The sequence below is a fragment of the Pelecanus crispus genome, chromosome 1, assembly GCF_030463565.1.
Source record: "Pelecanus crispus isolate bPelCri1 chromosome 1, bPelCri1.pri, whole genome shotgun sequence".
Lineage (NCBI taxonomy): Eukaryota > Metazoa > Chordata > Aves > Pelecaniformes > Pelecanidae > Pelecanus > Pelecanus crispus.
In genome coordinates this window covers 91,076,680-91,220,858 of record NC_134643.1, presented here as the reverse complement: position 1 = coordinate 91,220,858, position 144,179 = coordinate 91,076,680, and the positions used below count along the sequence as shown (strand labels likewise).

The 144,179-nt window shown below is 41.9% G+C and overlaps 1 protein-coding gene and 1 pseudogene across 1 annotated transcript; one reads left to right on the top strand and one right to left on the bottom strand.

The window, feature by feature from the left end:
- The first annotated feature begins 12,218 nt into the window (after positions 1 to 12,218).
- LOC142593447 (transient receptor potential cation channel subfamily V member 6-like) lies at positions 12,219 to 29,999 on the top strand (annotated as a pseudogene).
- Positions 30,000 to 34,575: 4,576 nt separating this feature from the next.
- Positions 34,576 to 92,195, bottom strand: LOC104026457 (ephrin type-B receptor 5). Its single transcript, XM_075721366.1, has 16 exons — positions 92,102 to 92,195; positions 81,370 to 81,434; positions 76,159 to 76,855; positions 61,269 to 61,424; positions 58,747 to 59,085; positions 45,846 to 45,970; positions 44,552 to 44,714; positions 43,573 to 43,687; positions 40,760 to 40,815; positions 40,530 to 40,649; positions 39,878 to 40,125; positions 38,733 to 38,948; positions 37,519 to 37,668; positions 37,176 to 37,369; positions 35,763 to 35,918; positions 34,576 to 34,684 (listed from the first exon to the last, which is right to left on the bottom strand). The coding sequence occupies exons 1-16, from the start codon at positions 92,193 to 92,195 to the stop codon at positions 34,576 to 34,578; spliced, it is 3,003 nt and encodes a 1,000-aa protein (XP_075577481.1).
- Positions 92,196 to 144,179: the final 51,984 nt, after the last annotated feature.

The following is a 144,179-nucleotide window of genomic DNA, read 5'->3' as shown; positions in this document are numbered from 1 at the left end:
GGAAGCAGCACTGTTAATATTTAGAAATGGTGAAGTTCTAATACATGCAATGGATATGTCTATAGCTTTAGGTAAATCGTATCCCTCTGTATGTATGAGTTTCCCCATCTGAAGATATTATGATGGTGCACAGAAGGGATATATATTCTACTTTGTCAGAATTATTTAATGAACATACCACCAAAGCAGTATCTGTTCCAATGATCACATTTCAAAGCTTGTTTCCTTCTTGTCTTCCTCCCTGTCTTCCATCCTTCTTTCTTCCTTTCTTTTTCTTAAGTTTTGCCACAGGCCCATGGAAATATTTTTCTATTGGCTAAACAAAAGGGCATCAACAAACAGAATTTCAGACACATCAATTCCATTGGTTGCCCTGTTTGCCTTGGGTATAATTAAATAACTGAAATTATTCAAGGTCAAGAAATGCCACTGGTTTTGTGTGTGTTTACATCTTTCCAGACTCTGTTGCAAAAACTCCATAATAAACAAAATAAAGATTAAAACAGAGCAGTTTTACAAGACACTGGGGTTTTTTGGCTACTTGGATCCATACATAGAGATATCAGTCTTAGGTGGGGTTTTTTTGTTTTTAATGATACAGCCAAAGAAGAAAGTTTTATAGCTGTTAAGGAGGAAAGCTAGCTATAGCAACAGACTGGGTGTGGGAGGAAGCATTGCCACTGAAAACCATTTTGGGTTAGTAGAGAACAAAGAAATCAACATGACCGTCAATGTGAAACTGTAAAAAACACTACTGCAATCTCTTGGCATGAAAAAATGCATTGAAAGCATTATGCAGGAGAAAGAATGTAAATTGTTAATTAATATATAAGTTGTTAAAGCATCTGAAAAGTTTAAAAACTTGTTGAAGGGAACACTAAAAACGAATCAATGATTGGAGAAACCTGCCTGACACTGAGAAGCTTAAAACATACAGTCTGTACAAGTATAAAAAAATAAAAATGAGAAGTGCCACCTTATAAGTGTGAGTACCTTCATAAGGAGAAAATGCCAGGTTTACAACAGCTCTGTAAAGTAGTTGAGAATGACATAACAAGAAGCAGTAGCTTTTAGCTTAAGCCAATGTTAATTTTAAACACAAAAAGTGATATTTTCTGTAACAGTAACATTGACTAACTGGGGAACAAATTTCCTCAAGAAATGGTAAATTTTTCATCTCCAATACTTTCTGGAAGACAAGATCTATCTAGACGTATTTACCCAAATCCCTGATATGTAGAGAATTATAAGCATCTAAGATATATGGAAGGTCAGACTAGATGATTTTAGGGTTGCTTCTGGCCTTAAATTCTAATAATGCCCTTTATTTCAAGCAAGTAGTGAACACAAAGTCAGTATAGGTGAGAACAGGGGTGGAGGAGAAGGGTAGGGAGAAAAAAGGAAGGCAGGAACAGCTGCACTTAACCAAGATCACAACTTATGTAAGAGCATCACCTTGTGCCAAAATGGTAATAAAGACATAAAGCCCATTTTATCCTTGTCCTTCTACCCTGGCTAAAGCCAGAGGTGGAGAACACCCTGTATTCTGAGTAGGCTGTCAATGCTATGCTAGTCAGCTGGAGATCTATTAAGTCATTAGAAAAAATATCTGTGTCTCATTAAACTGTTCTTTGTATGTTGTTGTTGTTGTAGTTTCTTATCTCATCTGTTAACCCTGGTATGACCATATGAGGTCATATGAGGTGTTTTGCTTACACTTTGATTCTTTGAATTACTTACGTGCACCTTGCTGGCTTGATAATCACATATGCAGTTACTTCCCATAAGATGGCACCAAATAGTGATAACCTACATATTAAAAAGAGAATAAATCAAGTGAGGAATTTCTTGTCTCTGTTCAGATAGCATATGGTGCAAGAACCAGTTGCATAGTACACAACTGGTTGAAATACACATCATCACAGGCCTCTGTCCTGAGACTATTTCTGGATATTGGCTAGTGGATTATAATACCATCTTGGGTTTTAGTGGCTGGGGCTAAGACAGTTAGTGTCTGCTGTCCCATAACTCTTACATGCTCCTTTACCTCACATGTTAAAGGTATTTTCCTTGCAAGTTACAGAATTTAGGATTCTAGGCACAACGCTGTGTATGACCAGGAGAGAATGTCCTATGTTTTATCAGAGAGTGGATTCACTACTGCAGGACCCACCCATTGAAATAACTCTTATTCAGGATAAAGTGGAAGCTAATTTTAGATAAGATTTGTAATTTCTGATCCATAATACTTGATGACTTTCCCTTTTCTAGTAGAGTTATTTTGATGCGATCTGCTGCTGTGACTGGGGATGGGGTTCCATACCTGCAGAGCACAAACCAAAAGAAGGTTGCTGCAGTGCCAGGGCCCTGTGCCCTCTTTTGTGCAGGAGCCCACAGAACCATGTATTGAGCTAGTCACTAGTCACTCATCCCTGAGATCAGTTCTCTGTGCAAATATATGAATACCAGCACTGGTATAAGGGAGAAAGGTAGACTCAAGACAGCTCAAATTTTGATTGCATTGTGTTGCTGTAGAATTTCTCAATTAGCTTATTTTTCTCAGTATTTCAAAATCCTTCAGAATGTCTTCTCATCTGTAAAGGTAAAATCCCATCTTTTCCTTCCTGTATTTCAAGATGTTGGTTAAGTCAAATTACGCTGGCTTTTCGAGTAGTTAACTGTTTCATTTTTTTTGTAAACAAAGGACTAAATGCTGCATCAGCCTTGATGTATAGTAGATCAAAATTAAGGAAGACAATAGAACAAGAAAGAGTGAAGAAAATCCCTGTGGGAAACATTTTCTGTAGGAATGTTTGTGGTAGGTTCGTTGCATAGGATTTACTCAGCTTTTTGAGCAGGTTTTCACACCTGTAGCAATGTCTGTACTGCCTTGGTTGCATTTAAAGCTAGCTCAGGTAAATAAGCTGTAAAACACAGCAAGGATATCAGTTTAAAATGCTCTAGTAGGATAACATTTTCAGTTTACTCAGAGATAAAAATAGCTGTATTTGCTGTCACCCTAACAGTTCAGCTGTTTGGAAGTGCAGTACACCAGAGATGTGGAATTCTTAGGACTATGCAGCCTGTATTCAGAGCCATGATGCATTTTGAAGATTGTTTGGTTTGTAACCCTACCGAAAGGCAGAATGCAGTGGATTTCAAGTTCCTGGCATTGATTTGAATACTTCTGTGATGTGTTAGAAAGAGGGCTCATGAATCAGTTCCCTTCAGGAAATGGCTAAACAAATCAATTCCTTGCTTTTGGCACCTTGGACGGGTCTGCACTCTTTCACTAAGGGAATACAAGAGCCCAAGCATCTCACCTGGATCACAGCTGATTGCAAACTAATATATATTTGGCATGGATAATCAGGGAAGTAGGATTCTGATACAAATTAGTGTAACTGCACTGCAGAATCTCTGAGGGATTAGCCTAGATATGTTTTCTTTTGGATAGAATCAAACTTCTTAACTCTGTGCCAGAAACATGACTCTGATGCAGCAAATGTAAACTCTCTCATGGGGATCTCAGACCTCTGATTTGAGCACAGGCGTTCTAATTTCAGAACTGCTGGAATTTTTCTAATGGTTGTAAATGTATTCAGAATAAATTGTCACACAATTGTTAAAGTGTCTAATAAATCAGCAAAGCTTTATATTCACTAACATGTAACCATCTCAGGTTGAGAAAATAAAAACCAGTTCATGTTGTTACTGCTTCTGAAGCAGAACTCTGTTTCAAGGGATGGCATCAGTCCAGCAAGTATGTAGGACATGGACACCAGAACTTTCCTATGTTTCAAATACAGATTAAATAATTTTCTGTTTTGACTGAGCATTTTCAACAATGATTATCTTCATATCTAGCTGATCTGATTTTCAGAAAAGCTAAACTCCAATGAATTCTCATGGAGAGCTTAGGCATGGATCAATAGATATCACCCACACAGAAAACTTTTTGCTATCTACAAGGAGGACATGTCTGCTAACCATAACTCACCATATTGTGAGTCAGTGGAGAGAAGTTAGGCAGCAGCTGATTCAGATCGTGATTAGTTTGAATCACCTGCCCCATTCCCTTCTGCTGCTGCCTGGGAAGTTCTATTGTGGCTTCAGAATCTTGAGAACAAGCCCAAATCATCTGCTCACTTATGTATGTGAATTTTTTAGTTATGGAAGAATGTAACGTGTTTTATCCAAAGGTGGCAAGATTTTTGAAGTGAGAGAGGAACTTCATTAAAAACTCTTCTCAAAGGGTCCTTGAATGCAAGGACCTTGCCTCAGAATGCAAGTCATTATGTAGAGCAACACATTCTTTTCTTCTAAGGTGAATCATTAGGTTCCAGATCTTCTTTGGCAAAACTTGCTTTTTAGCTACTAGTTTTCTTTTCATACAAATGTCTTAACTCTGAGCAGCATGCACTTCCTTCACCCAAGCTGTGCAAATAAAAACAGGGAAGACTTGAATTTGTCTTAACAAAACACATGAACAACACCCTATGGACACCTGCATAGTCTTTGTAATAGTTCTTGCAAGCCAGGCTGTCATATTTCTGTCAGAGAATATAACATCTCAGCAACTGCCTCTTGTTGAAAAGTTAGTTATGAACACAAAATAAGACTGAAAATGAACACCTGAATGGACTGCAAGAAGTAACACATTGACCTGGCTGTTGTTTGACTAAACATTGGTTCTGGAGGGCTCAATACATAACTACCTGGATATGATGTTTGTAATACTCAGGGAAGGAGTTTGTACTGTGGGGTTCAGGAGCTGAAGGTATGGCACAGTTAAGGAAAATAGAAATGTTTTTCTATTACAAGAGCTCTGTTAGCTGATTAACTAGCATTTTCAAATGAAATAAGAGAGACTCATTGTCTGAGCCAGGGTGGAGTCAAGCCTGGGAATGAGAACAACGTATGTAGTTCTATGGTCAAACTCCCTGACATTTAGAGGTAAGCAGCTGCATTCCAATATTGTAAAACTAGCCACATAAAGCCTGTGCGCATTTTATGTTTAGGGTCTGATTTACACCCAGATGTCAATGGCTCGGCTAAAGTTGAGGCTTTATATGGGGTTGTTTATGTTTGTAGCAGTTTGAACTAAAACCTAGTTCAAATGGTCTGTATTTAATTGAGGTTGCCACATATATGTCTTCTCTAAACGTAAATATGCATTTTTACACTTTTCAGTGTGACTATGTGCTAGTTTTATTAAGCCAGTGCAAACATGTGTGGATAATACAATGTTATCTCTCCTAAAGGCAAGCTAAATTTCTAGAAACAGCATTAAACCAAAAAAGAGTGTTTGCACAAATGTTTCAGGGTATCCAAGAGGCCGTTAGCCTAAGTACCTAAATGTCACTGTAAAAATCAGTGTTGTTCTCAATGAGTCAACATCACAACAGGTCAATTTACAAATAAAACCCAGACTATCCTAAGTGCCACCCTGATAATGCTTGGCCTGTATTCTGAGTGTATCTGAGATCTCTCCTGCTTTTCTGTCATTAAAAATTAGCTTTTAGATCCATTTTCCAGGTCAACTGTATGGAAATTAGCAGTTCTTAACAACCTTATTTATAGTCATATACTGAGTAAGTCTTCGTATCTCGAGTTCAGGCAGATAAGAATTTCCTCAAGCCCTTCCTATTTTCCACTCAGATCTCTGCTGCTACCTTGTGATCATTTCGTGTCACTGTAGTAGAATGGCTATCATATCCTCACCACAAAACGGTCCTAGGATCTTAGAGTAAAAATCAAGATTGAGAGTTTCAAGTTTTGAAGCATTTGAGAGGTAGTCATCTGAGGTAGGCCTTTTTGTGCTGAGTCATGCTAGACATTTCTCAGCTCAGCAAATTCTTTGCTGATTTTAGTGTTAAAACATAAAATAGACTATTGTTCCTGTCCCAGACCAAATTAATTACATTTACTTCCAAAAATAATCACCCCAAAACCTAAATCTTGAGCCTTTGCATGCAGGATTCCTTTCTGGATGGTTAGCAAATGTAGGTAGATTTATTAGTATTAAGATAATTCTCAATCATCTTATTTTTTGCATCTGTGTTTGCATTTGTATAAATTTGTGTAAACAGGTTTCACATTCAGGCCAACAAGCCATTGAATCCGCCCACATATGTTGCCCTGGATGTTTTTTCTGCCTCTCTAGCATGGAGGTAACCTCACTCATACAGTCTTCCCAGCCCAGTGGGAAGAAAGAAATACAAGTTCTGTGCAAAGTAAATGTACTTCTGTGAAACTGTCAAGTTAAGATTTTGCAGTTTTGAGAAGTTCATATCCATCTAACTATATCTGGTATTTTTTCCATGTTGAATCAGATTTGCTGCCACTTCAATATTGGGCTTGTTTTCTCAGGACAGTATCACTGGGGTTTTTTTGGGGGAAAAAAAAAGGAACAAACAGAAAACCCCAAACAAATTAAAGCACTGCAATAATAAGCTGATCAATAGATGTATCCTGCTACACTTCTCCCAGCAAAAGTTATCCTGCTCAGCTCCATGTCCTGGACAAAACTGCATGTTTATCTTTTGCAGGCCACTAACACACCTGTCAGAACTGTTCTTACCTAAACTATCAGCTAAGCCAATCCCAGCTGGATATCATAAGGCAGCTGTTTGGGTAAGAGATGGGTGAATGAAGTGGCACCACTTCTGAGACCACCACTGAAGTGCTGTGTAGAAAGATGCAACTTTTCTACCAAAAGGAGCAGATCCTCTGTTTGTTCAAATAAAAACAAGGCTGTGCTGTGCAACTTTGGGGGCCTGAAGTTCTGGCATTGTTTAAATACTGTGACATTGTTACATTGTTACAAAAAAACATACATGGAATGATAGCCTTAAAATCTGGAAAGGCTATCTGACAGTCAGCCTGAAATCATAATTAGTGACCAACCTTCAGGCTGCAGTTACCACTGTCTGTATAACTCTACCTTTGTTTTAATATTGTTTGTACGTGTGCCTAATGTGCTCTCCTACTTTATTCTCAGCAGGTTGTTCATGATGCTAAAATGCCTAAAATGAATTTTTAAAGTCTACCATTAAAAATGTGTGAAGATGAAGTAAATGTAATATCCCTTAATTAAAACATTAATGAAACTTCTGTAAAATATATCAGCTGATTGAATATGAACACATAAGGCTGGATAGTTACACAAATCTGATGAACTTGTCTAACAGGATTCTGGAAGAGTGTGTGTGTTGACACACTACCTGTAAAGTGTCCAGGAATTAAGAAATTGCTTTCTTTTATTACAGAAACTTATTTTTAGCATGCTAAAATTTGCTCCAAAGGGATTCATCTATCCACAGGAAAATAGAAGCCCATGACTGGAAAAGGTAAAACCACATAGTTTATGAGCTAGGGTTCTTCAGGGTTTCCATTCCCACAGAAGCAGCAGAAAGGCTGGTGAGAATTTTCACCCTTTAGTGATCAAGGAAAATGACTTGATCGATCTTTAGACACGCAACTGTTCAGAAAAGTTGTTCAGCTGATGGCAGGATTTCTTGCTGCTTCCTCCTATGAGAAATATATATGTTATGAAAGCAAGTGGCCTGTTTATTACTTACATGCTAAATACTCCATTTTCTCAGTTTTCCTTCCCTTTGACATGGTGGTCTAACTTTTCCAGTTAGGCCAACTAGCCTAACAGCCCTAAATATGACTGTACTTGTTGAGGTAATTTTCAAATACAAAGAAAAACCCAAGCTTGAATCAAAGATTATCTTTTCTTATCTAGATAACTGGGTAGAAGCAATCCACTTGTTCAATGAAATGAACAATTTTGAAGCATTTTAAGTGAGAACTCTTTCTTCCTACTTATTCCTCTTCTTCCTCCTTATTGTTATACAACTGAATAATGGTTTGGGAAAAAAAACCAGAAGGGAAACTAAAAATGTGCCATTCAGGAATTCAAGGCAAAGTCCCACATCTGGAATGGAACTAACCTATGACTCACTTCAGGCCAGGGACTGACTGACTAGGGGACAGCTCTGCTACAAGAGTTCCGAATGTGCATCAGCAGTGTAGTGTGCCTTTGTGACAATGCCATTTAACTACTTACAGTGATGTATTAGGAAAAGCATAGCCATCAGGGCAAGAGAATTGATTATTTGCCTCAGCACATATGAGGTTGCATCTAGAAAAAATTCTTAGGTTGAGGTCTGCAGTATAAGAGAGACGAGAAGGAAGTGGAGTGAGTACAGTTAACAATCTCTATTATACTTAGGGTGCTGGAGCATATGATATATGAGGAGAGGCTGAGGATGGCTTGTTTGTTCAGCTTGGAGAAGCCTGAGGTAGATATAATTACTATCTTCCAGTACCCCTGGGGGGGAGGAGAAAAAGGAGGAGTCAAACTCTTCTCAGAACAACACAGTGAAAGAGAGGGGCAACAGGAACAGGTTGCATTAAGCAGAATTCTGATAGGACATAAGGAAAAATTTCTCCTCCTGAGGGTGGTTCAGCCTCAGTGCTAGAAAGGGTACCCAGAGAGCCTGGGGAATCTAGATTCTTTGAGATGTTCAGAATTCACCTGAACAGCCTGATGTGGCTTTGGAGTTAATCCTGCTGTGAGCAAGGGTTTGGAGTAGAAAATTAAAGGCTTCTTACTGTTTCATTATTAATCCTTTTTCATGTTTGAATCTCTGGGAACAATGTCTCCTTAGTCATTTTCACTGCATGCCTTGGAGTCTGTCCGTAGAATAAGATAGTTTCTAAAACTGTTTACACAAACAAAGACCATTTGAATAATGCAAGGGCTAGTCCAAATACGCTTTGGGAAGAAGAGAAAAACATTCACTAGAAAAAATTATAGGAGGTGAGTCTGTATTTGGCTTTTCAAAGCATGATGGATTCTTCTTTAGATTGTGTTTCATGCATCATATCATTCAGTGATCATTTTCTCTTTTCTGACAGAAACAGCTTTCCTCTAAGGTGTTAAGAAATTGATTAGAGTTATACAGAAAGTAACATTTTGGAAAGTGCTCACAGTTTAATTGATTTCTCATTATTTTCTCCCATCTAAAGACACTGTGCAAGAGAAAGGGGCTAAACTCCAAAGAGATTTCCCCAGGCTTCTAGATTATCCTTTCAATCCCCTTTCATGCCTGCCCACTTGCAGGAGACACTGCCAGTTAGGAGCATGATTTCTGGTTATCTTAGAACCTTGTAACCCACAACCCAGCTGGGGCCATAGAGAGAGCAAGGACAGAAAGAAAAACTCCCAACTGAACCACCTCATCAGGATCCATGCTGGGACATGTCTCAGCTGCAGAGTATTTCCTTTTCAACTCGGTTGTGTTTTGCTGGAATATGCCTTCTTTGGCTGAGCTAACTCAGTAGCAGAAACTATGAGTATAGACATGAGCTTTGCATTTCTAACAATGTGGTCAGATTTGCCATTTTACTACTTCTTCACCAACCAAGGCCTCTTGATATCCCAAATAAATTCTCTCTGAGAATTAACAGACATGTTTTGCCCCCTATTTGTTACTATGCCTAGAGCTCTTTGGGTTCTATTTGTGCTGTAAGCTGAACAACAATGTTTTTATGCACTGTAACCAGTACCTGTATCTGTTTGCTTCTATTTCCTCTCCCCACGTTACTTTTCATAGCATGAACATATACAGCCACTTACTTCTTACAAGTATTTATGTCACTGAAGCTTGGGCGAGGAAATGCAATGTATATATGTCAGAAAGTAGTAAAGTAAGTGCGCAATGCCCTAGCGTTTTTCAAGCTTGGCTTTTGACCATTTTTTTATTTCCTGCAACTCCATGTTAAAATATTTCATTATTCCATAATCAGCCTCCAGTTTCTTTCCTTATCTTATATATAGTTCAGACTTAATTGTTCATAAAGGCATGAAATCCACTTCAACCTCAAAGATTTATGAGTTTCATTTCTAAAACTCCCACGTGATTGGTCTGTAATGAGATTCAGTCCTCCCACCTTATTCTTTGGATTTTGGGGGACAGAAGAACCTCACCAACCCCCTTTGGAGGTAGCAACTTTTTGCTTAAGTATGGCAAAGCAGATGATCTGCTGAGTGGGTCTAGAGAATATTAATTAGAGAGGAAAGCCTTTTCTTCTCGTCATCTTTGTGTCTTCACAGAAAATTGTAGATTAAATGATCTGTTGTGAAGATTGGGAATTCATTTTCAGGAGCTGAATTAGTTTTGGACTGTATTAGTTTTGCAGAGATTTTACAATGTTCTCAGAGACTTCTAAGAGTCAATTCTGGAGAGAGCGTAAAACCAACGTGAACAGCAAAGCCAGCTGGCTCTTGTCAGCTCTCTTAATTTCTCACTCTCATCTTTTAGATGTATAGTAACCTACAGTGTACGTTGGGCCATCTCCTTCCCTTGGATTTCAGCCAGCAGCCTCAAGGTGTTTCATGTGCTCAAGTCTTGTTCTGCCCAGTGCATCTGCTGTATATGTACACCTGGGACAGAAGACAACTTTGGACATTTCCCTGACCAGAAACTGTCCAGAGCAGATTCTATATGGTGAACAGCTATTATATGGTGACTCATTCTTAGGACTTCCATTCTCCTTTTGTAGACTGACTATACTCCTTTTAGATATATTTTCATTTGAACAGCTGAACTCCAATTCAGAACCCGGGAGACTGGAATCGCTCCCCTAAATAAACATTGTACAGAGAGACACAATGCAGATTTCCAGCATACCACCTCTTTTGCAAACATTCAAGTTCAATGCCTTTAGTTCATTCTTGACTTTCTCTAGGAGTAACAACTAACAGGAAGGGATGGTGATGGTGAAGGCTTCATCAGTGTTCCTGAGGAACCTGCTAAACTCAGGAACAATAAAAGATTTTGTAATGAGAAATGTCACCTGCCACCTGCCTTGTGTAAACAAGCTGTTCCTTTTACAGTTAGCTCAGGCAACTAACCACTAGTTGAAGGGGAATCCTGAAATTGTGTTTTGTGGGAGAATTGTTTCTTTTTCAGTCTCTGGATATCTTGCATGCTTTCCAAAGCCGCAATCTCAGCCCAGAATTTTCATCTTGACTCACTGAAGAAGGAAAGCTATTTGTTTGTTGAACTATTCATGCTGCTCCTGAAGGAGAGCTAGTTTCTGCTGTCTACGTTGCTGCTTGCTCCTAATCACTGAAGACATCATAGTCTGCATGGATAGAGAGAAGCTGTAAAGACTTCAGAGCAGTCTCCTTTTCTATGAAGTACATGGAAACCAAGAAGAAACATATGAAGGGAACATGCAAGACTTGGTAGCAGGCTTTCTCCCATCTTTTTGTGGGATACTTACGGAGGATCAGGGCTCACTTTCCACAATTGATTTAGCATAAATGATGAGCCCTATGTCTTCTTTTAATGTTTCATTGAGACTAGCATTTGTATACGCAAACCTTTTTCCTTGTGCATTGAGAGGCAGAGAAACAGAGGTCCTGGATTGTAACTGCAGATGGTTATATTACCCACCAAACCATTAAGGAACTGTTATAACCATTTTATCTTGTCTATCTTTTTAATAAATCAGGTATTGCATTGCTGGTAAAGATGAGTAGCTGACAGCACTACCTAGTGTTACACAGTGACAGTGAATGCTGAGCAAGTGTTGACCATATATTCAAGCATACTCCATTCCTCTTCTGCATCCTTTCTGCTCTTTCTTCTTTAGTTTCTGCATGCCATTTTGCAGACGCAGGTCAGCAGAGAGACATGGCCCTTTTCCTAATTTAGTTCTCCAACCTTGTATAGCTGTGGTGTAATACCTATTGGCAAGATTCTCTCTTACCCCAGTCTTGCCCTTTCAGCAGGTTTGTCAGTACCTTCAGGCTTGACTTCTCATTTTCTTAAGCACAGCCCGCTCCATTAAAAGCAGGCGGAGTGGTTTTCATTCTCTCCTTATGAAAAACATGATGCTGCATGTTGTTAGTACATTTCCTTAGGGTATCACCTTATTTTACTTTAAGTTAACAAGCTAATGAAAAAGAAGCTTCTTCCTTTTTTTTTTTTTTTTCATTTTGGCAGATTAAGCTGGCTAGGTACATACAGACAGAACCCCTGTGGCCCTCAGCATCAGAGATAATTACAATGGGCATGCAGCCAACCTTTATTTTTCTTAAAAAATATTTATTTCTGTTAACAATGACATCTTTATTTTCAAACTTTCCAGAGGAGTCATTATGTATTGTATTCAGCTGAAGCTCCCATGCTGGGATGGAGCAAGATGAAAGGTTTGAATATTTAATTAGGATTCTTTTTCTACCCGAGTTTCCTGGTTAGAGCAGGGGGCTGTGAGTCAAAGAGACAGTTTTGTGTTCTGCTAGTGTATTTCCATCTGTCAGAAAGAAATTATTCAGTTACTGAATTTTGTATTATGACAAGAATCAATGATCCAGCCTACTTGAGACTGGCTGATGAACTTGAAATGGGAACAGAAATCCAGAAATAATGCAGGAAATATGTGCAATTTCTGCATGGATCTGAGATGTCACCTGCTAGAAAATGCTGAGGCCTGGCAGTGTAAGATTGGAAGGTAATTTGACACCTTGTACAAAGTCTAGTCAAGTACAGACAATGTGCAATTACCCTGGAATGCTAAATTACCACCTGAGTCAGAATTATATTTCCTTTGTGACATTTTCATCAGCTCTCTAGTCATTTAAAAGCTGAATTATAGATCTTCTGGTTATGCAAAATGTCTGTACTTTAAAAGGTGGTTCATTCATGTATGTGTCTTGACAGTTCTCAGAACTTATCTTGAGAACAAAAACTTCAACACTGTTCTGCTGCTGCAGCAAAACTTATTTCCTATAGCCACTTTATTTATTTTAGGACTATGAATGGACAATTTTTATTGTTCCAGGATCTGGGAATCTCCCTTGCTCCAGGCCTTGAAGGCTAATGATGTGCAAGCCATTCAGAAACTTCTTGCTTGTAAAGCCTGTGGTACCCATCAGAGAGGTAGTGCCCCTTCTTGTACTAGCTTTGGCTGAAATACTTTTGAGAACAAAACATCTGGGGTCTGCACATTTGGATAACGGGCACAGGGCTGTAGCTGTAGCAGAGAATAAACTTGCCGGGGGGAGTGGAAACAGCTGAATGGTAGGGATTCAGCACTGAGACGGTTAATTTATTATTGTCTCTCTAGGTGCAGTGGGAGAGACAGCCCTTCATGTGGCTGCATTGTATGGCAATGTGGATGCTGCTCAGGCTCTGATCGAGGCAGCCTCGGAGCTTGTTAATGAAGTAATGACATCTGAGCTGTAAGCAGGTAAAAATGTTGAGCTGAAAGGACAGTGTCAGCACATCCAAATGGTCCAAAATGGTCCAGTAATGGTCCAGATCCATGTTAGGGATTCATTCAGGATCCAAAACAGCCAGTGAAAATGACCTACGCAAGGATGTTCTATTTTATTGTCCCCTGACTCAGTTGCTTAACACCTCTGGATACTCTGTTTTCAGTCCAAGAAGTAAACTGTGTACCTATGCTGATTTAAAAAACCTATGTACCTAAACTGTATATATATGCTGACCTAAAAAACCAAAAGCTTTTTCCTTGGAATATATCCCATTCTCAACCTTTTTTCCCCATTTCTCATTCCCATTTGATTGGTCTGGATTGATAATTGAGCAAGATCACTTTGTGATAGCCTCTGCAGAAATGTTTCAGTGCTGCAAGAAGCAGTATGGATTCAGAAGATTATGCTTTTCCTATCTGAAGCTCATTCTCACAGATTTTGCTAAACAGAGACATGCCAGAGGAAGCAATGTAAGCTCCTCCTCAGGAGCTTCCTCCCTGATCAAACACCCTCAAGGAGAGGAGAATGCATCTGAGGCTCTAGTACATTCATGTAGCCCTCAGGAGCAGCAGCATTGTTTCTGTTGTTTTGCCTAAATTTCAGGGTGAACATTACCTTTAACTCTGTGAATTTTTGGGGAGGGATGTCACTTTTTTAGAATGATTTCATAGCAATTCTGTGCATTGTGTGAGAATTGCATCCTTCTATTCCAGAAAAAGACTGAAAAAAAGTAGCATCTATAGTGATTTATGTGGGAAATATAACTATGGTCATTCGCCCGTGTCTGAACAAGGTTTTTCATTTCTCTGTGCCTCAGTTTCTCCATCTGCAAAATATCATGAACTATTTCAGAGCCATAAACAAAGACTGATGTAAAATTTGGTGAAGTAACACTTCCAAGTGCTTGAGATACTCACATAGAAGCTATTACAGAGGTGTGAAAATATGAGTAGGAGCATAAGCGGAATAAACAAGGCCCTAAAACACTTTAATGAGAAATGCTGACAGTGAATAGTTTTATTATTAGTTTTTATTTTATTATTTTTATTTTATTATTAGTTTTTCATTAGTTTTGTTTAACTTCCATGTTATTTCCTGCATTTCTTTTAACTGCTCTTCAGGGGACCATATTTTATCTTTTGCTGCCTGTGCTGGGAGTGAGGAAATTGTATGTTTACTCATTGAAAATGGAGCTGATATCAGAGCACAAGGCTCCTTGGGTAAGAACTGTTCAATAACCTCTTTCAGTTTTGCTTAAATAATGTGCTATCAAACAGTGTATTCCATTTTCCCAAACTGTTTCTCACTGTTCTTGCCTCACTTTAAGAGTGCTGAAGTTCAGTCAAGTGAAAAGCAGTGAAGAGGGATGGTCATGAATCCATACATAGTATATGGCCCTTCCATAAGAATAAGATCCATGTCAATGTTTCTGAAGACAATCTGTAAGTCAACAATAGACAGCTGATCTCTCCAATTTACAGAAGTCTTAAGTTCTGTTGATGTTCTTTGTGAAAGAAACACTTTAATATTAGTTTCAGCTCAGCAAAGTCTGTGCTTTGCAAGGCAAAACACTGTAGGTATGTGCATACGAAAAGTTATGCCCAAGACTGAAATTTCAAAGATATAAACAATACCAACTGAAACCCAGGGGGAGAAAACAATCTACTCTGGAGACATTGTAGTCCTAGAGCTACCTAGACAGAGAAATGCTCAGTTCCAAACTGACTATTCCTAAATCAGAAAGGAAAGAGGATCTTGTACTGATAACCTATCATATGCACTTCAGGTCAGAAGCAAAATATCTTTTTGATGATTTTTTTATATATTGAAGGCCTCTACTTGGCAGCTGCTATCCTTAGGTTTTGAAGTGGATGTGTCTGTAGCACACTGAGGGGGTGCAGTGTGCTAACAAATTGCTTTCTCTTACTGAAACTGAGTAGGGACTACCTAAGAGTCTGTCATAGCTAGGAGATGAGGGGTTTTTAATCTTATTGTTTCACAGAAGATCTCATTTTCTGTGTGACCTCAACACTGTTCTTCATATCCTGGTTCTTCAACCCAACAAGAGCTTCACCTGACAGATGTACAATCTTGTCCTCTCTTATGAAAGGAATAACATGGGACAGGAAGCCCAGATTCCTAACAAGAAGAGACTCACTCTATTCAAGCTAGCATGGACAAAAGGAAACACAATAGTGAGTATGTTAATAGCATTCACATTACCTAGAACTGTTGTCACCGTATCACCTCCTGAACTGAAGGAGTTGATGGATTATCTGTGTATGGGACCATTTAGAAGCAGAAATGCAGCTGCCCAAGGTAAAATGTGATAAAACTAGACCTGTGCTGATTCGGAGAGAACTTCTCAACTCCTGCATCATCATCAACAAGTTATCATACAGTGTATCAGAGCCCCACTCTGCTCAGTAGTGACTGAAGAGATGAAACATCTATTACTAATCATCTAACATTTCAGCAAGGACTTGGGTCAGTCCTGGCTGGGGGAAAAGAGGACCTCTGTTAAACTGGTAATGCTTGTAATACGTGGGGATTTTTGGAAGGCTTTCCACCCTATTAGTGACCACGATCAGCTTACTTAGCTTGAGAACCTGGTAACACCAGACACTGACAAGTCCATTCTCCCTTTGCAGGAGAGCAAGGCAGTTGGGAAATCTGGGGAGACTATAAAGGAGATTGTTCTGAGTAAATGTTTTTATTATTTCAGCTGTTCCCATCTCGCTAATTAGATGTCACCACCTCATGCAGAAAACAAAACATGTCCAGTGAAATTTTGGCCCTTTGACCTCCACCTTGTATGACCTCACTGAGATTGACTCATGGGATCTCTTGGAACTTATCATCTCCTCAAGCAAAACAGAAGTATATTATGTGATCTCTAACTCCTTCTTTCAGTGATAAAGTTTTGCACACTTCCTAAATATCCCAAAGTATTAGAATTGTCCATATGTTGAAAGCCAGGAGTGCAGCTGTTACAGTGGAAGATCATGACTGGCATAACCTCAGAGGAATTTGGTCTGAATGTCCAAGAATGTAAATATAAATTTAGTCTCGTTTCTTTTCTGAGGCCTGGATGATCCTTGATCTTACTCCTGTTACTGAGCTGGTGAGTTTCAGAGAATCATAGAATGCTTTGGGTTGGAAGGGACCTTTAGAGATCACCTAGCCCAACCCCCCTCCAGTGAGCAGGGACAGCTCTGACTACATCAGGTTGCTCAGAGCCCCATCCAACCTGACCTTGAATGTTTCCAGGGATGGGGCCTCCACTACCTCTCTGGGCAACCTGTTCCAGTGCTTCACCACCCTCATTGTAAAAAACTTCTTCCTTATAGCCAGTCTAAATCTATTCTTCTTTAGTTTAAATCCATTATTATTTGTCCTGTCACAACAGGCCTTGCTAAAAAGATTGTCCTCATCCTTCCTATAGGCCCCCTTTAAGTACTGGAAGGCCACAATAAGGTCTCCCTGGCAGCCTTCTCTTCTCCAGGCTGAACAACCCCAACTCTCTCAGCCTGTCCTCGTAGGAGAGGTGCTCCAGCCCTCGGATCATTTTTGTGGCCCTCTTCGGGACCTGTTCCAACAGGTCCATGTCCTTCTTGTGCTGAGGGCTCCAGAGCTGGACGCAGTACTCCAGGTGAGGTCTCACCAGAGCAGAGTAGAGGGGCAGAAATCACCTCCCTCGACCTGCTCGCCACGCTTCTTTTGGTGCAGCCCAGGATTCAGTTGGCTTTCTGGGCTGCAAAGCGCACATTGTTGGTTCATGTCCAGCTTTTCATCCACCAGCACCCCAAAGTCCTTCTCCACAGGGCTGCTCTTAATCCCTTCATCCCCCAGCCTGTATTGGTACCGGGGGTTGCCCTGTCCAAGGTGCAGGAGCTTGCACTTGGCCTTGTTGAACCTCATGAGGTTCACACAGGCCCACCTCTCCAGCTTGTCCAGGTCCCTTTGGATGACATCTCGTCCTTCTGGTGTGTCAAACGCACCACTCAGCTTGGTGTCGCCTGCAAACTTGCTGAGGGTGCACTCAGTCCCACTGTCTAGGTCATTGATGAAGACACTAAACAGCACCGGTCCCAGTACAGACCCTGGAAGGACACCACTTGTCAACGGTCTGCATTTGGACATCAAGCCATTGACCACTACCCTCTGGATGCAACCATCCAGCCAATTCCTTATCCACCGAACAGTCCACCCATCAAATCCATATCTCCGCAATTTAGCCTTCCTTATGTTGTGGGGGACTGTGTCGAACGCTTTACAGAAGTCCAAATAGGTGACACCTGTTGCTATTCCTTTGTCCACTGATGCAGTCACTGCTTCATAGAAAGCCACTAGGTTGGTCAGGCAGGACTTGCCCTTGGGTGAATCTGTGCTGGCTGTCTTGAATCATCTCCCTGTCCTCCATGTGCTTTAGCATAGCTTCTAGGAGGATCTGTTCCATGATCTTCCCAGGCACAGAGGTGAGGCTGACAGGTCGGTAGTTCCCAGGGTCCTCCTTTCTTCCCTTTTTAAAAAAGGGCACAACGTTTCCCTTCTTCCAGTCACGAGGGACTTCACCTGACTGCCATGACTTTTCAAATATCATGGAGAGTGGCTTGGCAACCACATCAGCCAATTCCCTCAGGACTCTGGGATGCATCTCATCAGGTCCCATAGACTTGTGTACATTCAGGTTTGTCAGGTGGTCTCAAACCTGATCTTCCCTTACAGTGGGAGGGGCTTTACCCCCCTGGTCCCCATCTTGTCCATCGACTTGGGAGGGATGAGGAGAGAGGTTGCCAGTGAAGACTGAGGCAAAGAAGCTGTTGAGTACCTCAGCCTTCTCCTCGTCTGTTGATACTAGGTTGCCATTCTTGGTCATCGGGGGGGGCGGGGGGGGGTACGCTTTCTTTAGCGTATGTCTTTAGTATGTCAACCTTTTCTGGTTGACATACCTGTAGAAGCCCTTCTTGTTATTCTTTACATCCCTTGCCAAATTCAGATCCAGCTGCACCTTGGCCTTCCTGACCCCCTCCCTACACAACCGGGCAGTGTCGCTGTACTCTTCCCAGGACACCTGTCCCTGCTTCCACTGCCTGTGCAGTTCCCTCTTACTCTTTAGTTTGGCCAGCAGGTCTCGACTCAGCCATGCTGGTCTCTTCCCTTCCTTGCCTGATTTCTTGCACCTGAGGACTGAGAGCTCTTGCGCTCTATGGAAGGTGTCCTTAAAGATCTGCCAGCTCTGTTCTGTTCCCCTGTCCCTGAGGACCATTTCCCAGGGTGTCCTTCTGACTAACTCCTTGAAGAGCTGGAAGTTTGCTTTTCTAAAATTTAGGGTCCTGACTATACTTCTTGCTTTTCCCATGTCCCTCACCAGTGTGTGCTCCACCAATGCATGATCACTGCAGCCCAGGCCGCCTCCAGTCTCGACATCACCAATAAGCTCACGTGCATTGGTGACCATCAGGTCCAGTATTGCATCCCCTCAGGTAGGGGTGTCTATTACCTGGTTTAGGAAGTTATCCTCAATGCATTCTAGGAATCTCCTGGATTGCCTACAGCTTGCCGTGTTGCTTTTCCAGCAAATGTCGGGATGGTTGAAGTCCCTCAGTAGGATGAGGGTCTGCAAGCGCGAAGCCTCCTGGAGCTGGAGGAAGAAGGCTTTGTCAGTAGGCTCCCCTTGGTCAGGGGGCCTGTAGTAGACACCAGCCACACGGTTCCCTTTGTTGCCTCTGTCTCTGATTCTTACCCATAAGCTTTCCACCTGCTTGTGGTTATTCTTCAGGGACAGCTCTTCACACTGTATCGATTTCTTTATGTAGAGGGCAACGCCTCCACCCCTCCTTCCTTGCCTGTCTCTTCTGAACAGCCTGTAGCCATCAATAGCCACATTCCAGTCATGGGATTCGTCCCACCAAGTTTCAGTTATGGCAATCAGGTCATAGCTTTCTAGTAGCATAGTAGCTTCCAACTCCTCCTGTTTGTTCCCCATGCTGTGTGCATTTGTGTAGAGGCATTTCATCTGGGCTGTTGGCCATGTCACCTTCTTAGTGGAACATCCCTTGTTTCCCTTGAGGTGTTTCATGGAGGTTTCCTTGTTAGCTCCTACTACCTCAGGAGCCCCCAGCTCATCTCCGCAAGACTTCGACTGTGCTGCAGCGTCCCCAGCACCCAGCACTTCTCTTGGCAACAGGTTGAGGGCTCGTAGTAGCACCTCGTCCCTCTAACCATTGTGTACCATCCCACAGGTTGTCACAGGCAAGCCTGGTATGTTCCCCCTCCCCCTTCACATCTAGTTTAAAGCCCCGTCAATGAGCCCCGCAAGCTCCTGAGCAAAGACCCTCTTTCCCCTTTTGGAAAGGTGGCTCCCGTTTGACGCCGGCAAGCCTGGTGCCATGTAGACCATCCCATTGTCAAAAAACACAAAGTTGCGACAGTGGCACCAGCCACGGAGCCATGTATTAATAAATTGGGTCTGCCTGTTCCTTCCAATGTCACTTCCCGCAACTGCAAGGAGGAAAGAAAAAACAACCTGTGCCCCAGATTCCCTCACTAACCGTCCCAAGGCCCTGAAGTCTCTTTTAATCACCCCTGGGCTATGCACTGCAACTTTGTCACCACCCACGTGGAAGAACAGTAATGGGCAGTAGTCCGGGGGCCGTACCAGGCTGGGAATTCTCCTAGTGATATCTCTGACCCGGGCTCCTGGGAGGCAGCAGACTTCCCTATGAGGAGGGTCCACCCAGCATATTGGACCCTCTGTTCCCCTCAGAAGGAAATATCCTACAACTGTGACCTGTCTGAAGTGGAATAAATATGGATGTAGGTATTTCTGTATCCTAGCTGTGTTCTACATGCTCTACATGACCTTCTTCACCATGTGCTGCATTTACTGACCTCTGAAACTTCAAGACAACACCAAAACAGATCAAAGAGACAATACATGCAGAAACTGCTGCACGTATCTGATTCCTCATGTCCCCTTCATATCCCGTAAGCCTACATAGGGAGTCCTTAGTGTCAGCCACCAGGGTTGGGAATGACTGCAAAAGACTGCTGCCCTGCAGACATAATGGAGTGACTCAACAGCTTCACTCTAGCTTTCCTGGGTCACAATCACAAGGCAGCATAGGCTTCAATACATCCTAGAAGCATATTAGGAATTCCTGAATAAGCTCTTATGGCATGCACTGAAAGTCAGCATGACACTGCAATAGACTGCCCACTATTCAGGAGCCACAGTTATGGGCATTGCGTGTTCCTGTCTAAGCAATATTTCTCATAGTCATAGTGTGTTACTACAAAGGAAGAAGTAGCACTTCCTCCTGAGAAGCACACTTTAAATCATCCAACACTGTCCAAAACTTTAAGGCGTTCTAAAGCTGGCTAATTCCAGTTCTGGGACATTTAAGCTGCATGATGTAGTCAAGGGACAGGTCCCCACTATGTGGACTAGCTAAACAAGTGGCTATTATGTGATTCCGTATTAGCCTGCCTTTTTTATTCAAAAGCTCTTCCCTCATTCTCTTCTTGCTCTTTTGTGTGAAAGGTATGTAAAGATGTCAATGGAGAGCTCTGCCTATCAATACCTTTCAGAAACCAATGATTTATTTCCATTTTACGGATGAGGAGACAGAGTCATGCAAGAGAAGAAGCTAGCGCTTTGAAAACTGCTTGTGATTTTTAGTGCCCCAGTTCAATGGACAATATGTAGTATCCATGGCCATATTGGGTGGAATAAGCATCCACAATTCCAGGTGAAGTCTTTGGCACTTCAAATGCCCAGAACCGCTGAAAACCACCCTCAACTAGGTTGTCTACAGCTGTGAACCTGACTCTGAGATGATCAGGTAGCCATCTTTTGTTAGCAGCTGAGACCTAAATCAGTTTTCTTTACACTAAGTCATATTCAGTTCTTGCGGCTGCAGAGATTCATAACACTGAGAATTATGACAGAAGCTATACCATGAGGAGGATTCGTTTGTGTTGGTCACCACTGTGCCTGCTTAAATGGAGCCTTACAGTCATATCTTGGTCAGTTTCTAACGTAGTGAGATCTCTTTCAGGAAACTGACTCCTGAGGATAACCTCTGGTTGGTGGAGGAACTGGTCACAGTAACAGAGGTTATAATAATATTGATCTTGGAGGTAAGTGAGAAGAGTTTACGTTTATAATATTTCCTGAGTTTGCAATTTGACTGAATACAAATCTAAACAGTGTATACTTCTTATATTAGAAATATCTTCAGAGTTGGAGCAACCAAATACTTCGGACAAACCATCTTGGGAGGGCCTTTCCACATCATCATGTAAGGTCCCACTCGTCCAGATTCCAGAAAGATTTTGTTTCCTGGATGTATGTAACAACATCTCCATTTTATAGACGGAGGAGGGATGCTGTCAAGGAACATTAACAAATGGAAGGTACCTGATGGAGCAAGGATGTAGGAGAAGGTGTGATTCTAACTCTGTATTTTTGCCTCTTCTTCCTTTGCAACGTCACATATGATTGCATGATTCTGGTAACCATGGTGATGCATCTCACCAGCTGAGGTGGTGCCCAATGTCCTTTGTCCTGATGCTAGGATGGTGCAATGTCATGTACTTCGCACATGGCTTCCAGATGTTTGGACCCTTTACCATCATGATCTAGGAAGGTAAGTTAAAGTCTTTTGACTGTGAGAGAAAAACTAATACATGTGTCAAGGAGATCTACACAGTCTAGCAGTTTTGGAATTATTCCATACATAAGCATAGGCTAGGACTGTAGCTCAAGCCTTTTGGCAGAGTGGCCACAGATTCCAAGATTGCTACCTGAAAACCTGAAAATATTTAAGGAATATTTTTCCTTTAATTAGGAAGTCATTCTAAGGGAAAAACTGGATAATAAGATGGCAAGAATGGATAAATGTGTTCAGTCCACAGGATGTCACATAAACAATGCATAGGAGACTAGCAGGATGCATTCCTGTTGGAATTCACAGTCTTGAGAGATATAGGCCAAGTAAAGACTAGAGTCAGGACGCTGAACTTTAGGAGAGCAAACCTTCAGTTGTTTAAGGAATTAATGGATGGAACCCCCTGGGAAACTGCCCTCAGGGTTAAAGGAGCTGAACAGAGCTGGCAGCTCTTTAAGGGCGTTTTTCTTAGAATGCAAGAGCTCTGGATTCCCATGTGTAAGAAATCAGGCAAGAAGGTCAGGAGATCAGCATAGCTCATTAAGGACCTCCTAGTCAAACTATAGTGTAAGAAGGAAATGCACAGGCAGTGGAACCAGGAACATGTATCCTGGGAAGAATATAAGGATGCTACCTGAATGTGTAGGGATGGGACCAGGAAAACTAAGGCACAGCTGGAGCTGAATCTGGCAACAGATGGAAAGAATAATAATAAGGGCTTCTACAGGTACATTGGCCCAGAAAAGGAACATCAAAGAAAATATACACCTCCCACCACCCAATAAATAAGACAGGAGAACTGGTGAAAAACAACATGGAGAAGGCTGAGGTATTAAACAATTTTTTTGCCTCAGTTTTCAATGGCAATCTCCCCACATCTCCCAAGCCCCTGAACCTCAACGCAGGCACTATGGGAATGAAGTCCCACCCACTGTAAATGAAAATCAGGGTAAAGACCACCTAAGGAACCTGAACATACATAAATCCATGGGACCCAACGAGATGCGTCCCAGAGTCCTGAGAGAATTGGCTGATGTAGTTGCCAAGCCACTTTCCATCATATTTTAAAAGTCATGGCAGTCAGGTGAAGTCCCCAGTGACTGGAAAAAGGGAAACGTCACCCCCATTTTTAAAAACAGTAAAAAGGAGGACCCTGGGAACTACAAAGTAGTCAGACCTACCTCTTTGCCTGATAACATCATGGAACAGATCCTCCTGGAAGATATGTTGAAACATATGGAAGACAGGGAGGTGATTAGATACAGCCAACATGGCTTCACCAAGTGTAAGTTTTGCCTGACTAATCTAGTGGCCTTCTACAATGGACTGACTGCATCAGTGGGCAAAGGAAGAGCTATGATATCATCTACCTGGACTTCTGTAAGGCCTTTGATATGGTCACCCACAACAGTCTTGCTGCTAAATTGGAGAGATACGGGTTTGATGGATGGACTGTTAGATGGATAAGGAATTGGCTGGATGACTGTGCCTAAAGAGTTACAGTCAATGGTGCAATGTCCAAATGGAAACTAGTAATGAGTGGTGTCCCTTAGGGGTCTATATTGTGACCAATGCTATTTAATACCTTCATCACTGTGTCATTGATAGTGGGATTGAATGCATCCACCTCAAGTTTGTGGATGACACCAAGCTGAGAGGTGCAGTTGATATGCTTGAGGGGAGGGATGCCATCCAGAGGGGCCTGGACAGATTTGAGGAGTGGGCCCATGTGAACACCATAAAGTTCAACAAGGCCAAGTGCAAGGTCCTGCACCTGGGTTGGGGCAATCACCAGGATCAGTACAGACTGGTGGATGAGTGGCTTGGAGCAGCTCTGTGGAGAAGGACTTGGGGATACTGGTGGAGGAAAAATTTCTCGGCTGGCCATGTGCACTTGCAGCCCAGACAGCCAACGGTGTCCCAGGCTGCATAAAAAGAAGCATGGCAAGCAGATTGAGGGAGGTGATTCTGCCCTTCTACTCCGCTCTGGTGAGACCCCACCTGGAGTACTGCATCCAGCTCTGGAGTTCCCAGTACAAGAGAGACATAGACCTGTTAGAGTGGGTCCAGAGGAGTGCCACAAAAATGATCAGAGGGCTGGAACACTTCTCCTATGAAGAAAGGCTGAGAGAGTGGTGGTTGTTCAGCCTGGAGAAGAGAAGCCTCTGGGGAGACTTTCTTGCGGCCTTTCAATGTACAAGGGGGCTTATAAGAAAGATAGAGAGATACTTTTTTCCAAGGCCTGTAGTGACAGGACTAGGGGCAATGGTTTTAAACTGAGACAGGGTAGCTTTAGAATAGATATAAAGAAAATTTTTTTTATGATGAGGGTGGTGAGACACTGGAACAGGTTGCCCAGAGAAGTTGTGGATGTCCCACCCCTGGAAGCGTTCAAAGTCAGGTTGGACAGGGCTTTGAGCAACCTGATCTAGTGAAAGATGTCCCCGCTCATGTCAGGGGGGCTGGATTAGATGATCTTTAAAGGTCCCTTCCAACCCACACCATTCTATGATTCTATGAGTCTATGATTCTATGATTCTATGACTCTATGATTCTATGATCTGGTGCTTCAAATTGAGGCAACAGAGCTAGTTCTTGAATTGGGAACAATAGTGGTAGAATTAGAGAGGGAACATTATCAGTAAGGGAGAAGTAAGTTTCTTCAAATGGCACAAGCTAAAGGCAATCACTTTCAATTGTCAGCATGGCAGAGATAGCCACTAAGTTGGAATAGAGTATCAGTCTACTGGCATGTCTGGGTATTGGTGGAATGGTTTATCTTCTTGCCCATAGGTAACACTAAAAGGTGACACTTTTGGAAAAGCATGCCTTTTCCCCTTTACTGGGGAAAACACTCTAAAAATAGTATTTTAAAAGTTCTGCATTTGCATAAATAAAAATGCTGACTGTGATACTGCTATAATATGGCTATTGATGTTTATGATTTAGGGCATAAATAGAACAACAATTTGATGGAGCAGGAAACAGTCTTATTTTATAGCCACCTCTCTTACAGACACTTCAACATGTTGATTTAGAGCATCAAGCCAGTCTCCTGTCAGCATATTAGAGTCCTCCCACTGGATTATTTGGATGGTACATTTCATCCTCAGAGCAAAATATATTCAGTATGGTATTCACTGGTACACTACAAACCTGAAGAAAATTAAGTCAGTTCTCCAGTTCACATTCATGGGGTTAGGGATAAATCTATACTTTGTTTTGCCTATGCTGCTATCTAACCAGATGATCAAACAAGACAGAGGACCAGATGATCAAACAAGGAAGAGGAGATCCAAGCATGGACCTTTGATTCGACTTGGTATGCCAAAAAGTGAAAAAGCAGGGTAGACTGATAACTAGGACATTAAGGATACCTTTACTTAAGAACTTAAGAGTAGTTCACTGTTGTGGGATCTTGACTATGATGGATCAATTTGAAAAGAGGACTGGAAGGGGTGCAGATTGTTTTTTATTTATATCATCAGATTAAAAGACTAGGTAATTCACATGGTAAGTTCCCATGTGAATGGGATCACAGACCCCAAGCGATGTGTGGACAAAACATTGAGTTGCTATGATAGAACACATACACTGCAGTCCTGTGGAACCCCAACAGCACAGTATCGTTAGAATTATATAATGAATTACAGGATAATTTTACAGCATGAGCATCTAGATCCACTAAAATATTTTAACACCTAAATGTCCAAGCCTGTGATCCGTACTTCCCCCACCTGATCCATTTAGGTAAGAGGATGTATTTGTTTAAGATCTTGTTGACTGAGTTATTTTAGATCCTAGGAAACTGCTGCTACGCTTACCCATCAGATCACACATATGTGACTTAGAGTTTATCTCAAGTCTAACTTTGCTCTGACTACATCTTGTAAGGGACCTGATCTGATATGTACTCTCTAAATACACCTAACAAACCAGAGCAAGCATGGAAAAAAATGATAGAATACAAAACAGTAGTCATGAACAAATATTTGACAGGTGGTAAGGCCTACTTGTGATAAGGCCAGTTATATATTTTTAGGTGATGGAGACAAAAATTCTGGATCACTTTCCTTGTTTAGACATTTTATCTTTGTAAATCCTTAATTGTAATAGAAAAAAAAAAAGCATTAGCAGTATGGCCCAGGATTTGGGATTCTTCTGCTCTTGGAGTGTCAGAAAACTGAAGCCACAGGTTCAGTCCTTGCTGTGCTTAAGAAGGCTTACGACTCAGGACTAGCTAGATGCCTGATTCTTCTGACACAGAGGTCCTGAACAAGCAAAGGAAAACTGTATCTAGGGAAGAAGTGGCAGACACTGATATATTTTCCTTAATTCAGGTGGTTCTTGTGACTGTTTGGTTTGAGACTTGGTTAGCAAAGCTCTGATAAAATGGACCTTATGTGGTCCAAATTTGACCTATGGACCATTTCATGGTCTATTATTTTGCAGAATAAATTGATAATACTGATGAAAGACTGCTTAGCATTGTAAAATACTGATATACAGATCCATTTTTTGAAAACTCTCATCTAAGGCTAGTCCTTGACGGCTGGGAAGAAAAGAGTGCATGTTCTTTCTACATAGAATGAATTTCCTAAAAACATTTATGTCAGAAGGATCTGGGTGTTCTAGCAGACAAAGAACTCAATTGTGAAAGGCTTACTGTGGTCTGTGCATGAATAAACAGCGAATAGAGTCAGTGTGAGAGGCTGATCTTCTGTCCATGTATGGTATTAGTGAGACTGATTTTGTCTGTTCCTGATATTCTCCTCTTAAAAAGGATGCTCAAAAATGTGATGAAAACAAGAACCATAACAATGATGTGAGGGCCAAATGAGACGTGTGACAGTGACACATTTAAGTATTTCAATTTTTTAGAGTATAGAGGTGAATATGTGATATGATGATGGTCAAAAATGCAGAAATACCAGATTGCAAATAGCTCTTTATCCTAATTGGGTAGTGCACAAAAAGTGCCAGGCAAACTGCAATTAAAACTTACCATAACAGTAAGACTGAGTAGCCATGGGGAAAACCAGTCCAAGGTATCTGGTAGATTCATTATTCCTGAATAATCAATATTAGATACCTTTCTGCAAGTGTAAGTTAAACTCAACAGTGAGTAAAGAGGTGAAATGTAATATCCTGGAGGGTAAAGGAGATCAGACCAGATGATCGGTGTTCCCTCTTCTGCCTTAATTTCCATGGCAATATGCTCATGGTTCGTTGTGAGAAGCCTTGGTCTTACTGCTAGTACTTTTTCTAATCTGCAGATGATATTTGGAGATATGTGCAGACTTGGGTCCGTAAAGGGAGGGCTTATTTAGAGAACCTAAATTAAGGATAAGAATTCAGAGGAAGAGAATAAGACTGCTGGTATTTGATCCAGATTCTGAAAAATTTCAATACCGTAGTAAGAAAGAATCTACGTTATTCTCGCTCTTCTTCAGAAACAATATGGATTTACTGTTGTTATTGATGTGTTCCCTAGAACTTCCCAAAGCCTATGATTGAATATAGCATAGCCAAGCATTGTATTTGTCTTGCGATACAATGGCTGCATAATGTAGCCATTATATTTCTTTCATTTTCCAGGTGAGGACAGAATATTGGCCCATCTTATAAAACAGGACGCTGAAGTCAGGAGCCTTGAAGACCATAAGAAGACCTAACTGAAGTAGCTGTAAGTAAATAAACTTAGACATAGACATACACAGGAGATGTGTCTGTCTTGTCCTATTGTTTGGGCTAAAATTTGATGCTTTAGTTTACAGAGATAATCAGATTATTCTGGCCAAGTCCGTAAGAGTCTTGGTTTTTTTCCCTTTTCTTCTTCTTTTTCCTCCTCTCTTTCTCTGTTAGCTTTTTACATCATCTTCCAGACCCAAGATCCCGATGAGTTGGGCCACTTCCACAGCTATCCCATGGCACTTTTAGCACCTTTGAGCTCTTCCTCAGCATCATTGATGGACTTGCCAACTATGAAGTGGACCTACCCTTCATGTATGGCATCACTTATTGAGCCTTTGCTGTTACTGCTCCTTATGCTCAACTTGTTCATTGCCATGATGGGTGGCACCCACTGAGAAGTGGCTCATGAGCAGGATGAGCTTTGGAGAGCACAGGTGACAAAACTGTTCAGTTATGTCCCTGTTGTGAATTTTGAAGACTGTGTTGGAAAGGACAGTTGCCAGTCTTGGAAGGTGCACAGTTGGGGCATTGAGAAGTGAGGCATGTACAGTTGAGAAGAGCTGTGGGTTTTCTTATGGAGGGAAGAACTGAATTCTTATGAGCAAAGGTAGGGCTACATGAGAAGTACATGTAAGTGTTTCATGAATTCAAAGGTGATTAGAAGTGTGGATTTTATCTTTGCTACATTGGTCTCATGGCAACTATGGAAATACTCTGTTTCCTCTCTTTCCATGTCCCTCAATGCCTGCACAAATTTACTTATTTATATATTTATTTACTGCAGATTGTTGCTACTACTGTCACGCTGGAGAGGAAGCTTCCATGATGTCTCTGTCCTTGCTCTGGAATCTGTATCCAGAAATATGGTCTAGGGCACAGATGGAATCTCATGTAAGTTCTATTAGAGTAGATAACAAAACACAGTAAATTCACATGTATAAACCCATCAGGAAGGACTACCCTGTTCTAAGAAGTCAGACCCAGTGAAACAAATCACATAATGGAGGATGGGATTGTTGGGATCTAATGCAGAATTCTGAAATCTGAAGCTGGACAAGAACCAGGAAAAAGATAGAATCTGAGTTTTAAGAACCTTTTTAGATTATACTAGGTCCCACTCCCATACCTCAGGTAGAGAATTTTTATCTACAGTTCATCACAAAGTGAGGAACATACATCATGAAGTGAGGAACGCATCTTATAGGGGTCCTAAGTAAATGTCTCAGCATAGTCACAGGCCCATAAACCATCACTGTTAGAAAATGCCTCTTCATGCTTTATCTTGAGTATCATCCAATTCCTTTCCATTCACTCCCACTCCTGAATTGCACTCCTTTAAACAATTCCTATGTCCTACCTAAGTGTCTTAGGATGACACCAAAGTGGCATGGAAATTACCCCACATTGCTTGACCTTGTCAAACAAAGATTAAGGGTAGATATTATTGCTCTCACACAAAAAGCATAGCAAATTCCTTTCTGAAGGGAAGGCATCATCTCACAGCCATACAAAATGGACTACACCTAGGTCTGTGGTACTGAAAGCTGAACTTACCAGCTTGCCAATTGTGCTGTATTCTGACTATGGCTGGATAAAAGAAGTCTCAAGAATGGGTCATTGATTTTATGATATGTATTTGTGTGAAGCTACTCAACCTAAGATCCTCGGTGTTAGCTTAATAACTTAGCACTATTTCCTAGAGAGGTCTAAAAAGCATCCTAAATTTGAATAAAAACAGTCTAGCAGTCCTAACAATAAACATTAGATCCTCACTAAGTTCTTTGTGCATGCAGTTAACCATCCTAAGTATGTCCCTAAGCTGACATTTAGTTTCCTAATTGGTAGGTTTGACAGACTGATCTTTCAGTTTGCAATAATATTTCACCTGTCAAAAAACCACATTGCTTCTCAGTACAAATCACAGGCAACCCAGCTGTTGGACTACTGCTATTTTTACGGTAGTTCTCTTCATTGGGGAAAACCACATTTGTTTATCATGATCATTGTTATTATTGTTGTTGCTAGTTTGTTCTTGTTATAAGTCTGCAGAGATGGCAGGTTAAAATAGCAACAGTTTTGCAACTTAACTTATAGTAGAGACATTAGGGTACATTATAATTACTGTCCTTTTTAACAGAGCAGCACTAATAAATCTACTTTTAAATAGCTTATTATAGATAGTGCCTTCTCATTCATATCTGTCAAACTAGCTGACTCCTCTGAATGAACCTGATTTTCTTATTTTTAATCTCCTGTTCACTTGTAGAGTCAAGATGGTTCAACGAGGACTAGGGTCTGTTCTCAGCAACAGAACTGTTTATAAATGATAAATCTGTTACAGCTGTCCAAATGCATGAACAGTAGTAGGTTTGTATAGTTTGTAGAGCTACCAAAATGCATGACAGAGTTTCATAGATATAACTAAAATTCTAGTTTTAGCCAGCAGCATGTATAATTTCTAGTGCCACTGTAAACTAGAAAAAAGTCCAACTTTACTTAGCATGGCCTGAATTTAAGGGATTAGTTTTCAGAAGCAAACAGCATTATTGCTTGTATAAATAACTGACCAAAGTCTATAAACTAGTTGAGGCATAGATGCCAAGATGCCAACCCAGTGTACTCATACTTGTGACCTGCTCTTACAGCATTAAGACCACATTACTCTGTTCAAGGAACAAAGGTCATGGCAGAAACTAGAAAAAAATCTTGGTATGTCTTCATGAATCTGCATGTTTCAACTGAGACTATTTCAGGAAGAGAGTTTTCTCATCACCCAGAAAAGGGAGATAAGACATACAAGCTGCAAGCTTCTTGAGGCCAGTTAAGCCTTCTCTTCTGTGTTTCAGGTAGCAGAACACCAGGGGGAGTAATTCCTCTTTGAACAGGTCCGAGTTACAAAACCGGCAAGCTCCAGAAGACACAGTGATTCCTCATTTGCTCAGTGCAGCCCCTTCACTAACACATAAGTGGAACAGCTTCATACAAAGAGCATGATTATCTTGACTGCCACAACAAAATGTTAATTCTGAGGGAGGTGCCATTTTTTCTATATAGATTTGAAAAGCGATGGATTAGACTAGCTTTTTAGTAGGACATGAGGTTTGCTCTTCTATGCTGTCTTTTAGTGATATCCAGAGATATCATTAATCACTGTGTAAGTCATACTGTCATTGAGCCTCAACATCCTTTCAGGCACGGGTGCAAAAATCTTAGCTTATGTGCTTGTCTTTGAATACTCTGGGTGAGCAGGGCCTGCTTTTGACATAAACATGCCATAGCTTAGTAAGGCAGGGGGTGCACAGACATGTAGCTCCTGGCTGAGAACTCCACTTGGCTGCTGAAGCAGCATACATGTGAACTTGCTTGCCTGACATGCTCTTTGGCACCACGATACATTAACTGACATACTGGTGCAGACCCAATTGTCTGTCTCGGAGACTGTCCAGCAACAGACACCAAAAAGGCAGGTGCAAAGAACCTCATCAAGAATAATTACAAAACGTCTTGCCTTAAGGTGAAGTTTCTTCCTGTTTCCAGATAGTGAAAAGTTGGTGCTCAAGCAGATGAGCTATTAGTCTTTGCAGCATACTCTTTCCGACTGTAGGTATAACTCTTCTGAGTTTTCATACAAATGCGTAATGCCCTCATGAAGGTCTATGCATTGATACCTGTGCATTTAATTTACTCAGTCTTCTTATGCACTCCATATTATAGATATCATATGGACTAAATGTGGGCAGTAACTTGTTAATCTCCCATTGCTTCTCTGGCAAAGAGTATGGCTCTGTAAGACTTTTTTGCATCGTTTCTCACTCTTCTGGTGAAGGACAGGTATCAGGTACCTAGGTGAGCTCCATTCCTTTCCCTCCTGATTCTCATCTCTACCTGTTGAGGGTGCTCATAACTGCAGGACGTCCCAGGTGATGTCTGTGGAAACAGAATGTAGGATTTCTGCTTTCACATAAGATCGAGAAAGGTGAGATCAGGATATTTCTAATACTTTTGCCATGACTGTCTTTCCTCCATGCTTGCAGAGCTGAGGACCGACATGATGACAAGTAACACAAGATGCATTGTGACACAAGAGCCTTTGCATCCCAAATTATGGAAGAAGTTAAGTACTCTGAAAATAGGGAGCAACCTGAGAATAAAGAGAATGGGGAGACTTCTTATAGTAAAGTTACCCTCCTGCACTCTATCTGTGACCCCAAGCCTGTCCCTGTGCAGTTCTAGCCACAGCCAGGTCATCTTGACACTTGACCCCTTGGTAATATGATAGGGAGTTTTCAACCTCGCCTTAGAACAGGAGGAAGATGAGATCTATGATGTCCAATCACTACTTGCCTGCCTTGGTATAGCGAATAAATCCCTTTTCTCTGAATGTGAAGATGACTTTGCCATAGACTTCATATGCAAAAGTAAATGTCCTACTGCCGGCTGAACTACCACCAGGCAGTTCATTTCACTGCAGCTCCCCATAAAGGGCTATTAAACCTCATTGTCATTGGTATGAGATTCAGACAAGGCTCCCATTTTGTCTCCCACTGCATGAAGAGAGAGAAAATGTATTTTCTGCATCAAAATTTCCACTAGGGTGAAAAGAGGCCATAGGATTTGAACTAGATCACTAATTTCTCCACTAATCTTGACCACCCAAGGCATGGAAAATATAGCTTGCCATGTTTCCTCAAGTGGCCCGCAGAACTTCTAGAATACACTCATATATGAATATGCATACCATGCAGTTGTCCTCTGGTGAATTCATATGAAAGGTGCTAGAGACCACTGACTCCCCTCAACACCTTGTGCTCAATACGCTTTCTGAAGAGCGCACCACTTGTTCAGTCTCAGATGCTGCAGGTGGAACTGACAGTCAGTCAGCATACATGTAACTGGATTTATGAGTATTACAAGTTTGTAGAAACCCCTTAAAAAGCAACAGACTCAAATTTTCTAGGGTAGGACTCAGTCTAGTCTGATGTGGTTTATTTTTTTTTAATCTTCACGCTCTCTTTGTACTGCTGTCAATGTTTTATTGTTTCCTTGTATTGTTTTTGTATTGACTTTTTATATCTTGAAAGAACTGGCACTGCTATTCTCCCTCTTCAACTAAAAAAAATTAATGTTGCTGTAATGGTGTAATGAAGAGTTTGAACTGTGTTGGCTATTCTAGTGCAACTGTTCTGGAGCACCTCCTATCATATTATGGGACTCTTCAATAACTATTAAACGTGGCTTCTCAGTCTTCAACTGCTGGGTTGACTGGGGGAATCCTTAAATCCATACAGGAGTAGTATCTGCAGTTGTGCCATTCTAACCTTGAGAGCTGGAGAAATACAGTAAGTTCATGACTAGTTCACAGTGAGACAACAGATGGGCACAGATCAGAACAGCTAGGGTTATTTTCTCTCTCGACTCAAAGAAGGTATCTTTTTATGTAATGTCTTCATTGGGGTCTTGCTTAACAAGGCCATTTCCATTTCCCTTCCTATGTGTTGGTGAGGTGGACAAGTGCATAGTTTATGAGTTTTCCTCTCAAGCTCAGCTTCATGTTTTCATACTCCTGCATAGGGATAGATACAGACACAGTCCTGAAGCTCTGCTCTTCCTCAAAGTAGATCTTTCCTTAAGCAGGTACTAGCCTCTCCGAAGGGAGACATAAGCTCTGACATTCTGGTCACCCTCATGCACTTCTACCAGACTACATAGTTGATCCCAAGGACATTGTTACTCCTTTTTTAAGAACCGAGGTGACTTGTGGGACTGGTACCCTTCCCTGATCACTCTTGACAAGAACTTGTGAAAGAGTTTCACCTCCCTTGTTCCAGTTGTCTATTTGGAGTTGACTACTGCAGGTCTGCATTTTCTTCAGAAACAATATTCAACCAGCTGAGCCCATTGATGTAGCCGGTTAGGGTGAGAAAAAGAGCAAGTATTTTTCAACAGCAAATGGCTTCAGATTGTTTTTGTCACGCTCTTCAATGTCTGTAAGGGGGTCAGAAGAGAACAAAACCCAAATTCTGGGTGGTCAGGATTTCAGAATATCAGAATATTATGCCTTTCATCTCAAGAACAGGCTTGTGAGGATCAGAACCTATTTGTTTCCCCCTCCACTTGCACATCCAGCAGGATGGATTCTAAGGATCCTTATTGTTCCATTCTGTTGCAGTCCCATAAATAGAGTTGCATGGCACCAAGGACTTGCTGTTCCTTGTGTCAACACAAAGGATTAGTAAGTTTCCCTCCTGGATCATGGAGCAGACCTAAGAACTGCACATGAAATAGCACAGAATTTTGAGCCCTTTACTCTCAACCTCTTTACCAGGTGACATGTCTTATTGCTTACCACATATTGTGCACTAACTGGAACTTGTGTTCTGGACCAAGCTGGCATACCAAGTGATAGCCTGATGCTCATCTCGATCTGAATAATAATCTCTCGCACCATGATGGCATTCTTTTGGAAAAAATGGTAATTTTTTTGTTACCTTTATTTTGTCTTTGTAGCTTTGCTGGGCTCCCAGCCACAGGTAAAGCCTGCTGATGGCTTTGTAAAGTTGTCTGATACCTTTTGTTGGCAGAGAAGAGGTAACAGGTGCTTGTGATCTGTCCAAGCTATTATTCCATCTCCTCCCCATGTTATTGTAACTTTCCCTCCCCCAACCCATTCCCAGTGTATGATGTCAGCCACATTTAAATGCCACAAGTTACTTAGTTCTGCTTTCAAATCATGGCAAGGCTTTGTTTTTGCTCATGGAACAGGACACGTAGTGTGCACTCTCTGGGTCCATTAAGTCTTCAAGTAGCATACTGACATGTCTTTTTCTTACAGTGAAAATCCCTCTGAATTCCCCCAGAACCTTTCCAGAGTTTGAGACTAGTGGAATAAGGATGGTGTAAACATCACACTTCAACTGGTTCAAGCTGATTCAAATAGACTCGCATGAGCTGGATGCTGTTTAGAATCTTTTTCTGGTGACCAACGAGGGTGATGCCAATACGCTGGATATCTCTGCAAGAGAATAGAGGATGTGGAAGGTGTTAAAATGGGCTTCTTGTTCTGATCAGTCCCAGTTCATTTCCCTGTAGATCCAAATCAATGTGTATGGATATATGTGTATGCGTATCTTTGTCTGAGAAACAGTTGACAAGGCTTCTGCTTTTGCGTGGCAAATGTGTGTGGGGGGAGAGGGTATTGGCAGAACTTGGTAGGTTATGATACAAAAAGAAGCAGTGGAAGTAGGCTATGAAAATCATCAGAAGGCTGGAACACCTCTCCTATGAAGGAAGGCTGAGAGAGTGGGGGTTGTTCAGCCTGGAAAAGAGAAGGCTTCGGGGAGATCTTATTGTGGCCTTTCAATATATTAAAGGGGCTTACAAGAAAGATAGAGACTTTTTACCAGGGCCTGTAGTGACAGGACAAGGGACAACGGTTTTAAACTGAAAGAGAATAGGTTTAGATTGGATACAAGGAAGGCCGGTGAGACACTGGAACAGGTTGCCCAGAGAAGTTATGGATGCCCCACCCCTGGAAGCTTTCAAAGTCAGGTTGGACAGGGCTTTGAGCAACCTGATCTAGTGAAAGATGTCCCTGCTCATGGCAGGGGGGTTGGACTAGATGATCTTTAAAGGTCCCTTCCAACCCAAACCATTCTATGATTCTAAGAATGTTCCTTTTTCTGGCTCCTGTGTTCTACACAACACTTCAACCCAGTATATGGTTCTACACATCTCCCTAAAAGTGGTTATTACCTGTGGCAGCTGTCATGCACATTTTGATGTAACAGTCTCTCTGCAACACTCACAATATGTTTTGTAGTGTACACGGGATCAATATTAGTGCTTACAGAAACAGATTACAAATGTGCAGTGATATTCTTATGTGTATATGTATTCATATGTATTCATTCAGTGTCCAGAGGCCCTAATAAGATGTAAGAAACAGTAGCTACTTTGCTCTGGCTTCCCTCTCCTTTTTCATGTGTATGTATTCTCCATGTAGCCCTTACTATATATTTCTTAGACTGCTTTCACTTTCTCCATGGAAAAATCAGTGTCTGGTATCTTCTGCTCTCTGCCCCTCTACTTACTCCAGAGTCATGCGTGATATGACATCAAATGTAATCAGACCAGCCTGGTCAAAATTCTCCTTGTAACGGCCCATCTTGATAGCATCCAACCACTCATGGGCATTGCTGAGTGAAGGAAAATCTGGAGGACAGTTGCTCAGGAGAGGCTGAGATGGTCTGCAAAAGAGGCAGGTTCAAAAAACCCAAGTCATCAACATCAGCTGACCCCACTATAAGGTCAGAGTTATGAGAGGGAGAGAATGCAACCTCTGAAGAGCACAGAATGGAGCAGAACAATGATATATGTTCTTCATGCCCTGACTCTTAAAGTCCCACCTTGATGCCCTGTTTCTAGACTACCTGTGTTCCCTTTTCTACCTGAAAGCAATCAACCCAACCCAAGAAATTGGTCCTTTCTTCCCATTTTATACTCTCTCAGGTACATTCTCTTCTTGTTGCCCCAAATCTTTCCAGGCTTTCTGGATCTAGACCTATTAGCTGGGCAAACAGTTGCAGTGAGGAGGTTTCTGAGGCACAGAGATGAGACCTTATAACTTTTTACCTTTGTGACTAACTCTTCCTCTCCTAGATGCACTCCTTGGATCAGAAAGTAACTTATGAGACAATGAGTGGGTTGTTTCAGCTCCAACACCCATTAGATAAAAGCATAGCAGTAAAAAGCCAAAGAAATGACTGTTTATACATGGCATTTGCCCTTTTGCCTGTCATCTGAATCTGTCCCAACTCTCTTTATGTGCTGTTTTGTAGTAAACTGGGCATGACTAGGCACTTTTCCCCTCCCCGAGCTGCGGAGTACATTGCAGTGAGAGAAGGTTTATAACCATGGGGGAAAACCCTCCAGGCCAGCAGGATGTAATTCCGTCATCAGCCCAACAGCCATCTAATCTTGGCACCATTTACCCACCTCAGAGACTTCTCCTTTGTTGACCTTTGCTGGTGTCTGGTTCCAGCAGGATGCAAAATGCAGTTGGGAAAATACGGGATGCAAGCTGTAGTTCTCATTAGTTTTAGCTACAGATTTCCTTCCCTCCATAAGCTAAGGTGTTCTCTTCCTTCATCACCTCTTCTGTGACAATACTGAGTAATCACAGAATTATCTTGTGTAGCTGCACCCACATGTGTGTCTCAGTTCATTCCCTAAGATATCTCACTCATGTTCATCCTCAGTGCACCTCATCAAGAGATGCCCTCACATTCAGCACTCACAACTGCTCATCAACGATTAAGTAAATCAGGATATACAGTTCTTCTAACCCTTTCCCCCCCCTTTTTCTTTTTCCCCTTCCTATTTGGTCCCAGTCTTAGATGAGAGGGTTGGAAAAAATACTATATAGCCTGATTTACTGCTTTCTTTTCCTCATGATGCCTACCTAGAGACAAGCCCTATTATTTTGCACTAAATCGCCATCTCACCTGCTGCTCCCAGTGCCAGTGGCTTTGAGGGCAGATGGCTTGCGGATCATTTTATCTAGGGCACTGACTATTTGCTCAAATTTGGGTCTCTGGACCCGCTCCTTCTGCCAGCAGTCAAGCATCAGCAGGTGCAAAACAGTTGGGCAGTCCGGGGGTGGTGGCAGGCGATAGTCCTGGTCAATGGCATTAATTACCTGCAGGAAAAGAAGAACAAAGCTTTATCACGACTGGGAAAATAAAAGACAAACAAGCTTCAACCACTTGGTGGTGTATGACTTTCTTCTACTTGAACTGATACAGGACAGAGAGGCAGATATACATTCTCGCCACTTCTAAAACTTACATCTTGATTGGACATGTCCCAGTAAGGCCTCTCACCATAGGACATCACCTCCCACATGACTATGCCATAGCTCCAGACATCACTGGAGGAGGTGAACTTGCGATATTGGACAGCTTCAGGGGCAGTCCATCGGATGGGGATTTTGCAGCCCTAGAAAGCAGACAGAGAGCAACCAGAATGTTAGTGAGATAAGGACTATTTGTGAAAATGACATCACTGAACTGATCAGATGCCGATAGCATGACACAACTCTGAGCATGGAGTGCCAGTCCAGTTGATGCTGTCTTGTAGACACTGTTGGTTTAAATTCAAACTATGTTGAAGGTTTCCACCTTTTCTATTGACAAATACAGATGGAAAAACAGAATCATGCCCCCTTGCTGCTACAAACCATCTTAAAGGTCTTTTCCAACTTAAACAATTCTATGATTCTATGATTTTAACTTTTATAGCTCTTTGCAGCATTTGAGAGGTGGCAGATAGCCAAATCCTCCTGAAAGTCACAACTATTTGGAAATCTAAAGCCATTTAAACAACCCCAGCCTGCAACACCAAGGACAGATACACTAAGTGGCTAGCATTAACTCTTTCCTCTTTCCATCTTGACCTCTCCGACTGCAGGTATGACCTGCCAGATGAAATACCATTCAGGTGCTGGTTCTTCAAAACACATACATCTAAAATTTGTTTCACTTTTCAGTGACTGAATTCTTCTTCATCCCCTGCATACTAAATGGAAGTTTCAAACCGCCTATTGTGCTATGTATAATAGGTGTCAAAGCTTCATAGGCAGTAAGTTCATTTGATGGTTGTAAGCCCATATACTTATGCCAGTTATCTTTTCTGCAGGAAAAAAACAACTCTTTCTTCAAAGAGTGGTAGTACAGGACTTCAATCTCTCCTTCAGTCCTTTATACTTCCTGTAAGAAGCTGAAAAAGGGAAAAATAACACCTACATCAGGTTATGAGGTTTGCCCTATTCACCATCATTCCACAAAGAACAGCACTGAGACTCCATTTCACTTGGCAGAGTGGATCAGATATTCAGTTATTTTTGGTTTTTTGCTGGCTTGAAACAGATAGCCCACAAGATAGAAGGCTCTACCTCTCTGGTCTCAAGATGGACTAAAAAGGGTAGACCAAATCAAGGAGGAACACAGGAAAAAAATATAGATGGCAGCACTACAGTAACTCACTCCATAGTGGTAACTCACCAGAGCTCCAGTATAGGTGGGATTTGAAGCATCATCCTCCAGAAAACGGGACAAACCGAAGTCTGACACCTTGCACACAAGGTTACTGTTCACTAAGATGTTACGTGCTGCTAGGTCACGATGCACATAGTTCATGTCTGAAAGGTAGCGCATGCCAGCTGCAATCCCCCGTAGCATTCCCACTAGCTGTAACACACTGAACTGTCCCTCCTTCTGCTGCAAGTGAGGAGGCAAACATAGGCTTTTATGACCACAGAACATGAAGCCAACATGGAAGACTAACATAGAGCAAGGTAACAAGGTTGATTCATGAAGTCAGAGAACATACATCTTCAGCCAAAATCTGAAGGTTCAGGGACAGCAAATAAGAAAGAAGGGTGGGGCAATGAATCTCAAATGAAATCAGACACTGGCGATCTTTTCCTGAAGACAAATCTCATCTTGTGGCCATATCGTCCTTTAGCATCTTATGCTTAGTCTCATTAACTACTAAGATGGCTAAATAAATGGGAGCAGACAAATCTGCTCTTACTGTTTTAAGATCTTTACAATGGGTTCTACGCAATTCTATACAATGGGTTCATGTGCTCTTCAAAATGTACCTGCCAAAGCATTTGTGCTTCAATTAGCATCTGAATCAGTAAAACAAGAAGTGAAGCATCTATCGTACAAAAACGTCTGTATTTATGTTTCATTACTAGAAAAAACACTGGAAACCCTGAGTCCAAAAATAGCTACAAGTTTCATTATTCCATTACAATGCTGAAACTTGAAAACATTCAGTGGAATAAAGTCTGAGAAACATTATTAGAAAGGCAAATTTTGGAGCATGCACATAAGGAACTAGGAGGCTGCGTACAAAGATAAATAATTTAGTTCTGTTTACCATTAATTATTTGAGCTAGAGAGGTCTAAAATAATGAAGAAATTTTATATGATGGGTGAGCTTTTGGAATATTTTCACCATGTTGGGACAAAAACACTTACTGTGGTAATTTGCTATTATTTCTACTGCACCTGAAGAGGGCAGCTGAGGACTTATAGAGACAGGGGTGAAGAGGAAGGACAGGCAAAATTATCAGATCTGAGACTGGCACACAGCAAGATGAAGAGGTAACGGTTGTGGGAGACTCTGGTTGTGGTACCCTAAGGAAGGAATCCAGTGATCCATTCTCCATGAACTCTGTGACAATCATGACTGGTCGGCTCTTGGTGACCACACCCTCCAGATGGATGACATTGGGATGCTCAAATTGCCCCATGATGCTGGCCTCGCTCAGGAACTCCCGCCGCTGTTCATCTGTGTAACCTGACTTCAGGGTCTTAATAGCTACTGTGTATTCACGCTTCCCTGGGTGTTTTAGGCGCCCAAAGCACACCTCTCCAAACTCTCCTGTCAGGGAGGGAAGAAACACACCTCAAGTAAGGAAACACAGCAAAGAACTTTAGTCAGGTGCACTAAAACATTCTACTACGGAAGACTCCAGGTGCTGCTTGGAAATAGGGTTAGTAGGGCTGTTTGGATTAAAGTTCTTGATGAAGGCTCTGAATTCGGTCAGGTTGGAGACTACATCTTTGGGGTTCAAATGAGGAGCTCTGAGTGTTTAAAGGGTGTTTTAAACTTGGTTTGGAGCCAGCATCTAAAGATAAGTAGGTTAAGATGAATTTTGGTAAAAATGAAGGTTAGCTATCCTGAGACACTTGATGTACGATGATTGGGTCCATTTCAGGCCAGTAGTGTGTCAGGTTTCAAGGTGAACAAAAAGGCACTTCAAAAACTGCAGATTCTCACACTACCTGATCCAATGACCTCCTCAATCTTGATGAAGGACACATCAATCTCCTTGGCAAATTCTCGAATAGCTTCATTGGGATCTTCATAGGTTGAAGGATCAATGTAATACTTCACTCCAAGTCCTGCAGTGGAGACAGCCCAAAACATCACCAGAATCAAATCCTGAGACATGGGTGTTAATGAGTCCTGCAAAGAGACAGGCTCTTCCCATCTGTTGCTCAAGAACACTTACCTCGTGCACTGATATACTGCTGCAGGCGGTCTGTGTATGGAGTCTCTCGCCTTTTACTGCAGAACATAAAGGAAAGTCAAGTCAAAACACACACAAGTCTCTCATAGGATATTGGGGTAGGTCGATGTAAGACTCAGAGAACCCTCGAATTTAGAGATAGAAGATGGGTGTTAAGATCCTGACCATCTCTTGGTAATCAGTGCATGCTTGTTTTCTATGTGGTAGTTTTTACACCACTGTTAGCATCCCCATTTTAGATATCACAAAAGATAGGGCCTCCAGCACTACCCTGAAAAAAAAATATTACAGTTTAACATTACTGTCTTGGAAGTTTTCTGGCTATTCAGGCTAAATTTTCATTTTAATTTCATTTAATTACTACAAATTATTCTTTTCAATACTAATCTAAGCCATCTCCTGTGATACCTTTTAAGTTCCTCAAAAACATTCTAAGAGCCATTTACTCTAATGCCTAATTTGTATAAAATTCCCCCAAAGATTAGTTCTTCTTTATTTTTCCTCCTGGTCTCTTAAAAGCATTTACTTTGACTATTCTTTTCATAAGTATGGTACCCAAAACAAACCACAGATATCTGTTCCATGATGTGATTTTTGCATGTGCAGATCAAAACAGGTATTGACTTTATTATCATAATACTTATTGCATATATGCATCTAGTTTAGAGTAAGCATAGGTCCTTGTCAGCATAGGCATTTCTCAGATTTCATTCTCCCCTTAAATGTGTGTGATTTAAGCAATTTTTTCCCACATGATCTAGTTGTTATTCTTGGTTTGTTCTAAATATATTTTCCATTTTCAAGTCACTTCCTTTGTTCCAAATAATGCTCACATTTTTTTTCCAAAAATGTACAATTCATGCTAGTTTACAATCTTTTCTAAATCATATTAATTAGACCAGATTGTAAATCAAACCCTATGGTATCCTGTAGTAACCCTGCTGTATGCATGGATTTGTGTCAACTCATATGCTTTGCTGTTTCAGCACAAGACCTTCTAGCTGCTGATTCAATTAGCATCTGAAGAGAGTATCATGGAACATTATGTTACTTTACTAACAGAACTAATTCTGTCATTCTAGCAGGAAACTTTGTGTATAAATCTTACTTGTCAGGCTTATCTCTAAATTCTGCTAAGATTGCAAGAACACAAATATTTCTACCCTCAAAATCTGTTTTTTCTGTTGTGGAAAGAAATTGGTTTTACTGGGGTCCTAAGAGCTCTAACTGTGCTACTGCATCTGAAAGTCACATCTACGTTCATGTTTTTATAGGTTATCTGACATATTAATGGTTTTCCATCATTAAAAAAACCCAAACTAGCTAAAACAGGTAATTGTTTCACATTGTATATTGCCTAGACAATGTGTACCAAGAATTTACAAAACCAAGTTAGAACTATAGCATTTGACTCTACATATATTCAGCCTTTTAAAGAACTCCTCATTTCATGCGGTGTTCTCCTTTCCTACAGCTTCAAACTTACTTCTCTTACCAAGGACAAATTTGAAATAGAAATTTGGTATCTCCACTTTTTCTGAACCACTGTCTACTAATTGAACATGATCCTTCAAGTACAAATTAATCTATTTTTTATGATATTTCCTTTTATGTAGACACATTTACAGAAACTCATTAATGTCTTTCCCCAACACAGTTTTGGTAATATTAATTTATTCTGGGTTTGTTGTTTTTTTTTTTTTTTAGAAAAATAGATGCTTTATTGAGTTGTGCACATAATATCACATTTCCAGCTGTAACAAGAAATTATATTTTCAACAGTTCAAAGCTACAAAAAGAGGCAACAATGCAAATATAACAATATTTGATAATTATTTTCTTTCCAGGAAGAAAAATATTAAAAGACAATATACACAGAAGGAGAAAACAAATGTAGAAAAGGGAAGAAAACAAAAAAAGAAATAACTAAAACTAGATGTCACTTTCTAAAGTTGAGTAGTTTATACATTTTTTTTTAGATCAGCAGAAAAAGCTAAAAAGTGCCTCTTGTGCAGAGGCAGAGTAGAGCAAAGATACAGAAATACATTACGGACAATCTAGTTCAAACCTCAGTAAACTCAAGGAGCAGGTAATGACTTTATTTTCTCCAAATAACAAAACATCCATTGTTTACTTTTGTACCTCTACACGGCTCTGCTAGCCACCCTTACTTTTCTCTATTTTTAAAATTTATGTCCTTTTTTTTTTTTCCCATAACAGATAATCTCTACATTGACTTGTCTGCCCTTTTTTCTTCCCAAAATGGGAAGCAATATTTGCTTTCTTTAACCTATATTTTCTAAGTCAGTGTTTCATGGAACTATTGGGGTTGTACAGCTTTTATTCTCCAGCAAATGAGCTATTGTCTCTTGGTTCTTGTTTAAAGGGTATTTAGCACATTCTAAATCAGTGGATCTGAATACTTATTTCACCAGTACTTCTTCACTACATTGTTTAATTCTCCACTTGCTTGCCTAAAATGCAGTTTACAGTCCCTTCTTTACAGGGATGCATTTAAAAACCTTTTGAGCACCAGTTTTAAAATGCTTCCCTTGTGTCCTTATTCCTAACTAGCCAAATATCAGCTAAGTATTTGGGCGGTTTACCAAAGGAGAGGCTCCTCAGATAGGAGCAGTGGGGCAAGATCTTTCCTCAATTAGAAAATGGCATCTCAAGGACATCTGGATAAATGTAGATCAGGCTGTTTCCCTTGGGACGGGGTTATGTAGCAGGGGTAAGAAAGTTCCACTGTCTGCAGTGCAGGCACTGGCACACGAGCAGGTCAAGGAATTCACCTCTTGAAGATGATGGCAAGGATGGCAATGGCAGCAATTACCAAGAAGGCTAGACCACCGAGTGCTGAGCCCACGATAAGCGGCAGTCGGTCCTGCACCATCTCCGAGCGCTCCCCTAGCAAGGAAGACACATGCATATACACACACAAATGCAGAGGACAGGAACCGTTAGAGTTTACCTTCTACTCGACTAGGTCTCACCCATAATTCCATCCCTACTAGCCCTTTGCTTCCCAAGCTAGTCCTGACAGTTCAACAAATACTTGACTTGGTTATCCCTTTACCCCTTCAGTCACTGTGCTTCTCCAGTGCCTTCCTTCCTACTTCTGAAAAGCCAGTGCTCCCTCTGAATCCACTTTTCCTTCCCCTAGTCCGCTGACACCTAACTAGCCACTTAAGTATAGGCTAGCTCTACACCTGGGCTTTTATCCCATTGTCCCCTATCAATTTAGCTTGTAGATGACATAACATGAATACCTTTGATAAAGACCAAAGAGTATCACAAGGTAATATATTACTCTCTGCATGAATGGATGGATGGTGATACTGCTGGAAGGCAAGCTTCTCTGTGTATGTCCTGTGTCCCGTCTGTCTTTAAGACTTTCACAGGGCATGATTCAGCTGTAAGATGTCCTGTGACACCTGGAGACCAAACTACAACAGTGTATAGTGCTACATACTGTAATACCCTCCTAAAGAGAGTACTACTGACACACTCTGCTCCTGCTGGTCAGAGGCAACAAGGAACAGGACTGGGGAATATGGCACTAGCAAAGGCTAAGGGAGTGTAAACAATATGCTCTGACAGCACGAAGCATCTTTGAGTGAACCAATCTGCATATGCAAATTATGATATACAGAAATACAAGTTGAGTAGGAGTGTCTGATAGTCCTCCAGAGGATAAGGTAATACACTCAGGGACACACACAAGTGAAAGATGGTCATGTGCAGATCTGAGTACAAAATGGTAGCACTTACCTCCCATTAAAGTCTGGAAATACATCTTTCCACTGTATGGGCCATAACCCACTGCTGTTCGAGCTCGTACTTGGAAGGCATAGATCTTGCCTGGGCTCAGATTTGATATGGTGGCCATGTTGGTTTCGCTAGTCAAGGTGAATGAATTATCCTCATCTTCTGCCTGTGAATGTCAGTGACCAAAAAGGAATGTGAGACTTCTGCCCACACCGCTGGCTCTCCTCACCAAGGAATGTTAGTTCTATGTCAGCCCAATATTCTTTGAATCTGTCACAGAGCCTCCCAACCACAACTGCTATTCCAGATCTGACTTCCCTCACACACTACTTGTTGCTCCTCACTGCTGCTTTTCATTCCCTTAGGCTGGGCTTCCCACAAAGCTCTGCCAAAGACCCTCAGTCCTGACCTAAACAAAAGTGAGAGACAAAACTACCTTGTCCTGTGATTTGTTGCTAGCATGTCCATGAAAAAAGCCCTCATCTGTCCTGAAATTTTGATTTCTACAAGCTCCAAACTCATGTATTCTCCTAGGAGAATCCAGAGCAAGAACACCTGTAATGCTGCATCCAGGAAGCTGCTAAACATGTTACTACAAATAGCAGGCCCCTTTACCACTAGAAAAACAGTAGCCCTGCACAATCCTGTAAAACTGTTTACGTGAAAGATCAAGAATATGGAATGGGACCTTGTCTGAACAGCCCTACATACCTCTTCCCCTCAAATCAGCTGGATTAGGAGTCATTAAAGATGTGAATGGAGAACAACTTTATATTTGCCACCTTGCAATTCCAGCACATAAACAGGTAACCGATATCTGCCACTTAATGAATGAGACAGTGCATTCCTCCTCCCAAAATTTCTGAGATGTCTGTCCAGGCATAAATAGGGACACAGGACTTCCCTCCACAAACACATGACAGAATGTTGCAATGAGTCCAATTCCCATGTACACGTTTGAAAACCAGCTCCTTCCACTGTTACCTGTGTCAGCTGGTGCTAAACTTATTAGGTTGTTAGCCACAGCTTTTTAGCTTAGCTACAAGTGTCTTCTCTTTTTTTATCTGCATCGTCCCTAGATGGTTCCAAGTTGGGAAATGCAGATGGACTCACGTTAGATGAAGTACATATTATGAATTTCTGGGTTTGCTACAGCTTGTTCTTCCCTCATAATTGAAGCATTTTTCTCCACCTTATCCATCCTGATCCAGGGGTGCATCTCTGAGACAGAAGATTTCCCTGTTCTCTTTTGCATAACAGCTATACAACAATCAGCACTGCATCACTTTCTGCTCACCTTGTCAAAGTAGCGTAGCTGGTAATCCAGGATGATCCCATTGGGCTGGTCTGGCTGAGGCCATGACAGTGTGATGCTACTGGTAGTACGGCTCACCTGATGCATCATAGGGACAGCAGAGGGGACTGGAATAAAAGAGAGGAAGGAGAGATTGCAAAGGGATAAGCCTAACAATTCACTATAATTGAATATTCATTATGATGAGTTAATAAGTTAGGTCAGCTCTTCCTTTAATGTCCCTTAATTTGCATTATGAAGTACTCTATAAAATAACCAGAAGAAATCCAGGCACAATGCTACTCTACTGGGAGATACAGTCACTGACAACTTGGACAGAAAGAAAATGAAGAAAACCACATCCAACTGATCAGGCACATAAATTATGAAATTATCTATATTGTAGCTGGAACATTATTCTGATCTTCAAACTTGCAATTCTTACATGCAAGACGACAAGGTGTTCAGTGCCAGTGCCTTGTTCTAGGATCACACTTGGACAAACAATGTGATAGTGGTTGGAGCAAAAGCAGAGCAACAACACCTCTCTTCTGCTTCTCCCCCAGATTATAATTCTTTGCCTGGGGAAAAAAAATCAAGTATGGGCTATGAGAGTAATGGAGGCCTTTCACTACCAGATCACTGTTGCAAAACAGAAGACGGAAGCAGATGAGAACACTGACATGTTAAGGAACAGACTTTAAAGCATTGCTCAGTTCAGTGGTCTCAGTTCAGTTCCAGATCATAGAGAATGAAAGCATCTCATTTTCATAGCCTGATACAGAATGATAGAATCACAGAATCATTTAGGTTAGAAAAGACCTTTAAGATCATTAAGTCTAGTTAAAGATGTCCCTGCTCACTGCAGGGGGGTTCGGCTAGATGACCTCTAAAGGTCCCTTCCAACCCAAACCATTCTATGATTCTATGATAAGTCCATTAACCTAGCACTACCAAGTCCACCACTAAACGATGTCCCTAAGCACCACATCTACATGCCTTTTAAATACCTCCAGGGATGGTGACTCAACCACTTCCCTGGGCAGCCTGTTCCAATGCTTGACAACCCCTTCCATGAAGAAATTTTTCCTAATATCCAATATAAAACTTCTCTGGTGCAACTTGAGGCCATTTCCTCTTGTCTTATTGCTTGTTACTTGGGAAAAGAGACTGACAACCACCTCACTACAACCTCCTTTCGGGTAGTTGTAGAGCAATAAGGTCTCCCCTCAGTCTCCTTTCCTCCAGACTAAACAACCCCAGTTCCCTCAGCCACTCCTCATAAAACTTTGTGCTCTAGACCCTTCACCAGCTTCGTTGCCCTTCTTCGGACACACTCCAGCACCTCAATGTCTTTCTTGTATTGAGGGGCCCAAAACTGGACACAGTGTTCCAGGTGCGGCCTCACCAGCGCCGAGTACAGGGGAACAATCACCTCCCTGCTCCTGCTGGCCGCACTATTTCTGATACAAGCCAGGATGCCGTTGGCTGCCTTGGCCACCTGGGCACACTGCTAACTCATATTCAGCCAGCTGGCAACCAACCCCCCGGTCCTTTTCTGCCAGGCAGCTTTCCAGCCACTCTTCCCCAAGCCTGTAGTGTTGCATGGCGTTGTTGTGACCCAAGTGCAGGACCCAGCGCTTAGCCTTGTTGAACCTCATACAACTGGCCTTGGCCCATCGATCCAGCCTGTCCAGATCCCTCTGTAGAGTAGCCTTGTGTTCAGACTAGCTCCTGGATCTCAGACCAATCCCTTTCAGGACTGTTGCCCATATGTCAAAGCTACCACTGTATTTGAGACTCCAGTCCCTCTGCAGGCCATTGAACCACAGAAGTGCAGTCTGAATGGGCTTTTAACCAGCACTAGTGCTTGGAACCACCACCTCAAGGTCACTGCACATATAGTTTTTCTGCCTGTTCTTACATAGCTTGCTAAGTGTCTGTCTTTTGGTGAACAGGCCACCCTGGCATACTACCCAGATGGAGCTGTTAGCTTTCTTGATTCCATTATGGTATTAAGTGCTTATAGTCTGTGTTAGATATTAAGTTTGTAGGCAAATGTCAACTTCCCTTTATATACAAAGCAAGGATCTGGACATCAAACATAAAAAAAGGCTTTGGATGCATGAATCTAAACCAGAAAGCAAGCAAGAACTCGTGTCTACCAATTTTAGAAATCTTTTGATTGTCTATTCTAAAAGTCTGAAGTTCATTTCAAGACTTTGAAACTTGTGTAATTGCCATTACTTCTCACTAACCTGGAACTCATTAAATCAGTAGGAAGGAAACACAATATTATCTTGAAGATAAGATGATTAATGATTTCAAACAGTGTTCACTGAACTAAAATCAGATTACAATGAGAAACAATCCAAGCTACTATTTGGGGTAGTTTTGCTTTTCATTTTTTTGTCCTCCTAGAGGAACCATTCACATGTTCTGAAGACAACAGCAGTACAGAACATCTTTAATAGCAGGTCCTTTCCTGAAGTAGTTAGCTCTTCTAAAAAATGTCCTCAGAGCAGGGAGATGAATAGTTGTTCAAGCCACTTGCATGTGAAGCTTCCTGGAGAATGAAAATCCACTTCTACAAAAAACATCCATAAATTTATACAGACAACACACCCACACGTGCACACAAACACCCACACACACTCCAAGTTAATGCAAAAGCTAAAAGAATATGAGTTTCTTCTTAGGAAGAGATTTCCAAGCAAAAATTTCACGGTAATTGGAAGAGGATTTCTCAGCCTGCCAGCTGTCTGCCCACAAAGTTCTTCTTAAGTTTTGCTTTCTCTCTGCAAGCAAAATGTCATGTTGCCAAGAAACCTGCAGGTAGGCAGCTAGGGAACCCTCATTTTCCTAATGGAAGTAACATTTTCAGCAACATTTAAATTTTCCAGAAAAAGCATGCCAATGAAAAGTTGCCACCTGGTTGCCACTGGTTTTACACAATAGACATAAGCTTCTGAAGTGAGGAATGAAGCAGAGACATTTGGGAAATGATCAAAAACTGCAGAATAGCATTTTCTTCCCTCATAATTGTGAAAAAGATAAAAGGATTGTTTTTAATAACAAGATACAATTATTCTGAAAGACACAATTCAAATGGGCTCCAAACAGCTCAGGCAAGTGGGAACCAGTTAAAAATGTAAATGAAACAAAAATGTAATGCTTTCTCTCATCCTTACTCTTTTTATTTCTTACAATTGCTTCTCTTTCAAACAAGATTGCACAACTACTTCACCTGCTAATGACAATGTTGCAACAAGGATGGAAGACAGCAGCAATGAACCAAGATCATATTTAGCATTTAAGACACAAATGAAGAACACTGTACTCAAATGATAATGTGAGGAGAACGGGATAACTGGTCAGATAATATTTGATCAAGACAGATTCCTCTACATTTTAATGTTGTGAAAAGGTTAACTTCCTTCTGATGGGACACAAAGCACACACAGTGAGGGGTGCAAACTTAAATACACAGCTACACTGCCAGGGAAAAGCCCACTTCCTTCTAGTTTTGCATGAATATTTTGCAGAATGATCAGATTTAAATGTCCCCTCCATTCCTGCCCTCCCACCTCTTTTCACTCCTCTGCTTCCCACCCCCAACAGTTATTCTTCCCACCCTTCTCATTTCTTCCCAATCCACAATTTTCCCCTAGCTGGAAGGAACACTCAAAGTCAACTAGCAACATTTGACCTGTCTTTTAATTAAAACTTATCCATTCTGATGTTAATAGGTACTGTCAATCTTCAGTTACCCATCAACAGGTTATCTTTTGCCAATGGTACAAGAACCTGAGCTGGCACTGTACATAGTACATTTAGGCACAGCAAAATCTGCACCAGAACAATGGTGATAAATGGTACTCTACTCAGATGGGCAGTATCCAGAAGCAGGTTACAACTAGTGCAATTAGAAATATTGGGAAACGTAAGAAAAAAAATCACTGGATTGGCTTTACCCAGAGTTACACTGTGTGTATCTCTTGACCATGTGCCGCAGCATTCTAGAATGTTCATATTATCTAAGTATGTCCATCACTCAGGGTAATCGGGTGGTGATGATGGGGATGCCCAGGATAATGTCATCTGCCATATTAAAAATAGTCATTTCAGTGATACATACCTAATAAGCAGATGCTACTTAAGGCAAAAGCCTAAACCAGTAAAAATCCTCAGTAATAAAAATAGCTATGAATCAATGCAAGACAGGTTGTCTTGTCACCTCTCTGAGACAGAGTTCAGATTTCGATACATGTGTTTGCCTCTCTTTTAAGGACAAAACTTATGAAATACTGGCCAGGGAGCTCTCCCACCACTTCCAAGTAAAAGAGATATCTAGATTTCTCCTTTGAAAAATTTCATCCTAAGGTGATGTGAATACTAATACTAAGGTAATGTGAAATGTGAATGTATTTGTGGGTGGAGTAAGTACATATTTCCTCTCAGAAGTGTATGATAAAGTTACTCTCCCAGTCGTAATAGATTAGGAAATATAAAGTTCAAGGTTTTATGTCTTTAAGACAACACCCAAAATACCCTACCTCTGCTGCCACAGAAGTGTTAGGTGAGTATTTTCCTTTGTATGCATGCTGACTGTTAAAAATGTTTATAACAGAACATTGCTTTCAAAGCTTGTTTCATGTATACAAGTGTCCAGTTCTATGTTGATTTGTCACTTTTATTCATTTTGCTCTTTTCAAAAGGGGTTTATAAATGGAGACATGCTAGGTCTGTGTCTAATGATGGCTGAAATCACAGGTCCTGATTCAATTCAATCTGGGCAGTTGGACTACATGATCATCATAGGTCCCTTCCAACTGAACTATTCCATTCCATTCCGTTCCATTCTGTTCCATTCTGTTCCATTCCATTCCAATTATTCACTGAGTGCAAACAACATGTTGTGAGATCAGACCTCTAAGGAAGACTGAAAAAGGGCTGCTTTTTGTATACTATGTATAAAATAGCAAATGTATGGAAAATGCTTGCGCATATGAAACCTAATTAAAGCTGTAAACCAGTCCAAAGACAGTTAAATAAAGCTTGCAGATACTAATTTTTGTGGGCTGTCAGTTGCAACTCTTCTACATGGCGGGACAAATTTTTTCCTGGTAGCCCACAGGGGTGGATTTAAGATATTTTGAGTACCTTGAAAATGCTACATTCACTGAGTTACTAACGTTTGACAAGTTTATGCTGTTTTCTAATAAAGCTGATGTCCTTGCCTGTAGGATCTGCTCAGACCAGCAACACATGCCTGCAAGCCTAAAAATCTACATAAATCAACAGAGTAGACAAGGAAGGTATGTGAAGGAAGTGGAGACTGGTATAAAAGTACATGATGATGCCCACTTATGCAGAGCACAGCCAAGTGCCGTTCTCAGTAGACCATGAACACGTCTGGCATGTGACATTCAGTCTATATCCCGTGCAGATACCCAATGATATGCAGCTGAATCCCATCCCCAGTCAATACAATCAATGGAACCTAATGAGCAATTCGGCTCACTCTAAACGCCAAGGAGCAATTCAGTTGCCCATACATTTGACAGGCCCCTGGTATCCATTCTCTCTGTCATCCAGGCAGCATTCCAGTAGGTGCTGGGTCTTCTATTGTTCCTATGTCATATCTGCTAGCCCTGAGTAGATGTCTTGGCTACAGCAGGGTGTCTCAGATTGCCTTAGATGATTACATGTGAAAAACTGAATGGAGCTGAGAGCTGACAGCTCTATGTAGCCTAATGTTTGGAGGCACTGAACCTCAAGGGGGACTTCAACCACCCTGCTATCTGCTGGAGGAGCAGCACAGCAGGGCATAAGCAATCCAGGAAGCTCCTGGAAAGCATCAGTGACTACTTCCTGAGCCAAGCAATAGAGGAGGCAATGAAGGGAGGTGCCCTGCTGGACCTCACGCTCACAAACAAGGGTGGGTTCACTGGTGATGTGAAGGCTGAAGGCAGCCACCATGAGGTGGTGGAGTTTAAGATCCTGAGAGGAGTGAGCAGAGCAAAAAGCAAGCTCACAACACTGGACTTTAGGAGAGCAGATGTGACCCCTTTGGGGATCTGCTTGGATGAGTCCCATGGGATAAGGCCCCGGAGGGAAGAGTGGCCCCCAAAAAGCTAGTTAATGTGCAAGGATTACCTCCTCCAGGTGCAAAAGCGGTCCATACCAACGAGCAGGAATTCAGGCAAAAAATGCCAAGAGGCCTGCAATTTTCAACAAGGGGCTCCTAGCTAACCCCAAACATAAAAGGGAAGTATACAGAAGGTGGAAGCAGGGACAAGCAACCTGGGAGGAACATAGAGGCACTGTCCGAGCATGCAGAGACATGGTTAGAAAAGCCAAAGCCTACCTGGAATCACATCTGGCAAGGGATGTCAAAAGCAAGAAGGGCTTCTCTAAGTACGTAAGTGGCTAAAGGAAGACTAGAGAAAATGTGGGCCCACTGCTGGGTGGCACAGGGGACCTGGTGACACAGGACATGGAAAAGGCTGAGGTACTGAGTATCTTCTTCACATCAGTCTTTACTAGCAACATTGGCCTTCAGGAACACCAGGTCCCAGAGACCAGGGGAAAGTCTGGAGCAAAGAAGATCTTCCTGGTAGAAGATCTGGGGAGAGAATATTTAGGCAAACTGAACATACGTAATTCCTTGGGCCCTGACAGGATGCACCCATGAGGGAGCTGGCTGATGTTATTTGAGGCCCCTCTTGATAATCTTTGAATTATCGTGGTGCCTGAGAGAGGTGCCTGAGGCACTGGAAAGCATCCAGTGCCTCTCTCATTATATTTCACATGTTTTGATCAAGCTCAGCTATGCCTCTAATGTTCTATAATATGCCTCTATATTCTCTAATACTAGCCCCACATCTACCACTATCATATTATTCTTTCTCCTTTGTTACCTCTTCAGGTATCCTACTATCCTCATATTCTAAGCAAATGTCACAAAGACCCTAGTTTTGTTCCACATATCTTATCACATATCATCTTCAAGGAAGATCAGTCTGAATACAGCATGGAAATTCCCTTTTTTATGTGTTTAATATCTTATATTTATTTTGAAAATGTCCTATGTCTTTTCCACAGACTTCAATTTAGTTCTGACCCTTTCTCTGAATATCTGAAAATTCTTTAAAAGTATCTTGGGTTTTCTTCTGTCATAACCTTGTATTTTATTTCCTGTGGATGAAGAGTGCTTTAGAAAGGCAAATTAGTTAGTTATTTTCACTTCCCTTACCTCTCTTATTCCTACTTTTTGTGTATCAACTCTACTCATGCCTAATAAACAGGAAAAACTCCTTAATGCCACAAGGTGCCATGTTTTACTATGCACCTCCTGTTTCTCCTTGCTCAAAAAGCTTCTGTCTTCATTTAAACAGTTGCTGAAACCTGAAATGTGAAAACAAGCACATTCATTTTCTCCTCATGCTGCAGAGATAGGGCATAGTAAAGAGAGAAATTGGAATAGTTTCTTTTTGTGGAACGACCATAGAAATTTTTATTAAGTCCCAGTCATTACTGGGCAAATCCACTGAAGATGGCAAAGTTGACAAATGTCACTACAGGCAAAATTAAACCTTAAGAGTATTTTTGTTGTTCCTATGTAAGAAGAAAACAATACAGTTCTATTCTTAGGGACCTTTGGCAAGTGCTCAGGGTTAGCAATTAGATCATAAATAAATGAAAAGCTTGTTACTTTGAAAATTAATGTAGTTCATTCAGAGGACAATCAACACAGAGCTCACACTCCACTTGCTTTACCTGCTGGTTTTAGCTTTGCAAAACACAATAGTATGTAGCTTTTGACAGCTCTCTTTTTCTTCATTTCCTGTTTTGATCAAGAAAATGCATTGCCTCTGTCCCTGCTCTTGCCAACTAAGTCTACCGGACTCTTTTGTGTCTCTTTGGAAAAGCAAACGTCCTCAAGCAACTCATACATTTCCCTTCATAATCTCATAATCATACTTGGCATTTAATTCTTTTCCTCATCTCACACCATTTCACCTGAAAATCTTCTGTCAGGTCCTCTTACAATTTCCTGGCACTACCCTAACTGTCCTTGTCCCCATTCAGCCTCTTACACAAGCCTTCAGACTATCTAGCTTTCGTTTCTGCAATTCTACAGATTTTTGGTATTGCCAGGTCCCACTGCTCTGAATCCAACTGATGTAAAAGGCTGCTACATATCTTTTCACAGGTACAAGTCAGTCTGGTCACATAACCTTTACCCTCACATATCTTCATTAGATCTCATAATGTCTACCTTTAGTTAAAAGAAATCCACTTGCTTTGAAAAGTTTGCATAGATTTGCTCCAACATTTGAGTCTCTGCTGTCTTTATATCTTTCTCTTCTTTCTAGGAATGTAACAACTGCCTGAATTAATAAGTTGAGTAGCGTGTCTCTGGCAACAGACATTACTACATGCTTCAGTGGCAGGTGCAGGAAAAAAAAATGGACAGGTAGTTACAGCTGTGCACAGAGAAAGTTTTTTCACAATCCTTTAAATGAAAACCTGACTTCTGTCCTGAGACATGAGAAGAGATATTTGTTTACCCTGGTAAGTACACTTGAAGATGTTAAAATAATCATTAAAATTCTAGTCAGATTTTTTTTTTTAATAATATGGTTGAATTTTAAGTTATTTGCTTTCTTTGTGTCAAGTTCCCCTCTGTGAAGAAGCATAACTCCTCTACAATTACATAATAGCCTTTCCTCATGCAGTTCATGCTATCTGGAACAGCCTCCCAACATCTTTCTCTATATCCTGACACTTCTTTAGGTGTTCACCCACAGCACTGCAAACCTGAGCTGAGAGCAATTCCCTTCTCTCGTCTCATCTCTGGACAGTTTTTCCTTCTGGTAATTTGCATATCATATTTGCATACCATTACTATTACTATCCAAACAGGTTTCAGATGCTTTTTGCTAGAGAAGTCTTACTATATTAAAGGAAGTTTTTCAGTGCCAGCCCTTCCTATCCTGTCCTCAAACACGTAGTCACTGAAGAGTAGGAACATCATAATCAGGCTACCACAGAAAAATGTGATCATGTAACCAAAGGATCGTATCATACTTTGAAGCAGGGCTGTTAAGGGTAAGCAAACTCTTAGATGAATAGCGTTTTGGAGACAAAGATGAAGAGCGAACAGGTAGTGGGGGAAAAAGAAAAAGAAAAGTAGAACTGTTCCAGCACAGAATATTGCCTAAGATACCTCTAACAAAGGGACAGAGAGTGGGGAGGAGGATTTTTTAGATCAGCAACTGGAAGAAGCAAGAGAACTCTGACTAATATATGAGTAAGCAGAATATTCAGAAACTGCCAGGACTGGAGGGTCTTTCTTTGGTCACCTTTAATTCAATGGAGAGAAAATTTTTGCTAAGGCCATTTATTCTGAAAGCTTAGCTTTCTTCATGTTGCTTTTTTTATATCCTTCATGCCTTCCTGTCCCTTCCTTGTCTCTTTCAGAACGTAAGATCCTGAAATGTCCATCTCTGCTTGTATAATAATTGTTACAACAACACAACAACAACAACAAGCCATGCTAAAGTGAAAAGCTGCTGAGTGGATTGAAGGAAGGGGGTATGGATGATAGTCATGTGATGGAGGAAGCAAGGCCTTGTTAGTATGAGCTGTCACTATGAATTGAGGGCAGCTCATCTCAAGCTCACCCCTAACGATCTTGAGGAAGAGCAAGGAAAAAAAAACCAAACACAAAAAGAAGCCATTCAGTACACATTGCTGTTTAAGAAAGTTGGCCTCCCCTGAAACGGCTTCAGTGCGCAAGAGAGGCAACTTAGAGAGAGACACCCAACACACACAGAGACACCAAAAGACACCTGGAGAAATAGGAGTGGTCAGAAAAGTCAAACAGAAGCAAAAGAAGAGGCTAGATTTGGTGATTCCAGGCAGGAGAAGGAAGCAGCTACTCAATTAAATTACCTCAGATATAGATGAAGAAGGCTAGGATGAGAATTGCAAAGAAAGAGAATTTTTTAGGATGTTAATAGAACACCCACCTGTCTCCAGAAGAAGCCAAAGGAGCTGCCTGGAATTATCATACAAATTACCCAGCCATATCTTTTACTGTAAACAAAAACTGATCACTGACTTGCAGCCAGCCTCTTAGGGGGACCGGCTATCCTAAACATGGTCTGCTACTCAATGCCTGTCAGGTAACATTTCAAAGGGAAAAAACAGACATTGTCAAACTCCTGGCATCTGCTAACAGTAGGAAATTACTTGGGGTGCATATATATTCCCTTCCTTTCCATTGCATAGAAGCAGAAATGAAAAGATGTGATTTAACCAAGACCATGATGCCACATCTGGTTTTGAAGCATTTCTCTTGAGCTTTACTGAAGCCTGGTTTTGCAGGGGTTTCCGCAACTACGCTGTGGAATCTCATTAGGGATTTATTTGAGTCTAACATTTACACATCTCTAAATGTTTACAGACATTTTCCGTCACTTGGTTCAAATTGTTCCCCCTTTCTCCTCATCACATTACTCCTCATTATATCCTCTTAAACAAGCTGTGTACAATTCCTCTCCATACCAGCTTATACATGCTTGTAAAGAACAACATACACCCAGTCTCTCATTGTTGACATTTAGCAGAACTGTATGCCTGTATGCATGTGGTTCTCTCCAGCTCCAGTCCTTGTGTATGACATTTACAGAAAATCAGAATTTGCTTGATGCTGTTCTCCATTTTCCTCCATATATAAGCCTTCTCTATGCTATCCATCAGTTTGACCTACTCTTCAACTCTTTAATCTCTCCCCTTCCTTTGACTGCCCACACAAGCCACTAGTATTTTAGTTTAGTCATCTATGCGGTTTAGTTCCTAGTTACAAGGATCACAACACCTTTGATACAACTGTACAACACATTTTAATATTCCTACCATGTGAAAGGCGAAAAAAAAATCTTTGTTTCCTATTGATAGCAGAATAGTATTCCAAGATCACTTACCAGAACAGCAAGGTTGAAAAGCCAAGAACAAGGTAGAAAAAAAAACATTGCATGTGGAAGAACCCAGAGCAATTTCAGTAAAATAGGAATGGTGATTCTGCTTCTGGATCCTTTGTCAAAATTCTATTTAACACCTCTCCAGGAATTGTAAAAACAGTAGTTTTCCTATCCTTTTATGACCCACAGGACTGCACGGTATTAACAGACGCCACCCCAGGGTCATATATATTCAGGGGATGAGTAAATATCATTGTATACATTCTTTCTTGTTATACAGTGCCTACCTGTATCTTTAACGGTATCTTCATCTTTAGACTGTGCCTATCTGTCTCTCTATTTTCCAATTCCTTACTTCGAAATGCAGCAAAGCAAAGGCGGACAGATTTGATGAGACACTCAATACCACTTCTAGTGTTCTATACTCTAGTGCACTAGAGTATGAACTGAAATGAGGAGAATAGGTGGTGGTGTATAGAATCATAGAATCATAGAATGCTTTGGGTTGGAAGGGACCTTTAGAGATCACCTAGCCCAAACCCCCTGCAGTGAGCAGGGACAGCTCTAACTACATCAGGTTGCTCAGAGCCCCATCCAACCTGACCTTGAATGTTTCCAGGGATGGGGCCTCCACTACCTCTCCGGGCAACCCATTCCATGTTTCACCACCCTCACTGTAAAAAATGTCTTCCTTATAGCCATTCTAAATCTACCCTCCTTTAGTTTAAATCAATCATTCCTTGTCCTGTCACAACAGGCCTTGCTAAAAAGATTCTCCCCATCTTTCCTACAGGCCCCCTTTAAATACTGAAAGGCCACAATAAGGTCTCCCTGCAGCCTTCTCTTCTCCAGGCTGAACAACCCCAACTCTCTCAGCCTGTCCTCGTAGGAGAGGTGCTCCAGCCCTCGGATCATTTTTGTGGCACTCTTTGGGACCTGCTCCAACAGGTCCATGTCCTTCTTGTGCTGAGGGCTCCAGAGCTGGACGCAGTACTCCAGGTGAGGTCTCACCAGAGCAGAGTAGAGGGGCAGAAATCACCTCCCTTGACCTGCTGGCCACACTTCTTTTGATGCAGCCCAGGATTCAGTTGGCTTTCTGGGCTGCAAAGCGCACATTGTTGGCTCATGTCCAGCTTTTCATCCACCAGTACCCCAAAGTTCTTCTCTACAGGGCTGCTCTCAATCCCTTCATCCCCCAGCCTGTATTGGTACCACGGGTTGCCCCGTCCCAGGTGCAGGAGCTTGCACTTGGCCTTGTTGAACCTCATGAGGTTCACACAGGCCCACCGCTCCAGCTTGTCCAGGTCCCTTTGGATGATCATCCCGAGGATGATCTCGTCCTTCTGGCGTGTCAGAAACAAAGAACAAGAAAGGATGGAAAAACAGAGTATCTCAAAACATAGAAAGACGAAAAGTGAACAGGTGAAAAATGCTAGAAAAACAGATTGAAGTATAAGAAGATGAAGTGGAGAAGAGTAGGAGATAGAGAAGGTGAAGAGGAAATGAAGAAATGCTCTCTAAGAGCTGCTGTGGCAAGCTGATGCTCACAAAATCCCTGTCAAACCCTGATTGTGTCTCCTGTCTTACACAATGAAACAACACGCTTTGTCTGACTCACAGAACTATATCTATTGCCATCTTCTCCAGGGCAGCTTCTGCCACGACAACTCTTCTCCATAACCACATCAGCTGCTAAACTCATTTTTTTCTGCTAAGAAGGAAGAAAAAGAAAGCCCATGCAGAGAAAGCAGGAATGAGAAGGGCAGAAGTGAAACCATAGAACTAGCACGGCAAGATAAAAAAAGGCACAACACACAAGTAAGATAAAGCTCCAGGATTCAAAAGACAAAAGCAAATCAAATGAGAGACAGATTGGAAATTTTGGGACTCAGATGCAGGGGTTTCCTCACCTGACTGGCTGGTGCTAACATTGATGGTGGCGTAGTGGGGTGCTTCGGAACTCAGTTCAGTCACCAAGTTGACAGCCTGGATCTCAAAGGTGTACTGCACACGGGCCAAGAGGTTGGAGACTTGCACGCGACTTTCTGTCAGGCCCACTTGGCGTGGTTCAAATTGTACACTGTCCCCACAGCGCACACATGGCCCTGAGGACCCTACTGGGCATACTTTGCAGATGACATTGAAGAAAACATCCTTGCGGCCACCCAGGTCCTTGGGGAGACGCCAGGTCAGGAGCACGTTGGAGCCAACAATTTCATAGCTAAGGTCACGGGGAGCAGAGGGGATGCCTAGAAGACAGAATGAAAGATCAAAATGTCATGAAAGAGTGGGAGAGAGTTGGGGGAGGGGAGAAGACAAAGCAGGGGGAAAAGAACAGAACAAGAATTTGCTTTTTCTTCTCATTCTTACTCTTCTCTAGTTGTTTCTCTGAACAGGGCTGAGAAAAACTTATTCTTTGCTACATCAAACATACACTTACATACACAAAGGAGCAACTGTACTATCACATTTTAGAGAAACAAAATTAAGAAGAAGGGTCTTTGTTTCAAAGGTGTGAATTTTACTTTTCCCTAAAAGAACAGTCAGTGTTTAGGGAAATTCCAAGCCTTTGAAATTTTAAATTTTGCACAAGCTTAGTAAAGATTTTCTCTACTGAGACCTCTAATTATCTCCTTTGGCACCTAATATCTCTGAACTCTCTCAGACTTAGTTAGCCTGTTCTACCTATTGCAGGAACTGAACACCACTTTCCCTATGATTATTCCTGCTGCCAGCCAGATTCCTGAATGGCATCAGGAGTAAACTCTGACAGCTAAAAACTGCCCATTCTGTGCATCCAACACTTCCCCTGCTGGCACAGAGACAGTGAAGATAAGGAGGAAAATGCAGACGGTGAGAAGATGGCATGGCGATGAGAATGTGAGAAGACACTGGAGCTAAAAAGTGAAAAGCTCAGACAAGTAAAAATAAGCAGCGGTGTTGCACTGCTAAACCTGGGCATAGACACAAAGCAAGACTGGAATGGCAGGGACAGAGAGGCTGAGCTCAGTAACAGGGAGGGGCAAGGGAAACATGATTTACAGAACATTTCTCTCCGAAGGCTGTAATGAAATCCAAGACTCCTCATTCTCACCATTACTCTATACTGAACAAATATTGATGAAAACTATGGGCAAAGCCTTTTCTCTGTCTAACACTGATCAATATAAAGGATGATACCCTCTATTAGTACAGGTGGATGAGGTCTTTGCGGGGGATCTCTCCGGCTGCAATCTAGTTCATTGCCGGAGCATTTGAGTATTTCCAGTAGCTATATTTCCCTGGGGCCTCACATTTCCAGTGTTGTTAAAAAAATAAATTATGCTGGAAAATTGCACACAGAAGACTGTTTAAAAAATGTATTACTAACAAGATGAAGCATTTGTACATCAGGAAATGTCAGAATTAAATTTTCTTTTGTGATCTTAATTGGGCTGCTCAGCATTTGCATTGTGGTATAGTATTTAATTGCATGATCACATACTAGTTTTCCCTGAGGATTCTTATCACAGACAATGCAGAGGACATACAATCACTCAGGAAAAATAATCCCTGTGAAGTAGAGATTGCTTGATGCTGCTGAAGATGAATTCTGTGCAGTATAGGAAGCAAGCGATTACAGAAAAAACCCACAATCACAGTTCCTAATTTCTGAGTGTTTAACTTCAGAGCCATAAAGTGTTTGCAGGATGCTTTAGGAAGTTTGGTTTTTTCTCCGTCACTTCCACAAAGTTCAAGGGTGATGTTTGATATATTATTTAAACTACATTTTTGAGTACTAATCACTAACCCTATTTCATTTTCTGCATCTAATTATTCTTTCTTGACCTATTAACATTCATAATAAATGCCTGTGAAAAGTCATAACTGATGAGAACCACAGATAAGCCAATGAAAAAATTAATCATTTTCCCATCAATAAAATTTGCAGAATTTGAATTCTGTGCAGTAAATATGGTCTCCACACTTTCAATCATAAAGAGAAGAAAATATTTGTTAACTCCTTCAATGAACAATGTTTACCCCGTGTATGAAATGAGTTTAGCATTTCATGAGAAATTAGTATATTATTCTCTCATCAAAAGTTGCACCTTATGCATACTTGCAATGGGCTTATTTAAGGCTGCATGAATCATCTGAAATTTGACATTTTTGCATTTCTGAGCATTTAGTATTGCAATACCCCTGTATTCTCAAAACACAGTTTCACCAATGTATCAACACTGTAAAAAGCACGTGGGAAGACTTCTGCCTTCTCATTTACATTTAGTGAGTGACTATACCCTGTAGCCAGCTAGAAGAGCAAAGGGAAGTTTTGGATTATTTCAGAGCTCATGAGAAGAGGTGAACTGCAACTCCTCTGAATCATTCAGGCACATGCTCTCTCATTAATTGCCCTTCTTGCTTTCAAACACTCCATCCAAATACTTACCAGTGCAGGGAGCATCAGAATTGTCCGAAGCAGATCGATAGTAGCGGTTCTGACACACACATTCACTGGAACCTGGCAGTGGAGCGTGGCTGTGGGCAGGGCATAGATGACAAGGGTCATCTCCCACAGATACTTTAAAGAAACCAAGGGGACAGGCTAAGAGGAGGAAAACGAGAGAGGCAAAAGCAGGAAACTCATTAATTCAGATTCCAGAAACAATGCAATCTTATTTACATTTAACTTGAGCTGCTGCTGTAGGGAGAAGTTACCACACAGAGTAGCTGCTACTGGTTCTGTTGCTTTATGGAGCACGTATTGTTAAATTTGCAATTTCAAAACAGTTTATACAATAGGTGCTTAAATTAATTCACTGGCAGATGAAAGAAAACCAGTCCAGAGACAGCTTTGGCCATCTGAAATAATTGTCTTCTCATTACTCAAAGAGCTTTAGCATTGGAGAAACCAAAGAGCATAGTCATGTGATCTGTCTGGAAATAGCCATAACAGTTACAGGTATTATCCACACCTCCTTCTCCCCACCCCACACAGCCACAAAAATGGATTTTTTATGCTGCCTTCAACAGTTTCATTGCTTAAAGTAATATAAGCTACCCTGGCTGATTTTGTATCAAAATTAGGAGGAGGCACTCAGATTGGCAGTCGTAGTGTTTTCCTGTAGGTCTGGAAACTTCCCCATAATGGATAAAAGCCTCTTAATTTAGTCAAATTTGATCTGCAAATGCATAGGAACATGCCTATGCAAAAAGCTGAAACAAGGACGGAAATCCATCCTACAGGGAAAGAAAATGAAAAATATAATAACTGATTAACAATATGGGAGTGTGGCACATTCTAGGTTTGGCAAAGATGCTATGCTGAATTATGTAACAGAAGGTGCTTGGATCTTACACTGAAGTTCTAGGATAAAGCTTTTACAACTTTTATATAAGTTTTCTGTAAGTTTTCTAAAGCTGATTTTCTGTATAAATAGATACAGCCCTTTTAGATTTTATGGACTAACAAGCTTAAGTGAAAGTTCATTTGTGAACTGACATTTGGTTAGTTAACTTCACAATAAAGAGCATTTACAGGGAATGGGAAACTTTCAGATAGACCCCAGATGAGCTTTTGATGTCAAAAGACACAAGGGACACACTCAAGAGAAGAACTGTCCTAGTAGTTACCATAAGCAGAACAATCCAAAGGATTGTGGATAGCAAAAAGTTATGTAAAAAAAGAAAAATGTGTAAAAGAATAATATTATTTTCAGGTGTTAATATGAAATTAGGGCATCTAATGAATGTTCCAGAAGCTGCAGAATTAGCCCATCTGGTTATTACTTACTATACTTACAGGTTTTCACCTCCAATAACAATTATTTGGAAATGTTTCTAACCCACATAGGTGCTGAGTGGCTATTGGTGCATCTTTCTTAACAAATGAACAACTTCATAAAAACAGAGTAGCTTGCTTATCTAACCTTCTTCTCATATGTGTTGAATTCCCTTTGCTTTGGGTTCTCAAAGCCCATTGTAGAATTTTCGATTCTGTGGGACTGCAGGTATGCAAACCTTAACAAAGCTGAAAAGGTTACAGCTGCAGTCCAGACATAACGGCCAATAACATCTGTGAAGTCCCATCAGCTTTACACCTGTTATATTACTTCATCTTCTCTGTCAGAAGTCTTCTTGGCTGCAGAGTAACCTCCACATGTACTGTGATAAGGAACAGGTCAGACCATAAAAGGGACTTCAATAACTCTGAATGATAGCTATTAGATAGGAGAACGCAGATTCTTCCCAGCACTCAGAAAATGACAACGTTCAGTGTGTGATATATTGCCATATGGAAAGGAAGGGAGAAGAAGAGATTGTAATTTTGCGTCTGATGGATGATGGTAAGAAAAGAGCAACTGCCTTTGCCTTCAGGCCTTAATCCAGCAGGAATTCAATTCTTCTCATATGGAAATCTGCCCCTATGTTCCCCTGGACAAAAAAGTAAGATTTTGTCCACTTTATGAATTATATCCCTTTCATTCAGTTTAAAGCTTTGCTAACAGCCACAGATGTAGAATACAATTTTCACACTTCTTGGCAAATGCACATGTACTGAAACTATGAGTGTTATGAATGGGAAGTTCTCATCCAACTCACTGCATAGTTATTCAACCAAAATTTACCACTTTCAGGGATCTTCCTTTATTTATTTCAAATCCGAGAATGCGGAACTGAATGTGAACGTCTTTGTTTTCTTCTAAGTCATTTCATCTCACCTGTTTTTTCTTGCATCAAACCCCTTCTCAAGCTTTTGTCAAGGCTTAGAACTAATGGCACATTCATTCCACTTGTCAAGGTAGACCCTGGAGAATGGTTCTTTTTCTTCATTCAGTACTAGAGCCTGACGTCAAGTGAGATAATGACCTTCCTGCTAGTCACAATAGTGAAAATGAACAGATAATGATAATACCTGCAGCCTATGTGATGCTAAAAGGAAATCTGTAGAGGATACAGATTTTGCCTCTGCAGTGCAAAAACATAGTCACCTTACAAGGGTAGTGCTAAGAGAATTCAGGTAGATTAATCTCTAGCCCAATTGCAAATCATATGAAAAACTAGACAAAGCTGTGAATGAAGAAGAATTTGTCTGGTATTTAGTAAATAAAATTTATTTTAAAATAAGCATGCTTGTGTTAAAAATAAACAAACATTTATTTTTACATGGTGCTTTGAAGTCTACTGGCAACTTGCTGTTGAGCCTGGGGATGCAGGGATGAAGTCTGCAGGGATGGCACACTGTTGATGAGTTAGACAAAGGTATTAAGCAGAAGTGCAATATTGTAGGTCTTTCATAATGGAACGAACATGCCAGTAGCACTACCACCTCAGTAAAGGAAGCCCGTTTATATAAGGCAGAGCACATCTATTGCTTAAAAGGCCATGCAAGATTTCATTAATGCTGTGGACAGTCACTCCAAGCGACCAGAAGCATTCAACAGCTGCTTGCAAAAACCAACCAACCAACCAACCAACGCAGCAAGAATACAAATCTTTGTATAGGGACATGGTATCTGCTAATGGATAACAATGTTACCTACTCATGGCACAAATATAGCACAGTACTACAAAGACAACACTTTGGAAAAGGTACTCATAACAAATACTAGAGATCAAATACTTATATTTGCCTCACAAAATCTAATTTCTTCATCCATGCACTGTGCCTGCCATTATACGCCTGCGCCATATGCAAAGGCAGGTTACTGCCATCTCCCCTAGCACTGCCCAGTGTGCTATGGTTTTTGTGCTTTCACACTTAGGTGGTTTCTTGTTATCTCTTCCCTCTCTTACTCATTGAGGCAGCATCTATTCTTGTAAAACTCAGTGAATGAAGAATTGTTTATTTATGCTGAAGAGCAATGTCAGCATGAAAACAGGTGACTTTACAGCAAATCACAGATTTAAATAAGAAGAATGCTTCCACCAACTAAAGCAGAAGGCTTCTGAGAAGAACTTCCAATACAAGCAGCAGACAAAATTAAAAAAAAAAAAAAAAAAGCCTAGCCACATTTAAGAAGGAACCTGAACTGTTTCTGAAGTGATTTTGTGGTACAGTTGCCACTGAGAGCTAACTAGCAGACTTAATGTAAACCGATCTCCCTCTCCCAACCTCTCCAGGTCCAATACACCCTTGTCCTGTATTTAGCATAAGCAGAGTGTGAAGAAGCCACATAAGCTCATTTATAAGCACTCCAGTACAGCTGAGTAAACTGGACAACTAAAATTCCACTGCAGATGATTCACCAACAAAACAAATTTTAGTAATATTTCTCTGTCCTCACATGCTCCCCCCCTTCTGAGAGAAGAGGTGGAATTGCTGCCATTTTGGCTATCATGTTCCTCCTCAGTGGCCCAAAGAAACAGATGAAAGAGGGGTACAAACAGGGAGTTACAGACTCCATTAAGATGTATCACTTTTACAAGATGACTCAAGTACAAAAAAACCACAGACTGTCACACTTAATGCGTTTTCTATGCAAAAAAACCAACCTAAAATGTTAAGTTACCACATCACAGAGAGAGGGGAGCTAAGAAGGCTCCCTGTAAGAAAAAAAACAAGAGAGCAGATTAGTATAAAAGTACATGATGATGCCCACTTATGCAGAGCACAGCCAAGTGCCGTTCTCAGTAGACCATGAACACATCTGGCATGTGACATTCAGTCTATATCCCGTGCAGATACCCAATGATATGCAGCTGAATCCCATCCCCAGTCAATACAATCAATGGAACCTAATGAGCAATTCGGCTCACTCTAAACGCCAAGGAGCAATTCAGTTGCCCATACATTTGACAGGCCCCTGGTATCCATTCTCTCTGTCATCCAGGCAGCATTCCAGTAGGTGCTGGGTCTTCTATTGTTCCTATGTCGTATCTGCTAGCCCTGAGTAGATGTCTTGGCTACAGCAGGGTGTCTCAGATTGCCTTAGATGATTACATGTGAAAAACTGAATGGAGCTGAGAGCTGACAGCTCTATGTAGCCTAATGTTTGGAGGCACTGAACCTCAAGGGGGACTTCAACCACCCTGCTATCTGCTGGAGGAGCAGCACAGCAGGGCATAAGCAATCCAGGAAGCTCCTGGAAAGCATCAGTGACTACTTCCTGAGCCAAGCAATAGAGGAGGCAATGAAGGGAGGTGCCCTGCTGGACCTCACGCTCACAAACAAGGGTGGGTTCACTGGTGATGTGAAGGCTGAAGGCAGCCACCATGAGGTGGTGGAGTTTAAGATCCTGAGAGGAGTGAGCAGAGCAAAAAGCAAGCTCACAACACTGGACTTTAGGAGAGCAGATGTGACCCCTTTGGGGATCTGCTTGGATGAGTCCCATGGGATAAGGCCCCGGAGGGAAGAGTGGCCCCCAAAAAGCTAGTTAATGTGCAAGGATTACCTCCTCCAGGTGCAAAAGCGGTCCATACCAACGAGCAGGAATTCAGGCAAAAAATGCCAAGAGGCCTGCAATTTTCAACAAGGGGCTCCTAGCTAACCCCAAACATAAAAGGGAAGTATACAGAAGGTGGAAGCAGGGACAAGCAACCTGGGAGGAACATAGAGGCACTGTCCGAGCATGCAGAGACATGGTTAGAAAAGCCAAAGCCTACCTGGAATCACATCTGGCAAGGGATGTCAAAAGCAAGAAGGGCTTCTCTAAGTACGTAAGTGGCTAAAGGAAGACTAGAGAAAATGTGGGCCCACTGCTGGGTGGCACAGGGGACCTGGTGACACAGGACATGGAAAAGGCTGAGGTACTGAGTATCTTCTTCACATCAGTCTTTACTAGCAACATTGGCCTTCAGGAACACCAGGTCCCAGAGACCAGGGGAAAGTCTGGAGCAAAGAAGATCTTCCTGGTAGAAGATCTGGGGAGAGAATATTTAGGCAAACTGAACATACGTAATTCCTTGGGCCCTGACAGGATGCACCCATGAGGGAGCTGGCTGATGTTATTTGAGGCCCCTCTTGATAATCTTTGAATTATCGTGGTGCCTGAGAGAGGTGCCTGAGGCACTGGAAAGCATCCAGTGCCTCTCTCATTATATTTCACATGTTTTGATCAAGCTCAGCTATGCCTCTAATGTTCTATAATATGCCTCTATATTCTCTAATACTAGCCCCACATCTACCACTATCATATTATTCTTTCTCCTTTGTTACCTCTTCAGGTATCCTACTATCCTCATATTCTAAGCAAATGTCACAAAGACCCTAGTTTTGTTCCACATATCTTATCACATATCATCTTCAAGGAAGATCAGTCTGAATACAGCATGGAAATTCCCTTTTTTATGTGTTTAATATCTTATATTTATTTTGAAAATGTCCTATGTCTTTTCCACAGACTTCAATTTAGTTCTGACCCTTTCTCTGAATATCTGAAAATTCTTTAAAAGTATCTTGGGTTTTCTTCTGTCATAACCTTGTATTTTATTTCCTGTGGATGAAGAGTGCTTTAGAAAGGCAAATTAGTTAGTTATTTTCACTTCCCTTACCTCTCTTATTCCTACTTTTTGTGTATCAACTCTACTCATGCCTAATAAACAGGAAAAATTCCTTAATGCCACAAGGTGCCATGTTTTACTATGCACCTCCTGTTTCTCCTTGCTCAAAAAGCTTCTGTCTTCATTTAAACAGTTGCTGAAACCTGAAATATGAAAACAAGCACATTCATTCTCTGAAACACAGGAGGTTCCCTATGAATACACTTTTTACGATGAAGGTGACCAAGCACTGGAGCAGGTTACCCAGAGGGGTTGTGCAGTCTCCCTCCTTGGAGATATTCAAAAGTGTTCCGGACATGGTCATGGGCAACCCGCTGGAGGTGACCCTGCTTGAGCAGGGGAGGTTTGAGAAGATGTCCTCCAGGGATCTTTTCCAAGTTCACCATTCTGTGATTTCCCTTAAACTTATGCAATTTAAAATGTCTGGATAGATCCCTGTGGTCTCGCTGCCCCACTGCCAGGTCTTTCACCACATACACGATTGTAGGTCTACAGGGAATAATGAATGGAAAGTTCTTAACACTAGGCTACATCTCCATTTCAGATGTTCAGAAGTGAAATGAGAATAGGATTGGCAGGTTCCCTCTGAGGGAGGAAACAGTTTAAAGAAAACAGAGAAAAGTGTAAAGAAAAGCAGTAAGGGACTCACCTGCCAAGTTCAACTCACATGACAGAAAAGGCAGCTGAACAACTATGGAGTGGAACCCATAGTAACTTAGAAGGAAAGCTCTCTCTGCAATGATTATTTTTGTATTGTTTAGTGAAAATAATTAATGACTACATAAATGTATAATCTCACGCTTGTATCTCCAGCAGATACAGAGAAAGGCTCATGCTTTGAAACTCTCATTCTGCCCCTGGGTATTTCTACTTCCAGAAGAAAAACAGCAAAATGCAATCATACAGCATACAGCAAGCAAAGCTGATTTGCAGCAATTAAACATGATTCACATCTCCCCCACCTTCCTAATGAAAAGATAGTTGAAAAAAAAAAAAAAAAAAAAGAGTAAGAAAAAGACTATGACCTAAAATTTTGGCCAATAAGGCTGGACTGACTATGGTAGACACTGACTGGCCTCCATGTAGCTAAAGAATGGCCTCTACAGGCAGCGACTGCAGCTATCACAGACCTTATGCTTCCACCTAAACCCTGATCCCTGCCTCTGCATCCAGTCAGGGAGCTACTTAAATTCACAATCACCTTTATCCCTTTCCAAAATTCCCTAAGATATGCTAGCTTGCTGCACTCAGGACTTTAGCCCACAGATGGCAACAATAATTGTTCCCATGACATGGAGCTTTTCCTGGCATTGCTTCAGTCCAGTCACGCTACAAATAGTATATCAAAGGTCAAGTCAGGAGGAAAGAGAAGAAAAATCCCCTGGCAATCTAAATAGGCAGAAGCCACTTCCTTTTATTCCAGCAGTTACAGTGAGCCTAGCTAGGGCTATCTTTCCACACACAGACAGGATCCAACTCTCATTTGTTTCTGAAGGATCCCTTTTTTCACACCATGAGATTTTTCTGTTTTCATGTACCTTACATTCCTTCTTAATGCACATCATGGCATCATGTCCACTTCTGTGGTCCTACAATCTCTGCAGATGACTACTGTGCTCACTGGAGGCAGTCATAACAAATACCCAAGCTGAAGCAAACTGACCATCACTAGGACTAGCATGTTTTGCTTCAGTGAACATTATCATTTCAGGACCATACCAGTGAAAGCCTAAACAAGAGCGGCTTCTCCTGAAACACCTCCACTGTGTGCCTGCACAACAACTTCACACAAAACTCCAACATCAGTTAAGCCACAGGCCTTGTCACTTGGGATAGTACAACTTGATCATCCCCAGGCACTAGTGCTTTCCAAGAAAACACAGATTCGTCTCTCATTGATTCACAATATCCAATACAAGGACAGAGGTTGCAGAGCTAGCACCTCAGGGTGCAGAGCAAGCTGCCACTTCCCATCAAGTCAAGATTACTATGAAAGGAGAAGGCAGAGTTCAGAATGTGCAAGCGCTTTACTCTCAGCTTGTCTCAGGCATTTTTCATATCTTGGTACAGTGTCAGAATGCCACAACAGTTCAGCTGGGCACAGCTGATCTCGGAGACACTGATGTAATTTTCCTCAGCTCCACCCTACAACACTTGCCCCTGTGTGGCCTGTATTTGCCCGACTGCTCACTGGAGACAAGTTCCACCCTGGAGGTCAGAGGAGCAGTTTCTGACAGACTTCTAACAATAACAAATATGGGGGGAGGGGAGTGAAGAAAATGAAAATGGTGAGGGGACAGACCAAGAACAAAAGAAGTTAAGAGAGAGAAAGAGGCTTTGAAGAGCTCACTTAGACAGTAAGGGCAGAGAGGAAATATTCCAAGAGTAAAACAAAATATAGCACGGGGAGAAGGACCAAGAAGGGCAGTCAGAAACTTCAACAGAGTTTTATGTACTGCCAGGAGTTTTTTTAGGAAATGTGATACAGGTGACACTGACTTTTTGTACCCAGATATGATTTGGAACTGAGCTGGGACATAGGAAGACATTTAGAAGAGCATAAAATCGCTCTCTTCTTGACTGAGACAAGTGATCTGTTTCTTGTATGGGTGTTCTGCTCCCAGGTGTACTGTAGGGCAGCAAGAATGAATACTAGATGTGAGAGTATTGAAAATGAACAGTGTCAAAGCTGGCATTGGAGACAAACTGGGAAGGATGGGGAGGGAATGGACATAGCTCAATTTGAGGCCTAGGGAAAACTGGATGTGCAGAGCTACAGAGGGCCTCAAGTGAGAATGACTCTAGGCAACGCAGAATCAGCATGGAGTTTAAAAGAGAAGACAACTGGTATGGGCCATGACCCTTGCTTTAACTAGATAATGGGAGGCACTGCTAGAAGAAGCCCTGAACTGAATCAACTGGAAAGAGGGATGGAGTTTGGCAGTTACAGAGGGCAGGATGATGAAAAGGATTTAATAATTGATAATATTGTAGAAATACAATTTAGACATTACACTCTTATAATGCAAGAAAGATGGCATAATTAGCATGCAGAAGACACACTAGAAAAGAAAAATCTAAGTAACTTTTATCTAAAACACTCCTTTTTTCCCCCCCCAGAAACAAGCCTATGACTAGCTTATGGTGGGAAGAAGTAATTTCCCACTGGGACAGGCTATTCCACAGTGACTGTAACTATGTACCTTACATCTTGTTCTGAATAAGGTGGGATCAGCCAGAGTTAGAAGCAAGGCATGGTGAAATGATAGGGCCCTAGGTTGATCTAGAGTTTCATAGTTTCTATGACTGTTTAGGTGGGGAAGAGATAGTGGAAAATGAAAGAAACATAAGGGGAGAACAGTGTGGCTTTTGGGTTTTTTAAATGGAAAAGGAGAGCATCAAATCAAGTGAGATAAAATAAATGAAGTGGCTAAGAACTGTTTCCTGCTGAACTGTTGATAGGAGATCAGTTGAGTAAGGGATTTTTAGGTAAAAGAGGTGGAGCTGAAGCAATTATTAGATAGTTATATATTGGGAAGGCTGCCAGGGAATGGGCTTTGTGAAGAAAAAAAGGCAAAACAAGAGAGGAAAGATTTGGGCAGAGGAAGGATGGAATATGAGCAGAGAGCAACTACTGGATATAGGAAAGGCAGCAAACTACTTGAAAAGCACCAAAATGTATGTGCATGTAGCAGAATACGGCTGGAGAAGTCAATAAAAGGAGCAATATATAAGAAAAGAAAATATAAATAGGTAATCTAGCACAAGGCACCAAGCATTATTATCAACTATGAGTTTACCTCTAAGTTAAAGCTCTTATTTGGGAGAGGCTAAGACACTAGGTTTTTTCATTTTAAAGAAGAGAAGGCTGGGGGGAGGGGAAACTTACGGCTGGCATCAGCCACTTAACAGGAGGATATAAAGAAGGTGTAGGCACAAGGTGGTAGAACATGAGATGAGACACAAGTTGTAATAATCTCTTATTACATCTTATTACAATCTCCTTCTATATAGGAAAAAGAAATTTCACCATGGGTGTCATCAAACATTGGAACAGTTGCCCAGGGACATTGTGGAATCCTCATCTTTAGGAATAATGAAAACTAGACTAGAATAGGCCTTGGGTGACCTAACCCAATTTGGTCCTGCTTTGAGCGTGGGGTTGGAGCAGATGACTTCCATATGTCCCTGCAATGTAAATTATTCTATGGTTTTAAAAGAAGCATCTTTTAAGGGATTAAAATTTGAGAAGAGCTTATTGTGTATTTTTTTTGCTAATAGTATATGCATAATTTTAGCAGACTACTGAAGCTTATGCTTTAACATAAATCTAATTTTAGCAGACTACTGAAGCTTATGCTTTAACATAAATCTTAACATTTCCTTAGCCTCACACACTGAAAAAAGTTTATCCAGGCTGGTAAGGAAGGGCATCTTTTAATAACACCAAATAACCATGCAATATTCTTCCCAAATGAGCCCTCAAACAGCTGTGTGCACAGTTACTAGCTCCTGCAGTTATCAGTAATACAGATGTGATTCCTTCTGCAATCAGAAGGGACTACATACGGCCACAGAACATGGGCAATTTTATGGAATCCTCCTCTCCATCTGACTTCTTTGTACACCCTTGTGTCCTACAGAAGAAGCCAGTTACAGATACTACAGAAGACAGGAAGACCGTTTGCTTTCTCAATACTCTCAGAAACATCCAGGGAAAGAAGAGAGGAGAATCAGCCGTGTGGTGCGTTAACCTTAGCAAACAGCCCAATACCCACCCAGCTACTCTCTCACTCCCCTGCCTCAGCAAGACATAGGGAGAATAGGATGAGAAAGCTTGTGGGTAGAGATACAGACAGGGAGATTGTTTACCAATTACTATCACAGGCAAAACAGACTTGGCGTGGGGAAAATTAGTTTAATTTATTGCTGCTTAAAATAGATTTAGGAAATGAGAAAACACAAACAAACATTAAAACACCACCTTTCCTCCTCCCTCTCCCAAGCTCACATTAACTCTTTTTCACCCCGAACTCTTCTACTCCACCCAAGCATCACAGGGTAGTTAGTATATGGGGTGTGCAGTTTCTCTGTCACTCCTTCCCTTTCACTTTTTCCCTGCCCTGGTGTGGGCTCTCCACAAGCCACAGCTCCTTCAGGAAACATCCTTCTGCTCTGGCGTGGGATCCTTCACAGGCTGCAGAGAATATCTGCTCCAGCGCCTGGAGTTACCTCCCCTCCTACTTCTCTCACCTTGGTGTTCCCTCTAGTGTTTCTCACTTTTTGTTCGCTCCTCTCTCTGGCTGGTGTTTTCTGCCCCTTCTTAAATGTTTCTACAGAGGTGCCACATGCGTGGCTAATGGGCTGTCCTGTGGTGGGTCGATTGTGGAGCTGTCTGGAAAAAGCTATGTCTGGCATGGGACAGCCCCTGCCCACTTGCCACAGAGGCCACCCTGTCAGCCCCCACCACTACCAGAACCTTGCCACGTAAACCCAATACACTATGATATCCAAAAAGGGGATGAGCAGTCCAAGTCCAATGAGGGGGGGGACTTCAACAAGGATGCAAAGACCTGCCCCTAGTCTCATGACTGAAATAGCTCCCTGCACTCTATCCCTTTCTAAATACGGTTCCATCTATGTTTTTCTCCCGATAGTCCTGTGATCTTTTCTCCCTCAGACATCAAAGCTGGATAAAGGGAGAAAAGTCAGTCTCCTGAGCTACAGAAACAGCAAGTGGGTAGGTGGAGGGTAATTGCAGATGTAGGGGTATACTTATACCGTAATGGCACATTTTCAGTGATGCGGGACAAACATCATATTGGATACTGCTATGGGACTGAGTAGAAAAACAGACATGGAGCTTGATTGGCAGAACTGACTTGGAATTAATTTGTATTTGGACTTGAAAGGAAAAAAAATATAAACTCTGTATTATTAAATTAATACTTCTACTTCAGTGATTTCTCAAGCTAAGAGCTCACCTTACTTCTTCATCTGGAAGTCAGCTTAGCACTTTATCAAGTAGTCATTTCTCCTCTCTTTTTTCTCAACATTATCATTTTTGAAATATTTTAAAAAATGTCTCAGTCATGAATTCTGAGTATTATTTTCAAAAGCATCTGGTAACTTAAATCCATGTGACTTTTAGCTAAAAGGCGATGATAGGCAGTGGGCAGTGACTCCCAAGAAACACATGATATTGTAAAATGGTTTGTGGGGATGGAATCCGGGAACAACTGTCTTCTGTAACAAATCTGTCAATCTGAGAGAAGATGTGGGACCACAAACAATCAGTCCAGAATTTTGGGAACCAGTAGCCTAGGATGGCCTAATCACCCAGAACTTTCAATTTCTGGCCTTCTATGTGGAAAAACACTTAAGAGTTACAGGAAACTTTGCAAGACAACACACCCTGTGTGTATACATCTACAGGAAGAAAAGGAGCTAAGGTCCCAGCCTTTTTTTCCTCTGTAAACTGTCATTCTCCTTTCTGATTGTTCAGCATGAGAAAAAGTCTACTTGGATAAAGTCAAGAGTGAATTCCACATACACCACATCCCACATCACCTACAGGGCTTACTAAAGGATGTTGTTTCACTCTTCTATTTAGCTGGAGAAATTGGCCATATAATAAGAAGCAGCAGGCAATCTTATGAAACTAATGAAAGAAAGGATCTTAACTCATGGTAGGAGGCAGGAAAAAAAGGGCTTTCTATCTATCTGCTCAGAATGGTTCTTGTCAGATTCTTTGTTCTAAATAAAGAGGTAACAGCTAGTCCACAGGCTTCCATATGGTGAGGGGGAAGACAATGCCCACACACTCTTATACTAAAGTATAAGAAGGAAACTTGCTTCTCCTTCCTATCCTTGGTTCATTCTTCAGTCATATTAAGAAGAGCTCTCTGTAGGATCATCAGTAGAAGCCTGCCATTGGGCTACTGCTTTTGTTCTGTATTTCATATAGAACACTGTAGCAAATCTGTATCACAGTGTACTTCTGTTTGTAGGAAGAAGGGAGAACATATAGCGGAGAAGTCCTGGAAAGGACTCCATGCAAAGAAACACCAAGCAAGGGGACAAGTTATGCTAGCTGAACATGGCTCCATTCAGACAGGACAGCAACATATTGTTAGCAGGAGAAGAGATCAGGAATGGTGATCAAGCCAGAGGAGTTTACGAGAAACAAGAGGAGAAAAAAATACCTTCTAACATTAAGGTTCATTATTTGGTTGTCTTTGGCTGTTCTAAGCTGCTCATGGAATCTCAGGAAGTAAATGATGGGAGCAGTGTTTTGTAGTTCGATAGACTGTCATTATTTCAGTTATTCCTTAAAATATTTACCATTTTCATCTATCTCCAGCTTCTGTGATAATGGGGCTGCAAGGGAGTATCAGCTTTCATTGAACACTACAAAAAAGGGAAGATAGATTTTTAAAAAATCCCTATTTTTATTTGCTAAGTCTAATTTCCATATTTTTTGAGTGCTTAAGACTATTAGCTGATACTAAATTATTGACTGGCAGTTTACCTGGATTGTGAACTAGTCATGCTACTGATGCAGACAATTTGTTGTTAGTGCCATATAGAGCTGCTCTATGTCTGTCTGAGCTTTCTATCTCACAAGCAGCACTATATGAATATAGTTACATTTCTTTCAGGACGAGCAGGATAAAAACGCGCATACATTTTAATCATTCTCAAAGCTTAAACAAATAAAAAGCACTTACCAATATTAATTGCTTTATAAGTCTCCAGCACAATTAACTCTTAACTAAGTTATTCTGTATGACCCCAATCACTTCATGAAACAGGAATTTAAGGTAACATATTGACAACCATTCACTATCCATTGCATTTGCACTTGGCATTAACCAGAATATTTGTACTCTCAATGCCCCAGTCAAACTTCTATTTGAATAAATTACAATCCAACTTTAAAATTGTGTCTGCAGCCAAAACTGGGTTCCACATTACATTTAATTTTTTAGAGTACTAAGTGTTGTGCAGCAACATTTTACATCACCAGGAGATCTTAAGTAGATGCATATTAAAACCAAAGAAGCACAAGAAAAACATTATACACAGAATTATATAACCAACATAAGCAGTTTGGTCTAATGGACTATCTTAAACTTGAGATAGGAAGACAGTCATGACATTAGACTGGGTGTTCAGGCTTGGCCAGATTTTGGGCCAATACCATTACTGGGTGATACATAATTTATTCCACTTCCTCCTACAAGCATTTCATAGAAAATACCATGGATCCCAGGGCAGACAGCACATTAGAGGTAATGATAATACCATTATGACTTTTTTCTTATGGACCAGGCTCAAAGATCCTTGCTGCAAGTTCCCTGTCCCATGACCAGGCTGCTTCCATTTCCCCTTTGTTTTTTTTTATCACTAGTTCCAACAGCATTAGCAAAAGGGCCCAAACTAGTTAGGATGGTAGAGTGTATTAGCTCTGGGCTCAGCTTTGCTCCATGTGGCATCTCTCCTCTAATGTTGTTGCCTCTTGGTAAAGAAGCAGAATTATGTTAGAGCTGGCTAGTTACAACTCCTGCTAATTCTGCCTAACAGGCTGTCTCTGGTGGCAGCTTGAACTAAGGCCTGAGTGGAGTTTGTAACCATGTTCTTAGAGCCAAGAAGTGGTCGCTCCACCTCCAATCTGACGTGCTAAAAGTGTCAGATGAGACTGCTAGTAAGCATTCTCTGTGAGAAATGATTTAATCTCCCAGCTCTGCGAACTTTTGGCAAATGCCAAATACTACTAAAACAGAGAACGAACGAAGAAGTGGCTGCCTAAGGGGTGGGGAAAAAGGGTCTCTCACCTTGGCAGGCTCGTTCATCATCTACAGGCTGGTAGCCAGCCTTGCAGGTGCATCGTCCAATGGCCACCATCCACTCCCCTTCTCCATTGCAGTGCAACCGAACACCTGAAGACCCAGTCATGCTTGTCTCTTCAGCATTTGGTACACACGTCCCTGGTGACTCCACCAGTGAGGTCCTCTCACCTCCAGCAAAAGTTTCAGGGAAGGAGGCAAATCCTTTCACCACAGCTGGGCACTTGTAGAAAAAGACTTGGACTGCCACCAGGGACATGCATGCTCCTGAGTCCTGGAAGGCCAGGTAGAAGCCATGCTTGGTGAGTGGCCCAAAGCTACGTACTTTAACATTCATCTTTACCACCTTCCCAGTGCTGTCCACCTGGGAAAAGCTTTCATCAGCTGCAATAGTATCCACTTTGGTCCAGGGGCCCTCACGCCACTCTGGCAGTTCCTGAGAGGCTATGTCACCCTCCGACTGGTGGTAGTAGAGTGTGAAAGTCTCCTTGCAAGACGAGGCCACAGTGCGCATGCTGGCACAGTCTCTCACTGAGAAACGGAGGCGGACATGGACTCGGTGGGCTCCACGTCGCTCTATGAAGTGAGTACGCAACCAGTTATTCTGACCTGGTTCAGCCACGTTACAGACTTCAAAGGTTCGGATCAGGCGCTTCTTGTCATCCAGGACACTTACCTCATCCCACTAGAATGGATATATGGGAGAGAAAAGGAAGAAGAAATAGTAAAAGAAATATGGATTCAGTGTTCAACTGCACCAAAACCACAGGACAGGCCTTCTTCTTCCCTCCCTTCTCCTTGCTGTGCCTATGACAAGACTTGAACCTGCTGATACCATGCGCAGCACAGCACTCTAGACAGGACAAAGTATGACCCTGTAAAGAAGAGCTGTTAAAGCCTGCAAGAACTGCTGTGACAGAAAACATAATTCATGCAAATTTGTCACATGGCATTGAGAATCTTAAAATCAGAGAGTCACACTCTCTTCCCTCCTATTTCCCCATCTCTCATCTCCAGAGACAAGACTCACAACACACAAATGTGACAGAGAAACAAGACACTGTTCTTTGGAGAAAACATTAAAGCAGAAGTCCCTTTATCACAGCAGGAGCTGTGCTCTGCCATCTCTGATGCACACAAGCAAACTCAGCACGGCCACTATGGGGGCAGGTCCAAGATCTGTTTTGTGCCAGGAGGAAGGCACAAGGGAGGGATAGGGATGGGTGGAAGCAGGTTACTGCATGGAGCTCCTTACCCTCTCAACTAGCTTTATAGAATAGGTACGAGGCCCTGGGTATGATACACAAAGCACATAATAAAAGAAGGAACCTGTATAAGCACTCTTGCCAAGGTCTGATTGACCAACTCCTTGCAACAAGACCTGCATTAAGACCAGTGCTGAGAAGAAACAGCAGCTAGTCATGCTCATTGGTGACTGCCTCCTGTGTGAAATGGAAGCACCCATTTGCAGACTGGACCCTCTTTTCAGGGAAGCTTGCTGCCTCCCTGGGGCCCAGATTAGGGATGTCACTAGACAACGGAAGAACTTAGTACAGCCTTCACACTGTTATCCAATCCTGCTCTTTCACGTGGGTACTAATGATGTTGCAACAAAAAGTCTAAGGTCGATCAAAAGAGTATTCAGGATGCTGGAAAGAATGCTAAAAAATTCAGGAGCACAGGTAGTGTTTTCCTCAATCCTCCCACTAATGGGGAGAGACTTTTCCCAAGATATCAATACCTGGCTTCAGGACTGGTGCCTCCACCAAAACTTTTGGTTTTATAACTATGGAAGAGTCTTCAAAGCACAAGGTATGCTGGGGCCTGACGGGATCCACCTGTTCTGATGGGGGAAACACATCTTTGCTCATAAGCTGGTGGGACTGATTGAGAGGGCTTTAATCTAGAATCAGTGGGGGAAGGGGATACCAACAGGAGAGCTGAAGGTAAGCCAAGGGCTGGCATGGCAGCACGTGAGGGTGGCAATGCTAGTGGGAACATTTATGATGCTCCTGGGAGCATGGAGGGCTCAGGAGCACATCTGAAATGCTTGTACACCAATGCACGCAGTATGAGAAACAAACAGGATGAACTGTTGGTCAGTTCCCAGAGCTATGATATCATTGGTATTAGTGAGACTTGATGGAATGAGTCCCACAATTGGAGTGCTGGGATGGAGGGCTACAGGCTGTTCAGGAGGGACAGGCAGGGCAGGGGAGGCAGAGGAAACTGTACATAAGGGAGAGGTTTGATTGTACAGCCCTTACAGTTAGTGGTGATGTGGTTGAGAGCCTCTGGGTGAGGATTAGGGGGATGGAAAACAAAGATGTTGTAGTGGGTGTCTACTACCAATCGCCCAGTTAGGATGTTAGCACTGATGAGTTATTTTATAGGCAATTAGGAGAAATCTCTGGATTGGTAGCCCTTGTCCTTATGGGAGATTTCAACTTCCCAGACATCAACTGGGAATACCATATTGCTGTGACAAGCAAGTCTGGGAAATTCCTGAAGTTTGGGGAAGAAAACTTCTTGTCACAAGTAATCAGTGAGCCAACTAAGAAAGATGCCCTCCTAGACTTGCTATTTGTGAATAGAGAAGGACTGTGATGGTAGGTGGCTGTCTTGGCCACAGTGATCATGAAATGGTTGAGTTTAAAGTTTCTGGTGTAATGAGAAAACAGGACAGCAGAGTTTCTACCCTGGATTTCAAGAATGCAAACATTAAGCTATTCAGGGAGCTACTTAGCAGTGTCCCCTGGGAATCTGCTTTTTGAGGGCTTAGGAGTCCATGAGTGCTGGTCAGTTTTTCAGAACCACCTTTTAGAAGCACAGGAGCGGGCAATTCCAGCATGTTGGAAGGCAACCAAGTGGGGCAGAAGACCATCTTGGCTGAACAGGGAACTCCTCGTGGAGCTCAAGAGGAAAAAAAAAGTGTATGATCTCTGGAAGCATGGTCAGGCTTTGCAAGAAGATTACAGAGCTTTGGTTCGTATATATAGGGAAAAGACATGGGAGGCCAAAGTTCAATTAGGTTGAAACTGGCCAGTGTTGTGTCAGACAAGAAAGGCTTTTTTAAGTATGTTAATAGCAAGAGGAGGTCTGAAGAAAACATTGGACAGATACTTGTTCAAGATGGTCACCTGACTAATAGGGATGAAGAAAAAGTGGAGGTATTCAATGCTTTTTTTGCCTCAGTCTTTAATAATACTGATAGACATTAGGCTGCCCAGTCCCCCGAGTCGAAGGATCACGAATGCAGGAACAGCAACTTTCCATTTGTGGACACTGAAATTGTAAAGGACCAGTTGTATCAGCTGAATGTTCGTAAGTCCATGGGGTCTGATGGGATTTGTCCCAGAGTATTGAAGGAGCTAACGGGTGTTAGAAGCAGGACCCCTCTTGATCATCTACCAAAGGTCTTGGGAGTCTGGGGAGGTCATCACTGACTGGAAGCTATCCGGTGTTATCCCAATTTACAAGAAGGGCATGAGGGAAGATGCAGGAAACTACAGACCTGTTAGTCTAGCCTTCAGTTCCTTGAAAAAATATGGAGAACATCATACTGGATATGATTGAAAGGCATTTAAAGAACAATGCACTCATCAGGCACAGTCAACATGGTTTCACAAAGGGAAAGTCCTGTCTAGCTATCCTAGCTATATCCTTGATATCCTTCTATGATAAGGTCACACACCTAGTGGATGCAGGGAAGATTTTAGCAAGGCTATTGATACTGTTCCTCACAGTATCTTTCCGGACAAGTTGTCCAACTGTGGGATGAGCAGGTACACGGTGTACTGGGTGAAGAGCTGGCTGAATGGCAGGGCTCAAAAGTGTTGTAGTGAATGGGGCTACATCTGGCTGGCAACCGGTCACCAGCGGTGTTCCTCAGGGCTCAATTCCCGGGCCAGCTCTGTTCAATAATTTTATCAATAATCTGGATGCAGGAGCTGAATGTACCACCAGCAAGTTTGCTGATGATACCAAACTGGGAGGTGCTGTTGACTCTCTTGAGGGACAAGAGGCCTTGCAGAGGGATCTAGATAGACTGGAGCATTGGGCTATGATTAATGGGATGAAATTTAACAAGTCCGAATGCCGGATTCTGCACCTGGGACACACTAATGCCAGGCACAAGCATAAATTGGGAGAGGAGAGGCTGGAGAGCAGCCCTGCAGAAAGAGATCTGAGAGAGCTGGTTGACAGCAGGCTCAATATGAGTCAGCAGTGTGCCCTGGCAGCCAAGAGGGCAAACCACAGTCTGGGGTGCATCAAACACAGCATAACCAGCTGGTCAAAAGAGATGATTATCCTACTGTATTCAGTGTTGGTGCGGCCTCGCCTTGAGTACTGTCTGCTGTTCTGGGCCCCACAATTTAAAAAGGATGTTAAGGTACTGGAATGCATCCAGAGGAGGGCAACAAAGCTGGTGAAAAGGCTGAAAGGCATGTCCTATGAGGAGTGGCCAAAGACACTGGGTTTGTCTAGTTTGGAGAAAAGGAGGCTGAGGGGAGATCTCGTTGCTCTCTATGGCTTCCTGAGGAGGAAAAGGGGAGAGGGAGGTGCTGATCTCTTCTCCCTTGTATCTAGTGATAGGACACATGCGAATGGTTCAAAGCTGCCTCAGGGGAGGCTCAGACCTGACGTTAGAAAACATTTCTTTACCAAGAGGGTCGTCAAACACTTGAACAGGCTTCCTAGAGAGCTGGTCGATACCCCATGCCTGTCAGTGTTTAAGAGGCATTTGGACAATGCCCTTAATAACATGCTTTAACTTTTGATCAGCCCTGAAGTGATCAGGCATTTGGGCTACATGACCATTGTATGTCCCTTCTGAAATGAACTGTTCTGTTCTGTTCTGTTCTATTCTATTCTATTCTATCCTATCCTATCCTATCCTATCCTATCCTATCCTATCCTATCCTATCCTATCCTATCTGTGTGGAGGGATGGCTGGAGACCTCTTGAGTATTTCTGAAGGAGGGTGGAAGGAAGACGGTGAAGAGTTGGCAACAGTATCCCACCTAGTATCCTCCTCTCTTAACAATCTGGCTTTGCACAACGTACCATGTTCAAATTGTTCATATGTACAAAATCCATAAAGAAGTCTCATTGGTTCCAGTTTTTCTTTCTTCACCAGCTGCATGCACGCCTTCCCAGCAGAGGTGTGGTCAAGAAGAGGACAATGGAAATGCTTACCCCATCAGAAGGGTGGGTGGTCCAGCCAATCTCTGAGGTCTCTCCAGTTGTATCCAGAAGTATTTCTGTTTATATTTCAAAAAATTAAATAAAAAAAAGTACTTTGTGTTTTTCCAAGTCAGGCTAAAATCTTATCTGTCCCTCACAAGATTGTCTCTGAAAAAAACCCCCTGCAAACATGTTTTGTAGAGGGCTTCCACACACCCAGAATATACATTCATGTTTTGAGATTAAATATGACAGGCTATGTCCATACTAGTAAATTAAGCAGGGCCAAGACAGGAGCAGAGGCACTGGGCACATAATCATGATAACTCATGGTTAGCAAGTTGCTTGGCAATATTCTGGCCAGACGAAATTTTCCCAGGCAAAGTGTAGACACACTGACAGCATGGAGCAGAGTTATCACAATGAGCAGTACAGGTTAGGCCACCCTCTTTTTGGAAAGGAAAAGGTGGGATGGAGAGGTATGTTATATGAATGCATGCCAGTCTCCTCAGGACCATGGTGCCCATTTTATTTGCAGGTGTAAATGTGGACACAAGGCCAAGACATTTTTGTTTCCAGCTCTGGAACCAAATGTCTCTGGGAGTTTAGGATGACAACCCACTTGATCCTGCAATGGATTCACTTTGTTCTGGAGCTGGGCATTAGGCTGCAAGCCTGTGTACGAGTCCCAGTTTTATCAGAAAATCAGTATTAAATAGTCTATTGCATTATAGTGCTCAGGAGTAGGGTACATGCAGAACTTCACAGGCATAGCTTATTCCCACAACTAGTCTGCATTTCCATTGTTATTGAATCTACCACTGGAGATAGGTACTGCTCTTGGAGATGTTATTCTCTGTTCAGGTACAAAGAAATACAGAAGAGATAGTGACAGTGCAAGCTATACACATAGTATTCTCCAGAAGTGAATGTCAAGGTCTGACACCACCCTGGAAGTTACAAGCATGTGTGCTTTTCTGTGTACATTTATAGTGAGGACATAGGGGAAGAAAAAGACTCCATCAAATAGGTATTTACATGTGTTGATACATACTGTATAAATTGACTGCTTTTTCTTAAATTCTGGAAAGTCAATCTCTTCTGTTTGCTTATTTTAATTTTCATTTTTCTATCTTGTTGCTTTGTTTAAAAAAAAAACCAAAACAAACAGAAAAAAATCCAAAACCCAACAGCAAAAACCAGTTTATTTACAAACAGAATTCATTATTCCCCTTGCAAAGGTTTAATGGTATGATTGTCCCATGTTTTACGCAGGAGAGATCCTCAATAGTTTCTGTTTTCAAATTATGGATTGCTGACTTCACTATCCCTATCAGTGCTCCTGGGGATTCACTCCACATTAATCAGCAGAAATGAAAGACTAGACTCATCCTAAAGCAGACATGATCAAGTGACCAAGTTTATCCAGACCTCAGGCTTCATCGATGTCCCCAAACTGATGTTCTCTGTATTCCTAGGAGATCATATATTTCTTAGACCTTTCTGAGGAGCCAATGCAGTTCCTTGCTTCAAAAGCAGTGCTAAAATATCTAGGCTGGCTTGCCAGAACTGGAAAGAGCTACTCATTACAGCTAAAGCACAATCCCACTAAAATTACCTAACAGACCTCAGGAAATGCTGAGCAGCTCAGTACTCAAGGATAGCTCAGCTCAGATGGCTCCTCTGAGCCGCAAAACATCTGTGAAAGTCCTATGGTTCCCTGAGGCATAGTCTTCCCCTAGGCTGTCCTGGCAGCAGCAGGACTTGGCATTCCCCCATGAATTGCACAGTCTGACACAGGGGTTGCACTCTGTCATGTCAGTACTTTGTCACTGGGTTCCCAAATGTGGCTTTGATATGCTGGAATAATATACAAGGTCATTTTTCAACAAAGAACGAACTTTTTTTCTTATCAGGTCCGAGTCTCCCATTTACCAAAGTATAATGCAACTACCCCATGGAAAGTCTAGGAGAAAACAAAATAGAGAGAAGTTAATCAGGGCATAGAAAGCCAGATAAAAAGTGAGAAAGGAAAGGAGAAGAGAGAAAATAGAGAAGACTTGCTCAGCAGCCTGGGCTCTGCCATGACTAGCAGGAAGCATATTCCCCAGATGGCTTCTCACCAGTGAGCAAGGTAATCTTTATCAAGCACATGAATATTTCACAGGCAAACAGATAGAGGCAGCCTGAAGCAGACAGAACTGTCCCTCTCACAGTGTATATTTTAAGTCAGGAAGCATTAGAAAAATAAGAAAAGTACACAAGAATGTTGTGTGTATAAATCTCATTTGGTGACCTACGGTCAAAAGTCCCTCACTATTTCTTCTCTTTTTCTCCCTCTCCTACTGGCTGTATGCCTTGAATCGGATCCCCAGTCACACTAGCTGCATGTACACTTATAAATCTAACAAGCTGTTAGACTGCTCTCTAATTCTGAGGACAACAGGCAATGGTTCTGGTTCACGTGGCTAAAAACTCCAACTCCACAGAAGTGCATGGTTGCATCCAAACCATCTCTCAGGAATGGTCCTTGGTCCATCCTAACCTCTGATCTACACCTAGGCACTGTTTTGGAGAGGGTTAGTTGGCATGGGCCAAAACCATCACTGTGATAATAATTTTACAGTATGAATGACTACATACCAGTGTACAGGTATAAGCCCTCACTCTGCCACTTTATTAGTACTGATGTAGCATTCCACATCCTCAGTGTGCTGGGCCAGAACAGTGTTCTGCCACTCTTCAGTGCAGACAGCAATAATCTGTTCAGCTGAATTTACCAACCTGGAAGAAGAATGCCTTACACCCTTTCTATCTTGCTCAAAATCAAGGGTCTTGCGAGATCAGATCAGACCCAGGCCCAGGACAATCCATGATGCTGCTAGAGACAACACTTACTGAGGTGACCTCAGAGTATCAACAGAACAATATTCCACTGTGGATTAAAAACGAGGAATAATCAAGGTATCTGAGCAATCTGGAGGCTTTTAAACACATGAAATGATGACAATTCTTCTTTGACTCCTGCTTTAATCTTACATTTTTCAAGAATGAGATTCCAATTTCTTATTAAGACTATTTTAGTTCAAAGAAGAGAAAAATAACTGATGAGACATTCTTCTGTATTTCTCTTCCCTAAACTAAAAGAAACCACCATCTTTTATAGCAGAGTCAAATGGATTCATTACTCTCTTCATAGAACAAAATTTGGAATTAACTACACGCTCATTTCAGTGTCCTCTGTTCTTGCAGGCCAGAAAGGATGATGCTTATGCTAGTACCAATCTATACTCACGCCATAAACCAATTTCTTGGGCTGCACTATACAATAATGTCAACATCAAGATCAACTGGGCAGAGGTTGGAAGTTGCTATTATAGATCAGGCTGTTCAGAAAAGGCATGTTAATGATTTTCAGATTTTGGTTAGCCTATACTTTCAAGCAAGACACTTTAGTGCTTGTGTTATAGGCAAAATGTTCCCCTGATGTAAGAAGATGACAATTCACCCAGGGATGATTGACCCTTGGACAACCTTCATGAAGGCCTAACAGCTTTCTGGATTGCAGGGATGGCTTAACAGCTCTCTGGATTAAAGAACACTCATCCTTAGTGTCTTAACAGTGGAGTGGTGCAAGAGGGAATTACACAACCCAAGTCTAGGCAAACTATAGCCACTGAGAAGAAAGTCAATCCTAAGAAGAGAGCAAAAGAATCCCCTTTTACCTGTGGGATTAGAAGTGGGTGCTAAGAATGACCAGACCATAGAATCACAGAATGAAACATGCTGGAAAGGAGCTATAGAGGTCATCTTGATCAACACCCCTCTCCAGGCCAGGCTAAATTACAGCAGTTTGCTCAAGGCCTTGTCCAGTTCAATACTGAATATATCCAAATATACACATACATTGGTAGATAAGGCAAAGGGCACTAGGATAAAAGGTAACATTCAGAGAGTTTGTTTTGCTGTGCAGCTGAATGCCCCAAGCAGCAAAGCTGTCTGGCTTAACAGACTTCTTGAAAAGAAATGAAATATTACTGGTCTTATTCTGCCTCGTATAATCATGCCTTGAACAGGAACAAGTAGGAAGACTGTGAATGCTCTCTAAGAGGGCTGGAAAGAGAAAGCATTCTCTGGACTTGTGCAAAAATATTGTTGGGGGTTGACAAATCCAGTAACCTCACATAAGCAAGGCTGCTGCAGCTCCATGTCCTCAGGTCCAACCAATAGCAAGGTTGAGTGGGTATTCCCAACAGACACACACAAACACATGTAGGCACTGCACATATACACATGGCCAGCCACAAAGATCAATACAGACAGAAACACTCACCAGTCATGCAAACAGAAACAGTACCACCAACGGCCTCATCCTGCTCCCCTTTCTGGCTGGTCAGGATGAAGGTCTGTTAGTGGGAAATATATATGCATTTATATACGATATGGGTCCCTGCAATAACTGTCATTAAACATTTAGTCTCCAGTAGCTGACCTCTGGATCTGTGGTCTCCCGATTTGCTGGCACTTGCACATATAGGCAGCCAAAGCTTGCAGCCCCACTCCTGTTCCTAGTATTCAGACACCCCACTTAGTGATACATCCCTTCACACACACAGAGGCACACTATGGATCCTCTACTAAATGGCCTTAGGCATGCAGTCTACCCAGTAGCAGACCCTGGATTCTTGTTCTCCTAGGTTGCTGGCACTTGGACATGTGAGCCCCCGAGGCCTGCAGCCAGTTGTGCTGCCCCACTCCACAGAACTCCACTTACATACACAAACACATGCACAGGCACACACACTACGGATCCCTCCAGTAACTGGCCTTAGACACTCAGCCTACCCAGGAGCTGGCCCTTGGATCATCTTGTCTCCAGTTGCAGACATATACACAATATACACACAGGACTCTCAAAGAACCCCCAGAACTTATGGTCTCCCCAGTAGCTGGCCTGGACCCCCTGATCACTTCAGCAGATAGCTCCTCTAGATGTCTCACTCATAGAGACACACACATACAAAAAGGTGTCTCATTCATCCCTCAGACTCTGGTCTCTCCTTGGCTTCCCAACCCACTTACTCTACTAACCAGATAGTCTGGCGTGGTATTTGCTAGAGATCACAAACTCACTCATACAAGCTCACTCACTCCAGTTGCTGGCATCACAGATGCACAGATCCTATGACCTATGGTCCAATGAGTTCCTGGCGGTTGATTTTCATCCGTTCCAGGCTCTCCAGTTGCTGGCAGCACTGACAGATGGGCCCCTATGACCTGTGTTTCAACTCCAGTTGCTGGCATTTAAATGTCCATATACACACATACACACAAAATAAAGCTCCCTCACCCAGGTAACTAGCGAAAATTTGAATTTACCAAGAAGACAGGATAGCCTGTGGTGATCAGGTGCAGATCAAGGCCTGACAGGCGTACTGACCAGCAGCCTGTTTACACATGGCTGGCCCCTTATCTCTCTATTTTCTCGCACTTGTTCTTCCCCCAAACCACCTTGATCCCTCCCTTTCCCCACCTATAGTTCCTCCCCTAAACAACGCACAGTAAGTTTTGCAGAAGCCCCAAATGATCCTCCCTACATCCCAGAAGTCCCATGCCCCTGTTGGCAGTAACCTCCCTCAATCTGCAAGGTGTTCCAGAGAGCACTTCCATTGACTTATCTTAATGGGCTCCATTCCTACTCAATGGGCTGATCACACTCCTGTGATAGCCCTGGGAGAAGCTGGGTTAGGGTGCTTATTTGTCTATTAGGTTATTCAGGTTTCCCTACCTTTCACTGTTCCTCTGTGCTCCTTTGATTGTGGGGAGATGAGCGTTTTATCACACAACTGAACAAATGTATTTATATATGTGGGCTATCACTTGGAGACAGAATACAGTGAATCCTTTGGGAAGCCTTAAATACACTAGAACTTCTTCCAAAACTAAACGGCTATTGTGGTGAAGTAAATAAAATAGCAATGGCTAGTGACATATGCAACTGTAACAAGTATTTTCTTTTTCACGAATGAGTTGATGAAACAAGTAAAAAACCAAGCAAAACCAGCCAAAAAATCCCACTTGTTCGTAACAACTCAATGCAAAGATTGCTGATATTTTTGAACAAAAAAAACCTTTCTTACAGTTTAGGTATGACTTCACATGAAAAATCAAACTAGAGAGTTATAAAATATGCCTCCAAATATAAGAGAATATATACAAAACCAACCTATATGAGACAAATGAGTTTGAATTTTTTCTTGGATAAATCTGTATTGGGAAGTCATTCCTGCAATTAATGTTCCTGTATTACTTCTGTACTTATGCGCAATCAATAGAAAAAGCTATGTGGAGCCAATGGGATATGTATTTAGTGAGTTCCATGAAGTGTAATACTTTTTAACTACTTGCTATGTCAGAGCAAAATGCTAACACTATCAGAACATCGAAGTTGTCATCCACATGGAGGAATTCTCACACCCCAATAAGGAGTTACGTACCGTGTGTGAAAGAGAGAAATGACAGCCAAATAGTCTAGGATATGGAAACACACAGCTATTTGCAAGGTAGCACAGCTTTTAAGCTTTATGAATGACTGTGTATTTTTCTCTTTACATCTCCTATTCTTTTGTTAAAGCTCTAGGGAAACTGCCAGGATTAGCATGCTCCACTAATTCCTCTGCTCATGTCAGGAAATGCAGATATCAGGAAATTAATAAAAAAAATTACATTAAATGCTTAGTTTCAACATTGCATAAGCAATCAAATTAAATGATTATGTACAACTTTCCTAGTAATACAATGTAATATGTATTTTCCACAGCTTAAGAGATTCATTCTGCAAACACCCACAATTGAGTCTAGAACTTTTCCAACTGCTACTGCCATCAAACTGGCTACTTCTGATGACAGTACAGTGTGATTTTTAAAGTTTATCTATATTTTCCTGCTTATTTGTTGTTTCATAAACATTAAAAAGTGAGCTTGGGTCTTCTAAGTTTTCACTGAAGCATATACTGAAAATCCCAGATACTGTATATTACAAGAATGCTGTTCCTTTCTTTGAAGCTTTAATTAGCTTTTAATATAAACAGTGTTAGTTGCAACATGAATAGCCTCTACTGTCCTACTGGCCTCCAAGCAGCAAGAGCTAGCCTGAGTTTCAACATAGGTCTAGGGTACGTACCTGGGAATGGGGATGTCCTAGCAGGACTACAGAGTAATCTATTATGGGAGAAAACAAATCAAGTGGAGCTGCTAAGACTGACCAATGGGATAACCCAGACACTCCTCCCCTTACAAACAAGCTGCACGTACAGCCCAGTCCCATTCACCTTCTGAATGTCTAAAACTGGAGATTCCTCGCCCTGGGCTTTCCAAGCATGTGGCAAAGATTTTGGCATGCAGGGAAGTGTCAGAAAAGAACTGGGAAGAACATAATAGAAAATCTTTGCTAGGATTTTAATAACTCATGTGAATCACAAGCAACTGAAGTAAAAAGTTAATTTCACTTTTTTTTTTCCCCCTGAAGTAAAATAACATCCATTTAAACCTTTCTTTGTATGTAATAAAACAAAAGGCAATGGTATTTTTCACTCTGAAGATTACCTTTGAGGAAAGTACAGTTTTCCTCCCCTTCAAAGTCAAGCCAGTTCGAGCAATCAATACATTATTTTCAATAACCCAAGATGACAATTAATTAATAGAAAAGTTAGGGGAAAAATGAAATAAGAATACCTGACCTCACAACCTTTTTCTTGCATATCCCCTTTTGCCAAGGAGACACTTTTAATGCAAAAAGGTTCTACAAAAGCAGAATTATTATCCTCTCTATATCTTGAACTTCCGGAAGATATTTAGAAAGGCTGTCCAGCCATTCTGCAGGGTGGAGAGTTTGCTGTAAAATAAATGCGGTCATTCACATGCAGAACACATCATTCCCTTGGAACGTATTTAATGAGTTCTGCAAAATGAACTCCGCTTGTGTTTACAGCTGTAAACATTTATAACTCTGTCAAACCAAAACCAATATTCCACAGAAAATTCAACTCTGTGCCCTAGTAAGAGCTATTTCATTAGCAAGTTATCACTCGCTCTCAGCTATTTTGACTGTAGCCCATCAGGCATTCTTAAATTCTATGCTTCACTAACTTTTACAATCAGAAAGGTTAACCTACAAAAATGTTAAATGATAAACTGTAGATAGTAATTACATACATATATAGATACTCACAGAAATAAATTTTCTATGTATTTCTTTATGTATTTTTGAGAAAAAGCAAAAAATCTATTTTTTCACCCATCATGTAGCTCAAAAATAATACTCCCCAAACTAAAACCTCAAAAACTCCTGCAGAGGCATAAACATTGGGAAACGCAATCTTATTGAAAACTTTTGTGCAATCTTGTTTCCTTTTATAAAGCTGAAATAGTAAGTTTACAAATGTTTTCTGTTTCCAAAACAGTCTTCCCTCATGCTTCCCATGCAGGTTTTTTCTAGTCTAAAAATCATGTCTGGAAAATTTTGGACAGACATGCTCATTCCTACTGAAATGAGTGTGTCCAAATACTAGACCTGTATCAAGTAAGTTCAGCTTAATGATTCCTTTTTATGCATTAAAAACAACAATAACAACAAAAACATTTTCAATTGCTTACAAGAGCTTCTTTACTTCTGAGTCATGAAGGGGTTTAAAGTCCCCTTATGTCCTGTAAAAGGGTACTGCCTTCCTTATATCTGAAAAGCATTCTGCATAAAAAGTATTTGCTCTCTTCATAATGCATAGAAAGATGGGTTTGAATACTTTGGCTACTTTTCTTCCCCCCTCTACAGCTTCTCCTTCTTTTCTTAACCATTTACACTAAGGTTTTGTCAATATTGGTTTTTCTCTGTTAGAAAATTTCTAACAAAGCCTAGTTTGTGATTTACATTCAGACTGTTTAAATCTAACTCAAATGCCCGAGAAACACTCAGAAGAAAAATTACCTTGATTGTTTTTCCCACTCAGTCAATCCTCTTCAGTTAGAGGCAAGACATATTTTAGACACCATCTAAAACTTCTAAGAAACCTTACAAAAACTGAAGACCAAACTGGATATTCCCTATATTTTTCAACTTGAATCTGAAAACTGAAGTTCAAGTTTCTACTATATATACTAATGAGTCAACAAAATGGCCATGGGCCTTATTTCTTCTTTATGGATAATACTGTAGTAAAGCAAAGCTTTCTACATAGTTATCATCAGACTTTCCTTCCCCTAATGCATAATTATTCTTTGCCTTTTGCCCACAACAAAAATACTTACCTCTGAGATGCAAATTAGCTTTGGAGTGCAATCCCAGGACCATGTAGTACAGTCACAATGCAAGGTGCTGACTCCCCTGACTCTGGATTGAGAGTTGAAATTCAGCTCATGGGCACCTTTACTACTTCATCTCTATAGGCAGAATTTTACTGTCCTATTTTAATCCAGGCAATTCAACCATATGATCTGTGAATCTGTACCACACAGTGTTTTCTAAATTCTTTTGTCTCTACAAACTTACAGGAGTGATCACTGAATTCCAAAAATGTCAGTTCCTACAGGCATCACTGAGTTACTTCATATTTGCAGAGAATGAATGCTTTCTCTCACTTTTTTATCTCAGTTCCTCTACCAGTAACACTAAGGAATAACATAGTACTTTGTAAAATCATTTTTAAATCAGCAATTAACATAGTCGCAGAGATTTAAGAATTCGTATTATAATCTTACATCAATTATTTCCTCTCTGAACTCCCTCCCACTGCATTCCCCTCTATTAAGAGAGGGGATGCTTTAACAAGATTTCCTCTTCATTATGAATAAGAAAAAAAAAATATTTTTTTCTTCTCAATCTGCACCCTCTTTTTCTTAAATCTCATACTATTCTCCTTTCCCTCCCTCTAGGTCTTTCCTTCCTTGTCTCCCTTTGATTCCCCCCTCTCCCTCCTCTGCTTTTTCAGAGGCTTTCACATATGCAAGAGATGAACGTTCATCACAAAGCAGTGCAGTTCACTGAGCAAATGTAGCTGCAAGGGTATTTCTTGGAACAAACAAGAGGATTGTTTACAATACCTCTGCCCTTCTCTAACTCTCCCATAGCTCTCATCTTATCTCCTGCTCTCATCACCCTCCCTCCTATCATCTGTTCTTTCTTCTCCTGTTTTCTTGGCCTCTCTTTTCCCCTGCCCACCTTTTCCCTATCCTGTCTTCACTGCTCTTTCCCTCCTCTCCTCTGCTGGCTCAACACAAACTGCCTCTTCTTGTTAATGCAAAGAATTGTCTCCATGTCTGTTACAAGAGGCAAGTTGTTCAGATGGCAGAGACAAAAATTCCTGATTTCAGCCCACCGGATGCTGCCTTGTAGAACAGCATAAACATGGAGAGATTGTTTCACAAAACAAACATGGTGCAAGAACAGGAACACAAGAATCAAATACACACAAAGCATAAACAAGGAGCTTATTCCTGGGGCAAAAAATTTATTCTTTGAGACTGTCACTTCTGAGATAGCTAGTAGAAATGATCCTTCATAAGAGTGTTTGCCTGTCCCACTAGAAACAATACAAATATCTTTTTACATCTCATGAGACAGTGATCAACCGTCAAACAGAAAGGCATGTGCTCAATGCTCATCTGGACTAGGATAAGCATACTGGAGAGCACTCTAGTTTTCTCTCTTTCTAGTATTTAAGTTGTTGCACTACATAACATTTGTTCTTACCTTCTAGTGCGGTGACTAGATGAAAGAAGCAGACCATCCAGAGCCAACCCATTCCTGCCACTCTTCTTGCACTGATGACAGCATTAGAATCCATGAAGATTCTCTGTAGATACCACCATCTCCAAAAAACACACACCACTCCCTTGAAATGGTCAGAGATTTCTTGGAGTGTTTTAGTATCTTCCTGAATCAAAGCACAGAGACCTTCACACAGAAATACTGGTTAAGAAAAAACAGAAGGTGGAAACAGAAATCAGGTCACAATAATACAGAACTGGCAGTTTTTATACACCCACTCCATCATTTACTACTTCCAAGATAGAGGTGAAAAAGAGTAGCACAGACCCAGCATTTACCATATACCCACACCTCCCATGCCTCAAGACTTCAGTGGCAGTTGTTCTGTACACTGACAGTACACACAGATTTTGAGACATTCACGGAATCGGTGACAGTGGGGTTCCCAGATCCGTGTTAATCTGTCCCACAATATAGGCTGTATTCTTACTTAAGTCCTGACCCTTTGCATCTTTGGCAATGTCCCTTGGAAGGTCTCCATTCCATTTCCCCTGTATGCTTTCCAAATTCTGTCTCTCATAACTACACTTTTCCCTTTCAGGACTCTGCAGGGCAGGAGCCATGACAGGAGAGTTTTCACCATTTATGACAATACAAATCTATACTGCTGACACACTTGTAACTGCATTTCAGATGCAGGCATTTGTCTGTTTAGCCATATAACTACACCACTATTGAAGCTGGACAGTATTTTTCCCATTAATATGTCATAGGTGAGGAAGCAAATGTGATATTTAATGTCAAATAGGGAGCCTGCATTACAGCCAGCAAGTCCAAATTTATTATCTTAAACAGGAAAAAATCCAAACAAAACCAAACAAAACTCCACCACCATTAAGAACCTGACTTAAAGGCTTACCTCACAGTCAGGGAGCAGCACGTAGCCTAATCCAGCACTGCATTAGATCAATCTAGCACAATAAATTTTCTAAGCAAGGTATTTCTGGCTCCATCTGCCCAATTCTCAGCCCACCAGAGAAATATCACAGTAATATATAGGTTACATGCAAAAAGCCAGTATGTTTTGTTTCTTTAGGTGCTCTTTGCACAAAACATTGAAAACAATTCAGTGTCTTCAGTGAGACGGTGAAGTGTAGCTAAGGAGAAAGAAAAATATCTCAGGCAATATAGAGAAATGGCTCAATACCTTGGCTGAAGTCTTCAAGGGGAGACAAGAGTTGTAATTAAAGGGGCAGCCTCACTGAAATTATCTGAAAACGTAGCAGTGGGGGATTTGAGCAAGTTCAGTGTAGCAGAGAGAAAAGCAGCCTGGGGAGTACGAGAAAAGGCAATGGAGTGCAATCTGATGTGCTTTACTAAAGAGGGGGAGAAATTACTGGACAGGTTGGAATAGTTGTATCTTACACTGCCCCTAATTAGAACCTAGAGCACCAAACACAGATGAACCAAAGGCACCCTGGGCATCACTGAAATGTAAGGAAACTAAAGGGATGTCAAGAAGAAGCAAAAGCTTTGATTCATGATTTATGAGGAAAGATAAAAATAAAATCAGTTAAGTATAACTGAGGAAAAATGAAGATTAAATGGGCGGATGGATATAATACAGGTACTGCATAGTAGTTTATGAAGCATGTATACACCACAGAAGAAAAACACCACTAGATGAAACTGCAAAAAGGAAAAAATTCCAGGCTGAATGATCAGTAAACCCTTCTTTACAGAAAGAACTATCCAAGCACACAGCAGTGTTCTCCAGGAACAGGGCTGAAGACTACTGCCTGAGCCACCAAAACCAAGACTGGGTGCACCAGAATCAAGCCTGCATGACTACTCAACATGGAGACAGAAATACTCAGCGTTTGTACTGCCAGTCAATCTATAATATTATAACGTCTAAAAGCCTTATTTTTTAGGCCAGTCAACTCCTGAGAGACGGGGACTTTTAAATATTTATTTTGAAGGCAAATAAAAGCAGAAACATTAGTCAAATAAACTGAAGAAAACTTTCACTTCAGTCAATGGGACTGCATTCATTTAGAGGTTTGAAAACAGCCCACAATTCAGACTTTCTCAATGTCACATAAGTTATGAGTGGCAGAGCAGGAAACAGAACCCAAATATGCTCTGGCTGCTGGATCTCAGGCCAAAGTCTTGCAATTACTAGGTCATATGTAAGGAGGAAATCAGTTTGCTACCACAAAACAGATATAACTAAAAAAACCCTGCTACCAAGAAGCAGACACAAAACCATTTCTGGCTCCAAGGAAACCAATTGTTCTCCTTCCCTTCCTACCTGCACATTTCTCTTACAACATCTGTTCAGCTTACCCTGGCAGACCCTGTATCCCAGCAATGTTGCACTGCTCTTCATGAGGCATCATACAGCCTTTGTCTGGATTAGACTGGAAAACTATTTTTCCCTGAAATAAATTGTGGCTAAACCAAAAAGCTGGTTTTGATTTAGGAGTTAAAAAAGATAAATCTGTCTTTTTTTTTTTATTCTGCCTCTTCCACACCTCAATGAAAAATGCCTACTCCACAATGAAGGGTAGAGGAGAACATTATGGAAGTATGTAAGTGAGAGTAGGAGGGAAGCACTAGCCTCTCTGAATTAAAGAGTACCAAAGCCCCTAAATTGCTAAACACTGCCCTGCCCTTCCCCCCAGCACTTGATGCGTGCAGAATTTCATCTTTCATTCTTCAGTTCTCCTACTATTTCTTCCCTACGCCACACTACTTAAACAGAAACCTCAAACCATCCCAACTTTTAAAACCCCTTCTCTTGCCCACACAAGCACCTTTCCATGGCCTTCTCAGCTTGTTACTTCTTCCAAAACCACTTTCAGACAGTTACCTCTCCTTGCTATAGAATTCACTATCCCCCATTCTCCTCCAAATCTGGAAAGTAATACACCTTCCCTGCACAGGATCCTTCAACAAACTTCCTTAAATACCCCTTCTTGTCCTCTCTCTCTTCCAGCTACATAGAATTTGCCACCCAGGTACCAGCTGTCAATCCTTCTTGTGCTAACCCTTCCATAAAGGATTCTAAACCATTTTTGGGCATATACTTCCTTGGCTAGTGGAATGATCTCCAACTCCTTGGAAGTCCTGAAAATCATAAAGTGTCTGAAAAGCATGACAGTTCCTGAGGATCCAAATGTCTTAATGATTCAACCCTATGAAACAGTGAAGATCCCAAGCAGTCCGAAAAGACCAGTTACATATTGCCTTTGCTTTAGCACCAACCTCCAGCAGATGGGAGACGGATGTCTCCAGGTTATCTGCTTAAGTTATTCAGCAATGCTATCACGATTGTTTACTTTGCCACCATCACTGTGGTATCTGGATTGCCAAAATTTAATTTTGTTCAAGATCCCAGTAAGAGAGATGAATACAATCATCACCAGTATTTTCAAAAATCCTGGTTTCTGAGCTGAACAACCAGTGAGGGAGAAAAGTTCTTCAGGAAACTTGTCAAGGCGAGTTTTGAACATCTCCAAGGATGGACATTCCTCAGCTTCTTTGTGCATCTGTTTCAGTGCTGAACCGCTACTGGGTTGGTTTTTTTTTCCCTTCCTTACAGATAGAATCTCCCTTGCTCTCTTCTGTTGTATATCTCAACAGAAGAGAGCTCTTGCCCAGCATCTCAAAGCTTCTACTACACAAGACTGCAAACACAGACCATTTCAGCTGGAAAGCGCTGAATATGAAACAAAGTATGCCTGGCTTAACTGACACAGTTCTCAGCCTTTTTCTTCTCACCAGACAGAGCTAGTGCTGCAGTTTCTCACTTTTTCTGAACTGTCTTGAAGTGGGAACACTTTAGTACACTCTCCAGGCAAATGATGCTCTGTGCTACAGGACAGATAGCGGTAGTGCTCCCGTATGTACTAGGACAACTGACACTTGCACAGGCCTGCACTTCTGAGATTTCTGTCACAAAGGGGGCTGCTGTGTGCCCATCCTGTATCTAAACTGGCAAACATGAAGTCTTTCATGCAGCCAGTATCTCTGCAGCAGTTTCCTTATGCAAATAAAGGATTCCCTCAAAGTTCAAGCACTGTCAATGATGACACCTGAAGAGCCACAGGACACCAGTGTTGCTAAACAGGCCAGCATTGATTCAAAACTCTCTGCTATCAGTGCATGTATTTTTATTAGAAGGGAAGCAGATTTGTTCCTAGGTTTGTGTAGTCACTTATTTTAGAGTACCCAAAAAGCACATGCCTTGAGTCTTGATGGAGGTGGTCATGCACATGACATACCTAAGCGGTGTCTCCTTAGAATGGACTGCTTTTTTTCTTCTGGGTTTGCCAGGCACTCTGAGACTGATTAAGAATAGTGACAACTAGGGAAACTGTATGAATTCTCTGCTGGCCACAGGTTCTGCTGGACTTAAGCTTTAAAGAAAACCTCTTGCTTTCTAGTCCTTTTGATTCCGACCGTAACTCTTTAGACAGACTTTCACTGAAGCATGTTCTAGCTTAGCATGCAGACAATATGTAGCCACAGATCAGAAAGTAATGCACACTGACCCTACTCCCCTCTGACAGATACCACCTGCAGAATCTGACATCAAATAGCAGTTAAGCATTCATCTGAACCATGCACTTGTCTGGGTTCTGCAGGAGGAATTCAGGCATGCCTTTAGGATTAAGAAAAAAGCTAGGATTGTTCAGGCACTGCACTATCCTCCTGGAGAAAAGATGAGGGCCTGACAGGTTCTTTCTCTGCATGAATGGACTGTAGCTGTTCCTTTGAGTTCTGTGAAATTAGAGCAAACCAGAGGCAGCAAGAAGAACTGTTAGTCCCATAGCACCCAATTCCTACAGGAGACCTAAGGTCAGTTCCACTCCCTAAAAGCTGACAGGAACTTGATACACTGCAGAGAGGATGCTCCATCCTGCACTACTTTGTAGAAATCCCAGCTCTAATATTGGTCCAAGTATCTCATTCCCAGGACGCACGGAGGCAAATGGAAACAATGGGGCTGCCAACACAATATAAAAATTGTCAGTTCTTAATCAAGAGCTCCTGATAGCCTTCCTTATTGGAAGAAAACATGTTTTTGAATGTGCGGTCAAGAGAATAACAATTCTTTGTGCTTTAGTGCAAACTACATTTCAAAACACAAGAAAGAACACTGAAGCAGATCAACGTCCATCTAACCCAAGTTTTCTCTGTGTCTCCAGTGCCAGGAAGAGGTGCTATCTGGAGACAGCATCCACAAATACATGACTAGGGTTGCTAGAGAGTATACCCCAATCCATTCCCTTTAGTATCTCTTTACAAATTTATGTAACCCCTATTTTGAACTTGCAATAGATTTGAAAATATTTCTATCCCTGTGAAACAAAGTACTTCTATGTATTTCAAATTGTTCTACTAATACAAGCTGAAATAGTAACAATGCCAGATTTTTACTCTTTCTATTCTTCTTAACTGTCCCAAGAACTTTTCCAAATCATCTTGTTTCCTCCCACTGGAACAATGCTTCTTCCTTCTTCATTGCTAACTGACTCCTCTAGGCCTTTCACAGTAGAAATTGTTATATAGGTATAGCTTCCCTCTGCTACACTTGATTCAAGAGATTTCCCTCATATTTGTCATACTTCTTCCTCACACAAAGCATCTAGATGCAAAATAGATGCACCTCAAAAACTCTTCAGGGCAGAGAAAATGATGTACCTTTGCAGGCACAGTCTTTCCTCCTCTTGCACATTTTGTGCTGTGACTCATAACAGCTTAATATTATCTCTCAGTGAGAAGCATTAAAAAGATAAATGAGCGCAAATCTGGGAGAGTCAATAAAACACTATTCCAACTGATTTGTGCTGCACACTGATTCATCACATTTAAGCACAGTACAAAAAGTGGAATTAATACTTCTTCATCCTTTGCTGGTCACCATCCTTTGCTGGATGCGGAAGGGAACATTATCACCAAGGATGAGGAAAAGTCTGAGGTACTTAATGCCAACTTTGCTTCTGTCTTTAACAGCCAGACCAGATACCCCCAGGGTACTCAGCCCCCTGAGCTGCAAGACAGGGATGGGGAGCAGAATGGAGCCCTCATAATCCAGGAGGAAGCAGTTAATGACCTGCTACACCACCTGGATGCTCACAAGTCTATGGGGCCAGATGGGATCCACCTGAGAGTACTGAGGGAGCTGGCAGAGGAGCTCTCCAAGCCACTTTTCATCATCTATCATCAGTCCTGGTTAACAGGGGAGGTCCCTGATGACTGGAGGCTTGCCAATGTGATGCCCATCTACAAGAAGGGCCGGAAAAAGGATCCAGGGAACTACAGGCCTGTCAGCCTGACCTCGGTGCCAGGAAAGATTATGGAGAGGTTCATCTTGAGTGAGCTCAACAGGCATGTGCAGGTCAACCAGGGGATGGGACCCAGCCAGCATGGGTTCATGAAAGGCAGGTCCTGCTTGACCAACCTGATCTCCTTCTATGACCTGGTGACCCGCCTGGTGGATGAAGGAAAGGCTGTGGATGTCATCTACCTGAACTTTAGCAAAGCTTTTGACACCGTCTCCCACAATATTCTCCTCGGGAAGCTGGCAGCTCATGGCTTGGATGGGCATACTCTTCACGGGGTAGAACACTGGTTGGGTGGCCAAGCCCAGAGAGTAGTGGTGAATGGAGTTAAGTCCAGTTGGCAGCCGGTCACAAGCGGTGTTCCCCAGGGCTCCATTATGGGTCCAGTCTTGTGTAATATCTTGATCAACAATCTGGATGAGGGGATTGAGTGCACCCTCAGTAAGTTTGCAGACGACACCAAACTGGGTGGGAGTGTCGATCTGCTGGAGGGTAGGATGGCCCTGCAGAGGGACCTGGACAGGCTGGACCAATGGGCCGAGGCCAAGTGTATGAGGTTTACCAAGGCCAAGTGCCGGGTCCTGCACTTGGGTCACAACAACCCCATGCAACACTACAGGCTTGGGGAAGAGTGGCTGGAAAGCTGCCTGGCGGAAAAGGACCTTGGGGTGCTGGCTGACAAGTGGCTGAACATGAGCCAGCAGTGTGCCCAGATAGCCAAGGCAGCCAACAGCATCCTGGCCTGTATCAGGAATAGTGGGGCCAGCAGGAGCAGGGAGGTGATTGTCCCCCTGTAATCGACACTGGTGAGGCCGCACCTGGAATACTGTGTCCAGTTTTGGGCCCCTCAGTACAAGAAAGACATTGAGGTGCTGGAGCATGTTCAGACAAGGGCAATGAAGCTGGTGAAGGGTCTGGAGCACAGGTCTTATGAGGAACGGCGGAGGTAATTGGTGTTGTTTAGCCTGGAGAAGAGGAGGCTGAGGGGACCTTATCGCTCTCTACAACTACGTGAAAGGAGTTTGTAGTGAGGTGGGTGTTGGTCTCTTCTCCCAAGTAGTTAGTGATAGAACAAGAGGAAATGGGCTTAAGCTGCGCCAGGGGAGGTTTAGATTGGATATTAGGAAAAAATTCTTCACGGAAAGGGTAGTCAAGCATTGGAACAGGCTGCCCAGAGAGGTGGTGGAGTCACCATCCCTGGAAGTGTTCAAAATAGGGGTAGATGTGGCACTTTGGGACATGGTTAAAGGTCTTTTCCAACCTAAATGATTCTATGATTCTATGATTCTCATTCATGGTAAATAGGGAACCACAATAGTGTTATACATCAAGAAAGAAGCCTTCCCACCTCCTCTCCCCCCAGTTCTCTCCTTCTATAATTACTCCTTTGCCACTAAGATGCCCTTGCAGCTACAGTCACGTGTCTCACTACAATAAATCTCACAATGCTGTTGTGAAAAGATGTCACTCAATGTCTGTGCAACACTCTGAGCATGACATAATACTGCCTACCTTCTTTCGAGACAATAATTACAATAACTGCTATTCATAGAAATCTTTCTACACCCCAAACAGGAAGCGAATCGGGGGAGAGCAACACATAATTTATCGCTCAAGGTTTCAATATTATGAAGTTAATGTGTTTTTCTTCAAAAAATTTATCACTGGGCACATATAGCAGCACAGAGAAATGTTTAATTAAATATATAAATCATTTTAATAGTTGCTGTATATCTTTTTATTCCCTGTTACTATTTGAGATTATTTTGAATTACTCCAAAATGCTTTAAAAATATCTGAGAGTGGAATTTGTAACAAAGCCTTGTTTGGATTTTTTATGGTCCATTCAGTCTATTAATTTAATCTTGAGAGAAAGGGTCTAGGTGCTAATGTATAACTAAGCTTAAAGGAATTCTTCCTCAACAATGGACTTCATAAATTATTTCCTCTAGCTGGCTTGATCATTTGTTTCTTACAGTTTATCTAAATAGGGTTGTGTCTGTGTCTTTTGGGATTCTTTAAGTTTACAATGACAATCCAAAGGTTGATTGTGAATGCTCTCCAAAGAAGTGGATTTATTTCCTTGTTTACCATGGAAACCCGGAGTCTTGAGGCTGATCTTCCATGCTCTGATTACACATTTCCTAGTGGGATCCAAGTTAAGAACTTCCATAGGCCTTAAAGGGAAGAGATGCTCACTTTCATGAATTTTTATTAAGACCTTAAGGCTTGGATAGAGTGCCCAAATTAGAAGCATAATCACTCAAACAACTTCTGCAGTCAGTGGACTGAGCTGAATCATCTTCGGTACGTACCTAAGATGTGCACTAATTAAAAAAGGGAGCTATGGACAGCTAAACAGCCCCCTCCAGATGACTTCTTAAGTGCAGCCTAAAGGTATCCGGGAAGATTCTGAACCTCTGTGCTGTCTTCCAACCCATACAGGTGGCCATGCTAGCATTTCTTTAGATAACCACAGTGCTTTCCTTTAAAACTCTCCTCTCTGTCATGACACATATACTTGGCTAGAGAAGCCTCACAGCTTTGCTTGTGACCCTAGTTTATCTTCCTAACCAAAATTCATTCACCACTGCCCCGTATTTCTGCAGACTCTCTCAATGCCCCCCATTATGTTTCTGCTGTGCCTAACAAGATGGACACTGATGTCTTGAAACTATTGAAATTTTAATTTTTTTTTTTAATTAAAGATACAGATTCTTTCTCCCACCTGCTTATTAGGCACTTGAATTACATGCATATTAAGTACAACAAAGCTCCTGAATAAAATCTCTTCCCACCTCACAAGATTTGACTTAATTGACAATTTTTATAGTGATTTGTGTACTTTTCAAAGAAACATTGGTAATTATACACAAGTTTCTAACATTAACATGTGGAAGCAAAATCCCAGCTCTAGAATATTAATAATGTTATAGAATGAAAAATGTGAAGAAATGCATTGTTGTGTATGTTATCCATCACTTGCCTGGTAGAAACTCTCCTAAAAAATAATAGGTATTCGAGTGATACAGAAATTACTCCCTTTGAATTTTCATACAGTAAATAAAGGAGACTGCAGAAAGAAGAGGGAGAAAAAGAATCAGCAGCTGCCCATTGCATTTATCTCTGATGGAAAGAGAAGATAACAGCTGTACCTACTGGGTATGGTTTCACTGCGCTCTTATCAATTTTGCTCTAATTTCTCAGGAAACTTCTCTCAATACAACTGTGCGCAGATCCTTGCAATGCATTTTTATCTACGTGGAAATAAACATCATGCTTTCAACTTCAAGTATGATTTACCTTTAATAAGTATACTTTCATCTGTACAAAAGGAAGACATAAGGCTTCAGAAAGGAAAAAAATAGGTAATTTACAAGCTCTAGGGCACAGTAGCAAACTTTTCTCAAGCACTGTGTAAAAGTATTTCCAAAATTCCAAGCACAGAATTTTATGTTTAGAGGATTCAACTCAAGAATCCCTGAAGATGGCCACATTATTAACATCTAGGTGAAAAAATTCTGTGGTGGTAAAAATTCTTTGAAAATTGACATTTCCTTCTCTAGTACAACTGGTAATAGCTAAGTTTAAGCAAATGCTTCAGATTTCACAGTAATTCTATGATAGAACAAGTTTGAAAACAACAAGGAAAAAGATGCATACTGTTTCGGCATTAAAAAAGGGAAGGGAAATAAAACTTCTTCACAAACAGTATTTAAGCAAATGATGTGTGACGTAAAGAGTATGTCCCTAAAATCATGTTATCACCTACTCAGCAATTCTGATCTTGCTTCTTTTTCATCTGAAATTAAAGTTCTATTACATACCAAGTTCTGATCGCTGATGGATGGAAAAAGATAAAAAGGCTAAGCACAGTGTTAGCAATGGCCAGGCAAGCAACACCACAAATCAGACAAATAACCTTGATATTTTCTGATCAAGTCTGCGAGAGCATCTGCAAATCTGCATAGACAAACCAAGCACAGAGCTGCAAAAGGGCCTTAAAGGCTGGAAAAGAAATCAAGGGCCTGAAGCATTGGGCGGGGGGAAAAGAGAGAGTGGTTTACAAAAGTAAGATATGGATAAGCCTAAGAAAAGGTATATTTTATACTAATGCTGTTTCCCATTTTAAATTAAGAATGTAGCCTTACATGGCATGTCTAGAAATACATGAACCAAGATCTATGCACAAACACTCAAAACATACAATGGAGGGCAAAAACCAAACTGAGAATACTTTCCTTAAACTGCTCTTTGTGGACAAAAGTTTGCAAAGCCCTTTAGTAAGGATTAAGATTTTCTTCAGCTGCAGTAAAGAATCTTCATTTTTTGTAAAAATATGCTTACTGTCTTCATCTCTAATTTTGCTTTTGACTTTAAAAGGGTTTTACAGTAAGGAATATTTACCATAAGCAGAAAATGCGTGCTGTTCATATTCACAGTATCCAAACTTATGCTGTCAGGAGACAGTGGCAGCACTGACAGTCCGTTAAAAGATAATGTTCCTCTTCTATGGGAATTCCCTACATTATGAAATTGCCTTTCATTCCACGAGAGAAACCGACATTTCAAAACAGACTACTGAAAGAACTAATAATATTAAAATATCTTAATTGAAGTGCTGCTCTTTTTATTAACCTTTCTGGCTTCAAGGAGGCAACTTAGGTTTTCAGAGAATGTGCTTCATAATTTAAGGGTTAATTATAACTACTTTTTTTTCATTTTAATCAGTTTCACGGCCTTGGGCTGTTATAGGGCTTGGTTCTCAAATTGCTTGCTGCATGCATTTGCAGATAAAGGCTACTTTTATTTTTAAAACTATTTAATTATTAGCATTATTTATCAACACTGGTTTTATTACTGTTAAGAGAAGCAAGGAAATAATGCTTCTTTGTAAAACAACAAGGCAGAAAAGCACTGAAGCACAATAACTTTACCGACTTGTTAATTGCCCTGATGTTGCTGTCCAAACCTCTTCCCCCAACCTTACTCTATGCAGTTGATTACCAGCTAGCTTCCATCCAATTATACTCCCACACTTATTGTAAATATCAGTTTCTGAGTTCATAAGGTTGCCCTAACAGAGGCCTGTAACACAACATATTCCCTGAATGGAAGTGCAAATAAGAGCTTATCTTCAGTCGAGCTGATTCCCTTAAATTTTGCTGACTGCACCAACAGGCTATACAATACACAAGCTTTAGCTCTAGCATGTAAATTAGAGCGTTTGATGTGGAAATACATGCACAAAGCTAGGAAGCTATGAGGGAGAGAGAAAACGGCTCAGAGAAGAGTTCTACCACACAGTTTTCATCCTTATATGACCACTGTTTGCCTAGATGGGAATTCTGTCTGTTGCACCATTAGTTTGAGCCTCATGTTCCCATTAGGCGCTAAAACACTACAAAATAATCCTGTGCTGCACTGATCTTACTCCACAGAACTGCACACCAACACTAACTATAGTCTGTGTATAACCATTTTTGCAGAAGGTATTACTGCACTGTGCAGTAACAAGCAACTAGGGAGCTGGTACAAGCAACTTGGTAGTAATCTCTCAAGGCACAGTAAGAACACAGACACAGGAACTATGAGACCTAGAAATTATTCTGGGAAAACTTTAAGAAAATAGATGATTTATCCAGTTTTGCTCTCTTCAGTTCCAGTCTCCAAATCCAAAATCTTCATTCAGACACAGTCTCCTTCCTTCATAGTACCTTGGTCTTATTGTTAAAGTGACTGAACTGAGCAACAAGAACAGAGAATATAAGGGTCCTATTCAACTTCAGAAACATCTAACTCAGTCCTTAAGACTTTTCTTTCACCTTTTGTCAATTATATACAGATATTTATTTAGAGGACAACATTAATGATTCATGCTGGCTGAAGGCTTAGGCCAGGCTCTCACTTTGATTTTGGGAATCAAGTTGCCCAAAACTGGCTCTTGTCAAGGACACAGTTGAGAAAGCAATGAAGCAGAAATGGCAGCTTGAAGAAGAGAAGTGAGTTCAAGGCTGCAAAGAGGAGCGAAGACCTAAAAGGGAATGACTGGGTGGAACAATTAGCTGAGTTCAGTGAAGCATCATAGGGAGCCCATGTGTAGTGAAAGCGGGTTAGAGCACCCCACCAAAAATCTGAACTTGCCACTGGCAGAGCCTGCAGAGCAGCCAATTCTATTCTCAGGTCCTTCCCTCCTCCTCCATCCTGCATTTCCAGTTTGTTGTTTCCACCCTCAGGAAACAGGAACATTATGTGCCACTAATAGTTCAGCAGAAGAGAAGTCTTAAGAGGAAAAGGGAAGGCCAAGTGCATCTCTTTCTAATGCATGTTTGCATTATTTTTTATGCCAGAGATGAAAGTAATAACATAAATCTCAGAGCTCATCCTGCCTCCTCTGTGTCTCAAAGGCTTATTTATATTTCAGTGTGGATGCTGGGGCTCACTGCTCTTGTTACAGCCGCGTCCAACTTCAAAACCAAAGGATTACACCTAAAATGGAGCAAGTACAACACACCACTTCCTTTCCTTGGATACCAACCAGTCTTGGTTGTAACACAGCAGATCCAAGATGCATTTTCTGTCAGGAAGGTAGTCCCTCCCCAAGTTGCTGGTGAGACTATAATAATACAAACTAAGAGAATGGGATGGGCATCTTAATTCAGACAACATCTTGCCTACAGTCCCCAGTCAACTGCAGGGTTTTTGTCTGTATATTCCTTTAAGATTTCCTAGTTATATTTTTAAATAACATAAGCAATAGGGCTTCCACAACTTCCTACAATCTACTTAGACCCTTGCTGGAAGAAAACGTGCCTTAATACTGAACCTGAAATCATTTACTTTGGGCAATTTGAGCCAACCCTTTTCCTTTAGCCACATTGCCTAGGATCCTGTCAGTAGTCTCCCAGCTACTATAGATACTGCAGAGCAACACTTTTTCAGTCATCATTAAGCTAGTTCTTTCTAATAGCATGTCAAAAATTCCCTGTAGTCTCCTAATCACTTCTGTTGCTCTTCACTGAGCTCCCAGTTCATCTGTGCCATGGCAGAGAAGTTCACACAGTCAAATACAAATAGCCCATGTGCATTTGCATCAGTGCCATAAAGTGAGGGATTGTCCAATTTCAACACCACGGGTTCAGAGGCACAAGAGAAAATATAGTAGAAAATATTAGGCTGATCTGCTATGATCTGGGGGGGAAAAAAGCAAAGCCTTTTTCAAAAGAATCATCTAAAAACAATTTTAAAAGAACTTTCTGAGGTTTTAGGGCAAATTCCCCCTTCCCACTCTGTTTTCTAGCCACACAACTCTTTATAACACTATTAGACACAGTGGGCTGGTACAGACTATTAGTCAAGAGAAGCAAGACAGGTACTACAATCACAGTTGTCCAGTAGGTGTTATTTTACCAAACAGAGTAAAACTTGCTTTATCTTAATTCTTCTAAAGAATTGAACATTTTTATTTTTACTCTGTTCCAAAGAGTGATTTGTTTTCTTCATACCCTGTCACCACACACACATTCTTTTTGGGAGTAATGCATTAGACAGAATCAAAAGAATCTATTTAGGAAACAATTTTTTAAGCCATTCTCTTCAGGCAACAGGGATCTAGTCACTAATATCATTTCCTTAGTTGCAGGAAACTGCAGCTCTCTGAGACCATCCAGAGCCACTTCTAATTCAAGATGGGTAAAATTATCCGTGAGAAACACGTAATTGTCGACATGATTCTTCCAGCCAGTGTAAGGAGGACTTTGACTGAAACAAGGAGCACAAGTCATGCATCATTCTCATTACATTATTTCACCAAATGTCTTTCTGGTGCTCAGCCTGGGGCCCTGAGCAAAAAGGTGCTACAGTAAGGCTCCAAAAGAAAACTAATTACTCTTCAGCAGCTGACTCCACATACATGTCCCAGCAGAACACACCACCAAAACACTCGCAAACTACAGAAAATTCCCTCTGTCAAGCCTCCATCTATCTGCTAGATTTTAACCGACCACTGATTTATACTCAGGTCAGCACAATTTGTTCTCAAATCATGTTGTACTGCACCTTTACTGATTTCTAAAATGCTTAAGATACTAGAGGAGGACAAGGACACTAAGATCCTCTCTGCACTAGTAATTAAACGAACACTCAACAGAACTATTCCATTCCTCGTATCATAATGATGGCAGTGATAACTGCTGATATGGTGGCCCCTTTATGAACAACGCACACTCAAAATGGGATTAGCAAACTCACTGAAAAGTGAAAATGCCAGTACATATTTGCATTCCCATTGCTGCTGGCACCAGCTGAAAGCCTACTGACATTAGCAAGAGAAGGGACCATCTGGGAGACAACTGCAGGCAAGCATCCCAATCCAGCTGTGCTTCCAGCAGCTTCTTCCTGGCTCAAAACCAAGAAGGAATAATTTCAAACATCTTCCTGGTGCAGAAAGCATTTCAGATTCTGCTTACTGGAATCAAACTGATCCTGGCTATGAGTGAAACTTAACATTTGGAAATTCAAACAGTTTTATAAACAGTCCGATTTGAATTTCCAAATTGAAATTATTCAAAATTCTGCCCAGAAATCTCTGCAACAATATCCCTCTTGTGACATCCCACCCTCTTCTTAAAGAATAGTTAGGAAGATAAGAGAGTTCTGCCAAGTAATCCTGCTTCCATTTGTAGACATCCTCAGGATCTGAGAGAACCTGTGGTAAGTGCAATGCTAAAGGCCTCCACACAGGCATCTGTATCCTACACACTGCCTCTGAAGTGGTCAGCTCGGCCAAATAGATTCATATCATGTGCGTGTTTTACAGTAAGTGGGAGAGAGATCAGGTCATTTAAGGGAGCTTTGAAAGCTTTACAGAAACTTGGAGGAACATCGGTATGCTAAAACAGAAATAAGTTACAAAGAGTCAGTAGTTCTCAGTCTCTAGCTTCTAGGAGTTAATTACATGATTTAGACACATTGGATATTTTCCAGAGACATGGCACAGAGAAAAAACCTGCACATGGAAACTGCAGAATCAGCTGAGGAATCATTTACTTGGCAAGCGTGGGGCAAAAAAAAAAAAGAAAAAGCCTCTCTGAAAATGAAGTCATGTATGTTTCAATATACAGGTCTGGGCTGGCAAGAATTTCCATCCTAAGGTGAACCAAGACCTTAAGGATCCAGCCTTCACATGTGAAGCTATAGTTTTCAGACTGGATAGGCTGTGTTCTCATAGTGTCCAGCATCTTCTCTAGTCCCAGGATAGCACTTTTTTTCTCCTCTTTAACTGTTGTTGTGTGCGTACATGGGCATGTGCATGTACGTATGCATATGGGAGGATGTGTGCGCATGTGAAACTTTTGAACAAAAATCTTCTTGACAAGCAAACCCTGAGTAGCAGAATGCACAGGGGCCTCTGGAGGCATGGAAAATTAAAACTAGCGACTAGAAGAGCTTGACTTTCTAAGCTGCTTCTTTTCTCAGAAGTGGTCTCAAGAAGAATCAAGTAGCAGCACCTCCATGACAGGAATATCAGCCTGCTCCATGGTGACTTTTTAAGAGGCAAGACAGCATCTTCCGTATAAAATATCATGCCAGTACCTCCATAAAGTATACACTTTTCAATTTTTTTTATACACCACATGTATTAATAATACACTTAAAATAAAATACTATTCCTGGTGGCAGAAGAATATTTCTTGACAGCACAACACATGCTTCTGGAAGTACTAGTGTAGTTCTTCTCTTTGTTAAGTTTAAAACTCCTTGTATAAATCAAATGCAAGAAGAGTGACAACATGAAATGGCATTTTCTTACTCAGCAGATTTGCTGCTCACATGTCAGAGTACCATGGCTGACACAAGTAATAAAGGAGTTTTTATCCTTTTTGGGGTCTTTTTATGTAGCACAGTTGGCACCACGTGACACAGAGAGCTAGTTTGCTGTTGTACATCATCTGCAGAATTATGTACAAAATCCACATAAATTATACTTGTGCACACCCGTGAAGTCCATGACACTGCATGGTTGCCAAAAAGAGCAAATACGGAGAGAAGACAGATGTCCAGCCCAAGACTTAACAGGCAGAAGCTAAATGATAAGGTTGCAAAGAGCTGGAAAACTGCTGAATTTGTGGAGCCAGTAGTTGGAAAAGTAGATTAACTGTATTGCTGTAAGATGATATAAAACTTCCTAACAAAATACAAGTTTTCCTTTTTTTAAACAGCAAAATATAATAGTAATATAATATTAAAGCAGGTTTAAGAAAAAACATGAGAAAATAATAACGAAATTATAGGACACTCATCAGTTTCCTCCTAAAGCTTTATCAACTTTCCTCTTCACAGAAAGAGTCTTTTAGCTTTTTGAAAAAAAATTATTGTATGTTTATGACAGTGAACAGCCAATCTGGAGTATTCTTAGCAAACACTTTTTCACAATAGTGCCCTTTTTGGGTGATATTGCCATCCTTTTTTGGTGGCTAAACCACTTTATAAAGATCTAGCTTCACCATACACACCAGTTTCTACTTCTCCCATCTTCTGTTGTTTGTGTGTGTGGTAAACATATGCAATACAGCCACGGAAATGAGAAATAAAAATAAACTGTGCAACCTTAAATGTTCTCTAAAGGTACTTTGCACTCATCTGTAGGGACTTCAGGACAACCTTCCGCTGCTGAGGGATAATGCATGGATAACAAGGAAAAGCAGACCTATTGAAGGAAGCATTCCTGAAGCCAGAGGAAAAGCATGCATAAATCTCATAACGGTGCAGGTATCCAAGGAAGGAGAGTTGACCACAAAGCAACTCTATCTTAATAGAGGCACACAAGTTAAGGAGGGAGAAACTATAGTCATCTCTTGCACGATTCTCTACATATGGCACATGCAGTATCAAAGGGGAGAAGCGCCTAGGGACAAAGAGGAATGTACACAGTGAATTTGTATAGGCATGAAGAAGACAATTCTCGAAGTATTGAGGGATCAGCTCTCTTGTCAGACATATATGCTTACAGCCTATGGGAGCATGCTGGACAATAAGCAGCTGTCTCCTTGAAGCCACCAGCTGCCTTTCCCCCCCAAACCATTTACACTGTGTCACTGGTCAGCCTGCAAGTCAAATACAGAAGGCAAAGACAGTAGGAGCCTTGGGCAAAAGAAGAGAGGAAACATCTTTCCCCCAACCCCCTCCAAAACCAGTCTCTATAACCCAAGCTGTTCTTGACACAGATAACAGCTTGGAAGAGCTGAGAACCTCAGAACAAAGCAAGAAAACATGCCTTTCTGTAGGGTTTCAGCGATTAAATTAGAGAGGATACAATCCTGCTTCATGCAAGCTCTAATGACCCACAGTGATGGTATTTCCAAGTATCAAAGCACATGGCCATACAAACAATTCTGTGCACCTCAGTGCAGGTGAGAACTTCAGGAGAGAACAGAAGACAAGAAAAAATGTATAGTGCCTGGAGGGGCACACATACATGTCAAAGAATGAAAAACTGCGTATGTGTCATTTGGCTAAGAGGACATACATGCAAAAGGCAGTAAGGGATACAACTACATGCAGCTATCTGAGACTTGCCAAAACACTAGCAAAATAAACTGAAGTGGTGCAAGGTGTTGAATTTAGGGAATGAACTTCTAGAGAAAAACAGGGTTGGGTTTTTTTTCAGCATAGAGACTGGGTAACATCAAGGAAAAAGGATTATTAGATTGTGGATTATCTCTTCCTTTTCTGCTCCCAAAGGAACCTCAGCATTGGAATTATTTCAAACTGGGAATGAAGAAAGACCTAAAAATAGTCACTAAATCTTGTATTAGTGGCTTGGGGCAGGTGGATCAGCTGTGACTAAGCAAGAGGTGTACCCATGTCCAGTTTCCATGTTTCTGATTAGAACCTACATAACAAGGAAGAAGGCAGCCTCCCTTCTTCATCCCAGCTGAGGCTGCAGATCTGTCTCTGTAACAGATGTGTCTGGTGGCAGCTACTCTTTCCACTGTCTTGACTTCGTTGTTTCTCTTTGTCCTCTCACTCTCCTTCCTCACCAATCTGCATGACTTGATATCACTGCTAATAAAGGATGCCCCTTGGGAGATTTGCTTCCCCATATTTACTGTCTTATTTCTAGAACTTGTGGGGGAGGCAGGTGATATTCACTCTTCTCCCCAGCCGAATGAGTGTGGTAATAGCAAGAGAAACTTCAGACTAAGTGAAATCACCTCAGTGGATCCATGAAAGGCAAATTTAAAATTGCCCATCACAACAGCCCCTCCCACACTTACAGATTTATTTAGCATGAGTAGTAGTAACTTGCATCATCTCCTTGAAAAATAGGTTAACATGGCTTTTCTCTGCCACAAGCACTCGTACAGCCATCTGTCCCCGACAAGAGCATTAAACAACCCTACCCACAGAGAAGGCCACAAAGCCTTCCTTGTATCGTTCCTCAAGGATGAGGAACCTACACCAGCATACATCTGTCCCTGCCTTCCTGCTTCAGAGACTTCAAAGGCAGCATTTAACTATGGCTCTTCAAGGAGCTAGAGAGAGAAAAACAACACGCATAGGAGCAGACCAAACACACCATGCATGTGTGGAAGATGAAGAGAGAAACCGATGAAAGAAGAAACCGGAAGATGAAGGAGAGAAACCGTGACCCGATTTCACACAGCTTTTCTCTCCTTGCCCACACACGGCATCTGACAGGAGAGGTGCGCTTGGGGGAGGGTCTTTCCGGGCACTCCGAGTCCCAGTAACACAGCCTTTAAACAGCAGACACCAGGAAAGGAGAAAAAACCCGCAACCTTAGGAGTTTAAATCCCTTTCAGAAGTAGTACTCGTTTGTTATGCGTCTGCCCCCACCCCGGATGGCAGAGACCCGAGGATATCCCCGACCATGGCGCTCTCCCTCAGATCTCTTCGGCCAGGCTCACAATGCCCTTCCCCGCCGGCCCGCTCGCCCGCCACAATACCTTTCGCAGGACTCCAGCAACACCCCCGCCACTTCCCAGCATTACTCAAGCAGTTTTCGCAGGAACCCTTCCCGCTAAAGCCGTGCCGACCGGCCTCCCGGCATCAGAAAAGTTGGACAAAGACCATTTGCACCGTGTAAGTTACACCATCTCGATGGCCGAGCGCCAGGTCCCTCTCGTTCTGCACCCACTGCCGCTTTGTCCCCCGGCCCCGGGCACAGCCCTTGGCCCTCGATCGATGCCTTCAACAAGTCGGATGCTTGCGAGCAGTCCCGATCCTTGCGCTTCTCTCCAGGCCCTTCTCTGGGAGCGTTTTTTTCTCTCCTCTCCCCGCCCAGGATCCCTCTCCTACAGCAGTCTGTCTTCCTCCCGCTTCCTAGGATCTCCCTTGTCCCTTTCTCCGGGCTCCTCTCGCTCGCTCGCTTTCTCTCCCCCCTCCCTCCCCTCCTCTCCGTGCCCCTCCTCCTCTCTCGCTAGCCTCCCCCCCCACCCCACCCCCGACCTGCTTTCCTTTGCAGAGGCCCAGCCTAGCGCAGCACCACGCGGCGGCAAATGGGGCTGGGGGCGCGGCGGGATCCCACACTTTAAGGCGGCGGCAACCACTGCTGTCACCTCCGCGGTGGTCACCATCCTCTCTCCCACGAACCGCGAGCTCCCTCGTCCCCTGCCGCCGCGGATTCCCCTCTGCCGGCTGCCGCAGTCAGGGCTCCCAGGGATGGAGCGGGGCGCGGAGCCGCCCCCCTCTCATAGCGGCTCCACTGGGAGGGCCACTGGGCGGCACCGGGTTCCGTCCTCGGTTCAAGTCTTTGCTGCTAAGCGCCCCCCCCACACACACACACTTCCCCCACCCAGCGTCTTTCAGAGGGGGATTTTCCGAGTGGGTCTTCCCTGGCCACAGCATCAGAGCTGCGGGCCTGGCCTGTGCCTTGTCCGCCCCGCTGTCTTGCTGCAGCTGGGCTTTGTGGGGATGCCCGAGTGTGGCTGCAGGTGTGCCCCTGCTAGGTTCGTGCCAGAATGTACAGTGTGGCAGTACAGGAGTAACAGCATGAACTACTGATCCTTGGTCAGTCTCTCTCAACATTGTTGAAATCCATGTTGCTGTATGGCATCTGCTGTTCTGTGGCAACCCAGCTGAAACTTAGCATGTACGTGCTTACTTGCACTCCACTCCCAAATGCTCAAGATAAAGTCACTAAGGCTAGGTGTTTCCTTGATTCTATATACTAGCAAACCTCAACTCATCCAGCAATGGCATGGATGAATCAACTGGGGTTCCTCAATTCTCCCAAAGGAGAACCTCAGCTTCCAACGTAGATACAAAGGACTGGAATCATCTTTCTGGGTCACTCCTGTCTCCTGCTAGTGTAAGAACAAAAGTCTACCTACTCAACCTGCAAATGTCACTGGGCTGAATTATGGAAAAATGATAGAGGATGCTGCATAACCCTCTGATTGTACCCACCGTTCAGTGAGTTACACGGACAAGTGGCAGAAAATGAGGCCTCTGTGAACTACAGTGCAAGCAGAGTATGCCCATTAGGACTGAATGGAAAATATATCAGAAATCAGTGGCTTACAATTCACAAGTACTTCTGTGATTACACAGAGCAGAATTTTGGGCTTCTGCTGCCAAAGTAACTTCCTTTGGTTTGAAGTATGAACTTCACATTACATACAATATAAAGTGACTCTGATTCCCTTCGACGTAAAATACTAGTACACATAAAAAGCACAAATGCACACTGGACATGCCACTGCATGATAAAATGTACAAATTTCTGCTTAAAAGAAATACTATCAGGAGATAGTGCCACAAGAGTACAAAAAGCTAGGGCTAGTTTCCACACAGCACAGCCTTTTCTAACAGTTCTGTATATATGCAGAATAACAGAAAAACCTACATCTTCCCAGACAGCAGTTTGTTTCTTAATCCTCTCTGTGAGGGTTTCTAGACACCAGGTACAACATACCTCGTTCCTTCCAACTCCCCCCTTCCCTCTCCCCCCGGCCTGATGCTAAATGAAATTGAATTTAGGAGAAATTGCAGGTACTCAGCTCCTCTTGGAATCTGGTCCTTACTCAGTTCGGTAGTAAATTTTTGCACATATGTCTTCCTTTCTTCCCCGTTTTAGTACTATGAGGAGCATCTGGGCCCTAGAAAGGAGCAGTGGGACTGTACCATTGCACCGGGGTCGGGAAAGAGGTAACTAGCTGCTTTGTTCAATAGCTGCAGAAACACTTCCTCCCCTTTATGGTAATGGAATATTCCCCCCAAAACCACCTCCTCCTCTTTTCTGTGGAATGAAAGCCAAGCATGAGCAAACTGCTACTCTGAACGGGCAAGTTTGGGAAAAGTTCCTGTGCTACAGGGACGCACGCATGCACATGCAACATCCAAACCTTGTTTAAAATCTGGCTTGGTGGAAGGTAAGAGGACAGTCAGTCCTTTACTAGGGACTAATTTTAAGGCAGTGTTTAAATGTTCTTTCTTCAATGATTTTGCAATGCATGCATTTATATCTTCAAAAACTTCTCCAGTTTCTGAAACTTTCCTCTGCTAGGCAGATTATCACATCATACCAGAAAAACTCAACCCCCAAAAAGTTTTTTACTGATAGGGGTACATGATCAAAAAAGTTTGGAGACCACATACAGACAATCATGTGCTCCAATGTACATATACAGACATTCATTTTATAGACACAGAAGGCCACACGATCGTGAGTTGCAAATATCCAGGCACACAGATCTCATAATATTTAAAGCAAAAGAAGAAGGTGCAGTTACTAAAACAATGTTCAGAATAGCAAAGCATAATCCATTTCAGAAATAATCTCCTCACTGTGTGAAACATGTTAGGTCTTGAAGAGAAAAGAGTTGGAATGTGCAGGGCAGACCACACAAACCAAAGAGAAGAAAACCACCCATGAGAGAATAGCTGGGGAGGATAAAAGGGAGGGGTGAGGCTAAGACAAGGGGAATAGAGTTTCAAAGAAAAAAGAGAGAAAAAGGAGGGTAAGAGTGAGAGAGGTGGGAGACAGAGAAAGCAAGATACACAGAGCAACTATAAAAGACAAGGAAAGGGAAGTAAAGACAGGGAGGAGCTGGGGACAGCAAATAGAATAGCAGGCAGAGGAAAGAGTAAGAAGGGTACTATTTATACATGAGAGGACATGTTTGACAAGTAGCTTTGAAACAACTATTTTAAGTGGATAAAATCTTCAAGAATATTTTTTTCAAGGAAAGATTTATCACTTTAAAAGTCTAAAATAGCACATTTTCCTTCCCAGATTTCTGAAAAATAATCATACAGATCAGTAAATTAAAACCTTATAATACCCTTCTGGATACCATATATTATGGCCTTGTTTTGCTTGTTGATGTGTTTGGTGAAAGGTATTTTCTCACTAAGAAAGACCAGCATAGAAAGAGGAGAAGCTTACAGAAAATTAGTAAGAGATAACTGAAGAGAATTTAGGGAAGCTCGGAAGTGCGAAAGGACTGAGGGGCAGCCCAAGATGGAGTGTGAAATACCTGACCCTGCAGCTTCAGTGTCTCTACACTGGCTCTTCATAGCCATTAGTATACAGTCAAGCATTTTTTTGTTTATTTTTTAATCTTTATTACAATTAATGAGATTTTCTACAAGCAAGGAGGCTTCTTATGGATTTCAGTTCTCCCTTGAAATAAGCAGTGTGTTTCTGCTTACAGAGCAGACTTATTCTCTGCTTTGTTCCTTCTCTGCCATCACTCACTTCTGCTTAGAGCATTATTTCCTGAGCTTTAATGGAAATAAATCTAAACCAGAGAGGGGAAAAACGCCATCTACATTAGCTGAATATGCACCCATCTGTATTTCTAATGACTATTGTTGTTAAGTATGTGTATCAGTTGTTACGAAAATTCCCTTCCTTCACTATTATATCAACCTGTCTTGATAATATGACAGTGTATTAACTTTGTTAATATATGTATATTATTTCACATTATACACTGTATTCCATGAGGTAGTGAAATTTTACTGGAGACATTACTATTGTTCCTGCTTAAGTAAAAAAAAAAAAAAACTAAAGGAGCCCAGTCCTGGAAATAAGGACTTTGCTTCTTGGAAGAGCTGTCCATGAAGGATAAAGGATACCCTTGGACAACTAAGATAATGCCAGCATCCTAGCCCATGTCTTTGAAACCCTCCCAGCATCATCTGGTGTCATGGAGTTACATCTGGAGAAGTAACTGTAGCAAGACTGACTCCAGGGATGTCTGGACCAATGGACAAGCAGCAAGAATGCTGCAAAAATATAATTGCTTTGCAGAGTTTTACTATGATTAGTAATCATAGAATCATAGAATTGTTTAGGTTGAAAAAGAATTTTAAGATCATCCAGCCCAACCATTAACCTAACATTACCAAGTCCACCACTAAACCAGTTAAGGGTACAGTAGCAATTTTGTGTTTCCTGGCTTGGTGGCTGGATTATTTTTAATGAAAGTAAAAACTAGGAATCATTAAGATTGGAAAGGATCTCTAAGATCGTCAGTCCAACCATCAACCCAACACCACCATGTCCACTAAACCATGTCCCAAAGTGGGCAGCTTGCACCACCCTATGTCAAAGTACAGGGTCTCTGAGCCTACTCACAGTTACATTAAGGGGTTTTACAAATGACTGCAGTTTCAGTTTAGCTCTTGGCTGAAAAATGGGTAGGAAAGGAGAACTACAAATTTAGTTTGGATTGGAATAATTTTTTTTTTTTTTGAGAGAGAGAGAAAGAACGTGGGAAGTGTTAAAGCAATTAATTTTACTTAGTGCTAAACACTCCTTTTGACTTATTTCATGAGCTCTTCAGAGAAGGAAATGAATGGCTAGATACATAAAGCTGCTAGCAGAAGTGTTTCATGAACAGAACAAGTCTACAGCCTGGTAGTTCCTGCATCCCAGTTTGTAGCCTGGGTGCCAGATTCTTCCCCAGGGAATGCTTAATTACTTGTAAGACATGGGAACATGTCAACAGGAAACACGAATTTCTCCCTTCACTCATTCCATCTCCCATGCACTGACTGGCATGCTCAGGAACCTGGTGGTGACAACATGTTTGTAGAAAACAGTTTAAAATCACCATCATGTGAAATGGGAACTGCTTCTAAGTTTGTGGTCCCAGAAACATTTCAACCCCACAAGAATACAAACCTCTGTGGAGATAGAAAACCTTACTCTCTCTTTTCTCTACCCAGAGCTGTATGTCCTCATCACCTTCCCTGTGCTGGCAGCAAAGATTTGTGCAGTGACCTGGATCAAAGAACTGATCTGGCTGAAAACTAATTCAGCACAAATAGTATGTAAAATTTTGGAGTACATGTAGGAGACTTTATGGAGCTGTATAAATGCTACAGCTGGATGGGAAGACAGAGGATGTGCAGGTTGGGGAGGGACATGCAAGACCACCCCTTTTAGCAGCAACCCAGCTGCTAAAAAAAAAAAAGCTGTTTAAAGTGAACATATGCCAGTCCCCAGAATATGAGGCCTTTAATACTGAGTAGCCCATAATAAGGATGGGTTTTCACTCCCCTTGCTCTTGCAGTCCATGACTGAAACTGTTCTCTTCCCACCAAGCATAAAGCTGGAAAAAGAAAATCCTTCAGAAATTATGCAGGAAAGTAAACCTAAACTTGAAAATGCCTCCAGAAATTGTTGAAATGCCATTGTTCAGTAAATCTGCTAAACACTGGGAGTGTGGGGTGGGAAATCACCCAGGTTTAACTACAGTGTAACATGAAAAGCATAAAACGCCTATGTATTAGGCAGCACTCCTGCAGAAGGTGAGTAAGCACCTTGAAGGCAACAGTAGCAATGAACAACTGCTTCTGTTTGTCGTGTCTATTGTAATCATCTCAGCAATCTTGCTTATCTTCCTGAGTGTTTATTAGAATTGTAGAATCATAGAATCATCGAATATCTTGAGTTGGAAGGAACCCATAAGGATCATCAAGTCCAGCTCCATGCTCCTTGGAGGACTACCTAAAACTAAACCACATGACTAAGAGTGTCGTCCAGATGCTTCTTGAACTCTGACAGGCTTGGTGTTGTGACCACTCCCCTGGGGAGCCTGTTCCAGTGACCGACCACCCTCTCAGCGAAGAACCTTTTCTTAATGTCCAATCTGAACTTCCCCTAACGTGGCTTCATTCCATTTCCTCATGTCCTATCGCTGGTCACCAGAGAGAGGACATCAGCACCTCCCCCGCCGCTGCCCACCTTGAGGAAGTTGTACACTGTGATGAGGTCACCCCTCAGCCTTCTATTCTCTAAGCTGAACAAACCAAGTGACTTCTTGCTCTCAAGACCTTTCACCATCTTGGTTGCCATCCCCTGGACACAAATAGTTTGATGTCCTTCTTATATTGAGGTGCCCAAAACTGCACACAGTACTCGAGGTGGGGCTGCACCAGTGCAGTGTAGAGTGGGACAATCACCTCCCTTGACTGGCTAGCTATGCTGTGCTTGATGCACCCAAGGTCACAGAAAGCCTTCTTGGCTGCCAGGGCACACTGTTGACTCATATTCAACTTGCCACCAACACAAACCACCAGATCTCTTTCTGCAGGGCTGCTCTCCAGCTTCTTGACCCCTAATTTGTATGTATTAGAGTGTGGGATGTGAACAGAGAGGACTAAGATCTGTGAAAAAGATAGGAAAAAGAATTGAGGAAGAACTTGGAGAAGGGAGTGTACTTTTGAACTGGATCTCAAGAGAATAGAGAGCCAGTGGAGGTGTTTCAGAATGAATATGTGGAGGGTCTAGCATTTCTCTAATTCCTTCAAGAGAGCATGTAATTCTAGTTCACTGTGCGTGTAAAATCACATAAAGCATGCAATTTAGGAGTGCCTCTTTCGAAAACCACGTGTTGGCGCCAGAAGATGCGGCGTTGCATTTCTGTAGTTGAACAGTGTCACCCGCTGGACAGAAGTGGTATTGTTAGCTAACAGAACAGCATGCTGCTTAACATCCATGCGTCCCAAACCACAATAAAACCTGCAGGCAGGGGTATCAGCCTCCACTGACCGCCAGCTGATGCTTTACATGAGTACCATTTACTAGGAGGAGAGGTATAACAGCATTGTGTATAACAATTTTAGAAATTCCATGGGGAAAAAAAAAGCTTGGAAAAGTACTAACCCTCTCTGTATAAGGGTACTTACTAGCTCTGCACAGTTCAGGGTAGGTTTATTTCCTTCAACCAACTGAACTTGGTAGAGAAAGGATTTTGAAATTACCTACCACATCACTAGCATCGCAGGTGTACTCATGAATTCTGACTATGATTAATCATTAACTACTACGCTGCTGGGCTTCTCTGTGCTGCAGAAAATATCTTGAAGCAATGGGGTGCTCTCTGTTTAAAGTCAGCATTATCCTAGTGACACAGTGTGATGCTACACTGTGGAAAATCAAGTTAGTTTTTAAAAGAAGTCTTTTTTTTATGAGTCTCTGATTTCCTCTGTGATGCTTGTTGAAGCTGTACTCTTTCAACCAAGACAGTCAGGGTCCTGAGTGCAGCAATAAGCCTTAATTGCCCTGACCAACCTCACCTGCACCCTCCAACAACACAGTCTCTGTCCATTGCCCCAGGAGCTGTATTTAAGCTCAAACCTAGGTACACATTCCCAACATTTTAACAGCTTATTCTTGATTAATATGTGGTTTGTTTTGATCAGCCAGTCAGAACCATAGAAAGAATAATCTCAAAGCTCATTTTGAGATTTTTCTTCAGGTGAAAACAAATGTAACAACATGCTACTATAAGGATTTGGCCTTTTGTGTTAACTAACTGGTTTACAAATGCATACAGGAAGATGTGGACAACCCTACACTAAGCACTTTAAAAAACAAGGCATCTAGGACTAGAAATCTATTCAAAGTTATGTGTGTCTGCCACATGATCTAAAGCCCCCTCAGACAGTGTTAATAACATTGTCTATTTTTGCAGACAGGAAAAAAAAAAAAGCAGCAGAGGGCAGCAGGATTCTACATCCAAAGCTAGTAGTTAGTTAGGAGGGACACGTCTTTAAAAAAAGTCATGTGAGGAGTGTGAAAGGAAGGCGATTCTGAGTTCTAAAGCAAAAATGGGGTGAAATGCAGCTCAGTCTGAGCATTAGTGAGTGAGGCATTTTTATTCAAGTGAGCTGTAGTGCACAGCTCTTTATCAGCAACACTGGAGTCTCCTTGCAGTGACAGAGTGCATTCAGATACTAGGAAGAGCTGCAAGCTGCTTGCCTGGGAGGTACTTTTTGTTGTGTTGCTGGGTGAGATGCACCATTGCCCTGTAGATCCTGCTCTGCATTTGTTGTATAAAAAACCGCTACTGATCTCTCATGGAACATATTTACAAATTGCCTGTTCTCATGTTGACAGTCTCCTGCTGACTCATCTAAAGGTTTTCTCTCCTACTTAGTGACCACTGGATTGGTGCAAAAAGGTTCTTGGGAGCATTTTAGAGGCAGAGGGTTATTCTGGAAAGGCCATCTCAAGGTCTTTGCCAATGACACAAGACTATGTTACTTTGCCAAAATACAGACATTGATTGGAACCCTTCTCAGATCCCATTAGCAATACTGAGACAATAATTAAGTCCTTGTACAGACAAGAGTAGGGAGGTGTCATCCTAGAAATACAGTAGGTTTTATGGGAAATGTCATGGAGCTACTTCTGCAAGGTCTATCAATGAGAGTCATGCTTCTGAGAACCATACGTAGTTAGAGCTCACCTGCATCTGTTCATTAGGTTCCAAAGCGCCAGGCAGAGAGAACAACTGGCATGGCTGTAATCTTGCCTTTAATGCAGACTTCAACTTTCATGTTTGCTTTACTTCTGAAAATGCCATTAATCTATTAATAAAAATACTATGTTTAAGTTTCTCTTCACGCCTCAACAAAGCAAAGAAAGAAACTCTAATGCTGCTGATACAGAACCATGCACTGCAGCTCACTTCCTGCATAAAAGGAGTAACAGTTTTGACAAGGTATAATCAAATGAACAGTGAAGAGCTGTAGAAAGGAAGCAAAAATGGTGAACTTGTTGCCGTGCTTTGCAACAAGATTGGCCAGGGCACCCAAATAAATATACATATAATTTTTATGCATATATATAATTATATATATATAAATTATATATAATATATATGTTTTTATATATGTGTGTATATATGTCTATATAAAATAGATAGGATTTGTGCATGCAAAATGTATGATGCATCCTTGCAGTTGATTTTGTGGCTACTTGGAGAGGAGGACATAGCAGACAAGCTGTCTGTGCTTGTCTATGCACAAAATGCAGATGAGGAAAAGGATACCTCTCCTACAGTAGCTAATGTAGCCTGCTTGCAGTGAGGTGCTTTCTGGTTTCACAATCAACATGATGAACATGGATGCGGTTGAAAGATTCCTGTGTTACTGCAATGGTTTGCATTCTTGACTAAGTATTCTTTGGCTCAGAGAAAAAAATTAGCTTCAAGAAAAGGCTGCAACTTAAGATAAATACAAGACTGTTCTTGAGACAAATGTGGAAGCTTAGAAACCTTGTGGTGAGGTCAAGGACCAAGCTGACATGGCATCTTTGATCTGTTTAACTCTGTAGTGGAACAGCTTAGCAATGGTCTTGAGACTCTAAACAGGAGTTCCAGAACAAGACAAATCCTCTTTAAGGAACAATCGGAGGCCTCTGTATGCAGGCAGTAAGATAGGTTCTGGGCTAGGGTGTGGTTTTGGTTTTCAGACCTCATCCAATGGTAAGCAGAACAGCTGTTTGTTGTGCTCATGGCTAGCTGTGAGGTTTTTGTGCTAATAATGAAATGCTCAGAGATAATTTTAATGGTCTTTCTGCAAGAATGACACAATGAATTCATGAAACATACCATACTGGAGGGGAAAATGCTATCTTATAGGGGAGTTTTCGGGCTCAGGAGCAAAAGAGAAAGATGAGAAGTCCAAAACCATTTTTCCACAACCAATGCGAACTAATGGATTAATAGATGGTCCCTAGCCTGGTAGGCTAGTAGGCAGGCTCTTTGTGCAATCTGCCTTGATAGGAACTCTGTGTTGCAGGCAGCTCTGGCCTCCTTCTCTCTTCTGTGGCCCATTCTACATCAGACACACTGCGTCTGCATTATCATGTTACCTGGTGATGACTGCTCATCAGCTCTGGTGTTGGAGCACACTTTGGGATGCTGTGTGAACTGCTACCAGGAGCACTTGGGAGAAACTTCAGCATGGCCTGGCCTTTGCATCATTGTCTAGTGCTCTCCTACAGCTATTCCAGGTGATCACACCCACAGTTATGAGCAGAGGGTCAGCCTGATGGACCAGCAGTCTTCCCTTGCTTATTGGGTGGTGTGCCAGGGCAATCCAAACTTGCAAAGGAAACCAGAGGCTGGGACTAAGCATGGTGGTTCTCAGCAATACATATCTATAGTTCATGTTTGAGTTCAGAGAGTCTGGTAACAACTGAAATCACTGGTCCTTATGCTCAGCATGTTGTAAGTCTGAGAAAAGGTCTTTGCAAATCCTGCCTGGACCATCTCCAAAGCTAGTTCCTCCAAAGTTCAGCCTTCAGTTAGTCTAGAAATCAGAATCCTGGGAGGAATTGCTGGCCTGGTCACCAGTGACAGGCCTGTCAGTCCTGAGGAGTGTTTGAGCATGCTTGGCAGTTTCCTCTGTAGGCCAAGCTTGCCCTGTGATGCTTTTCTCCAGGTCAGTTCCTTGTATACCTTAGCAGACAGCCCTTGAGAGATGAGCTGGCAGGCTGGAAAGACTGTGATCTTTGGTGGGGTTTTTGAAAGGCAAGACACTAACTTCAGTATGACGTTCTTAGAAGAATGAAAACTACCTGGGACTATGAGGTTTTACCTCAGGATCAACATGACCTGAAGACCCAACCCAAGCCAGCTCCTACCAGCTGAGAACAGCCCATACTGACAATAAAATAATAGGAGATTTGACTTAAGAAACCAGGCATATAACCACAGCCAGAACAGCGACTGACCAGAATCCAGTATAAAACCACTCCACCTGCACAGGACATTGGTTTAGAGCAATGAAGATTAACACACCACTGACCATACGTCTACTCCACCTGCATGAGAAAAGCTCATACTGATCCTGAATGGAGCAAGCACATACTGATTATGCAAGCAATAGTAACTGATTTGCTTGCCCTTAACATGAGTAATTTGACTGGTCTACACAATTGTATTGTAACATATATAAACCCTGTTTTCCTCAGTATTGGGGTCCTCTATGCATTAGGCTGGGGCACCACTATGCACACAGCTAATATAAGAGAATAAATTCCCTTGGTAATTCTATACTGTGTCCTTGTCTCCCTCCTCTGCTGGTGAAGAACTGACTTCTACAGGTTTTTGGTTATCGGGTTTTTTGTTTTGTTTTTTTTTTTCTCTGGAGCAGAGTACAGAGGCTTCTGTTAAGGAGTCTGACATTAGGGAGGCTTAGAAGGGAGGCTTCTTTTGACATTTCTTGTCCCCTCTGGAGCATATTCTTTGGGGCCCTGGCAGCCTAGGTTTTATTCCCATTGGGTGTTCAGTTTCGGATTATTCCCAGGTGGGCCAGGAGACTCCTTTCTTCCTGCTGGCTTGTGCGGTTTCTGGATGACTACAGGGCACTGAGGCTCTGGGCGTGCTGTTCTCTGTGGTCTGGCTATGAAGGTCAGTTCTTTGATCATGGCCTGTATGAGTAAGGAAAGTAAAGCTATTTTGTCCACAGTAACATGGGTTTGCTTTTTTCCATGAATAAACTAGACTTACATCTTGCCTTCTACCTCAGTGTCCTAGGGACAGGCCTCAATCCCAAATTAACTTTCTTTTGCTTTCTGCAAATTCATTTCTTCTCTCTCCCTGACCTTTATCCTAAAAGGCAGCCTGTGTCAATCTGCTGACCTTACAATGATATTAAGTCTATGATAGTCTAATATTTCTATCTACTGACTTTCTGTCATTCCCTTGATCTGAAGTGCCTTTTAGTGAACTGCTGAAATGCCACATTTTCATGGGCTTTGAGTTACTGCTTGAGCAAGACCAAATCAATAATTGTTTTGAGCAAATAATTTAAGAGGAGAGGTAGTTGCCATATGCGAAGAGATTCATGACTGATTGTCGAAGAAGCTACAACTCTGCCTAGTCAGTTCAGAGCATCAGCATCCTATACTCAAGTGCTTATGCAAAGAAGAGCAGAAATGAAAGTGAAGGATTCATGTTTGAAGTAGATTTATCTGTTCTTTCAAAGGTGGAACATAACTTGTAAAAGGAACAGTCTAGGGGATTAGGACTAATTTGATGTCCGGTTTTTCACTAATTTGCTGGTAAAATTATTCTGTGGAAGATGAATATTGAAAAAAAAAGCACCATAGGAAAAGTGTTAACTTCTGATTTTTCAGGAAGATGGAAAGGCAATGGAAGAGGCAGGATGAGGAATAGAGGGAGAGTCTGGTAAAAGGAGGGAAAGTAAGAGACACAGCATGACCAAATAACAAATCCAGAGGAATGAGTTAATGGAGATTGGAAAAAGGAAAGTTTTGTGGGGAAAAATAAAATCAAGGCAACAGATAGAACATCTGGCTTTGAAGTGCCTAATAGCTCTTGCTGAGATCAGTGCTGTTGCAGCACAGGAAAACGCTGACATGGTAGTTGCTGTTCCTCCTACAGCTGCTGAATATAAGAACAGAATCGAGCTGTCAGGACCAAGGGGTATGTCTTCTTTTTCTCCTTCTTTCTTTCAGATGAACACTCTCCGATCCTCTACTATCCTCCACGTTTCATTTTTTAGCTCCAGGGATCATCAGTCCAGCTTCTTGGAAAGCTACAGTAGCAATGCTTATATGAACCAGCAGTTAGCCCATGAGGAAGCTTTTCAAGCTCTGGTGGTTTGTGTTGCACCAGATAGTGTGAGTATCCTGCACGAACATGTCATGGCTAGTTGTCAGAAGAGTAAGTTCATAGTGAACACAAGGACCTTCATCAGTATTGACACAAGAGGTGTGTTACTGGTGCCTGAAGCCTCATACTGAGCCAACTGAACACAGCTCTTGCACAAAAGCTATCTTTGACCCAGCTGAGCAGAGCTGTGCTCATTTCAGCTGGCACCTCCTGTCCTCACTGAAGGTAGGGACCTCAGACTACTTCCTGATAAATGCAGGCTACTTTTTGTTAATCCTGGAAGCTGAATGGAAAAGGAATCCCTCATTACTAAAGTCTTCTCAGAAGTTTTATTTCAGATCACAAAGACAATTACTGCCAAGTTCCAAAGAAAGTCTGAGTTAATCAAAAGGCTTTTTATTGATTTTTGTCAATATCTCTGACAACTTTTGCTCATTTTTTCATCATTATTTTACATTCAAAAATGGGATTCGCTCAAAAATATAAAACTGCCTTCTCCTCCTTGAGAGAGTTCTCTAAGATCTGCATTTTCAGGGGTGTATGAAATGTGGTTCATCCACCTCAGTCTAAGGAATGCTGGTCAGTGAGAAAACCACAGAAAGGTGAGCCCCCAAGTGTGTTCAAGCCCTAGGGGAAATGGGATCAGCTCATGATCAGCTTAATTATGTATGACAATTTCTTTGACTCATCCTACTTACATTTTTGCACTGAGATTTTATTAATGAACAGGGAACAGGTTGTTCTTACATTCTTATTTAGACGTTGTAGCTGTTCATTCAACTCCTCAGATTTTGGCTAACACAGCTCATGCTAAGGCCTGATGTATGCTGAGAGCAGTGCCATTAGGTCAAAGTGAGAGCACAATGTAGGCAGGACAGGTGCCCAGAAAGAGCTAAAGGGCCATTATGCAGCCATTATCACCTGCAGAGTGCTGGCTCCTGCAGCCAGTACCTTTTGTCTGGCAGTTTCTTCAGAATCTGCTAACTTATGGAAATGGTATAGACCAAACCTCCAAGCTGGAAGGTATAAAAACATCAGCTTACTCAAAAAAGCCTTTGAAGCAGATCCAACAGCAGCTAGACTGCTGAGGCTTTCAGGCTTCCTGGAGATGCCCACACCGTGATAGAGGAAGAAGCACTCTCACCATTGTCTAGGTAATTTTTTCTTTTTTTTGCTCATAAGCATACTAATTAAGAGTTACGGATTGTAAGTTATGAAACCTTATGACTTGAATGATGAATAAGTGAAATCGTGTGATAGACTAGTCTAGGCAAAAGGGGACTGAGCTCCTGGGTTTTGTGTTTGTTGCATTTCTTAATGAGCCCATGAAATAAAGTTTAAATCACAGGGTATGTTGTCCTGTAAATTTGAGAGATCCAAATGGACCGTGACAAGACATTTGATTTGATAGCTTCTTGAAACTCGGATTATATCCTGATGCTGCTCTATATACATTCTCTTGTAGACATACTTGAAATCTTCCCTCAGGTCAAGGCAAACAAAAGGGTAAATGATATGTAAGAGCTTGTTTTAGGGACAGAATAATGTTGAAGCTTTTCAAGCAGAAAAAAACAAGGCTGTAAATAATATCTTCACTGGTCTGCACTGTAACAGTTGATTAATATAAATAACTTTGTTTTCTGCTTTCTTTTAGAGTATCTGAATACAAGCTTAACTATAGTGAATAAGATGAATAAGAAAACATCCTTTAGCCCTACTGATGGTAGAAATTCAGCCTAGCTGTTCATAAATCATCTTATGTAACAGCAGAAAAAAAGGTTCACTGATTTCAAGTCTCTTATATTCATATTTGTCTGCATATGCGATTTTATTTACTTACATTTGACGCCAGCTTTATTAATGTTCTAGGTTAAAAGCGTAAAAAAGTTCACAGAATTTGATTAAAATAAAATTGTGTTATCACATATTGCATGTACATCATTATAAGTACATTCCTATAATCACACCGTTCCCCAAACTCTTTTTTAGCTTCAACTAAACAGCTTCAAAAGCTTGTAAAGATAGTAAGGATTGTTCTGTGGTTTCAAGTACATCTGTAAAAGTCTATGTGTTAAAGCTACAGAGAAGCCCATGTATATCTTAGTTATGGATGTTTATTAATGTTTATTTAAAATCCTTCATCTTTCTCTATGAAAAAGTCAAGGCACTCAAGTTTAAAAATGGAGTACTAAAGTTCTATGTGTTCTTTTGCTTGTAAGATATTTTTCTCTTGTAAGAAATACCCTGATTACTGAGAGAACATCACCATAAATACGCATGTTTATGGACCTAATTCTTATTTATGGCTCCCTTCTTTGCCAGAGAAGTATCTTTAAGTGAGTGTAACTAACTGCATGAGTTCTTTTCTCAGAGTGTGATAAGAATTATGAAATTTAATAACTGTGTACATTGTTGCACAGTGAAAGGCAGTCTGATAAACAGATTACATTCATCAAACCAGGAAAATGTTATTACTGTAATTCAGATTACACCTGCCCCTCCATGTTTAACTGTTTGCAGAACTAGCTTCTAGTTTATTTTAGCTAGTATGTAATAAAATTTTTTGAATAATCTGAACAGTGTAAAAATGGATAGTTGTGACAGATATAGAAACAGTAGTATTCTTTCTTTCTTTCTTTCCGTAACAAGCACATTTTGAGTGTACATATCAAATATATAGCTATATCTGTAAAGTATCTTAAATATTGTCAGTTTATGCCTCTATCTTGTAGCATCATCAGCCAGAAAGATTTTCTCCTCCTCCCGTATAGTCCTGCTGACCTCATAAAATGCAAGATATGTTTCTTAGTCCTGCTAGTGTGTGACCCTCACTTTATTCACTGCCTGGCTAGATGTTATTTGTCTATTGGAAGAAAGCAAAACTGCTAAGCATAATTGTTTGCAGAGTCAAATGCTTTGGTTTTAAATTTTTTTATCACATGGGTAAGATTGGGAGAAGAAATGAATTTTGTTTGGTGATCATATGTGAGGTCTTGCACAGAGGTGTCAGAAAGCAACCTCTGCTGTCAAATACATTTATCAACATGTGATAAAATGACGATTTCAGGCTGGTTTTAGGGTTTTGCTGACTTGCCTTCTTTCCTTAGTTTTGCAGTAAATTATTGAATAGTTAATGAGCAGTATCTTCCACTCAACAATGCATAGCAGCCAGCATCCTTTAGGTTTTATTCACAGGCTGTGCTGTAAAGCATGCTGCTTCACTTACAGGAGAATTGAGAGATATGTAGCTTTTGTTTCCACTGCAAAGTCTTTTATTAACTTCAGTGACAGCAAATATACTCAAAATCAATATTTTGAATGTTAGGTATTGCTTAAGTGAAGGACTTGCAGATATGCTTGCTGGATCTAAGTCTGTAGTATTGCAAGTCGACTAAACTTGTCCTTTCCTTGACTTTCTATTTGGATATCTCTATTTAAGCCTCCATCTAGCTCTCTTCTGACTGAGACAATACATCTGTCTTCTGTCTGTGCTCTTTGCAGTCTCCCACCGAAGTAGTTGCCCTGTTGATAGACAAGAGGACTTAGCTTAATGCCAACCTTTCTCTTTTACTCTTCCACTCATAATGCTGTCCATTCTCCCACTGGCTCTCCATTTTAAAGCATACCCAAACTGGGGTATTAGGCAGAACCAAAGAGGCAGTAGGTCCGCAACATGTTTGATGCTGGTAGTTAAAAGAGGAGGCAGACTGTAATAGGAGTTGGGATCAGCTGCCCAAGCAGTTATCAGTCCTGCAGGACAGGATGTTCATGGCTCCAAAGTAGTATGATATGAATGACTAAACAAGGATGAATGGGAGAACATGGTTTGTTCTAGTTTTGATTTGCCAAATTGAAGGAGGTCTTCAGTATAATACCTCTCATATTGTATGTGTGTTTGAAAGAACAGAAGGTAGATCTGTAGGACGAGGTCGTGTAGTTCATCAGACCAGATGAGTGAGTGGGGAAGTCTGAGATTTTCTTCTGTTCTTAAGCATTTACAAGATGACAAAAAGTAATCATCTGAAGATCTAATAATGGGAAATTTTAAAAGGTTGCTTTGTTATCCGGAGACAAACAAAACTACAGTCTGATCACAATTGTCTAGCTTGGCAGGTCTTGATGCAAACCGATTATGTAGTTGGTACAGGCACAGAAAACACCTTTAGAAACAAGGAGTTTTACTTGAGTGGGAAGAGGAAAAGTAAGAAGAGAAGAGGGGAGAAAGGAAGTAGGTTGTAAGAGTGTTGTATGGGAATTATAGAGCGCATTAGGGATAAGCGTAAGGATATCACAAATGGCAGGGGGAGACAGAAAGTCTGAAATGGCATTTGATTCAACTGATCTGTAGCTTTTACCTGGCTGAAGGAAGGCAAATTATCTGAGATCAGTGGTGTTGAAGGAAAGAAAGATACTTGGGTAGCCGTTGCTGCTTCTTTTTATCATGACATTCACTAAACACATGAGCAGAAATGAGCTGCCAGACATGAGAAGACCTTTTCCTTTTTCTGGTTTTTTTTGACTCCTTCTATTTCTCTCTTTCTTTCTTTTACAGGTGGACACATTCAGATTCTCCACCAGGAGGGGTACAGAGGCAATCTTTCATGTACTGGTTCCAACAACCAGTCCAGGGAGTTCAGATAACATGTTTTAGTGCCAGGCAGCAAAAGAAGTGTAAGTTTACACTGAGCATAAAACCACTTTACCAGAAAAAAACCACAGGGGTGCATTATTCTGCCAGGAGCCTTCAGTATGACCAAGTACATACAGCTCCTGTGACACCAAAAAAAAAAAAAATTTCCTTTACTCTCAGCTGTGAGGAGCTGAACAGACCAAGTTTCAGTCAGTAGGCCAGTTTCTTTCCCATCCACCCTCGCCAATGGATGTTCCCTGGGTTATACAGTCCAATCCTTAATTCTATTATATGATTAATTAAAAGGCTCTGCTGTTAGGCAGCATTTTACTAACTTCAGAAATCCAACTTTTTTCCCACAGAGCCTTCTCGGAAGCTGAGATCTTTTCAGTACACAAATAGAGGCAAGCCTCTTTTTGCAGGAATAGCAGTGCAGACCAGTCTTCCTTCATTCATTCCTTCCTTCCCTCCTCCTTCCCTCCCTTAATCCCTCCCTCCTTCCTTCTCCCCTCTTCCATAGAAAACTTCTTTGTCCCTTTAAGGTATGATTGTAATTTATTTCCCTAACTATTAAAGCCCCTCAAATTTAATCACACAGAAACACGGAAAACTGAAATGAAACACTGTGGTCCTGTTTCTGAAACACATGTTCTTGGAAGCTCATGCGCGTACTGGAATTCTACAGCTCTTACCTGGTCCTGATTTCGGCTGGGATAGAGTTAATTTTGTTCCTAGTAGCTGGCACAGTGCTGTGTTTTGCATTTAGTATGAGGATAATGCTGGTAACACACTGATGGTTTAGTTGTTGCTAGGTAGTGATTACACTAGTCAAGGACTTTTTCAGCTTCCCATGCTTTGCCAGGTGCACAAGAAGCTGGGAGGGGGCACAGCCAGGACAGCTGACCCAAACTGACCAAAGGGGTATTTCATACCATACGATCTCGTGCTCAGTATACAAACTGGGGGGAGTGGGCTGGAGGGCAGTGATAGCTGCTTGGGAACTAGCTGGGTATCGGTTAGCGGGTCGTGAGCAATTGCATTGTGCATCACTTATTTTGTATATTATTATTATTATTTTCCCTTCCTTTTCTGTCCTATTAAACTGTCTTTATCTCAACCCATGAATTTTCCTTTTTTTTCCCAATTCTCTCCCCCATCCCACTGGGGATAGTGAGCAAACGGCTGTGTGGTGTTTAGCTGCCTGCTGGGTTAAACTGCAACACACCTCCAGAGGAAGATGACCTTATTCCATATACATGCTGATATAGCCTTGGAGGGATAAGAACTTCCAGTGTGAACTGAAAAATCTTGCAGTTAGACATGTGTCTTTTTTTTTATCATCTGTTGCTGTTGATGAGCTGGAGGGAGGCAGGGCAGATTGTTTCTCTGTCCTCATAAAGGGCATGCTATTTGTAACTTCTGTAACATGTTGGGTGTATCACTTGGTGAGACTTATTACTGTTGTCCAACCTGGCAGGAGAAAGACCAAGGAAATGACAACTACATAGTCTGGACAAAGAACAAGAAAGAACATCTAATGTTTTATAATTGGAGGACATGGAAATGTGTACATAATACCTGATGTGTTCTGAGGTGTGGTAATATTCTCTTACAAGGAATTGCAAATGCAGTTTCATGTTAGAATTTGATGGACTTCAGAGAAGGTGTCACCAAAGGGAGTGGATCCTGTTTGCTGCTACCTCCAGTTACAGGTTCCCACCCTTCCTTTGCCTCATACCTAATGATTAGGGACTACTGGGTGACCCAGATCTTCTTGCTCCTCACACAGAAAATGAATAATTTTGATGTGTGTTATGCATATTAGTATTCTATCGTCAATAAAGTGTTCTGACTCATTCTATAGCCATGTAACATTATGATGCGTTCCAGTGTAGGAGGCTGTTGCTAGTGGAAAAGCAAAAGTACTGTATTTAGCCACTGTGCAAGGTTTGACAGAAATTGCTGTAGCATTAAACTAACTTTGGATTCATCTGTGAATGGATGACAAGGCTTTAAAAATTGAACATCCTTATTTCAATCCCAGACTAGCAGAACATACAAAATTTCCTCATTTGTAAATGTACATTTTAGTTTGATCTGTTTGTGTAGATACTGTTATGTTAATGATTAAAGATTAATCTCCACAACCACACAGCCAGAGAACAATGAGAGGCAGGAGAACCACCTCTAACCTTGTCATTAATCAGAGCAACCTCATTCAGTTCCTCCCATGGCTATCATAGGAGGGTGATTAGACCATTGTCCAAAGCCATCCAGCTGAGTAAAGGAGACAGGTTCTTTGCATCACTTTGCAGACAGGAGTGTTACTACCTACATGGGTCTGAGTCTTATTATGGGAAGCAGAAGAAGAGCACTTGAGTGTTGTACAAAACTTGATGGGAGGATGGTTCCTCGATTTAAGGGAGGAACCAAAGGCAGGAAAAGGGAGGGATCACAGTGGCTTGGGGAGGAACAAGCATGGAGGAGTTAGGGGACAAAAGGGGCCAGTCACATATAAACAGGTTGCAGTTTAGGTACTTATCTGGCCATGCCCGGTGTCTGATCACCATAGTCTGTCCTGTCTTATTAAACTCCATTTGTGTTTTCGTGGGTGAGTGGGCTCTCTCTTCTGTGTGACTGGAGATCTAATTGCCAAGAACTGGAGTCGGACCACAAGTCTTACGGGCCCATGTGATTGTGGTGCCATTAACTGGAGTGAGTGAAGTTCCTGAGTGGCAGCAACTGGAGTGGATACCAAAGGTCAGAGGGGCCAGCAACTGGAGACATGACCAGGATGCCCTAGAGAAGAAGAAGAAACATTAACTCATATTTGGCAAGTGAAGGGGAACAGCTGAACCGCAGAAGGTCATGTTTTAACAACCAGACTGCATGGGCAGCACATAACAGAATGCCTGAGAATACTTTAAAGGAAGTGAATGTGATTTTTTTCTGCTATTGGATGATTATGCTTAGCATTTTATTTCAAGTCGTATAAACTCTAGGAACATCCCTATGGTCACCTTTCCTTCTCTTATGGAAGGGTGTGTGTGTCTTATTATCATGAAGTAAGCATTTTGTAATTTTACCCTTGTGTCCCTTACCTCCTTGGTCAATGAACAGCCGAAATCACTTTTGCGACACTACCAACCATACTGCATGTCTAAGGCCAGTTTCTGGGAGATCCATAGTGTATATAGGATAGGATAGGATAGGATAGGATAGGATAGGATAGGATAGGATAGAATAGAACAGAACAGAACAGAACAGTTCATTTCAGAAGGGACATACAATGGTCATGTAGCCCAAATGCCTGATCACTTCAGGGCTGATCAAAAGTTAAAGCATGTTATTAAGGGCATTGTCCAAATGCCTCTTAAACACTGACAGGCATGGGGTATCGACCAGCTCTCTAGGAAGCCTGTTCAAGTGTTTGACGACCCTCTTGGTAAAGAAATGTTTTCTAACGTCAGGTCTGAGCCTCCCCTGAGGCAGCTTTGAACCATTCGCATGTGTCCTATCACTAGATACAAGGGAGAAGAGATCAGCACCTCCCTCTCCCCTTTTCCTCCTCAGGAAGCCATAAAGAGCAACGAGATCGCCCCTCAGCCTCCTTTTCTCCAAACTAGACAAACCCAGTGTCTTTGGCCACTCCTCATAGGACATGCCTTTCAGCCTTTTCACCAGCTTTGTTGCCCTCCTCTGGATGCATTCCAGTACCTTAACATCCTTTTTAAATTGTGGGGCCCAGAACAGCAGACAGTACTCAAGGCGAGGCCGCACCAACACTGAATACAGTAGGATAATCATCTCTTTTGACTAGCTGGTTATGCTGTGTTTGATGCACCCCAGACTGTGGTTTGCCCTCTTGGCTGCCAGGGCACACTGCTGACTCATATTGAGCCTGCTGTCAACCAGCTCTCTCAGATCTCTTTCTGCAGGGCTGCTCTCCAGCCTCTCCTCTCCCAATTTATGCTTGTGCCTGGCATTAGTGTGTCCCAGGTGCAGAATCCGGCATTTTTTTCTTGTTAAAATTCATGCCATTGATGAATGCCCAATGCTCCAATCTATCTAATCTATCTGTGTGGGTCCCAGTGTGCATGAGGATGTTTGAGGTTAACTGGAGGACTGGGGAGTTGAGGGCCAGTTGCTGGGTAGACTGTCTAAGGCTAGTTACTGGGATCCAGAGTGTGTGTTTGTGCATGCATGTGCATGCATGTGCAAAGGAATGCATGAGGGTTTGTATCTGTGGGTGAGGGGGTCTGTACCAGGAAGTGGCATGGGACTGCAGGCCTCAGGGGCTTGTATGTCCAGGTGTCAGTGCATGAGGATACCAAGGATCCAGGGCCAGCTGCTGGATAGGTTGAGTGTCTAAGGCCAGCTTCTTGGGAGGTGCACACAGTGGTTATGTATGTTTCCCACTAACAGACCTTGATCGTGATCAGCCAGAGAGGATGAAGGTCTGTTAGTGCCATCTGTGTTTGCATGAATGTTTCTGTCTGTATTGGTTTGTGTGGCTGGCTGTGTGTATACATATATTTGTATTGTGTATGTGTTTGTATGCCTATTGGGAATAGAAACTCAGCTTTGCTAGTGGATGAACTTAGAGACAGGGAGCTGCAACAGCCTCACCAGTATTGGGCTACCTGATTTCTCGAGTCTTAACAGGTACCTATGTAAGTACCTATATATGTGTATCTATTTAATTTGCACTGTGATTTAAGCCACATTAATATATTTTCATGTTTTGTCACAAGTGCAAAAGATAGTTTGCGATGATGTTTCTTTTATGGTTGAAGTAATGGAAATTCTTTAACCTCAGGAGACAGTTAGATCAGAGGATGGAATTAACCTGATGAAGAATGGGGAAGAGAATACCATTAAAATAGGATGCTCAGAATGGAACAAAACAATGATGTGTCTGGTTTTACTTATATTAAAGTTGTCAAAAAAATAAGAGGGGAAAGTGGTATGTGCAGCCCTAAGTGAACTTGGCATAAGTCAGACCAGAAATTTGAAGGAAAGACTAGAGTGATCAGGATGATATGATAGAGAATACAAAATATTCAGCCAAGATAAGCTGTGCTGATGATGGAACAATACTATCTGCAATAAGAATTTAGAACTGGTCCAAATGAAAAGAAGCAGCCCTCTCAATGAATGTGGATTGAAATTCTAGGACTGAGCAGGAAGATCTACATTGCCAGTTGCTTAACAGTAATGGCAGCAGTCTTGTGCTGTGCTGAAACTTCCATGACCCTCTGATACATTGAGCAAGTAACACACAGGGATCTGAAACAGAGACACTATCAATGAGTCAGGGATCTGCTGATAGGAAACTCAGCCCTGAACTCAAAATTCTATCAATGAAGAGTGCTAAGAGACCCCTGTAAATGAGCTAGATTATTTCTCAACATCTGTTGATGCTATGAAACAGATGAAATCCATGCTGAAACCCATACTGAAATCCTTCTTTATGTAACTGGTCCTCACCAGAAGTGTTGTCTGAAATTGGATTCACCGGAGAAGAGGTCTGGAACAAGCAGATGAGAATAAATTGCCATCATCATATCTTTTTCAAATAAAAATCCTATGACAATACAACTCTGTAACAGCTGGCTTAGAGACAAGAGAGTGTGATCGCTCATTTAAAATGTCCTTGATACCTATGACTAGAAGGTGGCAAATGTGACACTAATTTTTAAATAAATCAGAGGAATCTAGGAAAAAAAAGGGCATGTTTTCTACATTTCATCTTGGCTTTTTTCCCTGATGTGGAAAAGGATGACAAGATGATAGAGGATTCAAACAAATTAACTTTTTTTCACAAAAACCAGTATTTTTGCTAAACTTTTTAAATTGCATGTGTAATACTTTCTTTTTTTTCTTTAAAAATGTATTTGTATTTACTGAAGCAGTTATCAGCATGTTTTGTTCTGATAAATATTAACCTTGTTAATGATATTTTTTCCACATTTTACAATTTCAGAGTCACAGAAAAGTCCCAAGATAAATAAAAATAAAAGGATAATCATGCCATTTGTGGGGAATGGTGCAGTTATGGGACGTGGCTATAAATGTATTCATATATATCCTAGGTACATAGGGCATAAAATATCTGAATATGGTGGTCCAGCTTTGTGTAATAGCCTGTTAGGATGTAGCAGTGTTCAATAGTCTGGTCTCACAGATAGTAGTGCTGCAGTTTGTCAAAACAATTGCCTCATATGCCCTCACATGTAGCTTTCATTCCTGGATACGAAATTCAGGAAGCCCATGTCGCAGACAGTCATTTCCGCTGAGAAGGAAGTAAGCCTATCCAGCACTGAGCTGATGATTACCCAGGTCATGTTATGCTCAGAGCCACAGCGAGACATTTTGATACCTTTATTTTTACAACTTCATCAGGCTCCTTCTGACTCAATCCACCTTCATGGATCTGATACTGCTTTTGCTGTGGCATCAGCATATTTATCTCCATTTGACATCCCCTTTCTGTATCTCCACTCCAGGTAAGGTTACAAAAAGGGACGATAAAGTGGGTGTCATACCTTCTGAGTGAATTCACAGAAGGCAGATTCACAGAGGGATATAAATGCTTGATTGACTTTTTAAGTACCCAAGGCAAATTTGAGCAATCATTAAGATGCTTAGAACTTTGTGCTTTCACATTTTTACTGGTAAGAAGATCCTGACAAGTTTCTGCCAATATCCATGTTCAAAATAGTCTAAACCTTAAGAATGGTAAGGAGCTTGGTGCCTGAAGACTTGGCTAGATTTGTCGTGTAGGCGTTTACCAGTCCAATTTCTCAGGTGTGCACAGGAAGTCAAACCTCCCAAACAAACTAACTGCCAGGGCTAGGTGATGAGGTCTCTCCTTTCAACTGCCCACACTCAATTGTCCTAGAAGTAAAATACTCAGCTGGAAATAAGCAGACTATGTTTTATTCCTCCCCTTGCTTGCTTTGGCCTTCACTTAACCACTGGTGTGCTACAAGATGTTGTGCGTCAGATTTTCCTCTTGAAATTATTTTGCTTTGTATTAAATACTTAAATATTTATTGATCAGACATATAATCTGTTCCATGTGAAAGGTCCAGGCAATAAATTTGTATTTGTTATACAGCAGAAGAACGTTTGTCATTAATCACTTTGCGATACCTCACAATACAGTACATTAGAGAGCTGGTTTGTCTGGATTCAGATCCTGGCTTGAAACAATGACAACGGGGGATTTGAATCTAGGTCTTTTCCTTGAATGTTTTACCTCGGCAGTCACCGAGGTGAAGGGCTCCGGAGCGGACACTCGTGCTGGGGCACCCATGCTAAGGTGGCAAAAGCGCAGGCAGAGAGCAGGCACCCCAGCCCCCCACCCAGAGTGGGAAAGAGCGGGAAACAGCAAGCTGCTGACGTGCAGCAGCTCTGGTGCAGCATGGGCGGGGACAGGAGTGACGGCGTCCAAATCCCCCACCTATAAAAGCAGCCCCCAGGGAGCGCAAGCAACCAGGAGCGCGCCGAACAGGACGGGCAAACAGGGCGTGGCGTGGCAGTTCGCACGGCGAAGGCCAAGTTCCCCCCCTCCCCTCCTATTTCCAAAGGGAAACTCAGGCAGTGGTCATCATCCCCCCAGGAGAATACCTGGCAGCTATGGTTACCACTCACCTGAAAGTTGCTGCCAGAAGGAACGCGGTGACCCAGATGGAGCTCCCACACAAACATGCAGCCGTCCAGGTCTCCAGCTGCAGGGTGTGCCTGAGCCTCTCACTTGTACCAGAGGGCAGTGGAAACAGCAAATGTATTCAGTGTGACCAGGTAGATGATCTCCTCAGCCTGGTGGCAGAGCTGAAGGAGGAAGTCAAAAGGCTGAGGAGCATCAGGGAGTGTGAGAGGGAGATAGACTGGTGGAGCTGCACCCTACCGTCCCTGGGGCCAAGGCAGCAGATGGAGGCCCCACAAGGAGCGGAGGATCTCCTACCCTCTTGCCAGCAAGCAGAAGGAGGGGATCCAAGAGATGGGGGGGAATGGAAACAGGTCCCTGCCCAGGGAGGCAGGCGAATTCCCTCCCGGCCTCCCTCACCTTCCCAGTTGCCCTTACACAACAGATACGGGGCTCTGGAAGTTGAGGGCCAGGCAAGTGGGGAGGTAGGTGAAGGTGAAGGTCCAGCCAGGGGGTTGCCGAGGGCCAGTCAGTCACCCCCACAGATTACAACTGCCCCTGTTAAGAAAAAAAAAGGAGGGTAATTGTGGTAGGTGATTCCCTCCTGCAGGGAACTGAGGGCCCAATCTGCCATCCAGACACAGGGAAGTCTGCTGCCTCCCTGAGGCCCAGGTTAGAAACTCCCTGATCTTCTAAGGCCCTCCGATTATTACCCGTTGCTGGTTGTAGAGGTTGGCAGTGATGAGATTACAAAAACAAGTGCTAAAGCAATCAAAAGGGACTTCAGGGCACTGGGGCGATTGGTTGCAGGACCGGGAGCACAGGTAGTATTTTCCTCAATCCCATCAATGGCAGGGAAGAATGCTGAAAGGAACAGGAAAACTCATCTGATTAACACGTGGCTCAGAGGCTGGTGCCGCCAGTGGAGTTTTGGTTTTTTTGATCATGGGGAGGTTTACATGGCACCGGGCCCGCTGGCGGCAGACGGAGATCAGCTGTCTCCAAAGGGGAAAAGGATTCTCACCCATGAGTTGGCAGGACTCATTGAGAGGGCTTTAAACTAGGTTTGAAGGGGGAAGGGGATAAAACCAGGCTTGCTAGTGAGGAGCCCAGGGGTGGCATGGCAACATTGGGGGTGAAATCGATAGCCCATCTCAAGTGCATCTACACCAATGCACATAGCAACAAACAGGAGGAGCTGGAAGCCCTTGTGCAGCAGGATAGCTATGACATAGTCGCCATCACAGAAAAATGGTGGGACGACTCTCATGACTGGAGTGCTGCACTGGATGGCTATAAGCTCTTCAGAAGGGATAGGCATGGAAGGAGAGGCAGTGGGGTGGCTCTGTATGTTAGGGAGTGTTTTGACTGTATAGAGCTCAACAGTGGTGATGATAAGGTCGAGTGCTTATGGGTAAGGTGAGGGGGAAGGCCAACAAGGCAGATGTCCTGTTGGGAGTCTGCTATAGACCACCCAACCAGGATGTAGAGATAGATGAAGCATTCTACAAATGGCTGGCAGAAGTCTCGCAATCCCTAGCCCTTGTTCTCGTGGAGGACTTCAACTTGCTGGACATCTGCTGGAAATACAACACAGCAGAGAGGCAACAGTCTCGGAAGTTCCTAGAGTGTGTGGAGGATAACTTCCTGACACACCTAGTAAGTGAGCCTACCAGGGGAGGTGCCTCACTTGACCTGCTGTTTACAAACACAGAAGGACTCGTGGGAGATGTCGTGGTCGGAGACCGTCTTGGGCTTAGCGACCACAGTATAACAGAGTTTTCGATTCTTGGTGACATAAAGAGGAGGGGCAGCAAAACTGTTACCATGGACTTCTGGAAGGCAGACTTTGGCCTGTTCAGGATGCTGGTTGGGAAAGTCCCTTGGGAGGCAGTCCTGAAAGGCAAAGGGGTCCAGGAAGGCTGGGCCTTCTTCAAGAAGGAAGTCTTAAGGGTGCAGGAGCGGGCTGTCCCCGTGTGCCGCAAGACCAACCATCAGGGGAGATGACCAGCCTGGCTGAACAGGGAGCTTCTGTGGGGACTCAGGGAAAAAAGGAGAGTGTATCACCTTTGGAAGAAGGGGCAGGCAACTTAAGAAGAGTACAGGGATCTTGTTAGGTCATGCAGGGAGGAAATTAGAACAGCAAAAGCCCAGCTAGAACTCAATCTGGCCACTGTTGTAAAAGATAATAAAAAATGTTTTCATAAGTACATCAACAACAAAAAGACAGCCAAGAAGAATCTCCATTCTTTGCTGGATGTGGGGGGTGAACATTGTCACCGAGGACAAGAAAAGGCTGAGGTACTTAATGCCACGTTTGCCTCTGTGTTTAATAGCCAGACCAGATATCCCCAGGGTACTCAGCCCCCTGAGCTGCAAGACAGGGATGGGGAGCAGAATGGAGCCCTCATAATCCAGGAGGAAGCAGTTAATGAACTGCTACACCACCTAGATGCTCACAAGTCTATGGGGCCGGATGGGATCCACCCAAGAGTATTGAAGGAGCTGGCAGAGGAGCTCTCCAAGCCACTTTCCATCATCTATCATCAGTCCTGGTTAACAGGGGAGGTCCCTGATGACTGGAGGCTTGCCAATGTGATGCCCATCTACAAGAAGGGCTGGAAGGAAGACCCGGGGAACTACAGGCCTGTCAGCCTGACCTCGGTGCCGGCAAATATTATGGAGCGGTTCATATTGAGTGTGCTCAACAGGCATGTGCAGGTCAACCAGGGGATTGGACCCAGCCAGCATGGGTTCATGAAAGGCAGGTCCTGCTTGACCAACCTGATCTCCTTCTATGACCTGGTGACCCGCCTGGTGGATGAAGGAAAGGCTGTGGATGTCATCTACCTGAACTTTAGCAAAGTCTTTGACACAGTCTCCCACAGCATTCTCCGTAGGAAGCTGGCAGCTCATGGTTTGGACGGGCGTACTCTTCGCTGGGTAAAAAACTGGTTGGGTGGCCAAGCCCAGAGAGTACTGGTGAATGGAGTTAAGTCCAGTTGGCAGCCAGTCACGAGCAGTGTTCCCCAGGGCTCCATTATGGGTCCAGTCTTGTGTAATATCTTGATCAACAATCTGGATGAGGGGATTGAGTGCACCCTCACTAAGTTTGCAAATGACACCAAGTTGGGTGGGAGTGTCGATCTGCTGAAAGTTAGGATGGCCCTGCAGAGGGACCTGGACAGGCTGGACCAATGGGCCGAGGCCAAGTGTATGAGGTTTACCAAGGCCAAGTGCCGGGTCCTGCACTTGGGTCACAACAACCCCATGCAACACTACAGGCTTGGGGGAGAGTGGTTGGAAAGCTGCCTGGCCGAAAAGGACCTGGGGTGCTGGTTGACAAGTGGCTGAACATGAGCCAGCAGTGTGCCCAGGTGGCCAAGAAGGCCAACAGCATCCTGGCTTGTATCAGGAATAGTGTGGCCAGCAGGAGCAGGGAGGTGATTGTCCCCCTGTACTCGGCGCTGGTGAGGCTGCACCTGGAATACTGTGTCCAGTTTTGGGCCCCTCAATACAAGAAAGACATTGAGGTGCTGGAGCGTGTTCAGAGAAGGGCAACGAAGTTGGTGAAGGGTCTGGAGCACAGGTCTTATGAGGAGTGGCTGAGGGAACTGGGATTGTTTAGCTTAGAGAAGAGGAGGCTGAGGGGAGACCTTATTGCTCTCTACAACTACGTGAAAGGAGGTTGTAGTGAGGTGGGTGTTGGTCTCTTCTCCCAAGTAGCTAGTGATAGGACAAGAGGAAGTGGGCTCAAGCTGCGCCAGGGGAGGTTTAGATTGGATATTAGGAAAAAATTCTTCATGGAAAGGGTAGTCAAGCATTGGAACAGGCTGCCCAGAGAGGTGGTGGAGTCACCATCCCTGGAAGTGTTCAAAAAATGGGTAGACCTGGCACTCTGGGACATGGTTTAGTGGGCATGGTGGTGTTGGGTTGATGGTTGGACTGACGATCTTAGAGGTCCTTTCCAACCTTAGTGATTCCTAGTTTTTACTTTCATTATAAATAATCCAGCCACCAAGCCAGAAAACATGAAATTGCTACTCTACCTTTAATTGGTTTAGTGGTGGACTTGGTAATGTTAGGTTAATGGTTGGACTGGATGATCTTAAAGGTCTTTTCCAACCTAAACAATTCTATGATTCTATGATTCTATTATATTGCTGTAAACCACTCCTCTGCCCCCAGTCCCACATAAACACAGAGGAAGTAGCCATGTGTTCTGTGTGAAAGCAGGTTTCTCTTTCCAGCCCGTTTACCTGGATCTTAGGACAACTTTTATGGCATATGTACATCACTAGTTAGGTACCTCAGCTACTTCACACACAAGTTCCCTCCCTCAGCTGCATTATGTTGGCTTTGTGAAATCCCATTCTTAATATCAGCTCTGAGATCTTTCTCCTACAGATACAGAACTTGTGTACTCATGAGTCAACACTTCAAATTCAGTATTTCACAGTCACCAGTTTAATGACAGACATAGGTATCTCTGGTGCATTATTTTCAGTCCCCTTTCCGTGCAGTTCTGCCAGTGCAACAATAGAGAACTGGGAAATGCAACCCCGAAGGATCACTGTAAACACCGATTCATTCCACCAGATGGTATCCTTTCACTTAAATAAGAAAGAATAGTTTCGGTAGCACAGATCTTGGGTTGTTTGATTTTAACATTGGTCTCTGGAGCCTCATTTCAAAGCCATAGATGGCAAATATGACTGCTGTGATGGTTCCCACTGTCCATCCAAAATACCATGGTAGGACAGTGATCAGTCTTCTTAACACAGTTTAAAAGATCGTGTCAGAAATGGTGATATCACTCTTAATCCTGGAAGTTGGGTTTATAATTAATACACGTACTGCTAGGATAGCTAAGGGAAAAGAAGTTGTTAGATGTTTGCTTCAGAAACAACCCAAGTTTCCTTCACTGTTGGCGTGTCCTAAGGCTACAACAGGGTCCCATATAAAGCTGCTCCCAAAGTAAGATCATGAATGCTGGCTCTGGCAGGTGAAGGAAGAAAAATAATTAAGGTCGAGCATACGTAGTCTATTTTGCTTTTTCCAGAAAGAAAAATTCCAGTAGTCACAAATACAGAAAAAAACCACTTTACTTGGTTACACTAAACAATTTCTGTTGTATTCTGGAAACAAAACATCAAATGGTAAAATAAAACATACACGGGTAAATAAAATATTGTGTCTGTTAGAATAAGACAAACTTCCACCTGAGTCAGTTTGAAACTTTCTGTGTGTTTTCACAGATACACTCCAAAAATAGTGTTTGCTTGAAATTTCTTGCAGGAAGGAGCTTGGTTTTCAATATAAATTTAGCTGTTACAGAGCGCTCTGCTATTGGTTTAAGAGAAACATGTGGAACGGACATATATAAGTCCTTTTTAGGGGCATGCTCACTGACTACTGAGGCAGAAATGAGGATGTGGACAGTTTGGTGTGTGGCCATGTACTTCTTTGGAGCAAGTAAGGCATCAGTAGAGCCATGATACTTGCTCTGCTCTGGGGGAATGTAACTTACTTGTTTTACTGTGGTTTTGTTTTGCTTTATCTTATAGGAGCTAAAATCACCCAAACCTCAAGTCTTGTACTGAAAGAAGATGAGAAAGCTACTCTGACATGCAGTCAAAATGATAATCACAATTATATGTCCTGGTATCTGCAGCAGCCAGGGAAGGGGCTGCAATTGCTCTATTATTCCATTGGTGCCAATCAGCAGTCAGAGGGTGACATTCACACTGGATACAAAGCTACCCGGTTAAACCAAGCAGATTTCTATTTGGATATTTTATCTGTGAAGATGAACCATTCAGCTGTCTATTTCTGTGCCAGCAGTTTGGACACAACACTTCAAAGTCATTTGCTTTCTTTACATAAACTTCTCTCCTTTCCAGCACCTTCCCTCAGAAGGGAGCCACTCTCAGCACAGGAAAAGGGTATGTAGCCCTATTGACAAAGCAGTTGCAGAGGAGTTTGAACAAGAGAGGCAGAATAGGTCTTTGAAGTACAGGTTAATTGCTGAACTCCTCTTTCCTGATCAGCCATTTGTTCTCTATCTCATCAGAACAATCAATACAGATTGTTAATCAAATGCAAACATAAAATAAAGGAAATGGAAACTACAATCTACACAGCCACAAATTATTGTCCCCTAAGCCATTTTCTTACCTGATACAGAACAGTTACTTGAAATATACATATGTCTAAGCCTGAAATACTTTAGAGATAGTGACTTGTGTGCACTCTCATTTCTCTCTGAATACTATCAAGCAGTGAAAGCCACAATGCTTTTCACTGTGCTTGGAAAGGTTACCCTAATCACAAGAAATCCGTAGAACTAAGATTCTCATCAGTAATGAGAAGGAGCCTGAACAAAAGACGATATAAGAATAGAAGCTAAACAGAACTAATATGCCACAGATTGGATTGAAATGACAAAAGACCAGCATGGTCTGCAAGTGCATAAACACAGTCCTGAAAATTTCCATATGTATGGAGGATATAAAGAAGAAAGGGACATAGTGTAAAGTGGTATGCAACATAGAATACATTCACATTCAAGAAAAATAACATGTAGTTTTCCATGTATTCAGAAATTGTTCTGAATATGCAGTTTACTTCTGGCTACATGGTGAAGCACATGCCACTATGAGTGTCACATCTATCTCTTTATGCCTCATATTTATACCTCTCTCACAGCCTAATAAGCAGCAACACAGTCTATATTAATCTGGTTTATTCCTTCTCTCTGTAGATGAGTTCTGAGTTGTTTTTTCTTCCAGGCAACTTTGTGATGTTCCTCATTCAAAGTCTCGTAGTTGTCTCTGACATTGAGCTAAGCCCTAATATGAACACTGCTATATGAACACTGCTCCAGAGAACATCCATATGTTGAAGACAAAAACGTAGAGGGATGAACAAGCAGGATGTGAATGTAATTGTATTTACTATATAATCTCTCCCTGATGGAATATTTCGGACTTGGCATGAAGAGTCTTATGTCTGACACACAAAGACCTACCAGTGTCTTTCCAGCACCACCATTCTCCCAGGTAGTGTCATTGATGCAGTGGAATTAGTCATAGCATGAGGTACTCCTTGGTGTAAGCATTCCATTGTGATATAACAAGTTGTCCTAAATTGTTCTACAGCAAGAAAGCACTAAGCAAAGTCCTTGTGATGTGTAAAAGTCACCTGCATAATTTGCTATTTCTGAAATAAATAAGAATAATGATCTGTTTCCAGACAGAGGGGTTTGGAAAGGTTTAAAGAAAGGATGTAGAATGGGACCATTCCATAATTACAGACACAGCATCCACATTCTGAGATTATTATTATCCCAATCTGAATTACGTCAAATTATATTGTAAATTCTGTTGGGCAAAGGAGTATCTATATTACCACATATGCAGGATACTCATACTGAACTTACAGGGAAAATTTCAATTTGTGGTTCTTACACAGTATTTCTTAATTGGGAAAGGAGTTGTTGTATTACAGGCAC

Excerpts from the sequence above, each read along its gene's own strand:
- LOC104026457 (XM_075721366.1), bottom strand. The coding sequence starts at position 92,195 with ATGGATTCTAATGCTGTCATCAGTGCAAGAAGAGTGGCAGGAATGGGT. Across the intron at positions 38,949-39,877 it reads CACTGGATTCCTTCCTTAGG|CAGAAGGAGGGACAGTTCAG; the intron begins GTACCACAACCA and ends CCTCACTTGCAG. Across the intron at positions 34,685-35,762 it reads ATATCACGCATGACTCTGGA|AGATATCCAGCGTATTGGCA; the intron begins GTAAGTAGAGGG and ends ATTCTCTTGCAG.